Source organism: Neoarius graeffei, chromosome 26 (genome assembly GCF_027579695.1).
Source record: "Neoarius graeffei isolate fNeoGra1 chromosome 26, fNeoGra1.pri, whole genome shotgun sequence".
NCBI lineage: Eukaryota > Metazoa > Chordata > Actinopteri > Siluriformes > Ariidae > Neoarius > Neoarius graeffei.
In genome coordinates, this window is record NC_083594.1 from 32840118 (window position 1) to 32953087 (window position 112970).

Genomic DNA, 112970 nt, shown 5'->3' on the forward strand with positions numbered 1-112970 from the left:
TACAATGTTCAATCAAGCAGAGAGCCATAAGAAAAAGCTTCATGTCTGGAGCAGTTGAACATCTTGAAGGAACTGTGGAGGAGTGAGGAGGATGCTGAGAGAAGCAAAGCAGAACCCAAAGAGTGAAGGCCTTCCTGAGAGCAACTCACAAAATGAAGCACCTGAACTTCACAAGATAATCAACAAGCTAGTGATCACAAATCAAACACAAAAATGGTTTCAACTGATATAGAAAAATCAGTGTTTTAAACTGGCCATTTCAATCTCCATACCTGAAGTCTAATTAACAAAATATATAACTATTGATTTTGTATGTTCATGTTTGCTCATTTTTGTTTAGGATGCCAGTACAAAGGAGTTGACTACATATGTAGATTATGATACTGCTGACAGATATTTTCTTGTCCTTCACTTAGTTTGCATTTCCAAGCAAAGTGGATGGAGCGTAAATCAAACAGGTGAACACACCTGAGTGGTTTTTGACCTCCCCTCACTGGCCGAATAATAACATTATAGTATAACATTTCTGTGGCACCGAGTCATAAAGCCTGATGTATTTTTATAACTTGGTCAAGAAACTAGTTTTAAAAAATTAACAGAATTTTCAGTCAATGATCTATCCTGGTCAAGTCATGGTGGATCTGGACACAATCCCAGGAACACTGGGCATGAGGAAGAGAATACACCTACTAGTATGTTTTTGTGAGATGGAAGTAAACCTGAGAACCCAGAAGAAACCCACACTGGCACCAGGAGACCATGTACAAAAACTCCACACTGAGAGTAACACAAGCTCATGAGCGAACCCTGGAGCTGTAAGGTGGCAATGCTACACTGCGTCGCCGTGCCACACTCGATTAAACATACAGTATTAGAAAATCATTAATTTCACAGACAAGGATATCTGGGTTAGCTTAATACCTTAAACCAAGTCTGACTTGGCTTATCTGGGTAATTGTGAGCCCTTACTTCATGAAATATCTCTTCATATACAGCGAGAAGACAAACTCATAACACAGAAATATAAACAATTATTTACAAAAGACACAGAAGAGAAACACAGAGGAATAGTATCAGACAATGCATCTCTGCAGAATGTCCTCCATGGTTTGGGCAGCTGCTCAGCAGGAGATGAGAAGTGAGTTAGTGAGAGATGAGTGACTCTGTGGGTTCTCTGATGAGCCGCTGCTTGAGAGGATCTCACATGCAGCCAGTTCATGACAAAGAGCATTCAGCACTTCCAGAATATGGGCCTTCCCTGTGTAGAAAAAAGCAAGATGGGTGTTCATGATCAGGCTGAACGAAATGAGTGATTCTGCTGAATACACAGCGACAGGGTTTAAAATTATACCATGATGGGGATCGCTGCAAGACTCCAGCGTACTCAGCAAGATCTTTCCCAGAGACCTCCTTGATACGTTCTGTAATCACATTGTTCAAAGACATCATCAGTACATTCATGAAACTGTCTCTGATAAAAATGATTATTTTCCTACAACAACATGTTCCAAGATGTTTTAGTAAATCTTATACCACAGCCTTATACCAACAATTTTCTATTTATTATAAAATGATGTCACCTTAAAAAAATCCATTTACAATTACATTTATTGTTGTGGAATCTCTGTAAAGCAAGTTATAACTTATAGCAGCTATAAAAAGTAAAGGCCTCTGCATGCTCTTGCGACAAGGCTTTCGCAGACAGCTTTTCGCAGACAGTTGTAATTTATTGTTGAGCGGGAGTAATAGGCGTGCGCGATGTTATTCACCGGCACAATGCAAGGGGGCGCGAAGTCGCTAGGAGTAGTTGGTGGGTGTGGTTAGTGGAGTGTTTATCCTCCGGTTACTTATAATGACTAGAACTTTTTTTTTTTATAATGACTAGAACTGGAGTCGTATAGATGTACGTACTTCCTCGATCAACCACTCTTCGTGCTGCTCCATCTTCGCTTGTGTTTTTAAAAATGCCGGTCGTGAAAACAAACCAAACCGGGAAAGTAGGGAAGCAGAAGTGCGTGTACAGCGGATGTAGAGTGGACCAATCAGAGCCCTCTTGTCTGCGGCGCTGTCTGCGAGGCTTCTGCGGTGGTCACAATTTTTGGGAGGTGCGCGCAGAGTGTCTGCGAAGGTGGGGGGGCTACGCAGACACTGTCTGCGACGCTATCTGCGAGGACTGGGTTGTCAGCATAAATTGGCCTTTATTCCCCTCACTTTCTCTTTGTGTCCCTCTCTTACAGTTCATACAATTAGAAAAATGCTTGTCATGTTAATGGGAAGTGTTAATTTGGAGTGTTCCCTGTGGTCATACATAGTCCTTGTGTATGAGCTGTTACTATAACAATGATAACGTATAAGAACAAGCACATGTATTGAAACTTGTGATCTGCTTTGCAGCTGGAACTGCTGTCAGAGCTGTATTGTCATTGTAAATTAATCAATACCTTCGGATCAATCAGAATTCATCAGTGCCGTAAGACAGATCAAACTTTCTTCTTCTTCTTTCAGCTGCTCCCGTATGTTAGGGACCGTCACAGCAGATCTGCTATGCATATTTGATTTGGCATAGGTTTTACACCGGATGCCCTTCCTGACACAACCCACCCCAATCTATCCAGGCTTGGGACCGGCGCTAACTATGTACTGGCTTGTGCAACCCCAGTGGCTGGGTATTTTACTGAATCTGCATGTCTTTCAACTGTGGGGGAAACCGGAGCACCCGGAGGAAACCCACACAGACACGGGGAGGACATGGAAACGCCACACAAAAAGGCCCCCGTCTGCCATAAGGATCAAACCCGGAACCTTCTTGCTGTGATGCGACAGTGCTAACCACTGCACCACTGTGCCACCCCATGTAAGACAGATGAAACCAATGTATAAATATAATGTATTTATGTTTCCTTTACATACACATATATGTTCTTAAATATATTATATTAGACAATATCTAATGATGCATGGTCACTTTTTGTGCTCCAGTTTTTTTTAAAAGTCAAATTAATGCTGTATCTTATGCACATCCATCCATCCATCCATCCATCCACTACCTATACCGCATAAGGGGGTAGCTGGACCCAATCCCAGCTGACTTTTGGGCGAGAGCTGGAGGACACACTGGGCAGGTTGCCAGGGATAACACAGAGACAAACAACCATTCACACTCACATTCACACCTATGGGTGAGCCAGTTAGCCTAAACTAAATGTCTTTGCTCTGTGGAAGGAAACCAGAGCACCTGGAGGAAACCCACGCAGGCACAGGGAGAACATGCAACCTCTATACAGAAAGGCCCCAGTCGACCATGAGGTTCAAGCCCAGAATCTTCCTGCTGTGAAGTGGCAGTGATAACCACTGCACCATTGTGTGTGCCACCCACAGGTCTACATTGTGATGGCAGCCCCAGGAACCCGCGGCCCAAGCAGTGCATCATTCCTCTCACAACCGGTGCTGAAGAGTCAGTGGCACTTCAGCACCATTGTTTTGGACAGCCAAAAGCAGCATGGGCACAGAGCAGGGCCCGCCTATCACACACGGCTGGAGTGGCATAATCGACACCTCAAGCCACCCTCCTCGAACAGCCAGGGGAGGATAAAAAGGCACCACAACTCAGAGATTAGTCAGGTTATTTACGTTCATGAACGCTTACACTCTCTCCATTTCCGCTCATACGACAAGTTGGAGCGCCCCGCACTGTTCGCTGGTGAACACCCCGCTCTCAAAGCCTCTGGATCGCCAAAAGACCCACTGCAACCTTGCTTTAGCCCGGTTTGGGCTCTGCACTGACTGCACCAGCCGCACCACTCACACACCCTACAATTCCCCATCCCTCATTTTTCATTAACTTCACTTTCACTGAGACCTGGGTTGTGTGTCTGTGTTCTCCCCCCGTCGTAGCTATAAGTGCCACAACATGTATGATGAAATCAAAATCATCCTTTCACAGTATGCAGTATCTACTGATAATACAACTGACATATTAAACATTACTTTGCCAATATTTTACCCATATAAACCATGATATATGTGGACGTACTGTATATAAAACTGCTTCTCATGAAGATCCATATTTTTTTCCATGTCTTTCAGACAGGCTGTAACGCATTGCTGAGGTGTGATAGAGTGGATGTGATTAGAGTTAAACTCACCATTTTTACCTCGCCTGGGATGGAGTCCACCAGGGGTTTTTTCGGTCGGGTTTCTTTGTTTTTTTGTTAACGGTATTACAGGAAAATGGCTGGACCAATCTTCATGAAACTTTCAGGATAGATGGACATGGGTCTCAAATAGAACCTCCAACATTTTGAGGATCATCTGATCAAGGTCACCAAAAAGGTCAAAATCGTTTTTGTTTTGGCTATTGCCTCATATAGAGGCGCTAGCCACTATGTCATTATGCTGTAAGAATGTAAGAGTGTAACGATTGCGCACTGTGCATACACGTGTTCAGATTAAAATGGCCAGTGAGTGTACACAATTCGGTTCACCATTCAAAATAAACGGAGTAGACTAAAGAAATCGCTTTCAGACATGCTTATGCTTATTACAGAGGGAAAGTGTGTTCCACTGAGCTCTAGCGCAGGGCCATTTCCGAGAAATAAGAGTTTCGGTCATGGCGACAGCGTGTGTATGTCAGCCTCGGTTCAGAAGTTTCAGTTTCGAAAACTGTAAGAGGTAAGAGTAGAATAATATAAAGTACAGACACTTGGTATATTTTACTTCTGTGATTTTATAATTGTTCATTTTTTAATTACGCTTCATTTTTGTGGCTACTGCCTCACTGAGTAAATCTATATGCTATATTTACTCTATGGACATGATATCAGAATTTTTTTTATTTATAAGCAGTAGCTACATGTACCCATAGGGTACCTTTTTTTTTTTTTGCAATATCTTCCTTCATATTCATCATAAGTGCTACTGGGCGAGGTTTGTTCTATCAAATCATTACGTACATACGGGTTATCATGAGATGTGTACGCACCGCCGTGACCCAGTGCATGTGTTGGCCGTGACTAGGGCGGATGTTTAGAGAACTGCTCTCGATTGAAGATTACAAGTATCAAGGAAAAAGGTAAGAACAAATCTTTTGATATGTTATCCTTTTCAGTTGAATGGCATGGACATCCAGCTGGAAGACTATAAACTCAGTAATTTCAATGGCATGGCCTGAAAATTAGCGGTTGTACCCTCAGTGGTAGTCGCTCAGAGCTCACTGTTTCTGGTACGCGTTGCCATGAAACTTATCGTAGTTGGGACTTGTTTTCAACTAATATAATAAATATAAATGGCTTAATCCCGCGTTGGTAGTCGTTTGTGAGTTATAAATACTTATCCAGTACTGGAGGATAAAGTATTAAGTGAACGACATGAAAAAACAGACATGAATTTTATTTATTGAAACGCTTGAAATATTACTGTAAAAGTTCACATGGAACATTTATGCTAATGCATTGCGAGTGAGCCAATGCTAATTAGTTGCTCTATTGTGTTATGCTATTGTGTTGTGAGTACACACACACACACACACACACACAAGTCTAATTAGCCTTACATTGCTTATTTTAGAAATGTCAGAAGACGAAAGTCCTAATAACAAAGGGAAGGAATCCCTAGGCATGGAAATAAAGGCCATGATGAGCAACATGTTTGCTGAGTTCAAAACTGACATTATGCAGTCAGTTACAGAAACCATGGAGACACGTTTGAATGAATGGTATGACGAGAATGACTACTGTGATGAAGACGAACCTGCCGATGATAATAACATAGATGTGAATGCGCTAGTGCAGGGGTTTTCAAAGTGTGGGAGAGTCAGCCCCCCCTCGGAGAGCAAATAAACAACAGCGCCCCCCCTTACAATTTTTGTTGTTGCTATACTTAATGTTCCATTCGTATTTAAAAAAAATGGTTGTTGTACACATTATTTTTTTCTTTTTCACATTTTAAACATCTGTGCTTTTTAAAACATCTTGTTTTACACATTTTAAACATCTCATAGCATCGTTAGCTAGCACCTCTTGGCAGACAACACACTGTGGCAGTGGAGCATCTTCAGATCCAGTCCATGAAAATCCAAACTTTAAATAATCGTGGTCATACTTCCTTCTTTTTCCAGTCCCCCAGGATTCCACGGGCCTTTTTTGTGATTGTTGTGGGCTAAAATGTCTGATGTTGCGGGGGGGGGGGGGGGGGGGGGGGGGGGTCCAAAAAAATTGCGATGAAAGTTGCGGTGTTTTTTAGGTTTTTGTTGCGATTATATTGCAGGAGGAAGTGAAAGTTGCGAGAAATTGTTGCGATTTTCTCTTTTTGTGATTAAAATTGAGTGATATATTAAATATTAAGTTATTACTGAAAAACTATTGATTAAAAAAACAAAGACACTGAGAAATTGTCCTATAAACAACTTTACCAATATAAAAGATTACCAGGACTACAAAAATGCAGAAAAATAGGCTTTACTTATCCAAATGCACCTGTTGGTTCAAAAGTTAAAGTGCATAGAACCTCACAGCACAACATGAAGTTACCTTAAAATATAATATAAATGCCTCAGCTTTCATGTAAGAAAAAAAAACTATTAATACTAGTACCGTGTGCAGGCAGTCTCTCCTGAATACTAAATTAAACAATAATTATAAACTAATAAAATAAATGGTTCAGGCTTCATAGAAGGAAAAAAAAAATTTGAACAGAATCTCACAGTATGATGCTGAAGCTGCCTAAACAATGGAAAATAAAATACCATTTTGGCAAAAATGTTGGCAGCCATTAATTTCTTGTATTAAGTAAAAAAAAATAAAGTGCACACAGTCCTTCACTGTAAACATAACACACTTTTAGTAACAGAATTTAAGCCTACATAAACACTGACTCGCACATCATGCAATGTTGCCAGATACTGCTGACGTTTTCCAGTCCAAAATATATTCAAAACCCGCCAAAATGCACTTGAAACCGCCAATCTGGCAACACTGCGCGCATGCTGCTTCTCTTGAACATAGACATCCGGAAGTAAGGCGGAAGGTAGTTTGTCGATGTCACCTCAAGACGACGCCAACGATTGGTCAAATTTGCGGGAAAGTTGCGGTGATTGGATATAATTGCAACACTGCCCTGAATTCGCGGGGATTGGTTGAATTTGCGCTGAAGTTGCAAATCGCAACATCCTGGAGGCTCTGTTTTTTTGCTTGGCCGTCTCCTCACTCCCTGTAGCTTTAGGTACTAAAAATCGATCCATTTTGTCTCCCACGTTGCGCCCCCCCTGAAGAACTCTGGCGCCCCCCAGGGGGGGCGCGCCCCACACTTTGAAAAGCCCTGCGCTAGTGCAAACCATCCTAGCTTCAAACAAAGGCAAAACTACTAAAACTCAGTGTGTTTACATGCACATCCAAATCGAGCTACTGTCGGTAATCGAGCTAAGGGTCCCAGCAGGGGTGCCAGAGAAATCCAATCCTACATGCACACAGGGAAATCGAGCTATTGTGTGACGTACACTCAGTGCGTTTACATGCACATCCAAATCGAGCTACTGTCGGTAATCGAGCTAAGGGTCCCAGCAGGGGTGCCAGAGAAATCTAATCCTACATGCACACAAGGAAATCGAGCTATTGTGTGAGGTACACTCAGTGCGTTTACATGCACATCCAAATCGAGCTACTGTCGGTAATCGAGCTAAGGGTCCCAGCAGGGGTACCAGAGAAATCCAATCCTACATGCACACAAGGAAATCGAGCTATTGTGTGAGGTACATTGTGCACCCGAGCCACAGGTGGCGCTACACGCCCCATCGTGTTGGTACACTTCCGGTTGTCGTCATGAAGAAGAGCTATTCAAGAGTATAAACAAAGTTATCAGCTCCTCATTGTTCCAGAAGTGCATGTTTCTGCTCGCCATTTTCTCTTCTTCGTTCGTTCGTTCTCCTTGTTCCTCCTGACCTCTTCTGCTGCTCGCTACTACTACTGTTGTCATGCCGACCGAGGCTGTTGTGTTTCCCGCTTGTGGTCTCGTCACTCGTCACTTCCGGAAGGGGCAGTGCTGAAGTAAGTAGCTCGACTACGTAGCTCGATAGTAGGGCTGCACAATTAATCGAATTTAATCGAAAATCGCGATTTTGGCTGCCACGATTAAATTAAATGAAAATCGCGATTTATTTCCATTTAAAATGCGAGCTCTGCTGTATATCTGATCAAGCACTTTTTGACCAATACTCCGCCAAACCATTAGGGGGCGAACCGACGCATGTAAGGTTTCATTACTCCGCCTAAATAAGCAAGCAAGCCAAGTGCAGTGTTGCCAGATTGGGCGGTTTTAAGTGCATTTTGGCGGGTTTTGAACATATTTTGGGCTGAAAAACGTCAGCAGCATCTGGCAACACTGGCCAAGTGCGCAGAGCTTCAGTGCAGCGGTATCTTCAAGGGGTGATAGCGTGAGAGTAGGTAACAGATTGAGGTGAGAGAGAAAAGCTAACTATGTCGGAACAACAGACTATTTAGCACTGGAGGCAATGTTGTGACCTGCCTTTGCTCATGTTTAAAGCCAGAGCATGTTGATAGGCTGGTCTTTCTAGCTAAAAACTTGTAGGCCTCAGTATAATGCTATGTAATTGTTGCATGGTCCTTCATACTTTGGTAATTTCTTGGATAAATTTCATTTATTTGTCATTTGGAAATCAGAACTTCTCTTTTAAATTTCATTCTGCACTGAAAGCTGTTCATATTGTTTGTTTGAATATAGTGAAATAAAATTTAAGTGATTTCCCTAACATCAAGAATAATCGTGATTAATAATCGCGATTACAATTTTGATCAAGATAATCGTGATTATCATTTTTTCCATAATCGTGCAGCCCTACTCGATAGGGTTTACATGCACTAAGTAGCTCAGCTACAATCGCATAATCTAGGTCGCGTAGCTCAATTACGAGAAATCCAGTTTGGTTCGATTTCAGCCGAGCTAAGGTGTTTCCATGGCATTTAGAACTTCGATTTCAGTCGAGCTACGGCAGAAATTCGATTTTCTCTATGTGCATGTAAACGCACTGAGTGTGCACCCGACCCACAGGTGGCGCTACACGCCCCATCGTGTTGGTACACTTCTGGTTGTCATCATGAAGAAGAGCTATTCAAGAGTATAAACAAAGTTATCAGTTCCGTGTTCACAAAGTTATCAGTTCCGTGTTCCGTGTTCTCTTCTGCTGCTCGCTACTACTACTGTTGTCATGCCGACTGAGGCTGTTGTGTTTCCAGCTTGTGGTCTTGTCACTCATCACTTCCAGAAGGGGCAGTGCTGAAGTAAGTAGCTCGACTACGTAGCTCGATAGGGTTTACATGCACTAAGTAGCTCGGCTACAATCGCATAATCTAGGTCGCGTAGCTCGATTACGAGAAATCCAGTTCGGTTCGATTTCAGCCGAGCTAAGGTGTTTCCATGGCATTTAGAACTTCGATTTCAGTCGAGCTACGGCAGAAATTCGATTTTCTCTATGTGCATGTAAACGCACTGATTGTCAACTGATCTTTAGACAATCCTTCCTTTAAAAGGCTATTCACCAGAACTCCCAACTTCTCACATATTGGTGGGCCATTAGCCTTCTCTGGATTCAACTCTGTGAGTAGAGTCAGTGCATTTACGAACTGGATTTCTCGAATCGAGCTACGCGACCTAGATTATGCGATTGTAGCCAAGCTACTTAGTGCATGTAAACCCTATCGAGCTACGTTGTCGAGCTACTTACTTCAGCACTGCCCCTTCCGGAAGTGATGAGTGACGAGACCACAAGCGGGAAACACAACAGCCTCGGTCGGCATGACAACAGTAGTAGTAGCGAGCAGCAGAAGAGGTCAGGAGAACGAACGAACGAAGAAGAGAAAATGGCGAGCAGAAACGTGCACTTCTGGAGCAATGAGGAGCTGATAACTTTGTTTATACTCTTGAATAGCTCTTCTTCATGACGACAACCGGAAGTGTACCAACATGATGGGGCGTGTAGCGCCACCTGTGGCTCGGGTGCACAATGTACCTCACACAATAGCTCGATTTCCTTGTGTGCATGTAGGATTGGATTTCTCTGGTACCCCTGCTGGGGGCGGCACGGTGGTGTAGTGGTTAGTGCTGTCGCCTCACAGCAAGAAGGTCCTGGGTTCGAGCCCCGGGGCCGGCGAGGGCCTTTCTGTGTGGAGTTTGCATGTTCTCCCCGTGTCCGCGTGGGTTTCCTCCGGGTGCTCCGGTTTCCCCCACAGTCCAAAGACATGCAGGTTAGGTTAACTGGTGACTCTAAATTGACCGTAGGTGTGAGTGTGAATTGTTGTCTGTGTCTATGTGTCAGCCCTGTGATGACCTGGCGACTTGTCCAGGGTGTACCCCGCCTTTCACCTGTAGTCAGCTGGGATAGGCTCCAGCTTGCCTGCGACCCTGTAGAAGGATAAAGCGGCTAGAGATAATGAGAGATGAGATGACCCCTGCTGGGACCCTTAGCTCAATTACCGACAGTAGCTTGATTTGGACGTGCATGTAAACGCACTGAGTGTACCTCACACAATAGCTCGATTTCCTTGTGTGCATGTAGGATTGGATTTCTCTGGCACCCTTGCTGGGACCCTTAGCTCGATTACCGACAGTAGCTCGATTTGGATGTGCATGTAAACGCACTGAGTGAAGAAAGAATATCTGAAGCCTGAAAACTGTCCAATGCTAGAAACTCCCAAGGTAAACACTATGCTTTGGAATCAACTCAAACAAGAACCGAAGAATCTTGATATCAGCCTTCAAAAAGGTCAAGGACATTTAATGTCATCATTATATACCTTACTTAAAGGGTGCAACCAGCTCGTACATAAAGCTGACAGCAAGGAAATGCTAACTACGCTCACCCATGCAGTCGTACTGTCACTGTCTGCAAATCGACAACTGAATCTAAGCAGAAGAGAATTGTTGAGGCCGCATCTAAACAAGAATTACCAAGCCCTGTGTAATCCAGCGGTACCCAATACCACGAAGTTATTTGGAGACGACCTCAATAAACAAGTGGATGAATTGACCAAGGCAAATAAGATTGGCCTCAAAGTTCAAGGTTCAGGAAAGCAATGATACCACCTGTATGGACGTGGTTTGCGGGCACGTGGCAGATACAGACAAAGCCATGGTGAGCGTGGTCGTGCTACAACTCCAGCAGAAGGAAAAGGGCCTTTTTTAGGCTCAGGCTGGGGAGGAGACTCCCGCAGACAAGCCAGATAGAAGCTGAGGTAAAAAATATTATTTCTAATCAATGTGTGTTTGTTGGGGGGCAAGTACTAAATTTTGTGTCTGAATGGAAGGAACTGACATCAGACCCTAAAATTTTGGATATCATCTTGCACTGTCACATTGAGTTTGGTGAATTTCCCATGCAAAAACGTTGGTCAGCCGTGACTGATTTGGAAAATAAATTTTCAGATCAAGGAAAAGTTATTATTGATGCTCAAGTCATAGAATTTCTTAGCAAGGGTATTATAAGCTATTCTGAATTCCAGGATGACCAAATTATCTCGCCCATATTTTGAGACCGAAAGCTGATGGGACTTATCGTGTTATCTTCAATTTAAAAAGCTCTTAATGACAGTGTGGTTTATCATCATTTAAAATCGGACACTCTAGAAGCCACACTCCCACTTATTACCCCCAGATGCTACATGACATCCCTGGATTTGAAAGATGCGTATTATTCATTTCCTATTGCCCCCGAACATCAACGTTTTTTGAAATTTCTATGGAAAGGGATCCTTTATCAATTTTTGTCTCCCTATGGGTTTGACATCGTCTCCTCGAATATTTACAAAGGTACTAAAGCCTGTCTTCGCCTTTTTGAGAGGACAATGTGGAATCTCGTGCGCAGGCTATATTGACGACTCCTTATACATAGGCGATACTTATGACGCATGTTTAAGGAATACATTGACAGCAGTCCAATTATTCATATCCCTGGGTTTCCAAGTACACCCAAAAAAGTCTATGATTGTGCCCACCCAAAAAATAGAATACTTGGGATTTGTATTGTCGTCTATCGACATGACTGTGAGACTGACAGATAAAAAAATTAGCGCCATTGTTAAGTGTTGTCGGGAATTTTTGTGCGTAAACAAGAAACATCCCATATGAGACGTAGCATCCCTTGTTGGAACATTAATATCCACTTTTCCGGGGGTCCAGTTTGGTCCACTGCATTACCGTTCCCTCGAATGAGACAAAATGAAAGCTTTGAAACGTAGTGGGGGTGATTATGAAGCAAAAATGGTACTCTCCTCAGAGAGTTTAGGAGAATTGTCCTGGTGGATCACCCATGTGGGCTCCAGTGTGAGGAAAATCACACGCGAAGAACCTCATTCTACCCTTAAAACTGACGCATCCCTAACAGGGTGGGGTGCGAAATGGGGCAAGAAGAAAACCCAAGGGGTCTGGTCCAGAAGTGAAAATGACCAGCGCATCAATGGCCTTGAATTACTTGCAATCTGTTGGGGTTTGATGTCTCTCTGTAACACTGAACACGATACCCATGTACGTATTATGAGTGACAATGTAACGGCTGTAAATTATATCAGTGCTATGGGAGGGGGATGCAAATCCAACAGTTGTAATCGCATTACTTATGAAAATTGGCAATGGGCAATAGAAAGGAACATTTGGTTGTCTGCGGCACATACCCCCGGGGTAGAGAATTGTGAGGCTGATCAATTATCAAGAAACCTAAATCCTAATCTTGACTGGAGCGTCATGGACGAAATATTCAATCAGATGCTAAAAGTGTTTCCCCTTAGACCTATCATTGATTTGTTTGCATCGCGAGTGAATGCCAAATTGCCAGCTTATGTATCCTGGAAAGCTGATCTGTTCGCTCAATGTGTGGACGCATTTACTCTTAACTGGGCTGCGCATCCATTTTATGTGTTTCCCCCGTTCGTTCTTGTGGGTCGTTGCATGCAAAAAATCCGGGATGATGGGGCTACTGGGCTTTTGATTGTCTCTATGTGGCCTACTCAAAGTTATTTTGGTTTTTTATTAAGCATGCTGGTGGACACGCCACGTTACTTCAAGGCAACCAGGAAAACTCTGACAAATCCTCCATTGGGAGAACAAACTCACCCACTCAAGGTCACCTTAATGGCAGAGTGTCAGGTAAGTCCTCGTTGAGTGTGGAATTTCGACGCAAGTTGCCGACGTCATCATGTCCTTGTGGAGAACGAGCACAGTTAAGTAGTACAATGTGTTCCTCAAGACATGGTCCAAGTTTTGCTTGTCAAGGCAAAGTCATTTAATGCGTGCCCCTGTTTCATTAATTTTGGAATTTCTTCATGATTTATATACCAAAGGTTACGGTTATTCATCCTTGAACACTGCAAGGTCAGCTATCTCAGCATTATATGGCACTGGTAATACGGACATCAGCCAAAATACAGGGAAACACCCATTAATCTGCCGGTTTCTGAAAGGTGTGTTTAATAAAATCCCTCCGACTCCAAAATTTCAGGAAGTTTGGCCTGTGGAGCAAGTACTTGACTATTTGGAACAATTAACACCCCTTCATGCATTAAAGCTGAAAGACCTTACGATGAAATTGGTCATGCTTATTACATTAGTCACTGGACAGAGGTGTCAAACCTTAAGTTATTTGGATATTTCAAAGGAATATATGAAAAAATTCCCAACATACTTTAGTTTTTCTTTATCGGGACACCTTAAGCAAGACAAACCAGGTCAGATGTTTGGAAATGTCCTCCTGTTTCAGTACCTGAACAAAAATTTGTGTGTGTACAGTACACTTGAGCATTATATTGAAGTTACGCAATCACTGCGAAAGTCTTCCAAGTTACTGATATCATACATTAAGCCTCATAATGAAGTGTCTAGCGCTACAATAGGCAGATGGTTGAAAACGTTTGAATCTAGCCAATATTGATGTTAACATTTACCAAGCTCATAGCACAAGAAGTGCCTCGACCAGTAAAGCAGCTCAATTACTTCCAATCGATGTTGTGATGAAACTGGCTGGATGGTCACAAGAATCTACGTTCAGAAAATTTTATGATAAGGCGTGCGTCATCACAGATCAGATGAGCAATGCTGTTCAAAGGAAAGTTGACAAATAAAGTGCTTTAAAGTGCTGATGACACGTTTTTGACATCTTTGGTGATGTTTTATAACATAAAAAGTAATTCCCGATGATCCATATATTAATTCACGAAGGCACCTATTTTACAAGTTATGATAAAAAACACGGCTATTTGGGCAAATTTGATGGGGCTGCAGCACCCAGGAGACGAAAGAGGAGGAGGAGCTATATGACGTCAGCGAAAGAACCTTCCTCCTAACTTACCAGTTTGTTGTTGATGCGACAAGTGTTCAGTTTGTCATTATTATTATACATTATATATATATATATATATATATATATATATATATATATATAGTGTTATTATGCCTTCGCGTTGTGTTGCCGGCTTTTGCTCCAAAACCCACAAGGATGGGGTAAGTTTATTCAAGTTTCCCAGAGATCCCGAGCTGCATGCGAAGTGGGTGAAGTAAGTCAGGCGCACTCGTGACAAGTGGGAGCCCTTACCAACATCCGTCCTGTGCTCTGAACACTTCGATTTGGATTGTTTTGACACCCTTCCCAGCTTAAAAGAATTTCTTGGTTGTGCAGTTCATCACAAACGTGTGTTACTACCATCAGCAGTGCCTACACAGTGTTGCCAGATTGGGAGGTTTCCCGCCCAGTTGAGCGGTTTCAAGTGCATTTTGGTGGGTTTTGAACATATTTTGGGCTGGAAAACGTCAGCAGTATCTGTTGCCAGATACTGCTGAAGTTTTCCAGCCCAAAATATGTTCAAAACCCACCAAAATGCACTTGAAACCGCCCAACTGGGCGGGATTCCTCCCAATCTGGCAACACTGCCAGTATTCCGGAGGGGGTCTACTAGTAGCTATGCCGGATCCAAAGACAGTCCTCCTGTCAGAACATGTGTTGTGAAACGACATAAGATAAAGGTACGTAGAGCTATAGATTCTACATGATAATCATAAATGTAATCATAAAGTCGGCGTGATATCAGTCATGTATTTGCTTGTGAAAGCTTGCGGCTTTCATGTAACTGCCGCCTAGCAACGAGAGGCAAAGGGTAAAGAGGGTAGGCTATCATAGATTCTATTCGGAAGAGATCAACACAATTCTAGACTCCCAGAAGAGGAAGAGCTAGCACTAGAGAGTTCACCGGCATTTTCATGCGCCATTTCTATTCAGTAGAACCAGAGTAGAACAGCCAGTGAACCGCAGCGTGTTCTCCCGCTGACGTCACAACATGGCCGCGAGCCACGGACCCAGTTTTCTTGCGCTGTGCAATTAAAAGTTGGATATTTGCGTAACAACAGCTTCTTTTCACGTAATTATAACAGAAATCTAACATGTTTGCCATGTTGTATAGTTTATTTAAGAAATTGCATAGAGTCATGTTCGTGTCATCAGCCCTTTAAGTAAACATGCTTTGGGTGTGCTTATTGTAAGAGGTGATTTTTTTTGGCAGGTCCATTTTGGGCTCACGGCTTTGAAGTCTCATGATAACCCGTATGTACATAATGATTTGATAAAATTACAAAATTAAACAAGACTTACCTTGGGAAGTTGAAGTTTGATGGTAGTTCTATCAAATCATTTGTAGTACATCGGGTTAACATGCCCACCCCTTTTGTATTTGTTCCTTCCCATTATTTTTGGTATATTTGTTTGCTCAAAATGCTTTAAAGAATGAGTCACGGCGGTGCGTGCGCATCTTGTTAACCCGATGTACTACAAATGATTTGATAGAACTACCATCAAACTTCAACTTCCCAAGGTAAGTCTCGTTTAATTTTGTAATTTTGCCTGGCAACACTAGTTGTGTTAGTTTTCAGACTAACCAGATCTCTGAGCTGCTGGAGGAGCTGCAGAACATCCATAAGCTTTTCCTCAACCAATGACAGACGCACCCTCTCTGTCTCCAGCATCTGCAGTTCTCTGTGGAGGAGCTCTGTCTCTTCAGCCTTCTGCTGTAGTTCCTGCACTAATGAGTCCTTTACCTGTGCACAAAAACACATATTATTGGATTGATGTAAATGCTACGATTAACTAAGTCTCTAACCTCAAACCAATATGGAACCACATACATACTGTATATTAAGTCGAACCATATAGACTGGATCAGCAGTTTCTATGTTATAATACTTTAGATCTTCTCACATTCAATAAAATATCTGCTTTGGGATCAGTCTCCAGTGTCGGTAGTCTCTCCACTTAGTGGTCAGTCATGTTGTCTATCAAAGCCCCCACTGATATAATATTCATTTCATGACAATCATCACAATGCTTTTCTGCTTTTCTCACAGCAAGAAGGTTCTGGGTTTGAACCTCACAGGGCCTTTCTCTGTGGAGTTTGCATGTTCTCCCCGTGCCTGTGTGGGTTTCCTCCAGGTGTTCCAGTTTCCTCCCACAGTTCAAAGACATGCAGACCATAGGTGTGAATGTGAGTGTGAATGGTTGCTCATCTCTGTGTTAGCCCTGCGATAGATTGCCAACCTGCCCAGTGTGTACCCCCCCCTCCTGTCTAAAAGTCAGCTGGGACTGGCTTCAGCTTCCAAGAAGCCAAGAAGCCTTTATTTGTCACACGTACACTCAAGCACAGACTTAAGCACACAGTGAAATTTAACCTCTGCATTTAACCCATCTGAAGCCGTGAACACGGCGGCACGGTAGTGTAGTGGTGAGCACTGTTGCCTCACAGCAAGAAGGTCCTGGGTTCGAGCCCGGTGGCCGGCAAGGGCCTTTCTGTGTGGAGTTTGCATGTTCTCCTCGTGTCTGCGTGGGTTTCCTCCAGGTGCTCTGGTTTCACCCACAGTCCAAAGACATGCAGGTTAGGTTAATTGGTGGCTCTAAATTGACCGTAGGTGTGAGTGTGAATGGTTGATTGTCTCTGTGTCAGCCCTGCAATAACCTGGTGACTTGTCCAGGGTGTGCCCCGCCTCTCACCCATAGTCAGCTGGGATAGGCTCCAGCTTGCCTGCGACCCTGTAGAACAGGGTAAGCGGCTACAGATAATGGATGGATGGATGGATGGATGGATGGAAGCAGTGAACACACACATGCATATACAAGTGAGCAATAAGCACACACACACCCAGAGCAGTGGGCAGCTATGATACAGTGCTCAGGGAGCAGTTGGGGGTTAGGTGCCTTGCTCAGGAGCACTTAAGTGCATCCTCAGGCCATAGCTGCCCCATGTTAAAGGGATAGTTCGGGATTTTTGACATGAATCTGTATGGCATCCCCATCAATAGTGTCGTGCAAACACACTGACTTACCCCTGACAGCATCCTGTGAGTCCAGTTCTTGTCCAGACGAAAGTAGTCCGGCAAGTTTGTTGGGGTCACGAAAGTAAAACGTTTTTCGTCTCAAAACAGTATGTGTTCAAAAGAGTGATATATTTGCATCACAAAACCGCTGTCAAATAAAAAGTCAGACCTCGAAATCGCTTGGCACTATTTTCTCTCCCTTCTTATCACTGCGCGCTGCCGCCAGGTGACAGCCACGGCTGGTTCATTCATTGTTTACTAGTGATGGGCATTTCGGCTCTTTTGGCTCTTCTTACTATAAGGAGCCGGCTCTTTCGGAAGATTTTTTATAATTATTTCTCATGACTTGTACATTCACATCGAGTACACATATCAATGCAAATTAACACGAAGGGATTTACTAGACCAATTTATATCTGGAACTATTTTCAGCCACAGCACAGGCAAAGCACCGCTGCAGGCGCAAAGACACCGCGCAGCGCCTGAAAATGGGTGTGCAGCGCCTGAAAACGGGTGAGCAGCGCCTGAAAACCCGTTTTCAGGCGCTGCGCGGTGTCTTTGCGCCTTCCTTTTCCTACCTATTCCTTTAATTGCTGCAATTAACTAGTTAATTCTGATTCTATTTCTCCTCTCAGTTATAATCTGTCCTGCTTTTGAAAAGATCCTCTCTGGGGGGACAGATGCTGCCACTATACACATCCTCCGTGCCATCACGTGTGTAAGCCGTGGATAGAGTGCAGCCTTGGTCTCCCACCAGCTTAGTGGGTCTGCGTTTCGCTGTCACCTAGCGGCAGCGCGCAGTGATAAGAAGGGAGAGAAAATAGTGCCAAGCGATTTCGAGGTCTGACTTTTTATTTGGCAACGGTTTTGTGATGCAAATATATCACTCTTTTGAACACATACTGTTTTGAGACGAAAAACGTTTTACTTTCGTGACCCCAACAAACTTGCCGGACTACTTTCGTCTGGACCAAAACTGGACAAGAACTGGACTCACAGGATGCTGTCAGGGGTAAGTCAGTGTGTTTGCACGACACTATTGATAGGGATGCCATACAGATTCATGTCAAAAATCCCGAACTATCCCTTTAACCTCCCCTGTGACCCTAATGGATATGGATGGATGGATGGATGGATGGATGGATGGATGGATGGATGGATGGATGGATGGATGGATGGATGGATGGATGGATGGATGGATGGATGGAAACAGCTGATATGATCTAATCTAAGATTTTGTCCTTAAACTTTAAAATTATAAATTGTTTTTACATTTTATTTTTATTAGCGGCGGCACTGTGATGTAGTGGTTAGCATTGGGCTCACAGCAAGAAGGTCCTGGGTTCAAGCCCAGTGGCTGACGGGGGCCTTTCTGTGTGGAGTTTGCATGTTCTCCCCGTGTCTGCGTGGGTTTCCTCCGGGTGCTCCGGTTTCCCCCACAGTCCAAAGATGTAGATTAGGCTAATTGGTGGCTCTAAATTGACCGTAGGTGTGAATGTGAGTGTGAATGGTTGTTTGTCTCTGTGTCAGTTTCTCCCACAGTCCATACTCTAAATTGTCCATAGGTGTGAATGCTTGTTGGTGTAAAAGTATACTCTAATTAAAATGACATGTGGATTAATAGGGCAGCAACCCCACACATGTAAGTGGGACAAGCTGGAAGAAGTGAGTGAGTGTTGTTATATGTGTTGTATATTAGGACAGTCAGTTCTTGAAGTTCATGTGTTGGAAGCAGATGGGGTGTTCCTGGTATGCAGTGGTTAGTACCTCCCAAAAGTGGTCCAAGGAAGGACAACTGGTCATGGGTGTCAAAGACTTATTGGTATAGAAATGGGGCATGGGGTAGAAATGCTAGCCTATATGGTCCAATCTCACAGAAGAGACTGTCACACAAACTGCTGAAAAAGTTAATGCATGCTAAAACAGAAAGGTGTCAGCATTAACTTTTTCAGAAGTTTTTGCTACAGTAGCTCTTCTCTTCTTCTTCTTCTTCTTCTTCTTCTTCTCAGGTCCTTACGCTTGCCCATTTTTCCTGCTTCCAACACATCAACTTTGAGAACTGACTGTTCACTTGCTGCCTAATATATCCTACCCCTTGACAGGTGCCACTGCAATGAGATAATCAATGTAATTGACTTCACCTGTCAGTGGTTTTAATTTTATGGATGATTGGTGTATGATATCTTCTGGTACATTTCACAGTCTCAAATATATCTCTCTGTATGGTCATTCTCTTGTCACAACCACTTCATCATATTTATAGAGTTCAGGCTTCTCTCAGGTAGTTTCTTGTGCGTACCAGAAATGCGCTCTCTCTTTTTTTCTTTACACATCCCTTTAGGGGCTCCATAACATAAAAAATGCCAGGCCAAGTCACCCCACATTTTTTTTCTACAGTGTCTTGCAAAAGTAATCATCCCCCTTTGTGTTTGTCCTGTTTTGTCACATTACAAGCTGGAAGTAAAATGGAATGTTCGGGGAGTTACTACCATTTGATTTACACAACATGCCTATCACTTTAAAGGTGCAAATTGTTGTTCTATTGTGACACAAACAATAATTAAGATGAAAAAACAGAAATCTGGAGGTATTCACCTCCTTTCGTATGAAACCCCTAAATAAGAGCTGATCCAATCAATTCACTTCATAAGTCACATAATTAGTTGATTAAGATCCACCTGTGTGCAATCAAAGTGTCACATGATCGGTCACATGATGTCTGTATAAATCAACCTGTTCTGGAAGGACCCTGACTCTGCAACACTACTGAGCAAGCAACATGAGAACCAAGGAGCACTCCAAACAGGTCAGAGACAAAGTTGTGAAGAAATATGGATCAGGGTTGGGATTAAAAAAAAAATATCCCAAACTTTGAATATCCCAGGGAGCACCTTTAAATCCATTATAGCAAAATGGAAAGAATATGCCACCACTACAAACCTGACAAGAGAAGGCCGCCCACCAAAACTCACAGACCGGGCAAGGAGGGTGTTAATCAGAGATGCAACAAAGACACCAAAGATAACACTGAAGGAGCTGCAAAGATCCACAGTGGAGATGGGAGTATCTGTCCATCGAAAAACTTTAAGCTGTACACTCCACAGTCCACACGGCTTTATGGAAGAGTGGCCAGAAAAAAAAAGCCATTGCTTAAGAAAACACATTTGGAGTTTGCCCAACATCATGTGGCAGACTCTCCAAACACATGGAAGAAGATTCTCTGGTCAAATGAGGCTAAAATTGATAGTTTTTGGCCGTCATGGGAAATGCCACGTGTGGCACAAACCCATCACCCTGAGAACACCATTCCTACAGTGAAGCATGGTGGTGGCAGCATTGTAGTGTGGGGATATTTTTCATCTGGAGGGACAGGACAGCTGGTCAGGACTGAAGGAAAGATGGATGGCACTAAATACAGGGCAATTCTGGAGGAAAATCTGTTTAAGTTGGCCAGAGGTTTGAGACTGGGACAAAGGTTCACATTCCAGCAGGACATTGACCCTAAATATACTGCTAAAGCTACACTGGAGTGGTTTAAAGGGAAACATTTGAATGTATTGGAATGGCCTAGTCAAAGCCCAGACTAGGGCTGAACGATATATCGTTATCGTATCTATATCTAGATATGAACATTCAAGATATTAATATCGAAAAAGCAACGATATAGACAATATAGATTTCCCCTCCCCGCGCTCGCCCTGCATGTACAGCTTTGGCAGTCACAACAAACATCATTTTTATGATTGCCCTTGAATGCACCGCTAAGGCCAGCCAACCACAAACCTTATTTCATGCTTGCTTTCGACAGCTGAAGCCAACTGATGACAAACATATGAGGGTGGGAGTGAGGGAGATGGAGACTGATGCACACACACACTACAGACACAGCGGGGAAATTAAAAAGAAAGAAAGAAAGAAAATGAGTGCGGAAGATAATGCGGCCGGTGGCGGTGCAGAATCTGACTTGGTGCCAAAACATAAATCATCCTCCATTATTTGGAGTTATTTTGGGTTCAAAAAGGACAATGTTAACCCGAGTGAGGTGTTATGCAGGTCGTACTCAGCAAAAATTGCGACGAAACAAGGTAGCACAACAAACATGTTTCACCACCTGAAACAACACCATCGTGTGCTGCACGAAGAGTGTATGACAATGAGAGAAACACCGGGGACTTCTCAGTCATCCCAAAATAAGCCAAAGCAAAGTTTGATTGCTGATGCATTCAGTAGCGTTACACCGTACGAGTCGACGTCCACCAGACATAAAGAAATTACAGACGCTATAATATACCACATTGCAAAAGACATGGTACCTGTGTACACAGTCTCGAAAGAGGGCTTTAAAAAAAATGGTTCGGACGCTGGACAAGCATTATAAATAATTTATGTAATTATCATTTATGTTAATGTTGATGACTGGCAGTGAGTTCTTAAAAATAAAACTGTACTTTCCACATTTTTTTGTATTATGATGTTTTTATTTTTCTGAAAAATGCTTGGTTTTCACCGAACCCGTAGTCATATCGTATTGTATCGATATCGAGATATCTGGCATGAATATCAAGAAATGAAATTTTGTCCATATCGTTTAGGCCTGGCCCAGACCTCAATCCAATTGAATCTCTGGCATAAATTGAAGATTGCTGTACACCAACACAACCCATCTAACTTGAAGGAGTTGGAGCAGTTTTGTCTTGAGGAATGGGCAAAAATCCCAGTGACTAGATGTGCTAAGCTAATAGAGACATACCCCAAGAGACTTGCAGCTGTAATTGCAGCAAAAGGTGGCTCGACAAAGTACTGACTTTTTTGGGGGGTGTGAATACCTATGCACACACCAGATTTCTGTTTTTTCATCTTAATTATTGTTTGTGTCACAATAAAACAACAATGTGCACCTTTAAAGTGATAGGCATGTTGTGTAAATCAAATGGTGCTAACTCCCCCAAAATCAATTTTACTTCCAGCTTGTAATGCGACAAAACAGGACAAACACAAAGGGGGTGAATACTTTTGCAAGACACTGTATTTTCCATCGCAGACCTTACCCCACCCCCTGCAGTTCTTTCATGGTCTGCTAGTGGTGCAGACACCACAGTTTGAATACCCCTACTTTAGATGTATAATTTTTGATAGCTTTTGATCTGTCTGTCCTGAAGAAAGTTGAATTGACAAAGTTTGATCTCGGAGTGTAGACCTCTGCCACCCAGGAGATTCCGCCTCATGGATCTGGGAGCAACAGCACTGATGCAGACACAGCTGTTCAGAGATGTTTCTCGGTTTATTAGACAAACATGAGTGTATATCCACATTCAAGAGTGTGTTGTAGTTAAATGATTGGAAGATGGGATCTAAGAGTGTGGTGTAGCTACACCACATTGGAACATGTAATTTAAGAAGCCGAGTTGTCTGTGTGTGACATCGGGTGATGAAGCATTACATCATTGATCAGGATATCCTTATGAAAACAGAGGGCAGATGTGTGAGTAAAGATAAGTTTCAAGAATTTAACTGGAACTAGCCAAAACAATTAGCAGTCAAGCCAGCTGGAACCAATTGCAAGCATGCCAAACATGCTTGCAAATATAAATGCACCATGGCGAGCCTGAGGGAAACAGTATTTCAATGCACTGTATACTTGTATATGGATGTAATGACAATAAAGCTCCCTTGAATCTCTTGAAACAGATATCTCAATCAATGTTCCAACACTGACAACAGTGATCGTGTGTGTGTGTGTCTGCAGGGGGCAGCATTGTACCTGTTCGGGGTCAGTCTCAGATCTCATGGCCTGGCTCTCTCTTAGCTCCAGCTGTTTGTGGAGACGAGTCACTCGCTCCAACAGCTGCAGAACAGCAGTGTGGCTCTCCTCTGCCCACGACTCACCCCAGTGAGACAGCAGCTTCTTCAAAGCCCTCTCATCACACCTAAACATAGAACGTAGCACTGAGATGTGTGTGTGTGAGACAATTACACACAGGTTAAAAAAACGGGTTTCTAAATAATGTACTAGAAGTATTTAATACAATATTGTTGTCATCTATTAAAATGACCAAGTGGACATGTGTGTTCGTACATGTTCGACGCTTGAGTTTATATTTTGTCATGGTAAATTAGACATTTCTTCTATCTACACAGTCAGAGATCTTGTACTTGACTTGTACTTTGTTTTCATTCCTTCACTAACTCCTGCACTAACTCTCCTCTAGCAGCATTTTAGCTTTCTGATATTCTCACACATGGCCTATTTGCATTCGTGTGAGGAAATGTTTTTTGATAGAGATTACAAAGCATATGTACATCACTCTGGATAAGGGTGAATGTTAAATCCATTCATCTGTTATCCATAACCGCTTATCCTGTGCAGGGTCACAGGCAAGCTGGAGCCTATCCCAGCTGACTACGGGCGAGAGGCGGGGTACACCCTGGACAAGTCACCAGATCATCACAGGGCTGACACATAGAGACAAACAACCATTCACACTCACATTCACACCTATTTAGAGCCACCAATTAACCTAACTTGCATGTCTTTGGACTGTGGGTAAAACTGGAGCACCCAGAGGACCCACACAGACACAGGGAGAACATGCAAACTCCACAAAGAAAGGCCCCCATCGGCCACTAGGCTTGAACCCAGCCTAGTGTGGGTTCTTGCTGTGAGGTGACAGTGCTAACCACTACACCACTGTGCCGCCCATGTTAAATCCTGTACTGGTAAATGTTTATATTAATGAGAGATTGTTTCCAGAAGGTCACACTGAGTGTGAGTATTTTCAGTGCTAAACAGAGAGAGCAAAAAGAGGATACTTTTAGAAATCAGAAGAAAGGTTAAGTTTAAACTACAATAACTGTGTTGCATTAATGTGGTATATTGTGCAGTCTGTATGTACAGTCCCTTCTGAAAGTAAAGGAATGGCAAAGCCAATTCCACTGTTTTTGCTATACACCGAAGACATTTGGTTTTGAGATCAAAAGATGAATGTGAGGTGATTGATCAGAATTTCAATTTTCATTTCCTGATAGTTTGCCCTGTAGTGTGCCCTGTTAGATCGATTATTTGAACAATTAACAGCTCTGAATATCTACTCTTGATTAGAGCCCTGGGTTTCACCTGTGAAGACTGCATTTATTGCTAAAAAAAGATAAACAGACATGAAGACCAGAGAGCTGTCTCTGGGAGAAAAGGAAGGTATCTTGAACCCGAGAAAAGAGAGAAAATTGACTAAAGCTACTGCACAAGCACTGGGCATAGCCAATATCACAATTTGGAATGCCCTGAAAAAGAAAGAAACCACTGGTGTAGCACGGGCGATTGCTCTAAGACAACAAGGGAGGCTCAGCCTCCTCTAAAAATGATGAACATCGTGTAGGATGAATTGCGCTAGGCTTATGTTATAGCCGACCTTATAACATTGCTATTTCAGATCCAGAATATTATATGTGCTCAACCCAACTACAGTGCGAAATCATTCCGTTATAACTTTCCCCAGTTCGCCTAATGTGTGCGTGAGTTTTCCCCCCTCGTGACAGCGCGATGCAGCGTAGCCTCAGTGGACTTCAATGGCATTTGGGAGCTATGCACTTTTCAATATCAAAATGCAAGACGATTATTGGACAAATACTGCGAAAACGCCCGCCCACGGACTCCCAGCCTCAGTGGACTTCAGTGGCATTTGGGAGCTATGCGCTTTTCAATATCAAAATGCAAGACGGTTATTGGACAAATACTGCGAAAACGCCCGCCCCACAGACTCCCAGCCTCACAGTGGGAGGGACATGGCAAAGCTTTCCGCGAGGAGACTGGTGATTGGTGAAAGCGACCGGATATTTTCTTTGATTGACAGCTCGTTTCAAATATAGACAGGCAGCGGTGAATTTCAGTTCAGTCCCATGCAGATTCGCAAGTGCTGTGGTGTATTGTAAGAGACCGGCTTACATTTCGATTTCATTCATTACATACAGTTTCTACCAGCTTTTTTAGTTTGTATATATTTTCATTGTAAATAAAGTGTTTGATTGATTGATTGATTGATTGATTGATTGATTGATTGATTGATTGATTGATTGATTGATTGATTACTTTATTCTGAACAATAAAGAAGATATAAAAATAAAAATTTAAATAAAAAATACAATAATCAAAACATCATCATAAACAAACAGAATAGAGTAGCCACAAGGCAATAACATAACAATGTTCAGAAAGGATTAGGAAGAAGTAATAACTTATCCAATCCTAACCCTCTATACCACCGCTAATCAAATGTCACTTTCCACCATAATAAACTATATATACAAAAGAAAACAAAAGCAATAAACAAAAAAGAAAACATACCAACATACCAAAACATACCGACATGGTATAATATCGACCAAATCAAATCATATATACAGATACTTATGTTATGCATATATACACACATACAATACATATATACAGTACATACATATACACATACCTATAACTATACACTAAATACAAGAAGACCAGTCACAGACTTACTCTCAATTTCATCATCACCTATATAGTCTGCCTGTCCTCATTCTCATATATTTTTATTAACATGTTTTTATATAATTTTTTAAACAGTTTTATGTTGGTGCTATTTTTGAGTTCATTTTCCAGACCATTCCACAATTTCACCCCACAGACTGTTATGCACATACTTTTCATAGTTGTTCTAACATTTACTCTCTTAAAATTCATTTCCCCTCTCAGGTTATACCCACCCTGCCTTTCCATAAACGTATTTTGTACCTCACCCGGAAGAAGGTTATGTCTTGCTTTATACATAATTTGTGCAGTCTTGTGTTTAACCAGATCCGTGAATTTCAGAGTGTGTGCTTTTACGAATAATGTGTTTGTATGCTCAAGATATCCCGTATTATTGACAATTCTTATTGCTCTTTTTTGTAATGTGCATAACGGCTGCAGGTTAGATTTGTAGGTATTACCCCATATCTCCACACAGTAGCTCAGATATGGAAGTATGAGTGCATTATACAGAGTATGTAGTGATTTATACTCCAGAATGTGTCTTGATTTCCCCAAAATTGCAGTAATCTTTGCTATTTTTGCTTTAACATGATTAATATGCGGTTTCCAGCAGACTTTATGATCAACAATCACACCCAGAAATTTTATTTCATAAACTCTTTCTATGGTTATGTTGTCAATTTTCAATTCAACTTGAGGGTTCGACTTATATTTTCCAAATAACATAATCTTTGTTTTACTCAAATTCAATGACAATTTGTTTACATTAAACCACCTTTTTAATTTATTCATTTCGGTTGTGATTGTTTCCATAAGCTGCTGTGCATTGTCCCCGGCGCAAAAGATGTTTGTATCATCAGCAAATAAAATGCATTTCATTATACATGATACATTACATAAATCATTAATGTACAATATAAACAGCTTAGGACCTAAGACAGACCCTTGTGGTACTCCACATGTTATGGGCAAATAATCAGATGTGTGATCTCCAATTTTTACAAATTGTTGCCTGTTACTTAAGTAGCTCCTCACCCAGTCCAAACCAACCCCTCTGATACCATACCTCCCTAATTTTTTGAATAGAATGTCGTGATTTATTGTGTCAAATGCTTTCTTTAGATCTATGAAAATTCCCATAACATGTTTTTTATTGTCTATACCATTTGTGATTTTCTCAATAAGTTCCATTAATGCCAGGGTTGTTGATCTGTCTTTCCGGAATCCGTATTGACTGTCAGCTAAAAGTTTATATTTTTCAATGAAGTTGTCTAGTTTTGCTGTGAACAGTTTTTCGAGGATCTTGGAGAACTGAGAGAGTAAAGAAACTGGCCTGTAATTTGTGTAATGGTGTCTATCTCCACATTTATATAAAGGTATAACTTTAGCTATTTTCATGTTGTTTGGAAATTTACCAGATTGAAAAGACATATTACATATGTGAGTAAATGGTTCTGCAATTTCTTCAATAACTTTTTTTATTAGACTCATATCAATATCATTCCAGTCAGTGGAGATTTTACTTTCACTTCTCCTTACAATGTCTATGACCTCTTTTATGCCAACTGCACCAATGAATATAGATTTAGGATTTCTCTCACATCGAGCAGCCTCCGCTCCTCCAGGTGTGTCTTTATCCTGAATCTTTTCTGCCAGATCTGGTCCCACATTTACAAAGAATCTATTAAAACCATTTACCACTTCTTCCATATTATTTATTGATCTGTCATTCTCAATATAATGATCAGGGTAGCTTGTGTTTTTGTTTTTAGCTCTATTCCTAATAATACTATTTAGTACATTCCATAGCCCCTTCATGTTATTTTTATTACTACCTAATAATTTATTATAATATTCTTACATGTCCTCATAATGCTGGTTAATTTATTCTTGTATTTTTTATATTTAATTTCTGCCTCCAAAGTTCTTTTTTAATGAATTGTCTATACAGCGTGTTCTTTTTTTTACAGGCATTTTTTAATCCTTTGGTGATCCATGGACCATTTGCCTGTTTTTGTCCATCATTGTATTTCCTTACAGGACAGGTTTTATCATATAGTGTTTTAAAGATATTTAGGAATCCACTGTATGCTTTGTCAATATCTTCTTCCTCATATACTACTCTCCAGTTCTGTTTAAGTAATTCACTCTTAAGTGTCCTTATATTTTCTTCGGTTCTTATCCGAAGAAATGGTCTAAAAGTGTAAATATAGTGTTGTCAAGTTTGCTATCTTAGTTCCAGAAATTTCGTTTATTTGAGTGACTGAACTTGAACTTGAGGGGGCTAGTCAGCTAGCAAGAAAGCTGCGCACGGATGCCAAGCATTGCTGATTTAATTTTGGCGAAGCCATTTGCCAGTCTTCCTTTCGAGGAAAAAATTAAAATTAAAGAGCAGGGTAGACCAACGCCTCAAAGTGACTTGGTGAAAAAGGTAGGCAATAATACTCGTTCCTTTCAGCTCTCCTGGTACGAGAAAGTGAATTGGCTAACAGCAAGTGACCCACATCAACAACAGTAAATAGGCTACTTTAGTAATATGTCATGGATGGACCAAAAATATAGAATCTATTTAAAATGTTTATGCTGAGTATATTATATTGGAATATATATTTTTCTTAAAATTAAACACAGCTACAATTTGGAAAACATTTTTAAACAAAAACACAGCCGAGAACATTTCACACTACAGACCTGGATTAAAAGTGAAGGGTTATCAAAATTGTCAATAAAACATTTCTCAGTCAAAATAAGTAAAATATAGGGAAAGTGTCATTGAATGAAATGTGTGGCACCCAGCTCTATGTTTGGCTCCCCAAGGTCAGTGCTTGTGCCTATTCCAGAACACTCTGCTGTTACTGCTGAGGTTCCTGACAAGGAGCTGCTTTCAATAATGATCAATTTTTAAACAACATGCCACAATTTTAAAATATAAAATGTTAAAATATACCCCCCCAACACCACCATCATGTATATTGGACAGTAGGCTAATGGGCCAAAATAACCTGTTATTTCACAGTTTGTGACCCTGCCAACAATCAGCCAGATCAGAGGCAAGAGTATGGGCAAAATTGATGTGTTTTTTCTTTTTTCTTTTAAAATCTGGAAATATCGTAACCGATCAGCCTCCCCTGTTTGAAAGACTACCAGCCGCCACTGTGGTGTACTAACAACCAGATATCAAACAATGAAAACAACAGCAGTTGCATCTTTAGTTGCAAACATTGTGAGAGCTGTGAAGAAACCCCCCAAAAACAATAGTTAGCGACATCACCAACAAGAGTGCTCTGAGAGCACAATATCCCCCGCTGGCAACTATGCCATAACTCTGGTAAAATGCGACTGAATTGAACAAAATTGCAATATGCGTATTACCGACATATAACAAAGAATCCTGCCAAGTTTCATGAAATTCCTCCAAAAATTGTGAGGGAAGTTGATTTCAGACAGCAAGCACACCTTGATGAAATTACCAAGGTACAAGTTTGTTAATAATTAAGGGCATAACTCTGCTAAAATTTGCCCAAATTAAATGAAATTTCAATATGCGTATAACTGTCATATAACAAAGCCTTTTGCCAAGTTTGGTGAAAATTTCTCCACAAATTGTGAGAGGAGTTGATTTCAGAAGAACGTACACCCTCATGAAACTGTTAAAGTAAAATTGTGAGAGGAATTGATTTCAGAATGTACACCCTCATGAAATTGCCAAAGTGCAAGTTATTTAATCATGGGTCAAAACTCTGGTAAAATTTTCACAAACAAAATTAAATCACAATATGCATCATATAACAAGGCCTTTTGCCAAGCTTTGAGAAATTCGTCCAAAAATTGTGAGAGGAGTTGATGTCAGAAGGCAAGCACACCTTCATGAAATTGTGAAAGTACAAGGTTGTTAATCAAGGGCTGTAACTCTGGTAAAATGCGACCAAATTGAACGAAATTACAATATGCGTACTATCGACATATAACAATGCCTCTTGTATGTTTTGTGAAATTCCTCCACAAATTGTGAGAGGAGTTGATTTCAGAAGGAAAACATACTCTAATGAAATTGTCAAATTATAATTTTGTAAATCAAGGGCTGTAACTCTGGTAAAATGTGACCGAATTTAACAAAATTGCAATATGCGTACTACCGACATATATCAAAGAATCCTGCCAAGATTCGTGAAATTCCTCCAAAAATTGTGAGAGGAGTTGATTTCAGAAGGTGAGCACCCTTCCCGGGATAGACGGATGGACAGAAATCGTCATGACATACAGTAATCCCCCTTTGTGCCTTTTGGCCAGCAGGCAGGGGTGAAGGTAGCACAATCCACCATTTGAAGTAGAAGACTTCTCTCTGTCTATTTGGTATGTTCCTACAGTCACAAGACCGTTCTGACTTCCATCAGAGTTTCTAGGGATAATTACGGTAGTGGTTTTCCGTTGCCTTCTACTGGATCAAACACACACTCACACCTATGGACAAGTTAGAGTAGCCAGTTAACCTAACTGCATGTCTTTGGACTGTGGGGGAAACCAGAGCACCCGGAGGAAACCAACGCAGACAACAGGCAAACTCCGAGGTCCCCATCTGCTGCTGAGCGCAATCCAAGAACCTTCTTGCTGTGAGGCGACAGTGCTAACCACTGCACCACCATGCCACCCTAGTAGAAGTACAAGACTTCGAGAGCATAAATATAGAGGCCATAGCACAAGATACAAACCACTCCATCAACAGTATGAATGTGAAGGTCAGATTGGAATTCACAAAGAAATACAGACATGAGCCACAAAAGTTCTGGAACCAAAGGGGTGGAAAGGTCAAAGCAAAAAAAGAGAAACAAAATGGACCTGCTCATGATCCTAAACATACAAGCTTATTGGTTAAGATAGTGAAGGCTTTTGGGTTGCATGGCTGCTTCTGGAACGGGTTCAAGAATCTTTATTGATGATGTAACTCATAATGGTAGCAGTAGAATGAATTCAGAAATCTACAGTCTACCAAATTACAGAGAAATGCATCCAATCGAATTGGGAGGAACTTCATCATGCAGCAAGACAATGACCCAAAACACACATCACGAAAACTACAAAGGACTTCATCAGGGGAAATAAGTGAAAGGTTTTAGACTGGCCAAATCAATCACCAGACCTTAATCCAACTGATCATTCATTTCACCTCCTGAAAAGGAGACTGAACCCCAGGAGAAACAACAACTGAGCACAAGCCTGGAAAAGCATCACAAATGAAGGATGAATCAGTTTAGTGATGTCAGTGGATCAGTGGCTTGATGCAGTTATTGCAAGCAAGAGATATTAAACCAAGTGTTATTTATTTTAAGACTATCTACGCCTGTACTTTTGCTTACCAAAAAATTGGACGGTCTGTCACCAGAGGTGTCATGTTCTAAGTTGTTTAACACATCTGGATGTAAATATCAGGAAATGAAAGCTGAAATTCTGATCTATTGTCTCATATTCATCTTTGATCTCAAAGCAAAATATCTTTAGTGTACAACATAACATAAGAATTGGCCTTGCCATTCCAATACTTTCAGAAGAGACTGTAAGCAAACTGGTACTGTGAGAATTTATATTTATAATGTGTCAGTAATATAAGAATAATGCAACCTTTCTTAAATATAGTCAATGTCATATAAGGAAACTATCGTGCAATAATTAAAATGACAAACTCATTTTGTATTGCAAAAGTAACAAAGAAATCAACAGCTGCCTGAAATCTGTAATTGAAAGTAAAAGTCGTTCTAGTTTTAATGCTGTTCTGGGTTATAAATCCATCCACATTAGTAATGTGCTTCACTGCAAAGGTCAAGTGCCTGAGTGAACTCAGTATATTTTATGTTTTTGGCCCCCTCAGGGCTGTGTGTGCTGTTTGAGTGTAATGCTGTTGTGTGGAGAACTCACCTGTCTCCACAGCAGGACAGCCTGGTGAGAATCCTCTTCACCTCGTCCACTTGTCTCTGCTGCTCTCCTGTCCACCTCTCCTCCTCTTCATCTGATGCTGCCTGACCCTCCACTGAGCGGAAGAGCTGCTCCTCCACTGAGACACATGACAACACAACACACTCTTCATCAGCAACAGATAGCAGTTATAGAGGCAATAGTAATATGACCCGTGTTATAAGACTACAGTAATATGTAAGGAATAAAACATGACAGGGTGAAGTGTTTTATTCCTAATATGCCACAGCAATTTACCAACAATTAGAAGTTTTAAAATGAAAGACACATCACATCACACACATCACATTATCTCTAGCCGCTTTATCCTTCTACAGGGTCGCAGGCAAGCTGGAGCCTATCCCAGCTGACTACGGGCGAAAGGCGGGGTACACCCTGGACAAGTCGCCAGGTCATCACAGGGCTGACACATAGACACAGACAACCATTCACACTCACATTCACACCTACGGTCAATTTAGAGTCACCAGTTAACCTAACCTGCATGTCTTTGGACTGTGGGGGAAACCGGAGCACCCGGAGGAAACCCACGCGGACACGGGGAGAACATGCAAACTCCGCACAGAAAGGCCCTCGCCGGCCCCGGGGCTCGAACCCAGGACCTTCTTGCTGTGAGGCGACAGCGCTAACCACTACACCACCGTGCCGCCCTGAAAGACACATAATAGTTTATAATAAAGCTGCATGATATTGGGAAAAAACATGCGATATGTGATTGTCAGTAACAGCGTTGAGAGCACAAGCTTGAAACAGCCTTCAAACATGGCCACCACGAAGTACAACTCCCAAGAACTACAGTGCCCTCTGTCTCCAGCTTATTAAATGCATTTGTCTCTCATTATTGTCATTATCAACAACCCTATATAAACACCACTCTCACTCACTGCGAAGTATCGTTCAGTGTTTCCTTCCTGTTGTTACCAAGCCGTTTACTTTCTGCCTGCCTTCTAGTATTTGACCTTTGTTTATGTTTACCTCACCCACATCTCTTAGTTTTGTCTATGTTATCCAGTTTACCAATCGACCAACCTCCACCCGTTTCTTTTACTACGCTTCTTGTCTACTGTTTTGGCTCTGTCTACAGTTTGCTTCTCCCGCTCTCCCCTGTGCCTGCATCTGTAAGTGCCTGTGTACCCTGACAGGATACTTTGCTGTAGGGCTGCTCGATATTCGAAAAAATCAATATCACGATTTTTTCAGTAAATATCGATATCGCGATTTTTAAAATGATATTTATACACCTTTTTTTTAAAGCCCCGATCATCAACACCCGAGGCACCGGGCCACATTTTTATAGTACAGGCCTCATAGGCTACCTGTCAACCCTTCCCGTTGTACCCTGAAACGCCTTTTACTTAAACTATTTACTGTGCAAGCGCGTACTTTGCATAGGTCCTATCGCCTGCACAAGGCTCACGTTCTCCTCACTCAACATTTCCGATCACAGAGGATGGAGCCAGCGCTGGTATTACCAGTGATTACTGTGTAACGTCCACACTGGCTCGTAGCCAGCCAAGGATAAAAATCTCTCTCTCACACACACACACACACACACACACACACTACAACGTAAGCTTGTGTGTTGTTAAGACACCAACATTAAACACGCACACACACGGACTGGCCATCGGGAGTAGCGGGAGTTTTCCCGGTGGGCCGGTGGTTCAGTGTGGGCCGGCGGAGAAAAAAAAAAAACAGTTGCGCGCTGGCCTTTAATATGATAAGCAATGTTAACAGTTTCTTAAAGAAACTGTTAACATTGCTTATCATATTAAAGGCCAGCGCGCAACTGTAATAAGCAATGTTAACTGTTTCTTTAAGAAACTGTTAACATTGCTTATCATATTAAAGGCCAGCGCGCAACTGTTTTGTTTTTTTCTCCGCCGGCCCACACTGAACCACCGGCCCACCGGGAAAACTCCCGCTACTCCCGATGGCCAGTCCGTGTGTGAACACGCACAATATAGAGACAAGTCCTTAAGAATTAACATACATGAAAATAGCTCAGCGGCATGTAAACATTCCCTGAAAGTGTAGGTGGCACTGCGGCTAGATGCTACGTGAAATGGCACAAGGCAAACACCATGCTTCGCTCAGTCAACAGACAAAATCCACGAACCCAGTAGTCCTCCTACTACTGTGGGTTAGTGTTCTGTGGCCAAAAACACCCTACGCACAGTCATTCCAAAACATCCCCACTAGTTGCAGGTTATGTCTCAAATACAGATATGCGTTGTGGATTAAGCGATCTATTTTCAAGCATCAGGCTTCTCTTCCTTCATCTTCCAAATGTGGACTCCGCTATCTTTTTGGCATGTCAGCATTGAAATACCATTTGCAGAGATATTTCACTCGCCATTAGGAAAAGTAAAAGCAACACATGATTAGGGCTACATGATTAGCAGGGGGACACCGTTTTAAGCGCACGGAATTTTAAAAACAATGTAATTACATCTGAGTCCGTCTACATCGCACAATAAACCCGTCCTTAGCAGAACCTACTTCAAAGCATGATGCTAGCTGCAGATGCACAAGTCAAAATCAAATGAACCCAAGTAAACATGCCGCGGCGGGCAACATTAATAACCAAATTGCCTTACCTTAAAACGCTGCCTTGACCACAGGACAACTCGCAATTATTCCACTTAAATCCACACGGTTTAACACATCTAACACAGCTAGCAAGCTGGATATGTGCTAATATTGTTGTGCTTGTTTTCTTCCGTAGATGCCATTTTTACATTACCCAGTCCCACATCCAAAAATATGACGTAAATATATGTTAATTGTATTATTATAACTATTAGCAAGCAAATCAAACAACATATTAACAAATCAATATATCAAATCACCCAACACGTATGAAAACAGAAGAACTGATTTTTTACTGTTGCGGAGATATCGCGGGAGTAGAATGGATGACGTATACAAGGCTACGGTGTGCCTTAGGGGACAGAAGGGTTGTTTTACCTTACAAATGACAAAAAATCGTTTCATATCGATATTATGAATTTTGATATCGTTTGACACCAATATCGATATCGTGATAAAAATACGATATATTGCACAGCTCTACTTTGCTGTCAGATGGATGCAGCAGAGGAGGTGAAGCAGACAGCCCTTAACGCTCAATGGTGCCTCTTAGGAGAACACCAGCAGATGCTCAGCAACCTCAACACCAAGATAGTGCAGCTCACTGCTGTGATGTTGCAGGCACTCCTAACATGCCCCAAAGTCGCTATAAGCTCCACAAAGCTCTTCCCGTTACCTGAGAAATACGCCGGCGATGCTGCCAGCTGTAAGAGATTTCTTCTCCAATGCTCCCTTTATTTCTCATCCCTCACCAGCATTTCCGATGATCAAAAGATCGCAAAGTTTCTCATGCTACTGACTGGTAAGGCTCTTCAGTGGGCAAGTGCTGTCTGGGAGCACGGAGATGAGCCTACTACATCTTATGATTGTTTCCTGGAATTATTTAAGGCGTCATCAATCATGAACCAAAGGGCATTGAAGTCGGAGAGAGTCTGTTGACCATTAAGCAGGGAAATAGCAGAGTCGCCAAATACGCTCTGGACTTTTGAACCCTAGCTGCCAGCAGTGGCCAGAATGAGCCAGATTTAAAGGCTGCTTTTCATCAAGGTCTATGCCCAGAAGTGTTGAGTGAGCTGGTATGTTGAGAAGAACACTTAACTCGAGACTCTCTCATCAATCTAGCTATCTGATTGGATCATCTGATCAGCAGTAGCTTTACAAAATGCTGCCATGCTGCCTCCAGCCACTAAAGCGTCCACACCCATGGAGGTATCTCAGGCTCATCTGAAGTGTTCAGAGAGAGAGAGAGAGAGAGAGAGAGAAGAAAACACAAGGGTTTGTGTTTCTACTGCGGTGATCCTAACCATCTTATTTCTAAATGCCCACTTCGTTCACCTTGCAGCAATTCTACATGTCCTGCTGAAGCATTGAGCAAGTAAGTCCCCTGTCACCTCATAAGACTCAATCTTTTAAAATACCAGTCATATTGAAGCTGCCAACATCGACATGTGCTCTCTGCATTTACTGACTCAGGGGCAGAGGGGAATTCCATCAACATCTCAATCATCCAGAAATTCAACCTGTCCACGAGCACTTGCAGAGACCACTCAGCCTCAAGACCATCAACGGAGGTCCCATAGGGAATGGACTTGTCACCCCTCGCATTACCCCTCTTCAAATTCAGGTGGGAGCTCTTCACTCAGAACTTCTTTCACTGTATGTCACACTGATTAGATTAGATTAGATTAGATTAGATTAGATTAGATTAGATAGAACTTTATTGATCCCTTTGGGAGGGTTCCCTCAGGGAAATTAAAAATGGCACACCATGACATCATCTTAGGCTATCCCTGGCTTCAATTACATGATCCACTGATACCCTGGCAGCATAAAGACATTCTTCCATGGTCATCAACCTGTTTTCAAAACTGTCTGCTTCATCCCCAACTAACCCTCTCATCTACGTCAGTGGAGAGTCCACAGCCCGACTCACTCGACAACGTTCCTGAATGTTATATGGACCTAAAGGAAGTATTCAGCAAGGGCAAGGCATGTGGCCTACCTCCTCACCACCCATATGACTGTGCAATTGATCTCCTCCCAGATACCACTCCTCCATGCAACCGTATTTATCCACTTTCCCAGACTGAGCAAGCAGCCATGGAAGAATATGTACAGGAAGCTTTGAACCAGAGGTACATTCGACCTTCCACCTCACCTGCATCTGCTGGCTTTTTCTTTGTGGAGAAGAAGGGAGGAGGTCTTTGTCCATGCATTGATTATAGGGGTCTCAACCAAATCACAGTGAAATACCCCTACCCTCTTCCCCTTGTACCTTCAGTCCTTGAGCAACCACGTTCTGCTAGAACCTTCTCCAAACTGGACTTACATAGTGCATATAACCTGATCAGAATCAGAGAGGGGGATGAATGGAAGATGGCCTTCAGTACCACCGCCGGCCATTTTGAATACCAGATAATGTCTTATGGCCTTCCTTTAGCACCAAGTGTATTTCGGTACCTGGTCAACGACATTGTCAGAGACATGTTGGGGAAGTACATCATTGCCTACATTGACGACATCTTAATTTACTCCCCTGACGATGAAAGCCATCAAAAACACGTCAGATCTGTACTCTCCCGCCTCCTCAAAAATCACCTGTATATAAAAATCAAGAAGTGTGAATTTCAGTACACCAGATCTCATTTCTGGGATATATTATCAGCGCTGAGGGAGTCAGCATGGATAAATCTAAAGTCTCAGCCATCATGTCTTGGCCTGCTCCCACTTCGGTTAAGGAACTACAGTGTTTTCTGGGCTTCGCCAATTTTTACCGGCGCTTCAGCACCATCGCTGCACCCTTGACCTCTCTCCTAAAGAATGGGCCTCGACACCTCCAGTGGAATCCAGCAGCCAAGGAGGCCTTCAGAAAACTCAAGGTCGCTTTCACCACGCTTTCACCCTGACCCCACTAAGCCTTTTGTAGTGGAAGTAGATGCATCAGAGACTGGAGTAGGGGGAGTGCTCTCTCAACAATTTGGTGAGAAGCCCAAACTGCACCCAGTGGCTTTCTTCTCTAAGAAGCTCACACCCGCAGAGAGGAACTATGACATAGGCAATAGAAGACTACTAGCCATTAAGTTAGCCCTCAAAGAATGGAGACACTGGCTGGAGGGAGCCATGCACCCCTTTGTAATCCTAACCAATCAGAAGAACCTTGAATATCTCAAGAAAGCAAAGTGCCTCAACCCATGCCAAGCCAGATGGGCTCTGTTTTTTTACTCATTTTAAATTGACGATATCCTATCGTCCAGGTACCAGGAAAACCAAGGCTGACACACTTTCCAGAATCCACAGCTCCTCACCACACAACTCTGAACCACACCCCATCCTATCACCTGAGTGTTTTGTTCAGGCCATTACCTGGGACTTTGACAAAGAAATCCAAAGGTCTCAATCGCAGACACCTCCAGAGAATTGTCCCCCCAGCCTCCTGTATGTCCCGCACAACCTCAGAGGCAGACTCATCACTTGGGCTCATGCATGCCCTGCCACAGGCCATCCCAGTAGCCAGCATACACACCAGCTACTTAGGAATAAATATTGGTGGGAGGATATGGTGACTGAAATCAACCACTTTGTCTCCTCATGCTCAGAGTGTGCACAAGCCAAGGTACCACGAACCCCACCCACCAGAAAATTATGCCCCCTCCCTGTACCTCTAAGACCTTGGTCACACCTGGCCATCAACTTCATCACTGATCTTCCACCTTCCCAAGGCAACACAGTTATCATGGTCATCACTGACAGGTTTTCCAAGGCTCTCAGACTCGTCCCATTATCTGGTCTACCCACGGCTTTCCAAACCACTGAACTTATCTTCCACCACGTTTTTTGATATTTTGGCATTCCAGAGGACATTGTCAGTGACCAGGAGCCCCAGTTCATCTCCAGACTCTGGTCATGCTTCATGGAAAGATTGGGAGTTTCAGCAAGTCTTACCTCCAGCTACCACCCGCAGTCCAACAGCCAAGTCGAATGGGCCAATCAGGAAATGGGGTGCTTCCTGAGAATCTTCTACATGCAGAACCAGAGGGATTGGGCACAATTCCTTCCATGGGCTGAGTATGCACAGAACTCACTCAAACACTCTGCCACTCAACTAACCCCATTCCAGTGCACACTCGGCTACCACCCCCTGTTCCCATGGGATGATGCACCCATCCAGGTACAAGCAGTCGACACCTGGTTCAAGCGGAGCCAACAGGTATGGGAGAAGGTACACCAGAGAATAGAAACAGTCAATGCTAAATACAAGCAATACGCTGACAAACACAGGAGCAAGAACCCAGAATATGCTCCAGGAGATCAGGCATGGATCTCCAAAAGGGATCTGAAAGAATCCAACACATGTAAGAAGCTACAGGCTCACTATATTGGTCTGTACAAGGTTCTTTGTCGCATCAACGAAGTCTCGTATAAACTAGAGCTCCCACCTCACAGCCGAGTTGCACCAACTTTTCACATCTCCTGTTTTCACATCTCCAGCAATCCAAGGCCCACTATCAGCTAACAGAAACTGCAGCTGGCTACAGCTGGCAATGAACCAACTTAGGTGCATGGCAGTACAGTTTCTTGATCACTTAAACAGAACATCTTAATGCCCCCCTTAAAACATTTTTACTACTCTAAACAAAAACATCCCTTACTACATAGATTGTTAAAATAAATAAACAAAAATCTGAAAACAATTTAAATAATTTTAAATAAATGTAAACATAATAATTTAAATACAGCTTCAATGGTTCAATGGGGGCAGCCATGGCCTGAAGGTTAGAAAATGTCGAAAGGGTCACCGGTTTGATTCCCGGGACTCGTAGGAAAAATGCGAGGGGAGCTGAGTGAATGAACAGCACTTTCCCCTCCCTCAGGATCATGGCTGTATCAAGGCACCTAACCCCCAGCTGCTCCCCGGGCACTGTAGCATAGCTGCCCACTGCTCTGCATATGTGTGTGTGCTCATTGCTCACTTGTGTGTGCATGCATGTGCACTGCTTCAGATGGGTTAAATGCAGAGGAGAAATTTCACTGTGCATAAGTCTGTGCATGAGAGTATGTGTGATAAATAAAGGTTTCTTGTTGTTCTTGTTCAGTGTCTCACCTTTTCTCTGCCCACCAAGTTGATGGGGTATGAGGGTGTTGCAGTATGAGGAGGGATTTAAGTAGAGTACACACTTGCTAGTCTTCATGCAAATCCCAGCTGGCTAACACCTCACATAATCCAAGAGCTATAGTTTCACCAGTGTGCAATTTAGGGAAATACACAGTCTCTAGACATCGTGTTTTAAGTTCAAAGTCGTCAGTGAGGAAATGAACTGTGAAACTCATGTACGGCTCTGTCGTGCGACTAGACATGAAGACTCTCTCCGTCACCAGAGAGACCAGCTTCATGCCGACCACAGAGCCAGCCCACTGGACAAACTGATCAGGCGGGCCAGCTCTGTGGTCGGCATGAAGCTGGACTCTCTGGTGATGGTGGCAGAGAAGAGGACTATGGACTACTGAACATCATGGACGATGCTAGTCACCCTCTGCACACCGTCATCAGCAACCAGAGGAGCCTGTTCAGTGACAGAATGCTCCTTCCCAAGTGCAGGATGAACAGACTTAAAAACTTCTTTGTCCCTCATGCCATCAGACTGTACAACTCCTCTCTGGGGGGGCAGGAGGGATAACAGGAGAACAGAGGACGGGAAGGAGCAGTAGCCTAGCCTGATACAAGCTCCACTCGTTTCCTCATATTTGGAAATGTGCTAAGGTCATAGCTCTGTTTAAAACTGGGGATAGAACTGATGCCACCAACTATCGACCCATCTCTATTCTTCCGACTTTGAGTAAAATCCTTGAAAGAGCTGTCCACCTGCAACTCTACGAACACTTGAATGCAAACAATCTACTTTCTGATAAGCAGTTTGGCTTTCGACCTAAACGTTCAACATCAACTGCATTAGCAAACTTTGCAGACAACATTCTACGTAACATGGATAACGGTAAACTATGTGGAGCTGTTTTCTTGGATCTGTCAAAAGCCTTTGACACAGTAAACCACACAATTCTAATGAATAAACTATCTTCAGCTGGTGTTTGTGAGATCGATCTCAAATGGTTTGATTCTTACTTGTCATCAAGATACCTACGCACTACTTGTGGCTTAGAACTATCAGAGCCATTACCATGCAACATTGGTGTGCCACAGGGAAGTATCTTTGGGCCTCTCCTGTTCATTATCTACATCAATGGTCTTCCTGGTGTTGTCCACCATTCTCAAGTATCCCTATATGCTGATGATACAGTCTTGTACTATTTCTCCTCCTCAGTTGCTGATATTGAAGACAAGCTTAATGAAGATCTCAAGCTGGTTGGTGATTGGTTTAAGATCAATCATCTGACCCTGAATGCAACAAAAACTAAAGCCATGCTGTTTGGAAGCAAGAGAAAGACCAACATCTCCACCATCTCCATCCAGGTCCACCTCAAAGACATTGAGAGAGTTCAAGAATTCAAGTACCTTGGTGTGATTTTTTCCAGCAACATGTCTTGGTCTGTTCATGTCGAAAAACAGATGACCAAAATCAACAAACGCCTCGGTCTCCCAAAGTGAATCAAACATCTTTTACCAAAATTCACCAGACTCTTATACTTTAACAGCTTGGTCTTACCACTTTTTGATTATGGTGATATTGTTTGGGGAGATAAAAATAACATCACGCTGATGGAATCTCTTCAAACCCTTCACAACAAAGCAGCCAAGATCATCCTGGATCGTCCTCCATTCTCTTCAGCATTTAATGCTCGGAATGAACTAAACTGGATGGAACTCTCTAAGCGCAGATGCTACTATCGATGTCTACATATTTAAATGTAAAAACAGTCTACTATCAGCAAACCTAAAGCTAAATATGCTCAATGAGCATGGCTACAACATGAGGCATGGAAGCGAGTTTCGTTTACCATGACCCAAAACTAACTGGGGAAAACAAACTATGCAGTACCAAGCCATAAAAGAATGGAACAATCTGAGTGACGCACTTAAGCAGTGTTCTAAGATTAGCCATTTTAAATAGAATTTTTTTAAAAACTTCTAAACTTAAATAATTTGAACTTTATATTTTTACTTTTACAAAATAATGATGTTGACTTTTAACTAGTTGGTTTTCATATTGAACCTCCAAATTCTGTTTTATATATTTTGTGAAAATAATTTATTTATCAGGACCTTCTTGAAAATCACATTAATAAGTGAAGAAGCTTCCTGTTAAAATCTAAATATAAAAAACAATACTGGACAATGTGCAATATAATGTGCAATACCTCTTCTGTTGGCCTTTTTTTATCTTCTCCATATTCTTATTCTTTTTTATATTTGTATATGTAAATGCATAATTTAATGTAATTTATCTAGAAGTTTTCTCTATTTCTATTCTCTGTTTATCCTGTAATGATGCTACTGGAATTTTAATTTCCCTGGGGGAACCCGCCCAAAGGGATCAATCAAGTTCAATCTAATCTAATCTAATCTAATCTAATCTAATCTAATCTAATCTAATCTAATCTAATCTAATCTAATCTAATCTAATCTAATCTAATCTAGTCTAGTCTAGTCTAATCTAGTCCAAAGGATAGTAGCGCGCAACTTGACTCAGTTCGCATCTTCCAACAGGTGTCATACATTTGTGGAATGGCAAATTGGGAAAAATAATTCCGTGATGGGATCTGGTGTCTTTGGTCCAGTTTGTTTATCGGACTCACATAGCCCTCTCTGCTCGCTGTATTCATAGGCATCATGTCCTTAGCCAAACAACGTGTGATGGCCTCTGTTATTTCTTTGTTTCTCTCTGATGTTTTCTCAGAAGGAAGTATTGCAAAACTCTGATGAATGGATGTCTATTGGACTGTTTTGCTGTTCCTTGACTTAACGTCTGTAGTTTGGCTTTTGCTAACGCTAGCTTCTTGGAGCTCTTTGTACAGATCTTTGTGGTTGTGTTGTAGGTGGCTATGGAGATTAGTCATACTTCCTCTTATGCTTGCTACAAGTGTTCAGTATGACTTACAGAGTACCTGTGTTTGTAATGTGTCATCTCTCTTGTAACCAATGTATTTCCAAATAACAGACGTGCTGTTCCTCTTAGCCACAAGTTCTTCTTCGGCCACATTTTCCTTGCTCGTCTCTCTCCTTTCAGCCATTATGACGCTCACTATGCTCTATCTCCATGTGCTTTACCACCTTAGCCACTAGCATCTACATCAGGGGCAGGCATCTAGGGCAGTAAGGCTCCATCTGATTGGCCAAATATATTGACATGCAGAGCCTGAATGTTCAAGCAGTCGTTTCTGATATGTATATTGCACATGTTGAAATCACGATGACGGTAAATTTTAGATATACTGTGCAGCCCTATTTATAATTACATTTAACGTTGAGGATCTGTGAGACAAGTTAGTTCTCTTATGGCCCTTTTCCACTACCCTTTTTCAGCTCACTTCAGCTCGCTTCAGCTCACTTCAGCCCGACACGGCTCGCGTTTCGACTACCAAAAACCAGCACGACTCAGCTCGTTTCAGCCCTGCTTAGCCCCTAAAACTCGCACCGTTTTGGAGTGGGGCTGAAGCGAGCCAAAGCGAGCCGACTGAGGCTGGGGGCGTGAGCAGACACTCCCCTGTGCACTGATTGGTGAGGAGGAGTGTCCTCACATGCCCACACACGCCCCGCGAGCGCGCTGGGATCTGTAAACACCGCAAACCCGGAAGAAGAATAATTACGAATTACGAGAATTTCTGAAGCCTTATGCGCCTCGCCTCATCTATACGCTCTTGCCAGTATCTGTTGGCGTTGTCGGTGACAACAAGCCACAGCACCAAGACCAGCAACACTAACGACTCCATGTCCTTTGTTTACTATTCGGGTCGTGAGACTACCGCTTAAGCTCACTGAATCAGTGACATACAGAGCATCGTGGACGAGTTCGCGGAGCGCAAGGCTCGTCATATGCCCTTCAAATAATGCGCGCAGTAGGCTATTGATGTTTTATTATGAGCCATGTACAGTATGTCGCCTAATGTTTTTTTTTGTTTCTGAGTTACATGTTCGTTTGAAGGACTTAATGTACAAAATAACATAGTTGCACCCCGTAGTGTTGAAATTGGTAAACACAGTGCATTCAGTGAGGTTTGCACCGCCCTCCTTTTATTTCTGACTGTTCCTGTCACCACTCTGAGCGCTCATTCGTATGCCCTTCAAATAATGTGCGCAGTATAGGCTATTGATGTTTTATTATGAGCCATGTACAGTATCCTAATGTTTTTTTGTTTCTGAGTTACATGTTCGTTTGAAGGACTTGATGTACTAAATAACATAGTTGCACCCCGGAGTGTTGAAATTGGTAAACACAGTGCATTCAGTGAGGTTTGCACCGCCCTCCTTTTATTTCTGACTCTTCCTGTCACCACTCTGAGCGCTCATTCGTATGCCCTTCAAATAATGTGCGCAGTATAGGCTATTGATGTTTTATTATGAGCCATGTACAGTATCCTAATGTTTTTTGTTTCTGAGTTACATGTTCGTTTGAAGGACTTGATGTACTAAATAACATAGTTGCACCCGGTAGTGTTGAAATTGGTAAACACCGCAGTTGCGGACATTTTGTAGCCTAAAATGATGTTATGATAAGCTTTAATAAAGGGCCCGGTCATTTGCCCCGCCCCCAGCCCGGCTCTGACTTGTTCCGCCACTGTCACTGATGTCACTGTTTGCGCTGCTTAACGACATCACATGACGTCCACCCACTTTCGCTAACTCCACCCAATGTGTCCACCCACTTCCAGCCAGCACGGTTCAGCGCGGTTGTAGTCGAAATGCAACTTCAATAGCCCCGCTCAGCCCGACTCAGCTCGACTCGGCACGGCACGGCTCAGCCGCGTTTGTAGTGGAAAAGCGGCATTACTCATGTTATAGCAACTACAAACTATAAACGGTTGTTTATAACAGACCTCTCTCTCTCTCTCAGTTAATGAAAATATCATGTTACATGTCACGTCATGCTTTTCATGTTATAGAAACTGGAAACTCCTTTCCAGTATCAAGAAACTTAGTGGATGTTACAAAGTGCTGATATCCAAGACTCCTTCCATAAATGCTAAACGAACGTCTCTAAACAGAAAATTTCATAATACCAACGATTTGATGTTTTCCTTTGTTAAATAACAACATGTATATTTTAGGTTATTATAGCAACTTATAATTCATGAATAAATTTGATAAAAATTTATTCATGAATTATAAGTTCATAATGAATCATAATATTTATGCAGGGCACCGGGGGTGGATGAGATCTGCCCTGAGTATCTCAAGTCTCTGGATGTTGTGGGGCTGTCTTGGCTGACACGCCTCTGCAGCATCGTGTGGCAGTCAGGGACAGTGCCTCTGGAGTGGCAGACTGGGGTGGTGGTCCCTCTTTTTAAGAAAGGGGACCGGAGAGTGTGCTCCAATTATAGGGGAATCACACTTCTCAGCCTCCCCGGGAAGGTTTACTCCAGGGTACTGGAGAGGAGAATTCGGCCAATAGTTGAACCTCGGATCCAGGAGGAACAATGCGGTTTTCCTCCTGGTCGTGGAACACTGGACCAGCTCTATACCCTTCATACGGTGCTCGAGGGTTCATGGGAGTTTGCCCAACCAGTCCACATGTGCTTTGTGGATCTGGAGAAGGCATTTGACCGTGTCCCCCGTGGTATTCTGTGAGGGGTGCTTTGGGAGTATGGCGTTCGGGGCTCTTTGCTAAGGGCTGTCCGGTCCCTGTATGAACGGAGCAGGAGTCTGGTTCGCATTGCCGGCAGTAAGTCAGATCTGTTCCCAGTGCATGTTGGACTCCGGCAGGGCTGCCCTTTGTCATCGGTTCTGTTCATAATTTTTATGGACAGAATTTCTAGGCGCAGCCAGGGACCGGAAGGAATCCTGTTTGGGAACCACAGGATTTCATCTCTGCTTTTTGTGGATGATGTTGTCCTGTTGGCTTCTTCAAGCCAGGACCTTCAGCATGCACTGGGGCGGTTTGCAGTCGAGTGTGAAGCGGCTGGGATGAGAATCAGCACCTCCAAGTCCGAGGCCATGGTTCTTGACCGGAAAAGGGTGGCTTGCCCTCTCCAGGTTGGTGGAGAAGTCCTGCCTCAAGTGGAGGAGTTTAAGGATCTCGGGATCTTGTTCACGAGTGAGGGAAGGATAGAGCGTGAGATCGACAGGCGGATCGGTGCAGCCTCCGCAGTGATGCGGTCGCTTTAGCAGTCCGTTGTGGTGAAGAAGGAGCTGAGCCAAAAGGCGAAGCTCTCGATTTACTGGTCGATCTACGTTCTGACTCTCACCTATGGTCATGAGCTTTGGGTAATGACCGAAAGAACAAGATCGCGGATACAAGCGGCCAAAATAAGTTTCCTTCGCAGGGTGGCTGGGCGCTCCCTTAGAGATAGGGTGAGAAGCACAGTCACTCGGGAGGAGCTCGGAGTAGAGCCGCTGCTCCTCCACATCGAGAGGAATCAGCTGAGGTGGCTCGGGCATCTCTTTCGGATGCCTCCTGGACGCCTCCCTGGGGAGGTGTTCCAGGCATGTCCCCCCGGGAGGAGGCCCCAGGGAAGACCCAGGACACACTGGAGGGACGCCTCGGTGTTCTTCCCAAGGAGCTGGCCAAGGTGTCTGGGGAAAGGGAAGTTTGGGCTTCCATGCTCAGACTGCTGCCTCCGCGACCCGGCCCCGGATAAAGCAGATGAAGACGAGAACGAAATTTTTTTATCACTGTTAAATCACTGTGGCATGACACACAGCCATGCTTTTAAAGGAAAGTAGTCCATTTCGCATCAAGCCATATCACACCACCCTGGTTATTTTCCTATAACAGCATGGCCTGTTGTGTTATTACTTACTTAATTAACACCTTATGACCAGTCACAGCTGAGAATTCAACATTTTTATTAAACTGTCAAGACAACACATTACTAGACTGAAAGAACCATATCATTAACCCTTTTGATGCAAAACATGGGTCAAAAGTGACCTGGCTGAGTTTTTATCTTCTATATCTTTGCAATAAATTAATTCCATCATTCAGTATTCAAGGTATTCCTCAATTAACTTGTTTTTGATCATCATACATCCTTATTTTATTTTTTCCTTTCTTGCTTTTTGAATAAAAACCCTTTTTGTATCACTACCCTTCTAATGCACAACATGGGTCAAAAACGACCTGCATTCATTTTCCAGGTTATTTCATGTATGGCTGAGTGTTTCTATGATGTACTTTTGAAATAAATTCATTTTGTCATTTACTTTTCCAAATATGCAGTAAATATCTTGTTTTTGTTTAGCACAAATCATCATTTTTATTTTTCCTTTCTTAAGTTATGAACAAGCACAGCTTTTGTAATTCTACATCAAGTTTACACACATGGGTCAGAACCGACCCGCATGCATTTACTACAGCGTTTGGCGGGAACTGTGAATTGTGCTTGTGTCAGACATTTCACAGCTCAGCACAGCTCCCTTTGCCCATCTAATACATGTAAGTAATGTTTTTCAATTGTTCTAACATTACCTTAGAAAAAAATTGATTATGTTTAGGTTACCTTGAGAGTGAGTAGATTACTTCTCAGAAAGTTACAAGTAATTACTATTAGCTACCTAGCTGTTGACATATTCTACTTTAGTTAGCTAATTTTATTGTAGTTGGCTTAGCTAACTACATAGTTAATAAATAAATAACTGGCCCCATTCACTGCTAAAGTCTCATCTCGTCTCATTATCTCTAGCCGCTTTATCCTGTTCCACAGGGTCGCAGGCAAGCTGGAGCCTATCCCAGCTGACTACGGGCGAAAGGCGGGGTACACCCTGGACAAGTCGCTAGGTCATCACAGGGCTGACACATAGACACAGACAACCATTCACACTCACATTCACACCTACGGTCAATTTAGAGTCACCAGTTAACCTAACCTGCATGTCTTTGGACTGTGGGGGAAACCGGAGCACCCGGAGGAAACCCACGCGGACACGGGGAGAACATGCAAACTCCACACAGAAAGGCCCTCGCCGGCCACGGGGCTCGAACCCGGACCTTCTTGCTGTGAGGCGACAGCGCTAACCACTACACCACTGTGCCGCCCACTGCTAAAGTAATTACTTGAAACAAATTATTATTATTATTATAGTATTAAGACATTTAATTTTAAATCACACTTGGATGACCCATGTGTAGTAATATAAAAAGTATTTTTGTTCATAAAGTAGGAAAGAAAAAATTAAATTAATGATTTGTGGTAATTAAAAACAAGATATTTAAAGAATACTTGGAATATTCAATCATAAAATAAATTGATTTCAAAAGATAGAGAAAAGAAAAACTCAGTCAGCATGAAATAACCTGGAAAATGAATGCGGGTCATTTTTGACCCATGCTGTGCATTAGAAGGGATGTGCATATGTTTTGCATCAAAGGGTTAACATGTAACAAAGATGTCAAATATTGTCATAATTTACTATGGCACTTTACGTTCAGTTATTATGCCAATCATTACCATTAGTAATTGTGATAGCTGCAGTAATATCTGTCTTGATGCATACTTCAGGAAAACTGGTTTCATGACACATATTTTCACATACTCCAGACTGGTGTCTGGTTTCTGATTGGCTAGCAGGTGTTTGTTATTTTCTTTTATTGAGACTCCTCTTTCAATAGCTCCTGACACAATGCATATGTTGAAATGTAACCATGACAGCAGGCTAGGCGTGTATTAAAGGGGTTGGCTCTCCCTTCCCAGAATCCACTTTGTTGTTTTTGTTTTGAAATCACATGGCTGCTACTTTGATAGCTTTCTGTACAGCAAAACCTCTGCAAATTCACTGGTAGTGATCCCTTTCAAATCCATCTCAAACTTTTTTCTTCATCTACATGTCATAGGTGGAAGTTTTGAATAGAATATGCCCAATACGTTCTTTTGTGGCTGCCTGTGAGACACCCGAAACCAGTTCTGTTCCACTACAATGGAATAATCATACAAAAACGTAATGGATGAGTTAAAAAAATTTAAAATATAACTGCTTTGAAAAATATCTTCAATTGCACATTATAATTAATGATCTATGGCCTGGGATGTCTTTGGATTATTGCAGATTGTTTTTCAAACAGTGGAATATCGATTGAAGCGAAAATGACAACTCATTACTTGTAGCAGTTTATAGCAAGGATTCTCAACCTTTTCTGCTTTGAGGCCTACCTATTCATACTTGCAACGAGTCGGGGCCCATTAAAAAAGATCACCAATTATTTTGGCTCATCTATTCTATTAGAATCTAATAATCTACTGTAAAATGTATTAACGGAATGCAACATCACTCCCTGCTACAGATGGGAGCTCAGGAATTAAATAAATGCAATAAAACAAACTGTTTTTAATTGTAGGTATTGTATTTAAAACTTTATGGATGTGACAGAAGCCAACATAAAACCATGCATGCAAGGCATTCTCAGTCAGAAGGGATTAATGATCCAAAAGTGGAGTCTGGTTGATTAACACAAGAACTTATTATCATGTCTGTGTACAGCAAACAAGCAAGTTGTTAAAACCAAGAAGTACATTCAAAATAAGTGGATACAGAAATCACTCAATGGGATAGATCCTTACACGCTAACAAAGAAGGATTTTTCCTATGAGTTGGAATATTATCCATCCGTTGAGTTCCCCGACATCTCAAACTACCTGGTGCTGCAGACATCGTTCTACATGGACAAACAGATGAAAACCTGGAAGAGCATGGAGGCATACAACTTTTTATATATGACTGTGTTAAAGATCTGGGGATCAGGACACTACAAGATAGACGGCGGTAGACGGATCTAAGTGCAAGAAGAGTGTTTATTAGCAGGCGTGATATTTCCAAAAACGAAAGCAAAACAGAAAGCAAAATATTTGCTAGAAACAAACGTGACAGTGATAATGCTTCGCAAAGCCTCCGTGAAAACAGTGTCCATATCTGTGCATGGTGATTGCGCTCAAATCAGCATCAGGAGTTTCCCATAACAACTGGGTCCCAGGCGTGCGCACAACGTGCTCCATGAGCACGCGCAGCCGCTCGAGTTGCGCCAGACTCAAGTGCGCAAAGGCATGTTCACCTGCTGTGTGACCACAACTTTTAGCTCATGTGTATATCACCATGCATCGCCACCAAAATGCCTCATTTTCATCGATAACCCATCGCAGAGCATCGCGAGCTGTAGTGTGACCGTAGCTTAATGAGGCGGATGTGATGTCAGATGCAACCCAGCAATTGTACCCTACTACTAGTAAAAATTAGCTTCAACTTGAAAAAAAATTTGTGGCCCACTAGATGGCGCTTGAGAAACACTGGTTTATAGTGTATAATGATACAAATTTATGAAAAGACTAAAAACTTAATTAGCTGAACGCAATGACAGTGTTGCTACTTAATTTATGTCTAAATAACATATGTATTGTACAAAGCCTCATACTATATGCTATTAATCACAAGTGGTGCTTTAGTCAGAATATATTTTACCACAAATGTCAGGATATATACACGGAGTGCAGAATTATTAGGCAAGTTGTATTTTTGAGGATTAGTTTTATTATTGAACAACAACTATGTTCTCAATCAAACAAAAAGACTCATAAATATCAAAGCTGAATATGTATGGAAGTTAGAGTGGGGTGTTTTTAGTTTTGGCCATTTTAGGAGAATATGTATGTGTTCAGGTAACTTTCACTGTGCAGAATTATTAGGCAACTTAATAAAAACCAAATATGTAGTCATTTCACTTATTTATTTTCACCAGGTACACTGATATGACAACTCCAGATTTGCAAATAAACATATCTGACATTCAAACACAAAACAAAAACAAATCAGTGACCAATATAGCCACCCTTCTTCATGAGGACGCTCAAAAGCCTTCCATCCATAGATTCTGTCAATTTCTTTATCTGTTCACGACCAACATTGTGTGCAACAGCAACCACGGCCTCCCAGACGCTGTTCAGAGAGGTGTACTGTTTTCCCTCTTTGTAGACCTCACGTTTTATAATGGACCACAGGTTCTCTATGGGGTTTAGGTCAGGTGAACAAGGGGGCCATGTCATTATTTTTTTCACCTTTCAGACCTTTACTGGCTAGCCACGCAGTGGAGTATTTGGACGCATGAGATGGAGCGTTATCCTGCATGAAAATCATGTTCTTCTTGAAAGATGCTGACTTTTTCCTATACCACTGCTTGAAGAAGGTTTCTTCCAGGAACTGGCAGTAGGTCTGGGAGTTGAGTTTGAGTCCATCCTCAACTCGAAAAGGTCCAACAAGCTCGTCTTTGATGATACCAGCCCATAGCAGTACTCCACCTCCACCTTGCTGGCGTCTGAGTCAGAGTGGAGCTCTGTGCCCATTACTGATCCAGCCACAGGCCCATTCATCTGGCCCATCAAGAGTCACTCTCATCTCATCAGACCACAGCACCTTAGAAAAATCAGTCTTAAGATATTTCTTGGCCCAGTCTTGACGTTTTATCTTGTGTGCCTTACTCAGTGGTGGTCGTTTTTCAGCCTTCCTTACCTTGGCCATGTCCCTCAGTATTGCACACCTTGTACTCTTTGACACTCCAGGAATGTTGCAACTCTAGAATATGGCAGAACTGGATGCTAATGGCTGCTTGTTAGCTTCACGCTTGATTTTCCGCAGATCATGTGCAGTTATTTTGCGCCTTTTTTTTCCCCGCACGCTTCTTTCGACCCTGTTGACTATTTGCAATGAAACGCTTGATTGTTCGGTGATCACGTTTCAACATCTTCGCAATTTCAAGAGTGCTGCATCCGTCTGCAAGACATCTCACAATTTTATACTTTTCAAAGTCTATCAGATCTCTCTTCTGACCCATTTTGCCAGAGGAAAAGAGGTTGCCTAATAATTATGCACACCTGATATAGGGTGTTGATGTCATTAGACCACACCCCCTCTCATTACACAGATGCACAGCACCTGATATACTTAATTGGTAGTAGACTTTCAAGCCTAAACAGCTTGAAGTGGGACAACATGCATTAAAAGGATGTTGTGGTCAAAATACTCACTTGCCTAATAATTCTGCACTCAGTGTACAATGCTGTCATAGACCTAGCAACACCTTATAAGATTTCATACGCATGTATGAATAGTATGTCAGGTGATGTTTCTTTTGATGTTAGAGCAGAACAAAAGTCTTATGACAGTTTTCATGAAGTACATGTCTTAACATCTATCACAAAGTGTATGCTAACTAAAGCACATTTAGCCATCACAAGTCACATGACATCAAACCTTAAGCAACTATTTGCCAGGAGCAGAATCATAATGCAGCTGTGCAGCTTAACATGCACCTAAAACAACTATGACAACATGTCACATCATCCATGACAAATGGATTTATGATGCAGGGTTCAAGTAAATTGTAATCTGTTAGTCCTGTATATTATAATCAAATGTAGCATTATCACATGATCACACAGACATTTAAAGGATAAGTCCACCCTAAAACACAATTAATATGTTTGAAATATTTGTGCTGCGCTTAGTGATTCTGGTGCAGCATTTTCATGATTCCGTTTTAGGGGTTATGTGCTGCTCTGATGTCACAGGAGAACATTGTTATTGCTACATTGTTACAGTTAATATAACATTTAATAGGAGAAGATTACATTACATTGCATTACATGACATTACATGGCATTTAGCAGACGCTCTTATCCAGAGCGACATACAACGAGTGCAAAAGTCAGGTACACAAAGTGCTGGACTTCTAGACAAGAAAGTTCTTGTGCCAAATGAACACGTGACCGCAATACCAAATGTAATATGCTGTTGAAATACCAATTAAAAATTTTTCAGCAAAATTAAATATTAGTGATAATGGTCACCATTTTCATGTTATATTAGTAGTAGAGACAGCAAACACTGGATTCAACGTTCCAGAATGCAATACAGTTATACAATACAATTGCACTGAGTTACAGCAGACACTTGGCTCGGCTACTGAGCAATTTATGAGATGACAAGTATGATGTTGTGATGGTGGTCTGAGAATAAATCTTAAAGCTTTGGAAGCGGGGGTAGGTTTCCCAATAACGTTGCACTTTAGGGCTAAAGAGCAAGTTTAACGACATTCTTAAACAACAAATGCTTATGTATGTAATTTTCCCGAACTCACTCGTAAGAAGGAGTCTTAAGAGCAACTTCGGTAAGAGCATCTTTGCAGTGTATATTCTTGATATAGGCTTTAGTATAGTGGTGCTTGAAAATTTGTGAACCCTTTAGAATTTTCTATATTTCTGCATAAATATGACCTAAAACAACATCAGATTTTCATGTAAGTCCTAAAAGTAGATAAAGAGAACCCAGTTAAACAAATGAGACAAAAATATTATACTCGGTCATTTATTTATTGAGGAAAATGATCCAATATTACATATCTGTGAGTGGCAAAAATATGTGAACCTTTGCTTTCAGTATCTGGTGTAATCCCCTTGTGCAGCAAAAACTGCAACTAAACATTTCCGGTAACTGTTGATCAGTCCTGCACGCCGACTTGGAGGAATTTTAGCCCATTCCTCCATACAGAACAGCTTCAACTCTGGGATGTTGGTGGGTTTCCGCACACTGTCGCTGCTGCTCTCAGTGATTTTATTAATAGACACACAACGTTTCGACCGTAGTAGGTCTTCGTCAGGTGTCACACATGACGAAGACCTACTACGGTCGAAACGTTGTGTATTTATTAATAAAATCACTGAGAGCAGCAGCGACAGCGTGCGGGTATATTTTTTCTTTTTAATTGACGGACTTTTTTACCCTGCACATGGACAAAGTTGGATGTGCATGCACTCTTTACTACATGTTGGTGGGTTTCCTCACATGAACTGCTTGCTTCAGGTCCTTCCACAACATTTTAATTGGATTAAGGTCAGGACTTTGACTTGGCCATTCCAAAACATTAACTTTATTCTTCTTTAACCATTCTTTAGTAGAACGACTTGTGTGCTTAGGGTCGTTGTCTTGCTGCATGGATCACCTTCTCTTGAGATTCAGTTCATGGACATATATCCTGACATTTTCCTTTAGAATTTGCTGGTATAATTCAGAATTCATTCTTCCATCAATGATGGCAAGCTGTCCTGGCCCAGATGCAGCAAAACAGGCCCAAACCATGATACTACCACCACCATGTTTCACGGATGGGATAAGGTTCTTATGCTGGAATGCAGTGTTTTCCTTTCTCCAAACATAACGTTTCTCATTTAAACCAAAAAGTTCTATTTTGGTCTCATCTGTCCACAAAACATTTTTCCAATGGAGCACTTGCATGTGACGTCACAGCCGATCCAGATTGTGACAGACGCCATCTTGTAGGTCAAACGCCATATTCCGCCTTCTACTTCTACTTCTGGTTCTACTTCTGCTTTTACTTCTACCTTTTCTTCTGGAAAACCGTACTATATACAATTCTACTACAACGGCTGCGGCTACAAGCTCTCCCTACCTGTGTACGGTTTTTATGTTTTTTGTGTGTATTTTTGCGTGTTGTTCGTCTGTACCGGACTTCAATATCCACTACAACCGTATGGACTTACTGGACATTGGTTTCCAGCAGAAAATGACGGTTTGTAGCGATTTCCATCGCATGCACAACATTCCGGACGAGATAGCGAGACCAGTGGGATCTCCGTGGATTGTTATCGGAAGCAAAGCGAAGGAGGCGGCGTAGGGAGAGGAAGCAAAAGCGAGGCTGCAGAGCCGGCCTGTTGACTAAGCTCAGAAAACAGCCACTCAAACCTCCACTGCTAAGCCTCTACCTCTCCAACGCCAGATCCATGTAAACAAGACGGACGATTTGGAATTACAGCTGGAATTACCTTATTCTATTCTATAATCGGCTGGTCAGTGCTATACTCAATACTTAAGTGACTTACCCATCCAATGAGGATTCTTGTTTACAAGATGCCACATCTGAGTCGCTGACAAATCCTGAATTTCTGTAAAGAAAACTGTCCAGAGATTTATAAGCACGCAGTGCTTCACCACTGAACAGCGAGGGAAAGTTAATGAGGTAATTATACACGTCCGGGTATTCCGCTGGCAGTTCAAAATCCGGTCGTGAAAACTCCGTCCGGTAAGCCATAAGGGTCACTAATCTGTAGATCGTTTATTTTAGACATATATCTAGTTATCTGTTCATTAGAAAAATGAGCCGTGTAGTCCGTCGGTTGAAATTGATCCATTCTGTACACGAGTGCAGCAGTATTCAGCGGTGTTTTTGACCGACAAGATGGCGGTTGTGTACTTTCCGGTCACGTGACTGCAAGATCTCCAAACTGCAGCCAAGCAGCAATGTTCTTTTTGGAGAGCAGTGGCTTTCTCCTTGCAACCCTGCCATGCACACCATTGTTGTTCAGTGTTCTCCTGATGGTGGACTCATGAACATTAATATTAGCCAATGTGTGAGAGGGCTTCAGTTGCTTAGAAGTTACCCTGGGGTCCTTTGTGACCTCGACGACTATTACATGCCTTGCTCTTGGACTGATCTTTATTAGTCGACCACTCCTGGGGAGGGTAACAATGGTCTTGAATTTTCTCCATTTGTACACAATCTGTCTGACTGTGGATTGGTGGAGTCCAAACTTTTTAGAGATGGTTTTGTAACTTTTTCCAGCCTGATGAGCATCAACAATGCTTTTTCTAAGGTCCTCAGAAATCTCCTTTGTTCGTGCCATGATACACTTCCACAAACATGTGTTGTGAAGATTAGACTTTGACAGAACCCTGTTCTTTAAATAAAACAGGCCCACTTACACCTGATTGTCATCCCACTGATTGATTGAAAACACCTGGCTCTAATTTCACCTTCAAATTAACTGCTAATCCTAGAGGTTCACATACTTTTGCCACTCACAGATATGTAATATTGGATCATTTTCCTCAATAAATAAATGACCAAGTATAATATTTTTCATCTCATTTGTTTAACTGGGTTCTCTTTATTTACTTTTAAGACTTGCGTAAAAATCTGATGATGTTTTAGGTCATATTTATGTGGAAATATAGAAAATTCTAAAGGGTTTACAAACTTTCAAGCACCACTGTAGTTGCGAAAGGCATTTGTACTGTAGTTACTAAAGGTGTGAGTAGCTGCTAAATCCAGGTGATGAGGTCACGTGGTGTTCATTTTTAACCAAAAACCAATGAAAATATAAAGTGCTTAAAATATGTTAAGCTATTGTATCATCATTAAGCATTACATATATAGTGTGGTAATTAATAATTGAAATTATTTTACATTTTTGGACAGTAACAGTTTTTATTACAAGTGTGTTTTTTAATTAAATGAACAAATGTTTACACAAAAGAATGAGCAAATTGTCACCGTGCAGGCACTTACAGATGTATGCGCAGAAGAGTAACGAGGAACAAACAGTGTCTGAGTCAAAATGTGAAACTTGAATCAGAGTCGTAGAATAAGCGAGGGTCGGGCGATCAGCAAACAATGTAAAGGAGGAAAGACAAAAGAGCGTAAACGAGGAAGGGAGAAGCAAGAGTCAGAAAAACGAGAGTCAGTCAGAAACAACAAGGCTTGGTATGAACTGATGAGAGCAGAATGATACTTCTCATTGAGTTAGTGTGAGAGAGAGGTTTATATAGGCAGGGAGACTAACTAAAGGCCCGGTCCCACTGGCCGATGGACACAAAACGTATGCAAAAAGGACACAGCGGACGAGCAAAATTTCGGGGGTGGCTCTATCCGTTTTCATCCGCTCCAGAAATGGACAAAATTGGTGAAAATTTGCGAAAACAGAAAGGAAAAGAACGGACGTGGGTAGTATATAGCGGGGATGTTAAACGCATGTTCATAGGAAGCCTAGCGGATGAAAGCGGATGGAAGTGGATGACAGCTCCGAAGGGGTTACCGGTGATAACTGAGAAGCGGACGCATAGCAGAAAGAGCGGATGCATAGCGGATGAAGGGGATGCATCACGTACGCCTAACGGAAACAAAGGGGATGTTGCGCGGATGTATATCGGATGCAGACCGTTCACTGCGCATGCGGGGGGTATGAATTGCGTCTGCGCCACGGATATAAAGGGATGCAGCACGCACGCCGTCAGCATAAAGCGGAAAGACGTGCTGGCGGCTACATCGATACATCTCTACTACTAGATGATTTTCTCCCCCTTTTTATACAAAATATCGATTGTCCACTAGGTGTCCTTCTACATACTCTAGACATACTCCAGACATCCTAAATATACGAGATACATCCCAGATATAAACGCTTTGTCCGTTTTGAATACTTTATATACGAGATGCATACGCTTACATCCTTTCTATTTCCGTGCTACTAATGATGAATAGACGTTTCATGTACCTTATCTTTCCTCCCTCTTTCCGTTTTCAGCTGCAGCGGATGTGAGTTGCGAGGATGCCCAGAGGATGCAGAGAGGATACAGCAGACGTTTAACGGATGATAACGGACATAGAACGTTTGTTGCTCGTATATGTCGCGGATTTACATCGTACACGGCGGAAAGTTCATCCGTTCTAAAAGTTTTGTGCAGCTCAAAACTTTTTGCGCGGATGAAATCACAGTGGACGGATGCTCGATGGATAGAGCGTATGAAGCACGTATGCAATGAGTACACAACGGATGCATAGCGTTTTCTAACGGATGGCAAAGATTTTTTTACGTTTTACATCCTCTTTGCATCCGTAAGTGCAGTGGGACCGGGCCTTAAGACAATGAGTGTGAGCTGATGTCAATTGTCTGGAGACAGAGGGCGCTGTGAGTTTTGGGGAGTGTAGTCCATGGTGTCCATGCTTGTAGTTTGGACACTCTCAGCAGGTTTACTGACAGAGCCCGACCCCGAGGAGCTCCTACTGGGAGCTATATTCTTTCTAGGACACCCCCTACCTCTGGGTGCTGGTTTGTCTGGATGTAGAGCATGGAATTCTTGCTTGAGCAGTGGATCTAGGATGTCTTTAGTGGGAACCCAGCTCTGTTCTTCAGGTCTGTAACCCTCCCAATCTACCAGGTATTCTATCTGCTCTCTTCTTCGTCTTGAGTTGAGGAACTTGTTTAGCTGGTAGATGGGTTAACACTCAATGTCGAGAGCTGGGTGCTCCTAGCTTGGTGCATTTTCGGTGAGGGGGCCCGGGATAACAGGATTTAGATAAGATATGTGGAATGTGGGTGACAGCCTGCTGTGTGGAGGGAGTTCTAGCCTGTACGAAACTTCATTGATGCGGTCAAGCACTTTAAAAGGTCCGATATATTGTGGCTGTAGTTTCCTGCAGGAGTTGGGTTCTCTGAAGTTTTTCGTGGCTATCCATACTCTGTCACCTGGGTTGTATGTTAGAGTGTTTGCTCTGTGTTGATCTGCATATTTTTTGTACTTGGCATTGATCATTTTAATACGTTGGTGAACCTCCTCCCTTACTGTTTGGCTGCATGAGAACCACTCTTTGACGGCTTGAACTTGGCTGGGCGTATCGTCCCGGGGAACAGGGGTGGCTGGTAGCTGAGTATGCACTGAAACGGTGTTAGCTGGGTTGCAGAGTGCTTGAGGGAATTTTGTGCATACTTGCCCCATCGAAGGAAGCGTGCCCAGTCCCTCTGGTTGTGCATGCAGAAGATCCTCAAGAAACAGCCAATTTCTTGATCAGCTCTTTCGACTTGGCCATTAGACTGAGGATGGTATCCAAATGTGAGGTTCACTGAAACCCCTAGTCTTTCCATGAAGCCCCTCCAGAAATGAGAAATGAACTGAGAGCCCCAATCACTTACAATATCTTCAGGCAGACCATAGTAACGAATAACCTGCTGGAATAATAGTTCTGCTGTTTGGGCTGCTGTGGGGATGCCAGGTAATGGAATGAGTTTGAGAGCTTTGGAGAAGCGGTTGGTGGTGACCATAATGGTGGTGTTACCTTGTGAGGGAGGGAGGTCGGTGATGAAATCAATGGCTATGTGGGACCAGGGTCTCTGAGGAACAGGAAGGGGGCAGAGTTTACCAGCAGGCAGTGTTCTGGGTACTTTGGCTTGGGCACAGACAGAGCATGAGGCAATGAACTGGCTGATCTCTGTAAGCATGTTCTCCCACCAGTACTTGTTCCTAAGCATCTGATGGGTGCGTTGGCTGCCTGAGTGTCCCATCGCAGGTGATGCATGAGCCCACATGACGAGTCTACCTCTGAGATGCTTAGGCACATATAGTAGACCAGGTGGAAGACTGTCAGGAAGTTGTTGGGGTTGAGAGTTCCTGATTTCTTTATCTTGGTCCCAAGTGATGGACTGTAGAAAGCACTGAGATGGGAGGATGGGATGGGCAACGGAGTCCTGGTGAATGGGAGCAAAGATTTGTGAGAGGGCGGAAAGAAATGGTGAAATTAAACTGTGTAAAGAAAAGAGCCCACCTAGCCTGGTGAGGGTTTAACCGCTTGGCTTTCCTGAAATATTCAAGGTTTTTGTGGTCTGTGAGGATTACAAACAGGTGAGTGGCACCTTCTAGCCAGTGTCGCCATTCTTCAAGGGCCAGTTTTATCGCGAGTAGATCCCGATTTCCCATGTCATAATTCCTTTCCGCTGATGAGAGTTTCTTAGAAAAGAAGGCCACTGGATGAAGTTTCTGTTTCTTCCCAAAACGTTGTGATAGGACTGCCACTACTCCCGTGTCAGAAGCATCTACCTCCAGGGTGAAGGGCTTGGAAGGATCCGGATGCTGTAAGATGGGAGCAGAGGTGAAGGCTTGTTTGAGATGACAAAATGCTTCTTCTGCCGAGGGGTTCCACTGAAGGCGCTTTGGTCCCTTCTTGAGTAGTGCTGTCAAGGGAGCGGCGATTGAGCTGAACCCTCTAAAAAAAACGGCGATAGAAGTTTGCAAAATCTAGGAAACATTGAAGATCCTTAATGGACATGGGTGAGAGCCAAGACTGCAGAAACCTTGGATGAGTCCATACTAACTCCCTCGGCACTGATGATGTATCCTAGGAAGGAAATACGCTTCTGATGGAACTCACATTTCTCTGCTTTGACATAGAGATGATTCTGAAGCAGGCGTTGGAGAACCATTCTTACATGCTCTTGGTGACTTTCCTCATCAGGAGAATATATCAGGATGTCATCGATATACGCAATGGCATATCTGCCTAGCATGCCCCGTAGCACTTTGTTGATGAGACATTGGAACATGCTAGGCGCCGAAGAAAGGCCATACGGTACCCGGTATTCAAAATGGCTGGTGGTAGTGCGGAATGCGGTCTTCCATTCATCGACCCTTTTGATCCTGATGAGGTTGTATGCACTGCGTAAGTCGAGCTTGGAGAAGATCTTAGCTGATCTGAGTTGTTCCAGGGCTGCGGGAACAAGAGGAAGTGGATAAGGGTATTTAACTGATACCTGGTTCAACCCCCTGTAGTCAATACATGGGTGAAGAGCACCACCTCGTTTCTCTACAAAGAAGGAGCCAGCTGAAGCTGGAGACTTAGAAGGACAGATGTAGCCCCGCTTGAGGGTCTCCTGAATGTACTCTTCCATAGCTGCTTGTTCCTTCTGAGAAAGAGGGTATATACGCCCACATGGTGGTGACATGCCTGGCAGTAGGTCAATCGCACAGTCATAAGGTCTATAAGGTGGCAGCCCACAGGCTTTTCCCTTGCTGAAAACCTCCTTGAGGTCCAGATAACATTTGGGAACATTGTCCAGAGAGTCAGGCTGAGGGCTCTCCACAGAGGTGGAGGAGAGAGTGATTTGGGGATGAGAGATGTAGTCTTGAAAGCATATCGGTGACCATTGTAGAATGTCCTTGTTTTGCCATGAGATCAAGGGGTCATGAAGCTGGAGCCAAGGGTAGTCAAGGATAAGATCATGACTTATGGTGGTAGTGACAGAGTGAGATGAGCTCAGAATGGGTGGCACCCACTTGGATGTGAATAAAAGCCATACGGAAGGTGACAAAACCATCTCCTATTGGTCCACCGTCGATGGTCCGAATGCTGAGAACACTTTGAAGAGGGGTTGTTGGCAAGTTGAACTTCTGAACGACTGAGCTGCTGATAAAGTTCCCCTCTGCCCCTGAATCAATGAAAGCAGAGAGGATGTGGGTAGAAGAAGCCAAATTTAACAATCCTGGAACCTTGAACAATTTGGAATTGAACCTTCTTATTGGACTTACATTGCATGTAGGACCCTCTGTAGAAGAAAAACGGGACGGAGGAATGAGACAATGATTAAGCTGATGTTCAGCGCTCCCGCAGTCGAAGCAAAGCCCCTCCTTTCTCCTCCTAGCACATTCGGAGTGAGTTAGCCGAGTGTGTGAGACAGCCATGGCAGAACTGTCCTTTGAGGTGGGAGCCGGCTTTTCATTCTCCTGTAGGGAGGGTTGATGAGCTAAGAGATTACCAAGACAAATCGCAAGGTCAATGAGAGAATCCAGCATTAGTTGTTCATCTCAGCAGGCGAGTTCACTCAGAATCTCAGGGCGCAAACCTTGGTGAAACACTGCCTTCAGAGCAGGATCATTCCCGCGGGATCAGAGCGGGATCAGAGCGGCCGCTGGTGTTCTGAATTCCAGGGCGTATTCTGCCACACTTCTGGAGCCCTGTGATATGGTGAGTAAACTTTCACCTACTTCAATCCCCTCAGGTTCGCCGTCAAAAACCCTTTTTAACTGAGTAAGAAACTGCTCATAAGACTTTGTCAGCTCGCCGCCCTTGATCCAAATGGCACTGGCCCATCGAAGTGCTTTGCCCGTAAGAAAGGACAGAAATTTAGCAATCTTGTTCTCATCAGACATGCTAGGCATAGCAGTGAAGTACATGGAACATTGGAGAAGGAAACCTTTACAGGCGAGAGGGTCTCCGGTGAATTTCTCCAGAGCCGGAAGTTGTAGCGCTGGGCTTGGAGATGACTCGGAATGCATTAGGAGGGCCTGCAACATCAGAGTTGCTAGTTGGGCCATTCTTGTGTTGAGGTCGGCTAGCATCAGCTGTTGTTCTCCTAATAAGCATCCCTGGGCATTGAGAGCAGTCTGCTTTGTCTCTTCCGCTACATCCATGATGGCGAAGTATCCTGTCACGGTGCAGGCACTTACGGATGTATGCGCAGAAGAGTAACGAGGAGCAAACAGTGTCTGAGCCAAAACATGAGACTAGAATCAGAGTCGTAGAACAAGCAAGGGTTGGGCGATCAGCAAACAATGTAAAGGAGGAAAGACAAAGAGCGTAAATGAGGAAAGGAGAAATAAGAGTCAGAAAAACGAGTCAATCAGAAACAACAAGGCTTAGTACGAACTGATGAGAGCAGAACGAAATATGCATTTATGTATACACACACAATGTTAGAGGTGCAGAAATGTTTCATTTATGACACTAAATTAGATAATCACTTCCCTAATGGAGTTAAATTTGATGAAAATATGGCGATATCAATGTGACATGGCGATATCCATATGCAATTCCATAACATATTGAAATATATTCATAATGTTTTGCATATATTTATTTAATAATTAACTTGATGTACTTGCAACGTATAAGAAAAATGATTTAACACAGGCAGCAGATTCAACACCAGTTTCTGCCTGTTGATTGTGAGAGTCCCTCGGAGGCGCATGCACATTCTGTTTTTTCAGCTATGAGTGAGACATTCTTTGTTGTGAAAGAGTGATCCAGGTCCATCATAACTTAAGAGCGAACTAAAGTACTACTTTGGATACAACATTGTTCAGGAAAACCACATTAGCTTAACAATGGATCTTAAGAGGTAGTTAAAGATGCTCTTAGTCTTAAGATGCTTTCGGTAAACCCATGCCTGATCTGTTTGAGTGTACAGATGAGGGGATGGGAAAGCTGGACAGACTGAAGAACTAAACATGGACGCATCGCTCTCTTCAGATAGATTCCCACTGGTGCCACTGTAAGTGTAATAGTAGCCGAATAGGATTGTGGGTAATGTAGGAAATCAAACAAAGTGCCGAAGTAAAAACAGACTAACATGTCAAGGAATGAACAAATATAAATATTTATATGCAAGTTGTTTAGGGTGGATTTTTTCCTTATAAATGCTGATTTCAAATCATACCAAAAATATGCAGAAAACACACAACTGACTGTTGTCGTGATTGCTCTCTGCATGGCCTGTTGGAGAGTCACGGTCTCGTTGTGTATCCAGACAACATCGGCTGCTCTGGCGCATGTTGCCCCTGTACGGCAGCTCATCTGCACTGCTGAATACTTTCGACACAGGCACTTTGGGGATCTCGGCCCTGCAGAGTGATAGACAATCTAGTTATTACTGGTCCCCACAGAAGTACATCAAACTCTCTTCAATACTCTTACACTATACATGTAAATGCATTAAATTAATAACATTGATGGTGGCCATTTTGCTCCTCCCCTAAATTGAGGAATAGGAGTTAGATTAAAAATATATAATTTATCAAGTATTACTTCAGTCCTTTATAAAACATCAAAGACAGGCCAAAAAGCATGAGCTAGTCTGCCATAATTCTTGTCCGTAAGCACCATAATAATTTCATTGGCTCTTGTGATAAAGCAGCACAAGCAGAGCTGACTGTGTGTAATTGAAGCCAGGCCCAGAGACAGCCACAGCATGTTTTGAGCTCAGAGCATGAGTTCGCTTCATAGCCTGAGTGGAAAACAGCACTAATATTATAAACATAAAGGACCATAAACACACAAAAGCTTATAACATATCCTAACAACACACACAAGTTTGAAATTAATTTTATAAATATGTTGCTCTGATAAATAGCTTGTTGTAGTTAGTTAAAGGTTAGGTAAGAAATTCTTTTGCTATCGAGTGATAGGCATTTCAAACTTATGTTCAGGTAGAAAACAGATGAAATATAAAGTGCAGTTGATTTTTTTTCTTTTTGTTTCTTGCCATGGTTTCAATACTCCTTTGGTCATTTGTGTAGGAGGAAATCGGATAGGGGGCCTTCATGAATCAGAGATTAAGTGTTTCCAGATGACTGCCTTTTGCCATTGGAGAAAAAAGGGGGAAAAAACCTGAAGAAATACGCTTTCAGCAGACTGAATCCTGGAGAGAGAAAAAAGACGCACACATCCTGCATCCTGCTGCCAAGGGGAGTCTTCAGCATGCAAAGGCTTTAACCCTGTTCTCTGTATGTTGCAGGACGAGCTAACAAAACACTGTCCCCTGGGCCGCAGGCTCAGGAATGGATACTGAAGAGAGGTTAAGGTCAGGAACTGGGGTTCTAGTGGTGGATACAGCAGGACAGATTCAAGAATAGTGTTTCTTATGAATAGGAGTGTCAAGCACAGGTCCTGGAGGAACACAGCCTTGCAGAGTTTATTGTTTTCCCTGGAATACACACCCAGTTCCGCTCATGAATACTGTATTATGATCACAGTACATGAATGTTTCTGGACCAGATTTGTTAAATTAGAGAAATATAAAATCTATATCGCTGTTCTTGCTTTAGGAATCTATAGTATGTACACAGTGCTGATACCTAAATATAGGACCAACAGGTTGCTATGGGGAACCAATGAAACCAGTAGGACAGATGTGGTCTGGTTAAAGAAGGATATTGTCAATGCTCAGTGTGACTAATTGGATTTTAATTGACAGCTTGGGAGTGTGTAAGAGAAAAAGATGAAGTGGTTGGGGATGATTATGAAGACATAAGGTTTTAGAAGAAGGTCAGGCCTGGCAGAACAGTTTCAATTTGCCATTCTTCATAATAGACTGATTTTTTTTTTTTTTTAAATGAACAGTGAACTGTGGGTAATGCTCTGGGATCTTACCATATCACATGATCTATAATGTATGTCTAAAATTGGTGAAAGTCTGTTCATAGCTTGGAATCAGAATGCAAAATAAGACCAGGAAACGTGAATCAAATCAAATCAAATCAAATCAAATCAAGTTTATTTGTACAGCGCTTTTAACAATAAACATTGTCGCAAAGCAGCTTTACAGAATTTGAACGACTTAAAACATGAGCTAATTTTATCCCTAATCTATCCCCAATGAGCAAGCCTGTGGCGACGGTGGCAAGGAAAAACTCCCTCAGACGACATGAGGAAGAAACCTCGAGAGGAACCAGACTCAAAAGGGAACCCATCCTCATTTGGGCAACAACAGACAGCCTGACTATAATATTAACAGTTTTAACAGGTATAACCCTCAACTGTCCTCATGGGGCCGTCCTTCACAGGAGTGGGGCGATAAAACTCCGACCAGACACAGGGCACCAGGATGGATCAAGCAGGTCCGAGGGGCAGAAGAGGCCAGCATCCCAATCCCAGGATCAACAATGAATGCATCCATCATCCTGAACACCTGAACAGAGTCCAAATATTTGAGATGCTTTCCATTCTGTTAGAACCATGCGACATGAACTTGGTCTGTTTCAAACAGGACGTGAACATACTCACCTGATGCTAAATGGAAAAGTTTCGTCAGATCTGCATAGATTAATTACTAAGAATATAATAGATTCAAGGTAAAAAAAAAAAATCTGATTAAATATTTATCCTGAGGGTAGGAAAGTTATATCTTAACCTAAGTACATGAGCAACACTTATGTTCTGTAATGGAGAAAATTTAAACTTATTTTAACAGGTCAATGAGTGTAACAGGAGCCGAATGTAAAATATTAACATGACCTTGCATGTCGTGATTCAGGGTCGAGATGCTAATGACTTGTCCTCTAAATGGACTTTTCAAAAGGGTTTGTTCTTTTTTAGCTCCATGACTTTGAAACAATGGATATGTCAAGTAAAGAAATTTTAGCCAACAGACAACCATCTAACGGTAGCATTAATCCCATTGTCTTTGGTTCCATCTTAAAGCTCTGCCAGAGTTGTTATTTGAAACAAATACAAAAAAGCCATTTCACCAGACATGTACCAGTACTGCGTAACAGAAAACTGACAGACTGTGACATGAACATATTTGAATAATATCTGAGTCATAGCAGAAACTCTATAAGCAGAGTTTAGTGGAAACCAGAGATTATTTTTGCCTTTTTTTATTTTAATTTAAAAATTTTTTTATTTTACAGTGAGCCTTACTTGAGAAAAGCTAGTGTACATAACATGCTGACTGCTCAAAGATAAACATGTTGTATTTTAGTACAGAGTTTAGCATTCTTTACAAAGCCTTCCAAATAGGCAAGATGATTTTCATTATTTTTGTTCCCTGCCCTTTGGGGCTGTTTTCTTCACAGGCGGAATTGTTTCTTACAGGAAAAAGCACAGAGCAAGCAACAAAATAGAAACATATGCAGGAGAGAAAAGGGGGAATGTGAAGGATGCTCCAAGTGGCAAGAAGGGACTCTTAATCAATACCAAACATTATTTTGTGTCTCAGGCTTAGGCCATTCATCATATCATTGCTTGGTTCTGGGTCACTGGTTACTACCATCGTCTTTGCAGTTTCAGGTACTAACAATAGGCTCAGATATCAGACACCTAAACTCACCATAACCAATGCTCTCAGGTCAAACCTGCAGAAACAAAGTTTAGTAGCAGCTGTTTAGGGTTAAGGAGTGAGGACATCGGGCATTTTCTGTGTTCATTCTCTCTATAGGCTTCTGTCAGAGTCTTCTCTTACACTCTCTGTGTCTCTAATGAACACTTCAAAGAGATGAGTTTTTGTATCAGAATGATTCACATGCTTGCATCATCACCTGATACATCATGCAGGAGAAAAAAAAAATCACAGACACACACAAAAAAAGAGAAAAGTATATTGATTATAGATATCATTCAACATGCAGGATGAATCACATGGACAGTCTACATCCTTACTGAGTTAGCTTGGGATGAACAGATCTGATAACGGGTATTTGTATAGCAGCTTCACAGAAACACCAGCATGGATTGGATGTGACATATTTTGACATATTTTCTAAAGTAATTTGTCAAGGTTTTTTTGTCAACCATGCTTGATGTCTGATGTGGCAATTATCTTGCAAGTGGACACAGAAAACATTTTTTTAACCACGACATCAAGCAACAGAAGTTTGCCGAGCTCATGCAAAAACTGGAAAATTAAGATTTGTGCATCAACATTTATGACCAATTATTCTTTTGTTTCCAAAGTGGCTTGTCTATTCTCGTCACTAAAAGTGGCCAAGAATAACCTAATTTCAGAGGAGGAGGCTATTAGACTCATATGGCAAACAACCAATCACAGACATTTACCTGAAACCAACTGCTTCAAACAAAACTCTAGAATAGTTTTTAAAGACTTAATATTGACCTGGCGACTTGTCCAGGGTGTACCCCGCCTCTCGCCCAAAGTCAGCTGGGATAGGCTCCAGCTTGCCTGTGACCCTGTAGGAGAGGATAAGCAGCTATAGATATTGGATGGATGGATGGATGGATGGATGGATGGATGGATGGATGGATGGATGGATGGATGGACTTAATATTATGAACTTTTTTTTTAATTCTATGAATGTTTATAGTGCTGAAAAGCTCATTAGATCATCCATCCATTATCTGTCGCCATTTATCCTGTGCAGGGTCACGGGCAAGCTGGAGCCTATCCCAGCTGACTATGGGCGAGAGGCGGGGTACACCCTGGACAAGTCACCAGGTCATCGCAGGGCTGACACATAGAGACAAACATCCATTCACACTCACAGTCAATTGAGGCCCTGTTTACATTATTTCGAATCAGCGGATCATCAGATTAACGTTTTTAAAACGATTCGCGTACACACACAAAATTTCTGTGCCCGCAACAAAACCGTTCCCCGTGCACACAGCAACGCCAATACACGGATACGCTAATCACATGACTAATTAGACGGCACGTCACATGATCCCAGTGCATATCGGGCATGCGCAAGTCACTCACCACTTGGAAGCACATAAAGTGTGTGAGAGATTGAGTGAGCAAGTGAGAGAGAGAGAGTGAGCAAGAGAGTGTGAGAGAGAGGAGAGAGAGAGAAAGAGAGAGCAAGCAAGCGAGAGAGTGTGAGAGAGTGAGAGAGCATAAGAATCAAAATTTGAAGTTCTTTATGGAAATCAGGGACGCCGTGTCATTGGGACTAAAGAAGAGAAGGTTTTTCAGCAGTCGCATCACATGACCAATGTGGCATGACCAACGCCAGCGAATCAGGAAGGTGGATGTCACAGTGACGTTGTCCAATGACGACGTCAGCTAGAGCTCAGCACTGCGTATCCTCGTTCCTCAATGTTTACACAGCACCGGATCAGATACGTACTGGGTTGAATACGTGGGCCCTGGTGGATTCAAACTGTTCCGCCTGTGGAGTCGTTTCCCGGCGTTTTAATGTGCACGGACAGTGCATCTGCAATGACAACGATACGGATACGGTCTAATGTAAACACCACCTTAGAGCCACCAATTAGCCTAACCTGCATGTCTTTAGACTGTGGGGTAAACTGGAACACCTGGAGGAAACCTATGCAGACACGGGGAGAACATGCAAACTCCACACAGAAAGGCCCTCGTTGGCCGCTGGGCTCAAACCCAGGACTGTCTTGCTGTGAGGCGACAGTGCTAACCACTACACCACTGTGCCACCCTCATTAGATCATAATGTTGAAAATATAGTTTGGGATTGCTGTCAGAAACTAGTACAATAATGTGTATATAAAAAGAACTGTCAATAGCCAATCAGATGGCATCATCAGATTCTGAAGCTTCGAATCAGCTAAGTGTAAAAAGCTCGGTGAAGCATCTGAGGCATACTGTATGCTTTAAAATGTCTAAGCCAATACAATTTGTTGCTTTGTTAGGACTGAAAACACTCTTCTTACCACGAAGTCATCTGTGAACATGAGAAAGGGAAAGAGGACTGAAGAATTAAAAGAAGCACCATGAGTTGCTGCTTGAAACCCTCATAATAGTAACAACATGATAAAATAGAGCTCATAGTCCCAGAGCTTCTTACAAAGCTTCTCTAACTAACTACGGGTTGCAAACATATCGTACACATGGCATATAATTGCTTATCCCTGTGAGGTCTCACTGTGTTGTTGACTTTCAAATCTTTACCTGCTTCAGACATAACACAGGCAAGAACAATTAGTTTGACCTTTTTAAGTCTGTCATTATGGCCTGCAGAAATACAGTTTAGAAGGGAATGTTTTTACAAATGGCTACTGCAGAGCACCTGAAATTACAGTTCTCGGGACCAGAACTGTTTATTTTGATCAACCTCTGTGATCTGCCAAGTCAGTCACTATGACGTTAACAATATTAGCAAAAACAATAAAGCTCAAATGTCAGACATACATGGATAATAGGATAATAGCCATCAAAATATCACAGCAAGTCCTGTTTTTCAGCACTAAGCTTCATCCTTTATCTTCTCAGATGATACAGAGACAGTGAACAAGCAGCTAACTATTTGCATCTTTCTCCAGATGGTGCCTCCACATCTCTTTTGTTCCTCCTCCCCCAGCCTCCAGACCTCATTGTCCCTGCAGGTCTATTCCTCCTCGGTGTTTATTGGGAAGTGAAAACGCCTCCAGCCCTTTAAGATACACATGGCTTGGTCTCCTGTTTTTCATGGAAATGAAGTCAGCAGATCCATTGCTTTCCCAGAGTCTCCTCCACAGGGACTGCCCTGCAACTAAACCTCCCTCTGTCTCTTCCACTCTTCATCACAGCCAGCAGACTTTTCAGACAGAGCTTACATTTATAGACTCAGTCTGTTGTGCACCATTATGGGCTGAATTCAGTTTAAGGTTTAACTTATCTCAGAATCGAGGTAAAATAAGTAAATAAATAAAGTTTTGGGGTAAAAATAAAGAGGTGTATAATGTTAAGAAAAAAGGATATAACAACTGAATATGAGCCCACAAAGATACAGAGTAGTATCTTTAGTTCTCATTGCCAAAAACATTCACTCTCATTAAAATAATGTTGCAGCCAGCCGAGACTCTGAACAGGTTCTGTATATAAAAATCTCTCAAAATCGCCATCAAAAGGGTGATTTAAACCACAATGACTTCTTAAGAAATTGGCATAATTAGCAGACCTTTTTTTTTTTTTATGTGGGATGTGAATACAACATTACTGACCATTTCCATCACCACATGGGGTGGACTTAGAAGCAGGTGTGGTAATTCAAGTGACCACTTTAGACAACTGAGGATAATAGTAGCATGTATAAATCAGGACAAAAGGAAAAGAAAGATTTGAGGGTAAGTGGGTCACTTACTGACCTATGGTGCATGACCGGTGTCATCTGCTCCAACAGACAGCTGCGTCAAAAGTAATCCTGTGGTGTACTGCCTTTAAACAGCTGTGTGTTCACTGTGTGCACTTGAGCTAGGCCCACAAACCAGCCCAATGTTTGTTTATTGGCATTATCACAGATATAATGTAATTTTCACAAGGGAGCACGTGCTCATTTATATGAAATGATTTATCCTCTGGGTGGCACGGTAGTGCAGTGGTTAGCATTGTCGCCTCACAGCAAGAAGGTTCTGTGTTCAAACCTCATAGCCGACTGGGGCCTTTCTGTGTGCAGTTTGAATGTTCTGCTTGTGTTTGTATGAGTTTCCTTCCACAGTCCAAAGACATACCCCGTCTCTCACCAAAATCAGCTGGTACTGGCTTCATCTCCCCCACGACCCTGACATGTAAGCGGTAGAGATAATGGATGGATTTATCCTCTAGAATTTCAACGTGATGATCTGAATCATGTTAGTAATGGAATAATACAAGGATAATACAAAGCATTACTTACACTTTCCACCTTGTCATCTTTTATTCCGCTCTTTTTATTTAACTTGAGGAAATATATTTTTTCTGTTTCAAAGAGGAAGGCTTGTAGTACTCGAGTCCGACTCATGTCCTAATTTTAAGGACTCGTGACTCGACTCGGACTTGAGCACTGACGACTCGGACTTGGACTCGTGCATTAACTGCATTTGGACTCATAAATTGGAGACGAGGACTCAGATTTTTTCTTTATTTTTTGCAACATGCCATAATAATTTGGCATAAGATATTTATATCTACCTTAATTTTGTACTAATTTCATGCAAGAGTGTCACACCTGTGCACCTTGGCGCATGCATCAGATAGACTCTCGGGCACGCTCCGGACAGCGTGCACACCGAGCGGACTCTCGCGTACACGCCGTAAACGACTTGCACCTGCACAGGATTAAGGCGCAATCAGCGTAGCGATATAAAAACTGTGAAAACACAGTGACTTTGCGAAGTATTGAGTTGCATTGCTGATACATTACTGAGCCTTATTTCCTTGTTTGGTCTCCTGATCCCTGATTTCCTGTTTCTCGTCTTTGATTCTGCCTAGTCTATGATAGCCTGTTTGTGCCTCGTTCGACCTATTGCATGTTTCATTGTTTTATGATTTTGCCTGCCATTTTGGATTGTTTACATGCCTTTATTTGTATAAATAAACACACCTTCTGCACTTGCATCCATCTCCCCACCATCTCTGACAGAATACTTTGCACTCCCTGACAAAGATAATACACATTCACCTGTTCATACATCATGTTCAGGAACAAACTAATGTTAATGGTGCTAAAACAGCCACTGTCATATGGTGCGGTTGGAGTCTTGTTCTCGGACTCGACTCAGATCAATAGTGGACTCGAAAATTCTTTTAATGACTTGGACTTGACTCGGATTTGAACATTGAGGACTCAAGACTGGACTCAGACTCGAGGTTTAGTGACTCAACTACCACTTGACGACAAAAAGGCCTCTGAAAAAAACTGAGCAGAGCAAATGACAATTTTAAATTCCACCTGATAACTTTTGCAATATGCTGTATAGCTTACTCTCTTTTGCTTGGGTTTCATTTTTATTGTGGTTGTTGCTTAGGGTGTTTAAGTGAATTTGAGGTTCAGATTCAGGGACATGCTACAGTGGTGCTTGAAAGTTTGTGAACCCTTTAGAATTTTCTATATTTCTGCATAAATATGACCTAAAACATCATCAGATTTTCACATAAGTCCTAAAAGTAGATAAACAGAACCCAGTTGAACAAATGAGACAAAAATATTATACTTGGTCGTTTATTTATTGAGGAAAATGATCCAATATTACATATCTGTGAGAGGCAAGTATGTGAACCTCTCGGATTAGCAGTTAATTTGAAGGTGAAATTAGAGTCAGGTGTTTTCAATCAGTGGGATGACAATCAGGTGTGAGTGGGCACCCTGTTTTATTTAAAGAACAGGGATCTATCAAAGTCTGATCTTCACAACACACGTTTGTGGAAGTGTATCATGGCACGAACAAAAGAGATTTCTGAGGACCTCAGAAAAAGCGTTGTTGATGCTCATCAGGTTGGAAAAGGTTACAAAACCATCTCTAAAGAGTTTGGACTCCACCAATCCACAGTCAGACAGATTGTGTACAAATGGAGGAAATTCAAGACCATTGTTACCCTCCCCAGGAGTGGTCGACCAACAAAGATCACTCCAAGAGCAAGGCGAGTAATGGCCCTTTTCCACTACCCTTTTTCAGCTCACTTCAGCTCGCTTCAGCTCACTTCAGCCCGACACGGCTCGCGTTTCGACTACCAAAAAACAGCACGACTCAGCTCGCTTCAGCCCTGCTTAGCCCCTAAAACTCGCACAGTTTTGGAGTAGGGCTGAAGCGAGCCAAAGCAAGCCGAGTGAGGTTGGGGGCGTGAGCAGACACTCCCCTGTGCACTGATTGGTGAGGAGGAGTGTCCTCACATGCCCACACACGCCCCGCAAGCGCGCTGGGATCTGTAAACACCGCAAACCCGGAAGAAGAAGAATTACGAATTACGAGAATTTCTGAAGCCTTATGCGCCTCGCCTCATCTATACGCTCTTGCCAGTATCTGTCCGCGTTGTCGGTGACAACAAGCCACAGCACCAAGACCAGCAACACTAACGACTCCATGTCCTCCATGTTTATTGTTTACTATTCGGGTCGTGAGACTACCGCTTAAAAGATCACTGATGCCACTGTTTGCGCTGCTTAACGACATCACGTGACGTCCACCCACTTTCGCTAACTCCACCCAATGTGTCCACCCACTTCCAGCCAGCACGGTTCAGCGCGGTTGTAGTCGAAATGCAACTCCAACAGCCCCGCTCAGCCCGACTCAGCACGGCACGGCTCAGCCCGACTCAGCCGCGTTTGTAGTGGAAAAGCGGCATAACAGTCGTCGAGGTCACAAAGGACCCCAGGGTAACTTCTAAGCAACTGAAGGCCTCTCTCACATTGGCTAATGTTAATGTTCATGAGTCCACCATCAGGAGAACACTGAACAACAATGGTATGCATGACAGGGTTGCAAGAAGAAAGCTACTGCTCTCCAAAAAGAACATTGCTGCTCATCTGCAGTTTGCTAAAGATCACGTGGACAAGCCAGAAGGCTATTGGAAAAATGCTTCATGGACAGATGAGATTAAAATACAATTGTTGCTTTAAATGAGAAGCGTTATGTTTGGAGAAAAGAAAACACTGCATTCCAGCATAAGAACCTTATCCCATCTGTGAAACATGGTGGTAGTATCATGGTTTGGGCCTGTTTTGCTGCATCTGGGCCAGGATGGCTTGCCATCATTAATGGAAGAATGAATTCTGAATTATACCAGCGAGTTCTAAAGGAAAATGTCAGGACATCTGTCCATAAACTGAATCTCAAGAGAAGGTGGTTCATGCAGCAAGACAACGACCCTAGAGCTAGAGCTCAGCACAGCGTTTCGTTGTTCCTCAATGTTTACACAGCACTGGATCAGATACGAACTGGGTTGAATACGTGGGCCCTGGCGGATTCAAGTTGTTCCGCCTGTGGAGTCGTTTCCCGGCGTTTTAATGTGAACGGACAGTGCATCCGTGACGAAAACGAGACGGATACGGTCTAATGTAAACACCACCTAAATTGACCGTAGGTGTGAGTGTCAATGGTTGTCTGTGTCTATGTGTCAGCCCTGTGATGACCTGGCGACTTGTCCAGGGTGTACCCCGCCTTTCGCCCGTAGTCAGCTGGGATAGGCTCCAGCTTGCCTGCGACCCTGTAGAAGGATAAAGCGGCTAGAGATAATGAGGTGAGATGAAATAAATGACCAAATGACCAAATGTCTCATTTGGTTAACTGGGTTCTCTTTATCTACTTTCAGGACTTGTGTGAAAATCTGATGATGTTTTAGGTCATATTTATGCAGAAATATAGAAAATTCTAAAGGGTTCACAAACTTTCAAGCACCACTGTAATATACTGACCTTCATAATAAGTGTCTGTGATGGCAAAACTGCAACTATAAATCCTGTTCTGTGGTTATATCTATTATAAACTCGGCAGATTGCAGATTACAATCCATATCTAAAGACAAAAATGTCAAATGATTAAATGAAATGGCAGAGTTGGGCCTTAACTACAGAGCACGGTGTAGGCAGGGGGACCTCAAATATGTGAGGGTTCAGGGGGGAAGAGTTGCTAGGATTCAGACTGTGACAGTTCATCTATTATTCAAAAAGAGCACAGAGAGCAGCGGAGCTACTGAAGATTGATTGGGACTTTCAGTCTGTTCAGGTCAGGCCTTTTCCATCTCTCAATGTGCCGGCCCTAAAGTGAATGGGACTCACTCTGAATGGATTAGCCCCATTGTAATTCTGAATGAATTATGTGGTTCAAGCGTATGAAAAGGGACTGGCCTCTTAGCACAGCTAGAGAAATATTTTGTACCTTAGCATAGCTCTAAAGAATGGATGAGAACATATATGATCAGTACCAACATGAAGCATAATCTCCTCTGATATATATGCTGGTGGGTATATCCTTCAAGTTAACATTTACTTTACAACTCCTGCATAACTTAAAGTAGATTATAGTATTGCTCTTTCCAGGATTAGTATTTATTTGGGAGGAATAGGATGAGAATCGGATGAGAATGTATCGTCTATCTGAATACCATCCCAAAGATCACTTGTGCAAATGCTGATGAAAACAAAAGAGCAAGTGAACAGCTGAGCAGACTGTAAACATTAATTAAATGGCTGAGCCTTTGGAAAGTTCAATGACAGGCTAGGTATAAAACCTAAATTCCGCTGAAGCAAGCAGTACCCAGCCAAAGCTGCACACAGTTTCAATAAACCAAAGCGGCAGCCCACTTGCCACACACGTTGTCTGCTTAATGAACCCAAACAAAACAAGGTCTGCACTCAAGAGAGTGAACCACATCAAGTCAGCTTAAATAGCATGTCGGCTGCCGCACTTGTTCATGATCCAAGCAACTGAATTCTCTGGGAACCATTTTAGAAACTGCAATTCACTAAGTTAGATGAGACAAAACAGAATTATGCAATAACATGCATCAATCCACTAGCTACAGCCAATTCGGGCCAACTCTAAAGCAATCCAAGGCTTACTCAAGCCTTGGATAAAATAACCGGCGAACCATCAGTGTGATAGGAACGCACTGCCAGATTGAGAAGCTGGCTAACCTGTTATAGGAAGCTCTGTCTCCATTTGTCTCACCTGTAATACAGAAGTTCCATCTCCAGTTGCTGTACGTGCCTTTGCAGAACAGGCACATGACTGGCTTTGGCTTCCAACTCTTTCACTTTGCCCAAGCCACTGAGCAGAGCTTCCCTGGCTTCCTCCACCTTCTTCCTCATGTCTACCTGCTCCTTCTTCAGGGTTCTGTTGCACTCCTCAAGCAACAGCACAGCCTCCCTAGAAACTCGCAGCTCCTGCTCCAGTTGCTTGTTTAGAAGCAGGACATCCTCAACCTGCTCAGAGTTCCGGGCCAGTTCTGTCTCTGTAAAGACGTCCTGAAATCTCTTCATACTGCCCCGAATGGTGGATTTCTGAGCCATGCGCTTATGATGGGCAACAAAGCAGCCACTGTCTGGTTTGTGTTTTACATGGCTCTTCCACAGTCCAACCTAAAGTATGCAGAAAAAAAAATCAATATCAGATGAAACACAGTCACATCAGTACAATCCATACTGACGCCGCACATTTATATGTATTTAAATCATGATCACTGTTTTTTTAGTTTCTCAATTAACTGATCATAATAAAGTCATCCTGGTGAGCTTCAGTAAAGTAGTGCATTAAATAACAAGCGCTCTATAAACTTTCATTAACTGAGACACTCAATGTCTATTCACTTTGATTCAAGCTATATTTTTCATGTACAAAGCACAACCTCATAATAGTGGTATTCTTGGTAGCAAATTCTTAGCTGTGCAACATATGTTGAGGTAGATGTAGGCAGTAAGTCAATGTAGTAGGTCACATAAAGTAATAGTGTAGTAGTGTGCAAAAAAGGACAAAACAGTGTAACATAAAATAAAATGTAGAAAATAGGATAGAAAAACTTTTCTATACTCAGAGAATGCTAAATATACAAGTAGAGAAGACAAGAGAACAAGGAGCAGTCTCGTTTTGGTTCAAATATCTATATATTTTTTCAAAAATACAGATTTATAATGTATGGCTTATAATGACTGTGTTCACTTGATTAAAAATAGGTACCCTATGGGTACATGTGGCTGCTGCTTATAAATAAAATTGTTTTCTGATACCATGTCTATACAGAAAATATACAGTGGATATGAAAAGTGTACACACCCCATTAAAATGATAGGTTTTTCTGATGCAAAAAAAAATGAGACCACGAAAATAATTTCAAAACTTTTCCCACCTTTAATGTGAGCTATAACCTGTACAATTCAATTGAAAAACAAACAAATCTATTAAGGGGAAAAACATTAAAAATAAAAAACATACAATAAGCTGGGGGCGGCGGCAGCACGGTGGTGTAGTGGTTAGCGCTGTCGCCTCACAGCAAGAAGGTCCTGGGTTCGAGCCCTGTGGCCGGCGAGGGCCTCTCTGTGTGGAGTTTGCATGTTCTCCCCGTGTCCGCGTGGGTTTCCTCTGGGTGCTCCGGTTTCCCCCACAGTCCAAAGACATGCAGGTTAGGTTAACTGGTGACTCTAAATTGACCGTAGGTGTGAATGTGAGTGTGAATGGTTGTCTGTGTAAATGTGTCAGCCCTGTGATGACCTGGCGACTTGTCCAGGGTGTACCCCGCCTTTCGCCCGTAGTCAGCTGGGATGGGCTCCAGCTTGCCTGCGACCCTGTAGAACAGGATAAAGCGGCTAGAGATAATGAGATGAGATGAGATGAGATGAGATGAGAAGCTGGGGGCGGCACGGTGGTGCAGTGGTTAGCGCTGTCGCCTCACAGCAAGAAGGTCCGGGTTTGAGCCCCGTGGCCGGCGAGGGCCTTTCTGTGTGGAGTTTGCATGTTCTCCCCGTGTCCGCGTGGGTTTCTTCTGGGTGCTCCGGTTTCCCCCACAGTCCAAAGACATGCAGGTTAGGTTAACTGGTGACTCTAAATTGACTGTAGATGTGAGTGTGAATGGTTGTCTGTGTCTATGTGTCAGCCCTGTGATGACCTGGCGACTTGTCCAGGGTGTACCCCGCCTTTCGCCTATAGTCAGCTGGGATAGGCTCCAGCTTGCCTGAGACCCTGTAGAACAGGATAAAGCGGCTAGAGATAATGAGATGAGATGACAATAAGCTGGTTGCATAAGTGTGCACACCCTTAAACTAATACTTTGTTGAAGCACCTCTTGATTTAATTACAGCATTCAGTCTTTCTGGGTAGGAGTCTATCAGCCTGCCACATCTAGACTTGGCAATATTTGCCAACTCTTCCTTGCAAAAGTGCTCCAAATCTGTCAGATTGCGAGGGCATTTCTTGTGCACAGCCCTCTTCAGGTCACCCCACAGATTTTCAATTGGATTTAGGTCTGGGCTCTGGCTGGGCCATTCCAAAACTTTTTTGGGGTCACTGTCATGCTGAAAGATGAAATTCCTCTTTATCTTCAGCTTTCTATCAGACACCTGAAGGTTTTGGGCCAAAATTGACTGGTATTTAGAACTGTTCATAATTCCCTCCACCTTGACTAAAGCCCCTGTTCCAGCTGAAGAAAAACAACCCCAAAACATGATACTGCCACCACCATGCTTCACCGTGGGTACATCTTTTGGTGATGCGCAGTGTTGTTCTTGCACCAAACATACCTTTTGGAATTGTGGCCAAAAAGTTTTACCTTGGTTTCACCAGACCATAACACATTTTCCCCACATACTTTTGGGAGAGTTGATGTATTTTTTTTTTTTTTTGCAAAATTTAGCCAGGCCTGGATGTTTTTCTTTGACCCTACCTTGTAGTCCAGACATATAGAGAATACTGGAGATTGTTGTCACATGTAGTACACAACCAGCACTTGCCAGAAATTCCTGCAGCTCCTTCAGTGTTGCTGTAGGCCTCTTGGCAGCCTCCCTGACCAGTTTTCATCTTGTCTTTTCATCAATTTTGGATGGACGTCCAGTTCTCGATAATGTCACTGTTATCCCATATTTTCTCCACTTCTTGATGACTGTCTTCACTGTGCTCCATGGTATATCTAATGCCATGGAAATGTTTTTGTCCCCTTCTCCTGACTGATACCTTTCAACAGTGAGATCCCTTTGATGCTTTGTAAGCTCTCTGTGAACGCTGGCTTTTGCTGAAGGATGCAACTGAGTAAATGTCTGAACTTTATTTGGGTTAATCAGAGTCATTTTAATTGATGGCAGGTGTGAACCCAAAAAGACTGAATGCTGTAATTAAATCAAAAGATGCTTCAACAAAGTATTAGTTTAAGGGTGTGCACACTTATGCAGCCAGCTTATTGTACGTTTTTTATTTTTAATGTTTTTCCCCCTAATAGATTTGTTTGTTTTTCAATTGAATTGTACAGGTTATAGCTCACATTAAAGGTGGGAAAAGTTTTGAAATTATTTATCGTGGTCTCATTTTTTTTTACACCAGAAAAACCTATCATTTTAACGGGGTGTGTACACTTTTTATATATACTGTAGCATATATATATTTACTCTATGAGGCAGTAGCCACAAAAATGAAGTATAATCCAAAAATGAACAATTTAAAAATCACAGAAGTAAAATATATCAAGTGTCTGTACTTTATATTATTCTACTCTTACAGTTTTTGAAACTGAAACCTCCAAACCGAGGCTGATATACACACACTGTCGCCATGACCAAAACTCTTATTTCCCGGAAAAGGCCCGGTGCTAGAGCTCAGTGGTCTCAATACTCTTTTCGACAACTTCCCGTAACAACTCGGAAGTGCATCCCATCTACATCACACATGGGACCACTGGCCGAAGAAGGCGAGGAAAGGGGGACAACCTGGAGTATATTTTAAAATACAAACGCACTTTCCTTCGGTAATAAGCATAAACATGTCTGAAAGCGATTTCTTTAGTCTAGTCCATTTATTTTGAATGGTGAACCGAATTGGATACACTCACTGGTCATTTTAATAGGAACACCTGTATGCATTCTATTGTTACATTCTTACAACACAATGGCATAGTGGCTACAGCCTCTATATGAGGCAGTAGCCACAAAAACAGTGAAATAATACTGAATAAAATTATTTAGGTCTTAACTTGCTGAATATTTGTGATAGCTGTGATTTCAACAGGGAGATGCGTCAATCCCATTCATTCATTCATTCATTCATCTATTATTCGTAACCGCTTATCCTGTGCAGGGTCGCGGGCAAGCTGGAGCCTATCCCAGCTGACTACGGGCGAGAGGCGGGGTACACCCTAGACAAGTCGCCAGGTCATCGCAGGGCTGACACATAGAGACAAACAACCATTCACACTCATATTCACACCTATGGTCAATTTAGAGCCACCAGTTAGCCTAACCTGCATGTCTTGTAACTGTGGGGGAAACCGGAGCACCTGGAGGAAACCCACGCGGACACGGGGAGAACAGGCAAACTCCACACACAAAGGCCCTCGTCGGCCACTGGGCTCGAACCCAGAACCTTCTTGCTGTGAGGCGACAGTGTTAACCACTACACCACCATGCCGCCCTCATTCATTCATTCATTCATTCATTTTTCTTCATTTGTAGTAACCACTTTACCATGGTAAGGGCTGTAGTGGATCCAGAGTATGCCTTAGAAACACTGCACAGGAACAGACCTTGAATGAGACACCAGTCCCTCCCAGAGCACCATACACGCACACAATATCTACACATTCTTTGAAACCTAGGGACAATTTAGCTTTGCCAATCCACCTTCAGTCACAAAGCAAACCAAAGAACGAGAGCCAACATACACAAACACGGAGAACATGCACAGAAACTCCATAAAGACAGTTATCTGAGCTCAGGCTCAAACCAGACACCCAATCCCACTTTTTCCAATTATGATATGATACTGTAATCTGGCAATACCCCCAATAATGATTTGAAACTAACATTCTCTTCGTGAACAAGCTGATTATCTGAAAACCTCTTTTACCAAATTAAATGAAACACCAGGTGCAATGGCGTGATGCTTTAAGACAATTTGTGTCCTTTGTACAGTGCAAGGTCTGTGTTGTGTAAGTCAGTGTGGTACTTTAAATACAGTAGTGTGCAAAAGTCTTAGGCACCTTTGGTTTTTTTTAAATACAAATTTTGTTATAGATTTTTATTGTGTGACCTACATTACTGAGTCAGTACAAAAACATTTTAGATTCCAAAAATTCATTTTCCAGCACAAAATTAAATGTTACAGGAAAAAAAGTTTGTATTTGAGCAGCATATTACACAAGAGACCACTTTTCAGATTAAAAAAGAAAACATAATGAAGGCTACTGGGTTTTGGTGCAAAATTAAGAAGCAAGTAGGACAGTCAAAATGGAAGAACTGTGGCTGATTCTGCAAGATGCTCAATAAAACCTACAGCTCATTTCCCTATAAAACTGCACTCATTGTACCGGAGACTATTTTTTAATTGAAGCAAAGGGTTGTCTCACACCAAATATTAACTTTGTTTCATTTATTATGGTTTGCTACTGTTTAAAGTATTTTTTAAGTGTTGAAACATTTCATTTTATAATTTTCAATACGGTGGTGTAGCGGTTAGCGCTGTCGCCTCACAGCAAGAAGGTCCTGGGTTCGAGCCCAGCGGCCAGCGAGGGCCTTTCTGTGTGGAGTTTGCATGTTCTCCCTGTGTCTGTGTGGGTTTCCTCCGGGTGCTCCGGTTTCCCCTACAGTCCAAAGACATGCAGGTTAGGTTAACTGGTGACTCTAAATTGACTGTAGGTGTGAATGTGAGTGTGAATGGTTGTATGTCTCTGGCTACATTTACATTAGACCGTATCTGTCTCGTTTTCTTCGCGGATGCACTGTCCGTTTACATTAAACCGCCTGGAAACGCCGGGAAACGGGAATCCGCCAGCGTCCACGTATTCAATCCAGATCGTGTCAGCTCCGGTGCTGTGTAAACATTCAGAATACGTGGATACGCTGTGCTGAGCTCTAGCTGGCGTCTCATTGGACAACGTCACTGTGACATCCACCTTCCTGATTCGCTGGCGTTGGTCATGTGACGCGACTGCTGAAAAACGGCGCAGACTTCCGCCTTGTATCACCTTTCATTAAAGAGTATAAAAGTATGAAAATACTGCAAATACTGATGCAAATACTGCCCATTGTGTAGTTATGATTGTCTTTAGGCTTGCCATCCTTCCACTTGCAAGTGGTAAGTGATATGCGCTGGGATCACACACACAGCGGCTCAGTCCCGAAAACACTGCTAGTGTGCTTCACTCGCGCGCTCTGTGAGCTGCGCAGGGCCGGAGTGCGCACCCTCCAGAGGGCACTCGCTGTTCAGGGCAGAGTGATTTGGAGCGCAGGATGCCTGTGGAGCCGAGCGTATCCGTGTATTGGTATTGTTGTGTGCACGCAAATCGTGTATTGGTGTTGCTGTGTGCACACTAATCGTTTTAAAAACGTTAATCTGATGATCCGCTGATACGGTCTAATGTAAACATGGGCTCTGTGTCAGCCCTGTGATGACCTGGTGACTTGTCCAGGGTGTACCCTGCCTCTCGCTCAGTCAGCTGGGATAGGCTCCAGCTTGCCTGCGACCCTGTAGAACAGGATAAGCGGCTACAGATAATAGATGGAATTTTTAATCCATTTTTGGTCTACAGCATTTCTTTACATGAGCCTAAGTACTGTATGTCAGTAGAGCTAATTGGAAATCCAGCCAGGGTTTGCCATATCGATTCCAGCTGCTGTAGGAACGTGCCTAGTGTATCCCTAATTGAGATATTCCTCATCAACCAGCCCTAATCCAAATAACACTTTATCTCACAAGCTGGACTTGATAACATTTGCTAGATTTCATAACAAGTGTTGTGAAACAAAGTGATGGAGACAACATCCATCCATTATCTGTAACCCCTTATCCTGTACAAGCTGGAGCCTATCCCAGCTGACTATGGGCGAGAGGTGGGGTACACTCTGGATAAGTCACCAAGTCATCCCAGGGCTGACACAGAGACACAAACAACCATTCACACTCATGGTCAATTTAGAGCCACCAATTAGCCTAACCTGCATGTCTTTGGACTATAGGGGAAACCGGAGGAAACCCACACAAACATGAGGAGAACATGCAAACTCGACACAGAAAGGCCCGGCTCGAACCCATAACCTTCTTGCTGTGAAGTGACAGTGCTAACCACCACACCACCTGGAGACAATATGGCTTTCACTAGGGTGCATCAGTTGCCCTCACTTTCATAAAATCTGATGCATTTTTGTTTGGGTGTTCCTTTTCACCAATAAAGACATCCTGTAAAATTTCTCATCTCATCTCATTATCTCTAGCCGCTTTATCCTTCTACAGGGTCGCAGGCAAGCTGGAGCCTATCCCAGCTGACTACGGGCGAAAGGCGGGGTACACCCTGGACAAGTCGCCAGGTCATCCATCACAGGGCTGACACATAGACACAGACAACCATTCACACTCACGGTCAATTTAGAGTCACCAGTTAACCTAACCTGCATGTCTTTGGACTGTGGGGGAAACCGGAGCACCCGGAGGAAACCCACGCGGACACGGGGAGAACATGCAAACTCCACACAGAAAGGCCCTCGCCGGCCCCGGGGCTCGAACCCAGGACCTTCTTGCTGTGATGCGACAGCGCTAACCACTACACCACCGTGCCGCCCCTCCTGTAAAATTTTTTGATCATATTCAAAAGTCTAATGGTGGCACCATGAGGTTCATTTTTTGCCAAAAAACGCTTATTTTATGTTTTCGCGTAAGGTTTGAATCACAATGTTGGACTCCATTTATTGATTTCTTGTGACCCAGAGATCATGTTAAGAACCTTTGCAAGGGATTGAGAAGCATTAATGTGATTCATAATACATCTGTATTGTTTAAAAGTAGTTGAACGATGATTCAATGAACAGCTAAAACTCAAACTGTGCTTGATGATATATTTAGAATATGTACTAAAAATGTGTATCTAAGATATTTGGTATACTCTATAAAGTGCCATAATGTTTCATGAAAAGTGGTCGAAATTTTGTCATAAAAGTCATAAAATAGCAGCTTTTTCCGTAACTTTGAGCTCCTGGTGCCACCATTAAACTTTTGAATTTTGTCAAAATATTTCACCCAGTGTGTTTTCTTACCGAAAGGAACATAAAAACAAAAATGCATCATGATCGGAGGAACTTTTCATTTTTAGGGGGCAACTGATGCACCCTAGCTTTCACAACCTGCATCAGAATGAATGCGAAGTCTCCGATCAGTGCAGAATGGAAACATGTAACCTGTATGATCCAGAACATGACTTTGGCCACTGCCCTGGATATATGGCCATGCATGAAGGGGAGTAATGGGTAAATGCAAGAACTGCCTCAAAGAATCAGACGACTTAAAAATAAACAATAGTAGATTAAACTTTGTTTATGAAACACAACAGTTACTCACTTGCAAGGCCAAAGAGCGCGCATCACTGCTCTGAAGAGCCGCACGCATGTCCTCCACCAGCTCCCGCAGACTTGAGTTCTCCTCCTCCAGCTTGGCTATCCGGTCCTCCGCTTCCTCCAAAGCCACAATGTCCTCATAACACTCGCGTGTGCACGAACCTTGCCTGCATCCTGAACTGTGCTGGTCCGATGCAGGCATGGAGTGGCTGGTGCGCCTCCCGGTGCCCGGGTTCAGCAGCTTCTCCCTGCGCCTCATTGGGCTCCGGAGGCGGATTTGCGTCTCGATGTGCTCGCTCTCTCTGCCCACCAGCAGCCGGCCGTCCTCGTAGTGGCAGCCAGCCTTGGTGCTGAAGTAGCCGCACAGTTTGGCGTGAAACTGGCGGAAAGTGAACTCGCTGGGCAAGCTGTCCAAAATCCCTGCGCACTCCTCCGCCTCGGTCTCTTTATTCAGCCCCAGGATTTCACACAGGATCTGGAAATCCTCGGAAGGGATTTTCCCGTCGCCCTGGCAGTCCAGGTGGTGAAAGATCTCCTGCAGGTACTGATCCAAGCCAGTGGCAAGGACTATGATCTCGTTCTCCACACCGCGGTCCAGTCCATAATGGTAAGCCAGTGTGCTCACTATCCATTGTGTCCTGCGCGCCGGGCGGCTGTATGGATCACATCCGTCTAATGTTTCCATTCTCTCTGTTTCCCTTATAACAATATTCCATTTATACAGGCGACATGTGTTAACAGGGTCAGCAGATCCAGCAAAACATACTCAGCCGAACATCATCCTCTTCTCATTGTGCGTGTGTGTGTGTGTGTGTGGCGCTGCTGCGGAATGTAGCGTACAGCCCACCAAACACTGAAGGGAAAAAAAACTTTTGAAAAGCAGTTAACCATTTGCTGGTACACTACCGTTCAAAAGTTTGGGGTCACCCAGACAATTTTGTGTTTTCCATGAAAAGTCACACTTTTATTTCCCACCATAAGTTGTAAAATGAATAGAAAATATAGTCAAGACATTTTTCTGGCCATTTTGAGCATTTAATCGACCCCACAAATGTGATGCTCCAGAAACTCAATCTGCTCAAAGGAAGGTCAGTTTTATAGCTTCTCTAAAGAGCTCAACTGTTTTCAGCTGTGCTAACATGATTGTACAAGGGTTTTCTAATCATCCATTAGCCTTCTGAGGCAATGAGCAAACACATTGTACCATTAGAACACTGGAGTGAGAGTTGCTGGAAATGGGCCTCTATACACCTATGGAGATATTGCACCAAAAACCAGACATTTAGTAGAATTTAGCTAGAATAGTCATTTACCACATTAGCAATGTATAGAGTGTATTTCTGATTAGTTTAAAGTGATCTTCATTGAAAAGAACAGCGCTTTTCTTTCAAAAATAAGGACATTTCAAAGTGACCCCAAACTATTGAACAGTAGTGTACCTAATCGTTCTTTTGTTTACATGAGCTCAGTGCACTCTAAAAAATAATGGGGCCAGTACCGGTTCTTCAGGGCGATGCCATAGAAGAACCTTTTTCAGGGCTTCAAAGAACCGTTCATGCAACAGTTCTTTAAAGAACCATTTAAACCATTTGTTTGAGCAGTGAAGACAGATTTGTGTAAACATAGCCTATGTGCATTGACCAGCAAATGGTAAGAGAATGCCAGGCTCTGAAGAACCATTTCCAATGTGAAGAACCTTTCGCATAATGTAATGGTTCATTACAGAGTTTTGACTCTCCATGGAACCATCCAGAGATTTGAAGAACCACTGAAGCACCTTTATTTTTTAGAGTGTGTTGTGCTGGTTAAAGAGCTTCTCTGAAGCCTTCATCCTTTCCATTTGAATAACATCGCAGTACAGTTCAGTGGGGATCACAATCAGCCATAAGAGTCAAGTCAAGTCAAGTCAAGTCTTATTTGTATAGCGCTTTTAACAATAAACATTGTCGCAAAGCAGCTTGACAGAATTTGAGCGACTTAAAATATGAGTTAATTTTATCCCTAATCTATCCCCAATGAGCAAGCCTGTGGCGACGGTGGCAAGGAAAAACTCCCTCAGACGACATGAGGAAGAAACCTCAAGAGGAACCAGACTCAAAAGGCAACCCATCCTCATTTAGGCAACAACAGACAGCATGACTATAACATTAACAGTCCTAACATAAAGTCAGCTTCGTTGATGCTATAAACCCCCCACCGACGGAAAGCCGAGCGCAAAACCATTCACGCAGTCCTAAAGTCAGCAAGTTAACTGCAGTCCCCAGCCACAAAAGCACCACTGCAAGAGTCCAGAGCATCCTCCAGATGAGCCCACATGGGGCCGCCCTCCACAGGAGCGATGCGATGAGACTCCAACCAGACACAGGGCACCAGGATGGATCAGGCAGGTCCGAGGAGCAGAAGAGGTCAGCATCTCGATCCCAGGACCGACATGTAACTCAGAGGGACAGATTGGGGTTAAGAGTTATAATAGTTATAGCTGACTGGTCATGTGAAGAAAACCTGAATGTGAATGCAGTTTTATTAGACCAGACAAATTGTTGTTTTTAATAACACTTAAAGATGAACCCGTGCAAAGCAGCAGGTCCAGAATCTGTCTCACCATTTACCCTGAAGCACTGTGCTGATCAGCTGCCTCCAGTGTTCACGGACATCTTCAACACCTCACTAAAGACATGCCATGTGCCAGCCTGCTTCCAGGCCTCCACCATTATCCCCATCCCCAAAATGCCAAGGATCACAGGACTAAATGACTACAGACCCATCACCCTGACTTATGTGGTTATGAAATCCTTCAAGCACCTTGTGCTTTACCACCTTAAAGCCATCACTGATCCACTCCCAGACCCCATACAGTTCGCCTACAGAGCCAACAAATTTAACATTTAAAAGTATTTTTTGTAAAAAATGTTCAAATTCATCAATATGCTACTAGATACTCAAGCGATTACAGAATTAAGCTTTGCAGAACTAATATCTACAAATTTATTATTGCTGCTAACGGGCCTAAATTATGGAATTCCCTCCCGAAGGGACTTAAATCTGAGTCAACTCTCATTAAATTAAAAAAAAAAAACTTGAAGCAATATTTAGGTACTCGGTTTAGCAAAACCCTAGGAAGTTTGTATTTAAAGTGTCAAATGTTATTGAAATTGTTGTTTTACTGTTTACAGTTTCATTAACAATTGTTACTCAGTTATCTGAGGATTACTTATTTTCAGCATCTTTCCTTATATTTTTCTATAGTTGCAACTAATCTTATGTCTCAAATATAATTTGAGACAGTACAAAAGTATAAGCCTGTGGCTTCTTTTTGAATACTGTCTCACCATTAGAGATGCACTGCATTTCATCTCATCTCATCTCATTATCTCTAGCCGCTTTATCCTTCTACAGGGTCGCAGGCAAGCTGGAGCCTATCCCAGCTGACTACGGGCGAAAGGCGGGGTACACCCTGGACAAGTCGCCAGGTCATCACAGGGTTGACACATAGACACAGACAACCATTCACATTCACACCTACGGTCAATTTAGAGTCACCAGTTAACCTAACCTGCATGTCTTTGGACTGTGGGGGAAACCGGAGCACCCGGAGGAAACCCACACGGACACGGGGAGAACATGCAAACTCCGCACAGAAAGGCCCTCGCCAGCCACGGGGCTCGAACCCGGACCTTCTTGCTGTGAGGCGACAGCGCTAACCACTACACCACCGTGCCGCCCCACACTGCATTTGAATTACATTTAATTTTAATTAAAATTACTGATTCATTGATTAATATTAGAAATTATAGATGTACTGTATGTAAAAAAAAATAATATTTGTTTCCTAAGAGAGACAGAAGGGGGAGAAGGGGAGCTTTATCCCTTTTTCCTCCTCTCTCTCTTTCTTTTATTTATGTACGTGTGTGTGTGTGTGTGTGTGTGTGTGTGTGTGTGTGTGTGTGTGTGTGTGTGTGTGTATTTGCATTATCATTTATACATAATAAACTTTAATTCTATTTTTTTATTGTTGTAAATTATGCCTTAGATATCATGGTAATGTGTAAATAATGTAACGTATCTACATTGGTTGTAAATTTAATTAAATTAATTCATTCAAATCTGCAGACGGTGCTGTCAACATCTCTCTTCATTTCATCCTCCAGCACCTGGACTCCCCAGGAACCTATGCTAAGATCCTGTGTGGTGATTTCAGTTCCACCCTCAACACTGTCATCCTGGCTGTTCTGCAAGACAAGCTCTCCCAGCTGAGCGTGCCTGACTCCAACTGCAGGTGGATCACTGACTTCCTGTCTGACAGGAAGCAACACATGAAGCTGGGGAAACACATCTTTGACTCCCGAACCATCAGCACCGGATTCCCACAAGGCTGTGTCCTCTGTCCTCTACTCTTCTCCCTGTACACCAATAGCTGCACATCCAGACATCAGTCTGTCAAGCTCCTAAAGTTAGCAGATGACACCACCCTCAGTGGACTCATCTCTGATGAGGATGAGTCTGCCTACAGGTGGGAAATTGACCATTTGGTGTCCTGGTGTAGGCAGAACAACTTGGAGCTCAGTGCTCTAAAGACAATGGAAATGATTGTAGACTTCAGGAGGAACTCTGGCTTTACTGGCAGAGGGATACAATGAGCGTCAGGTTGTTTCCAACCTCAAAATTTCAAAGATGGCAGTTCATAAGAACGAGGTCAAGCAGCAGACATTGGGGACAAAAAAGTTACAGACTGGCAGAGGGTGAAAACCACTCTCAACTGACCAGGATGATTGTCAACTCCTTCGAATGTCACTCAACAACCGTAGGATGGCATCAAATGACCTACAAAAAGAATGGCAAATGGCAGCTGTGGTTAAGTGCATGGCAAGGACGGTTTGAAACAGGCTTTTCCGGGCAATATTGAAGTTATGAAAAGCTAGAAAAAAGCTTTTCATCCATGAGAAGCAAAGAAGAGCCAGGCTGAGGTTTGCTAAAGACCATAAGGATTGGACTGTAGAGGACTGGAATAAGGTCATCATCTCTGATTGTCTAATGGAGACCTGGAGAGGCCTACAAGCAGCAATGTCTCACACCCATTATGAAATTTAGCGGAGAATTGATAATGATCTGGGGGTGCTTCAGCAAGGCTGGAATAGGGCAGATTTTTGTTTGTGAAGGATACATGAATCAAGCCATGTACAAGGTTATCCTGGAAGAAAAACTTGCTTCTTTCTGCTCTGCCAATGCTCCCTAACTCTGAGGATTGGGTTTTCCAGCAGGACAATGCTTCATGTCACACAGCCAGGTCAATCAAGGTGTGGATGGAGGACCAGAAGATCAAGACCAACCCAATCTCCAGACCTGAACCCCACTGAAAACCTCTGCAATGTGATCAAGAGGAAGATGGATGGTCACAAGCCATCAAACAAAGCTGAGCTGTTTGAATTTTTGCACCAGAAGTGGCATAAAGTCACCCAACAGCAATGTGAAAGACTGGTGGAGAGCATGCCAAGACACATGAAAGCTGTAATTAAATGTCAGGGTTATTCCACTAAATATTGATTTCTGAACTCATCCTAAGTTCAAACATTAGTATTGTATTATTTTGACCAGCTGTCATTTTCTGTAATTAAATGCTCTAAGTGACAATATTTTTTATGTGGAATTTGGGGGAATGTTGTCAGTCGGGCGGCACGGTGGAGTAGTGGTTAGCATTGTCGCCTCACAGCAAGAAGGTCCTGGGTTTGAGCCCAGAGGCCGGCAAGGGTCTTTCTGTGTGGAGTTTGCATGTTCTCACCATGTCTACGTGGGTTTCCTCCAGGTGCTTCGGTTTCCCCCACAGTCCAAAGACATGCAGGTTAGGTTAACTGGTGACTCTAAATTGACCGTAGGTGTGAATGTGAGTCTGAATGGTTGTTTGTCTTTGTGTCAGCCCTGTGATGACCTGGCGTGTACCCCGCCTTTCGTCCGTAGTCAGCTGGGATAGGCTCCAGCTTGCCTGCGACCCTGTAGAACAGGATAAAGCGGCTAGAGATAATGGATGGATGGGTGTTGTCAGTAGTTTATGGAATAAAACAAAAATGTTCATGTTCCTCAAACACCAGACAAACTGATAATTTTGCAGTGGTCTCTTTATTTTTTCCAGAGCTGTGTGTCTTTTTCAAATGTGTATATTTTAGATTCCTACTTATTTTTTATTCTATTTATATTACTACTTTTGTCTTTAAAAAAATATATTTTATCTTAACTGTTCAAGCACCGGCGGCACGGTGGTGTAGTGGTTAGCGCTGTCACCTCACAGCAAGAAGGTCCTGGGTTCGAGCCCCGGGGCCGGCGAGGGCCTTTCTGTGTGGAGTTTGCATGTTCTCCCCGTGTCCGCGTGGGTTTCCTCCGGGTGCTCCGGTTTCCCCCACAGTCCAAAGACATGCAGGTTAGGTTAACTGGTGACTCTAAATTGAGCGTAGGTGTGAATGTGAGTGTGAATGGTTGTCTGTGTCTATGTGTCAGCCCTGTGATGACCTGGCGACTTGTCCAGGGTGTACCCCGCCTTTCACCCATAGTCAGCTGGGATAGGCTCCAGCTTGCCTGCGACCCTGTAGAAGGATAAAGCGGCTAGAGATGTGATGTGATGTTCAAGCACCAAAGCAAATCCCTTTTATGTGAGAAAGTGCTTGGCAATAAACTGGATTCTGATTCTGATTCAGCCCTGCAGCTGGTTTGGGTTCTGTGAGAACTATCATGGCTCAAATCAGTCAATAAACAAACAAACAAATAAATAAAAAGACACAGTCCTTGTTCTTTTCATGAACCTTTTCCGCAATTAAAATTAAAATGTCGTTTATTTAAAAAAAAAAAGTAAGGATAGTGTTTTCCTCCATTCAGTGAAGGCGCTCGTGCACTTTGACGTAAAAACCCTGAAAACTTCTGCAGCGCTGTTTCCTTGGTGACCATTCCTTTGTGCGTGAGCCCGGTTGCCTTGGCGACACAGCGCTTTCTTTGTCACAGAAGTGAGTTGAGTTGAGTTTTTTAAACTCGCGCTCGAGCTCTTCTGACGGCTCCGGTGTGTAAAACCTGAAAGTTTTGAAAGTTTGATCGCATCCTCAGTAATGGTGAGAAAATGGTGAGAAATTATAACTTAATACTGTTAGCTGAGGTAACCGTTTCTGTAGCATGGCTGAAGTTATGGTTAACTTTTAAGGTCGCGCTATTTGTTTCTAGGCTAGACTATTAAAAAAAGTCACGCGAAAAATCATGAACATTAGTTTTATCAGTTTTATGAATTGTTAATTAATTTTATTAACTATGGAATTGCTTACACATGTTTGTGCAGATTGCAGACTACACGGCTTTGACTTAATATATAAAAATGCGGGCGTGGCTTAAATTCATCTAAGGGGCGTTTTAAGGAGGAATATTTGGAATATATTTAACAGTAATTCCACGAAATCGGGTCGGAGATGAGCTGATAGCCGATGAGGCGCATAGCGCCAAGATTGCGTGGAATAACTTTTATTCTGTCACATTCATTGGATTTTGAGAAACAAAGCGTTTTTATTTTTTATTTTTGCAAATTCGATAAATTAAAACTTGATACAAAACATCCGGGGTGGCACGGTGGTGTAGTGGTTAGCGCTGTCGCCTCACAACAAGAAGGTTCTGGGTTCGAGCCCCGTGGCCGACGAGGGCCTTTCTGTGCGGAGTTTGCATGTTCTCCGCGTGTCCGGGTGCTCCGGTTTCCCCCACAGTCCAAAGACATGCAGGTTAGGTTAACTGGTGACTATAAATTGACCGTAGATGTGAGTGTGAATGGTTGTCTGTGTCTATGTGTCAGCCCTGTGATGACCTGGCGAATTGTCCAGGGTGTACCCCGCCTTTCGCCCGTAGTCAGCTGGGATAGGCTCCAGTTTGCCTGCGACCCTGTAGAACAGGATAAAGCGGCTAGAGATAATGAGATGAGATACATTCTTACCAAATCAAATACTTTTGTTTTTATCAAATACTTTTATTCCATATTTTTGTTGCTTTTTTGGGGGGATGTTTTGGGGTTTTGTTTTTGAGTCGAGTTTTTATTTCGTCCTTGGTTGGTTCAGCAACCCGCCACCATTTTGTTTTTCTCTACTCATGGTATATGAGCTGATAGCCTAGTAGTAGAGTAGCCAATCAGAGCGTGTGACTGCTCATATCTGGTGAATGTGGATAGAATAAATATGTATGTAAGGAAGGACAACCGGTGAACCGGCGACAGGGTCATGGGTGTCAAAGGTTCATTGATTCACATGGGTACAAAGGTTAGCCCATATGGTCCAATCCCACAGAAGAACTACTGTAGCATAAATTGCTAAAAAAAGTTAATGCTGACAGCATTAATTTTAGATAGATAGATAGATAGATAGATAGATAGATAGATAGATAGATAGATAGATAGATAGATAGATAGAAGTGGCTACAATTATCGACACCTTAATGATCTTTTGACCATTGCAAAAGTAGAAAAGACTTTCAATACGTAAATTGTACATAAATAATTACTCAAACTTCCACTGGGAAAAAAAATGAGTTGATTCTGATTACTTAGCGTATCAGATCACGTGACACCGTTCCACAATTATTGACATCCAGATGATTATTTATAAATAAATAAAAAAATTGGTATGTGATATTAAGTTAACAAATCATAGATTTTATTTAAAATTTGTTTTACATAGATTTATATTTCATACAAAATATATTTTATATAAATACATCGAAGTTGATGCTTATAAATAAGGAAGTAATTCTAATGTTTGTAAACAAATGAACTGATAATGTTTAACCTGTGTCAGAAAATCTTTTTGGTCCACTTTCTACCCACTTTCTAAGTATTTTCGTAGATCACATTTTGTTAATCATTCTTTGTTGTTTGTATTAATTTCTAGTTTTGTCATTTACCAATAAATGTCAACAGGCAATTGACATTGTAACCGCATGAAAACCCAGGTCAAAGGTCGCATGTCATTCCTCGAACCAAAATATAAAATGTCAGCTGATATTGTAATATGTGGTAGATATTTACAACAAACTGCAAAAAAAAAAATCTGAATGGAATAGAAAAATCTGAATATTTTAAGCATGTAATTTTTTTATATGCTAGGAATTTAATTCTGGTCTAATTCTGTTTATTGCAATGGGATTCCAAATATTCTATAGGCATTCCAGATATTATAAATCACAGCACTTATTTTTTTAAAGTACTTCATCTACTTCAACAATGTTACACAAAGATCAATACATCACACTTGTAAATGTCACTTAATTCCACAGGGTGTCGATAATGGTGGACACCGGTGAAAGTGATCACTATTATTGAAACATCACATGACTTCTCAAATGCACGTTTAGATACAAAATGGCGACTGTCAAGTGAAAGAGTAAGAAACAAAATAGGTTTTGACAAGGTATCATGAAATATCGGTGAATTTGAGAAGTAAAAACATGTCTATGATCTTTCCACCATGCTTTTCTGTGATGATAACGTCCGGGTTTTCCTCAAATTGCTGATCGTGCTAAAAAAATCCATCTCAGGTAATGAGCTATGTCATCAGACGACAAGATCAAAGAGCGAGGGGGTGGGTCTAACAGTTGATTAATTAACCAGTAATAACTTGTAACTGAAACTCGTCTTTGTAAGATTGTTTTTTTTTAATCGGTAAATCTGAAAAGGTGTCGATAATTATCGACTGTTGATAACTGTAGCCGCCGCTCGCTAACTTATAACTTATTTATGTACACAAATTTTGTTAGCCAGCTAACTAATAGGACCAGCCTTTTGAGTAGAATTTGAACTTGCATTCATAATTTTATTCATTCATTCATCTTCTGTGCCGCCTATCCATTGCTGGTTGCAGCTGGGCTGGAGTCAGTCCCAGCTGACATCGAGCGAGAGTGGGCTAAACCCTGGGCAGGTTGCTAATTTATCACAGGGCTAACAACCCTTCTCTTTCACATCTACGGGCAATTTAGCTAGTTGACCTAACTTGAATATCTTTGCTCTGTGGGAGGAAACCAGAAAACCCAGAGGAAACTCATACAGGCACAGGGAGAGCATGCAAACTCCACACAGAAAAGCCCCAGTCGACTGGCAAGTTTGAGCCCAGAACATGCTTGCTGTGAGGCGACAGTGCTAACTATTGCACCAATGCTGCCCTGTTTATAATTGTAATATAATGAAACTACACAGGACACATGAGAATATAAGCTTGACAGGATATGTGAGAAAACCTGACTATTGAATCAATGCAATTGCATTTGAGGACCTGGTGCATATGAGTTCATATGTGTTCAAAGACATACCCAAAGGTCTGCACTGATATGATTCATGTTGTGTAATTCAAATATGTTTATGATTCATGTCACATTATTCATGTTATATAAACCTTTTCTTTAATTGGCAAAATATTAACTATTCTTGTGTTTCACGAAAGAATGAAAAACATTCTGGGGACAAGATGGAACCTGATGCCTCCAATACCTCACCGGATCTGATGAGAAGCAATAATGATGATGACCACCAGTCTTCTGATGAACGAGAAACACACAATGGGAATAATGTTGATAACAATGCTGAAAGCAAAGAGACAGAGCCTGAGCCAGCTGGACCGTGTCCACATATTATCCACACCAACTCACAGTGCAACGCTGACTCCAGTTACACAGTCACCTGCACGGTCAGAATGGTGCTGGCTGTGCCGAGAGGTGCAGGGACTTATTGACTCCTTTTTGATGGAATGTTAATGTCTAAATTCAGAATTTTCAGTGTTTTATATACTGTATATGCTTCCCATCCCTGTCTGGTTCTACACTAACGCCTACTGATTTAGTAATTATCATATACATTTGCAGTGTGTTTTGCTGCCCGCTGTGCTCAGAAAATATTGTCTTTTCTGGCATTAAGGTCATGAAGATGATTCAGTTATAGCTGCAGAGAAAGAAAGGCGATTCAAGAAAATCCAGCCTAAAAGTATTATAGAGGCACCCAAAGTTCAGACCTATTACCACATCGAGTGCAATCTCCTGCCTGATGATAGTGAGCCGATCAAAGTGGACCTGGTGATGTTTGGTTTGGTGGCAAAGGTGTATATGGGTAACAAATCAAAGGTAATAAACTAGATTTGCTTTCATTTTGGAGCTTTTTCATTTTGCACCAAAATTCAAGAATAATTACAAATGGCTTGTTTGAAATTGGCTTGTTTGATTGACACACACACACACACACACACACACACACACACACACACACACACACACACACACACACACACACAGAGTTGTGGTCAGACGTTTACATACAGTAACATGAATGTCATCTTGGATATGAATGTCATGGCAATATTTGGGCTTTCAGTAATTTCTTTGAACTGTTCCTTTTCTGTGGCAGAATGTACAGCATACATCTTTAATTAAAAACTAGAATTTGGTGCACAAGTTTTAATTTTCTTTGGGTTTTCTGAAATCAAGACAGGGGCAAAGATTTACATACGCTCACTTAGATTATTAATTCAGAGGTGCTGAAACTTCCAAAATGTCTCTTATCTTGCCAAGGCCGAGGTCTCTTAACTTCCTGTTAGTGATCATGATTGACTACAGCTGGTAGCTTTTCTGTGCCTTCATGAAAAGGGTTTGTTTACAGTACTCATTGGATTGACCAACACACAGTAAAATGGGAAAGTCCATGGAGTTCAGTGCAGATCTGAGAAAAAGGATCGCAGATTTACACAACTCTGGAATGTCTCTTGGAGCCATTTCTAAACAACTACAAATTCCAAGATCAGGTCAAACAGTTGTACCCAAGTCATTGTGCGGTGTAGTCACTTTGCTAAACCACTTTGCTTCAAGAAAACCCAAACTGTCACCCTCAGCTGAAAGCAAATTGGTTTGGATGGTCAGGAACAACCTGGGAACCACCATGGCACAGCCCTGCCATGAACTGGAAGCTGATGGATCACTGTCTACAGTTCAGATCACCATGGACTAAGAGGCTGCTATCCAAGAAATAAACCCCTGCTCCAAAACTGACATCTTCAAGCTTAAATAAAGTTTGAAGCTGACCACAGGGACAAAGAAAAAGCCTTCTGGAGGATAGCTGAATGGTCAGATGAGACAAAGATTGAGCTGTTTGGCCACAATGACCACCATGTACAGAGGGACACTGTACCAGCTGGTGGTGGTAGGATCATCATGTTCTGGGGCTATTTTGCTGCCAGTGGAACTGGTTCATTGCACAAAGTAGATGGAATAATGGAGAAGGAGGACTACCTCAGAATTCTTCAGCATAAACCATCAGAAATTTGAACATGACTTGGGACTTACAACAGGACAATGAACCCAAACACGCATCAGAGCTGGCTGTGGAGGATAACGCAGGCTAACATTAAGTTTAAAACAAGTCCTGACTTCAACCCTATTGAAAATATATGGACCGTGCTTATAAGTCGAGTCCATGGCAAGAAAAAAAAAAAAATTGAACTCTACCAATTCTACCATGAAGAGTCGTGAAATATCCAACCAGAATTCTGCCAGAAGCTTGTTCATGGTAAACAAAAATGTTTGGTGAAGGTGAATTTATCAAGGACACATTTTACCCAAATATTAGGTGTGCTGTATGTATATTTTTGACCCTGTCTTGATTTCAGAAAACGCAAAGAAAATTAAAACTTGTGCACCAAATTCTAGTGTGTTTTTTTAATTAAAGATGTATGCTGTACATTCTGCCACAGAAAAAGAACAGTTCAAAGAAATGACTGAAGGCCCAAATATTGTCATGACATTCATATCCAAGATGACATTCATGCCAGTGTATGTAAACTTCTGACCACAACTGTGTGTGTGTGTGTATATATATATATATATATATATATATATATATATATATATATATATATATATAATCTCATCATCTGTAGCTGCTTTATCCTGTTCTACAGGGTCGCAGGCAAGCTGGAGCCTATCCCAGCTGACTACGGGCGAAAGGCGGGGTACCCCCTGGACAAGTCACCAGGTCATCACAGAGCTGACACATAGACACAGACAACCATTCACACTCACATTCACACCTACGGTCAATTTCGAGTCACCAGTTAACCTAACCTGCATGTCTTTGGACTGTGGGGGAAACTGGAGCACCCGGAGGAAACCCACGCGGACACGGGGAGAACATGCAAACTCCGCACAGAAAGGCCCTCGCCGGCCACGGGGCTCGAACCTGGACCTTTTTGCTGTGAGGCGACAGCACTAACCACTACACCACCATGCCAGCCCCCGCCCATATATATATATAGCCAAATTAAAGCTTCTTTGAGGATAGCATTCTGTACAAACATTTGATTCAGACATGACTTGGTGCCTTTATGTCTCTGGATACAGCCTTATTCAGCTGCATTTTCTTGTTTTATACACACCGAACATCTCATACTTTTCATGTCTGTGTGTAGGTGCTGAAGGTATGGCAGGAAGGTGATCACCTTTGGTTGGGCTGGTCTCAGTCTGTGAAGCTTAATGTGACCAGAGAGCTGCTTATAAAGATGTCATCCCATACAATAACCTTCAGGCTATGGGACTCCAAGGACAGAGTGTCTCCTAAAGCAAAACTTGATAGACCCATAGCCTTCAGATTGCCACAGGGAAGGTGGACGGAAGATCCAGACCAAAGAGGTGTGCTCACCGCGCCAACAAATGTTTACAAAAGAGTTTCAAGTATGATTATATAACCTGTCTTATTTTCTAAACAGGATTTCCTGAATGTGTTATGAACTCTAGAGCAAATATGAATAAACAACTTGTTACCGGAGGACCACTCCACATGCTAACATATAAATGGGAAAAAAACAAAAACAAAACATTACACTGCAGTTTAAGATTACATTAATAGTTTATTGAAGCTTGACCAGGGCACCACGGTGGTGAGCACTGTCGCCTCACAGCAAGAAGGTCCTGGGTTCGAGCCCAGCAGCTGGCAAGGGCCTTTCTGTGTGGAGTTTGCATGTTCTCCCCATGTCCGTGTGGGTTTCCTCCGGGTGTTCCGGTTTCCCCCACAGTCCAAAGACATGCAGGTTAGGCTAATTGGTGGCTCTAAATTGACCGTAGGTGTGAATGTGAGCGTGAATGGTTGTCTATGTGTCAGCCCTGAGATGATCTGCCAACTTGTCCAGGGTGTACCTCGCTTCTCGCTCATAGTCAGCTGGGATAGGCTCCAGCTTGCCTGCGACCCTGTCGGACAGGATAAGCGGTTACAGATGATGGATGGATGGATGTAGCTTGACCATAGGCATAATACACTAGAGTATGGTTGAGATTACTGTGTGGTATTTAAGTGTACTCAATGACAATGTATTTATGATGAATCTTCAGACATTTTTAAATTGCTTACACAAGAAACTGACTCCACTGTGTATATTTTTTTCGTGGTAGGTACTGGCCTGGGCTATGAACCCAAAAATGCAGGTAATTATTGCTCACTTCTGTGACTTCAGTTCTAAACTTATCATTAATTTTGGTTGCTCTTTACTGAAAACTGCTCGAGTACAAGAAACCTCAGGAAATGCAAAGGTAATGTTTCACCAAATGTTTTCTAAGGTGGCATAATGGGTATGGTGTATCAGTTGGAAGATCTTTATGAGAAGCAGAACCAAATAACTACAACTTCCAAAAAGAGCCAAAAAGACATCATATCAATGGACTACAAACAACCTTCAAAGCTCAAGTGTGCCACAGGTACAAACATGCAGCATCATTTTTAATAGTGGCTAAAGACTAGGCTACAGTGGCAGACCATCATTCTCTTTTGTAAACATTACAGATGATCCCAAACTGCCCGTTATGGATGCAAGTGGAGTCACTGAGAAATGTTTGTCATCTGTACTTTTGAATACTGATGGATCACTGGCACAAGAAGCAACATTTTCCAACCAAAGGTTTAACATTGCACTTTCTTTTTAACAGTCCATGACTCAGAACAGCTAATTATTTATATACAGGTTGTTCCAAAAAATTTGATATCATTTCACAATCTCATAACTTTGCCAATTCTCATTCAATTGACTTCAAATTTTAACAGCAGGTGTGGAAACAGGTCAAAATTTTATGTTTAATGTTTTTTTTATATATATTTTTAGGTATAGAAATGCCATTCACTGGAAAAGAAAAGGTGTTTTGTGTGCTCGAGTGCCGTGTCTCAGGCGGCGCGCATATTGAAAATGTGTGAAATCGTTCATGGAATCCGCATACCTTTTCAATTTCTCATTCACATCACATCACATCACATTATCTCTAGCCGCTTTATCCTTCTACAGGGTCGCAGGCAAGCTGGAGCCTATCCCAGCTGACTACGGGCGAAAGGCGGGGTACACCCTGGACAAGTCGCCAGGTCATCACAGGGCATTTCTCATTCAGATTTTGAGGAATAAATCCTACATTGCTCAACATTAAGCCTATTCAGTTTCATTTGCCTAGACTATGTACAGTAGTTTCTGGGATATTTACATCTTAAATAATATCAATTTTTTTTTTTGAAACACCCTGTACATAATAATCTGCTTAACACTCTCCTGTCTTCCTACAAACATACAGAATATTGGACCAACAACATAATGTGCAAGTTATCAGTCCAATTCTCTGTACATTTAATGCTTAATCTTCAATGTTGATTTGTAAATCTATATGTGGTGGTATTATGCTGTTATTGGAAACCTGTAATAAAATCTTCCAGTTTAGCACCAGACATGCTTGCTATCCACAAAACAAAAGAAAAACTAAAGAAACCTGCTATATAATTGTTATATATCCTAGTTGTGGAGGAAAGCAGAATCCTGAAACTACTTATCCAAAACGCATCCAGTCTGCATCCGCTGCGGATCAAGAAAAGGACATGACGCTGCCAAAGTTGGCACAGAAACGATCCTTACATCACTGTGTAAAAGGCCCCAAGGACACCGCAACGATCTGTATGTGCATCTACTTAAAAAAATAAGTAATAATTAAAATGCAAACCACTGTGATTACATTTAAGTTTGTCTAGTCATGAGGTTTAGCCTAGTGAATCCTAAGCCTTTGAACATCACTAGTTCTGAAATGCTTGAAATGTTATTCTTCCAATTGGACAACTACTGTATAAACCATCACCAATATTTGTGTCATTTCCCCTGTTCAGTTTCTACAAAGAGTGATACACTGATGTACAGCAGCTTGACGGTGTCCAACAAGAAGCATGCTTGTAAACCTGTTCAGGAGAGAACAACAGAGGAGGACATTCGCAAAAATGGAATCGCCTCGGCTGAGTTGAAGGCCATGTATTTTCTTACAGGTACTCAGAAAAGTCAAGTTTGTGTGAGGTATAGGAAATAAACACTCAGAAATCGGCCAGCAGCTGCAAGTTCGGCTTTTCTACATCGGCTGCATTCGTCACTACTATGCAGTTCTGCCATGTGTTTCCCGTCAGCAAGCAGCATGTTTATGTAAAATGGTGTGAGAGTGTTTGGGGGTTTCTCTTTTGCTCTTCCTGTGCACTGCAGGGGTAGATCTGGGAGAATGGTCGTCCTGCCGAGCCCAGGTTTCTGAGGCCTCTAATTGGCTGCGGAACGGCACCATTCTAAGCCAGCCGACTGCTCGCTTGGCTTTTGATGTGTCCCACTCTGAGCCACAGCAGGAGCCTCTGATGAAAGCTTTCACTTGGGAAACAGTTCAGCCTTTCTCCTATAAAGTGAAGTCAGACAAATCCCATGGAGCTACTTTCACTGTGGGGCTGAGAAGGATGGAGGCTATTATACAATGCTAGTTATTATTTTGATACTGTACTACTGGCTAAGTAAAATATCATAAAAAGATCTAAAAACAGGAGAATATACCCTGCCCCAGAGTTTTTTAAAAAGTCGTAAATGATAATATTTCATTGGACCACTTTTAACTTTGTTTATGGCATGCATTTGCTGTGGCATTTTTTGAACAATCTTATTAAACGTCACAACATTTATTTCCATACAACGTTGCATTATCTTTTTCACCGAGAACTTGCCCTGAGGGCCGCACGGTGGTGTAGTGGTTAGCGCTGTCGCCTCACAGCAAGAAGGTCCTGGGTTCGAGCCTAGCAGCCAGCGAGGGCCTTTCTGTATGAGTTTGCATGTTCTCCCTGTGTCCGTGTGGGTTTCCTCCAGGTGCTCTGGTTTCCCCCACAGTCCAAAGACATGCAGGTTAGGCTAATTGGTGGCTCTAAATTGACTGTGAGTGTGAATGGTTGTTTGTCTCTGTGTCAGCCCTGCGATGACCTGGTGACTTGTCCAGGGTGTACCCTGCCTCTTGCCCATAGTCAGCTGGGATAGGCTCCAGCTTGCTTGCGACCCTGTAGAACCGGATAAGTGGCTATAGATAATGGATGGACGGATGGAACTTGTTCTTATGACAGGAGAGTCATAGCGCTCTGTAAACTCTTTTCCAGCACAATCCTGTCAGTTCTCATCACATCTCATCATCCGTGTGCTCTTACTTCCATTAATAAACACAGCCGGAAGTTTTACTGTCGTTTTTTTACACTTCGTCTTCACCAAGTGTTTAAGTGATCTCCAATCACAGTCAATCAAGATTTTTTTCCTATCACATTTCTTTCACAAAGTTGATGGTTCACCATTATCCTTCCAGATTTTAATAATGTGTTGGACAGTTCTTAAACCATTTCCAGTAATTTCAGCAATCTCCTTAGTTGTTTTCTTTGCTTGATGCAGGCCAATAATTTGACCCTTCTGAACCACAGTAACATCTTTTCCATGACTATGTGATACGTTTTCTGATATGGATGTTAAAGAAATGAGAAGCTACTCACTGCATCAGTTGCTTTTGATACAGCTTATTAATGTGAATGCTTTGTGTTATTCATATTAAATTATGATGCCATTGCTCTTCCATCCTTAACCATGAATTTCACTGGTCCATGTGGTAGGAGAGACATCGCTGGTAGACTATATGATGATCCGCAGTAGAAGAGTGCAGAAGGGCTTATGCAGCATCACTCTGGATCAGCCGCTTATGTCTGAAGAACTCAAGGCTGAGCTCAACCCACTGATCATCACGATCTTGTCAGCATCTTCTCTGCCATCTACTCCTGTTCCTTTCTCTGAGCTTGAGGTAGTCTGCTATATGAGACTTTCTCTTTGATTGCTTGTGTTTCTGTATTTTGAATTTTTATTTAACCTCCCTAAATCTGACACAGACTTAAAGCTATATGGCCTTTTGATTTCATAAAATTGGTGAAATTTAATTCATTCTGAAATTTGGTCATTATGATATATCTTTATTTATGCAGTATCTAAAAAACAACAAAACAAAACAAAACGAAAAAAAACCCAGGCCATTCTGTGGCTGGGAAGTTATTTAATTTGAAGGGATTCCCTAACAAATAATGTGCATGAAATTGCTCACTTCGTGCAGTCAAGCAGACAGAGGAAATCCGTGTGCGCATGCGCAGGTTTACCTTCTTCATTTTCTTCGTTTGGGTTTTACGGCAGCTGGCATCCAGTGTTGCATTACTGCCATCTACAGGTTTACCTTTGACCATGCACTGACAGTTACATCATTCTATTGTGAAATGAACAGCTGATCATACCAAGGTGCTCGCTGACCGCTGATATTTATTAGTTTGGTCCTGCGTTTCCTTTCCTTTGCAACATAACGTCTTTTCTTCTTGCTTTCTGTTACTGTAGTCAGCCTTTCACGCTTCATTTGAGTCCTCCATTTTTCTCTCCTGTTTCAAATTTGTATTCCACAATGCCTTGCGCAAACGGGGAAAGCCCACCACATGATGCATGACATAGTATCTTGAATTGGGTCATGGTGAAGCAAGAGAAAATAGCAGAGAATTTAGGGCCATGTGGCCCTAAATTCATTAATTGTTCTATTTAAAAAAAACTAATAAAATTGGAAGTCTGTGATTTGAATTCAGTGGCTTTTGGCCCACTAAACAAAAATAATTGGGTATCAGGGAAAATTCTTTTTATGACCTACACTTGAAAAATCTGAAAGGTAGTCTACCTTTAAAAGTAGCCGTGCTGCATTGTGCCGTGCTGAAAGGCAGTCTACCTTTTTTTTTTTAGCCGTGCTGCATTATGTCGTAAATACAAATTGTGCCTTTTAAAACAACATTATGTGATAATTAGTAATTTTTGCTCCTGGGCTCTCCCTCATTCGTCAGAAGACTTGCAGAGTGTATTTCAGTTTTATGCCACTGTCGTAAATACAAATTGTGCATAGACAGCTGTGCACATGCATTTGTTTACAAGCTGAAGGATACAAAAAGGCACAAGCCAAAGAACCATGCCAACTGACAGGATAGAGCAATATTATAGGATATGTCCACATAGTTTTATTTATTGTGACATTGGAGATGAATGCTAACATGACAATGGATTATGTGTGTAATCGAAGAAAAGGTTGATGGTGACAAGATATAATCATCTCATCTCATTATCTCTAGCCGCTTTATCCTCCTACAGGGTCGCAGGCAAGCTGGAGCCTATCCCAGCTGACTACGGGCGAAAGGCGGGGTACACCCTGGACAAGTCGCCAGGTCATCACAGGGCTGACACATAGACACAGACAACCATTCACACTCACATTCACACCTACGGTCAATTTAGAGTCACCAGTTAACCTAACCTGCACGTCTTTGGACTGTGGGGGAAACCGGAGCACCCGGAGGAAACCCACACGGACAACATGCAAACTCCGCACAGAAAGGCCCGGGGCTCGAACCCAGACCTTCTTGCTGTGAGGCGATGGTGCTAACCACTACACCACCGTGCCGCCCAGATATAATCATGTATTGCATAAAATATACATTGGGCAGTGTAATCTATTACAATCTAGCTGAAATAGGTTTGCAAAGTTGCAAGCTTTCGAGGCTTATTTGACATGAGCTTGTCAAAGACTGACCAAACATTTTGGCATGAGACGAATTTATTTATTTGGATGCTAGCCTTAGACGGGACCGAGGTTAGATGATTTTGTCATCTGGAAAAACTACCAATCTCCATGAGACAGGGATAACACTGATAAGGTTATAGCCGACGTCAAAATAGCATTGGCAGGGATGTACACTCTGCTGTCAGATTGTTATTTTTTCCCTGTTAGCCATATGATAGATCACTACTTATATCTTGAAGTAAACGTGCATGCTCAGACATTTTTTTAGCCATGCTGCAGTCAAAATTTGTACATGTATTGCATACAACTTGTAATAGCATGCTAAGCTAACATAACCAGAACCATACCAGGATGGACATATGCTGGGGGGCGCTGATGGACAAAGAACAGCGAGTTAATTAAACCTTACAAAACTTGGATGCTCCTGACACAAAGTGATGCAAACTTGGGTGGCCAGCTAGCCAACAAAGCTAGACAGCAACCAACGCAAGAGCACTTACTACCAGTACTGATGTCCTAGTGTTATCTAACAAGTTTTCCAAACATCACCTTGCGATGTAGCTAGCGGCTAAAGCTCTGCTGAAATTGGCCGACTTGGCTTGTGGTCAAAAGCTAGCAAGTTGACATCTTTGCCAAGCACAGTCAAATATCAAGCAAGTGCAACAACACGACACAGCAAGGCAGCTAACGTAATTTTACTTACTAGTTCAACAGAAAGAAGGCCAGCTCATTGTCTGTCATGCAGCCTTTTTTAATCTCTCTTAGCTCTCGCCAGCAAATAAAAGCCAGTCTAAGATTTACACTTGCTTGGTTAATCGCCCTTCGTCTGTTCCTGGCTTCCTCCAACAGCGTCGTCTTTGGTCTTTTCACCTCTGCCATGATGTACATACTAAGAATACCGATTTAGCTTCTTCTTGTAGGTCGTGTTGCTGCCCGATTTTGGAAGCTGACTGTAGTAACATAAAGCATTACGCAGTTCTTGCAATGCCATAAAGCAGTACAATGCAACCAGAGTTAGATAGTGCTATAACTGGTGAACTGGGTGCAGACACAAGTCAATGTACCATCAAAATGATTTTGATACTGATATTTTAAGGTGGGCAGCAGGGTGGTGTAGTGGTTAGCGCTGTTGCCTCAAGCAAGAAGGTCCGGGTTCGAGCCCCGTGGCCGGCGAGGGCCTTTCTGTGTGGAGTTTGCATGTTCTCCCCGTGCAGGTGCTCCGGTTTCCCCCACAGTCCAAAGACATGCAGGTTAGGTTAACTGGTGACTCGAAATTGACCGTGAGTGTGAATGGTTGTCTGCGTCTATGTGTCAGCCCTGTGATGACCTGGCGACTTGTCCAGGGTGTACCCCGCCTTTCGCCCATAGTCAGCTGGGATAGGCTCCAGCTTGCCTGTGACCCTGTGGAACAGGATAAAGCGGCTAGAGATAATGAGATGAGATATTTTAAGGTAAAATTTCCACATAATGTTGCTTTAAGTAGGCGGCACGGTGGTGTAGTGGTTTGCACTGTCACCTCATAGTAAGATGGTCCTGGGTTCGAACCCAGCGGCCGATGAGGGCCTTTCTGTGTGGAGTTTGGATGTTCTCCCCGTGTCTGCGTGGGTTTCCCCTGGGTGCTCCGGTTTCCCCCACAGTCCAAAGACATGCAGGTTAGGCTAATTGGTGGCTCTAAATTGACCATGAAAAGTTGTTTGTCTTTATGTGTTGGCCCTGCGATGACCTGGCGACTTGTCCAGGGTCCAGCTTGCCTGCGACCCTGTATAGGATAAGTGGTTATGGATCATGGATGGCAAAGTTTTCTTCTCATTCTGGCAGGTCAATAGAGTGCCTGCTTAGGAGGTCTCTCTGTGATGCTCCACATTCTGTAGATGGGAGAGAAAACAAATTGTAGACCACTAATATCCACCCATTCAACCTGCCACAACTTAGTATTCAGGCATTCTAGCATTTGTATATGTTTTGGGATGTAGATATGAAGGAAAAGGAGGGCTTGTGTTTGTATTTTGAGCATTTACTCTAGATTTATTTTAAATTCTTTTTGCATTTACAGCAAAAATGCCTGCCTGTTTACTGCCAGTACAAGTTCCATAACATGCCTACCCACAGGACCAAAGGGCTGCGTCATGGATCTAACATATATTTCAAAGATGTGAATGTGATCCTTACTAGCCTCCTCAACTACGAAGAACTGCTTGAATTCCTAAGGGGTCCACCATTAGAAATTGAGGTTCATGACCGTGATAGGAAAACCGAAGAACCTTCTTGTCCAGCAATTTTTGGCACAGAGGCCATGGATTACAAATTAGGCAGCACAGCTTCACTCTCTACCAGACAGACAATCTACAGCCCATTTGGGGAAAGGAGGAAACTCTGTGACCCATGTGGTATTGCCAAGCTAAGCTTTTCTGATCTCCTCAGAGGACACAGGTTTCTGAAACTCAGGCTACCTATAAAAGGTTCCTGTCCAGTACAATGGCTGGGCACTGACAAGAATGAATTGGAGGGAAATGAGCCTGAGACAGCAGGTGCTCTGGATGTCCAGGGCAATGCTATGCCAATTGGTCATTATCTCAAAGAGAACTCCAAGCTCACGGTGCAGGTTGAAATAGCACACCCGTTCCACCCTGAAAAAAATGAAGAGCATCGCCCATTTGGCCGTATCATTTACATTTTCAAATACAACAATGTTGCCTTTCTGGAAAAGCTGAGGTCTAAAATATTAAGAATCAACACAATGGCATTTCAAGTATACTGTTATAATAAGAAAGAGGCTCAAAAAATCTTACAGGGTCATATAATGGATGCCAGAGACAGAGAAAACAAAGATTTGAATGCTTTAACAGGGTTTCATATCCTGGATAAAGCTCAACACATTTTTGTCCTGGAAGGACTGAAGGATGAAGCCATCAGAAAGCTCTGGGAGACTGTACAGATAAGGTAAGATATTACATAGTTACAGTGCTTGAAGTGGAAAAAAAACAAACAAACAGACAAGTGCTAGTACTCCCTTTTTGGCATGTTAGCACGTTACCAGTTTCAGCAAACCATTTAGTCGTGTTGAAGCTCTGTGGGGAATAAGACACAACCAGTGTTTGAAACACAAATATTACTTTAATAAAGAAGACAGAATTAAGAAGACAAAATATTCAAACATTCAAAAATTCTAACTTATCAAAGTATTCAAAAACCCATAATATTTGGATCATTTAACACAGGCGCATTGGAGGCATGTATAATGCAAGCTTGTTTGTGCTTGTTGTCCATTTTCCCCCACAAAAATAAATAGGCCTACTGAGAAAGACGACTTAGTAAAGAATACTGCTATTATTAGCAAGATAGTGTGATTTTGTGGCTCAGAAAGGCTAAAGATGGATACCAGGACCTTATTATAAAAAATGATATAAAAAAAAAAATATATATATATATAGTACCCAAAAGTGCCAAGTATAAAAGAGTGAGTACTGCCCCACTTCAAAGTACTTCCAAGATCAAGCAAATATTCTCAGAAGCTATTCCTTTGTAGAGTCACAAGAGTTATTTATTTTACAGGTTGGTTGAGGATGTAGAGAAGCATGTCACGGTTCTTTATAACTCAGGTCTGAGCTTCTCCAAGAGGCTCTATGATACTCTGGATGTTGGGTTGAGACCAGTTCATCTCCACAAACCACTAGAGACCATCATGAGACACCCACTGGTGTATATCAGAAACACAGTCACTCACACATGCCTGCAAGGCATGTTACGGTATGTTTCAGAAAAGCCACACACACAAAACCATTGCTACTAAAGTTTTCAGTCATCTGAGTCATTTGGAAATGGACAATGAGAAGTGCACAGTTGGACTTGATGTTTTGTAAATAAATAAATAAATTTTATACTCAGTGTGTGTGTATATATATATATATTTTTTAATAAAACATATTTACAAAACGGCGGCACGGTGGTGTAGTGGTTAGTGATGTCGCCTCACAGCAAGAAGGTCCGGGTTCGAGCCCCGTGGCCGGCGAGGGCCCCCCTGTGCGGAGCTTGCATGTTCTCCCCGTGTCTGCGTGGGTTTCCTCCGGGTGCTCCGGTTTCCCCCACAGTCCAAAGACATGCAGGTTAGGTTAACTGGTGACTCTAAATTGACCGTAGGTGTGAATGTGAGTGTGAATGGTTGTCTGTGTCTATGTGTCAGCCCTGTGATGACCTGGCGACTTGTCCAGGGTGTACCCCGCCTTTCGCCCGTAGTCAGCTGGGATAGGCTCCAGCTTGCCTGCGACCCTGTAGAACAGGATAAAGCAGCTAGAGATAATGAGATGAGATGAGATATTTACAAAACATCAAGTCTAACTGTGCACTTCTCATTGTCCATTTCCAAATGACTCAGATGACTGAAAACTTTAGTAGCAATGGTTTTGTGAGTGTAAAATTTTATTTTACTGTGCAAAAGTCTTAGTTTCAAATATGTTTTATTTGAGCAATATATATATACAGTATATACATAAAGTATGTCGCGTATCTTTCACACACACACGTTTCATCATTTGTTGCTCTTTTTCCTTTTTTCCCATGAACACCCGTACACACACAAAATACTCACAGGACCAAAACACAATAGAACGAAAGAAAACAAAAAACATGAATTTAAAAAAAAAAACCTCTCCATTAATTTAGTCTCAAAGTTCTATTCCCAACTCTCTCCAGCCCCACCCCATTCCTCCGTCAAGCTTGTTGACATTAAGTGTACCATGATTTTAATTTGCCAGATACTTAATTAGAGGTGACCACACCTTATCAAAGTAGGGGAGTTTGTCCATTAGAGTGTATCGTATTCTTTCTAGGTGGAGTGTGTTCATAAGATCACTGAGCCACAACTTTGTAGGAGGGGCCTCCTTCTCTTTCCAGTGCATGAGAAGCAACCTCCTTGCAGTAATAAGACTATAGGAAAGGAGACATTGCTGAGCATTGGTCAACTTCATAGTATCATCAGACACACCTAAAATGATAATTAGTGGGTCTGGTTCCAATTGGATTTGAAGTATTTCAGATATTGATTTGAAAATATTGATCCAATAAGCCTGAACTTTGGGACAGTCAACAAAGCTATGTAGTAGTGTATCATCTGCTGACAGGCATTTGTCACACAACGGGGAGAGCTCAGGATATATTTTATGTAATCTCTCCTTGGAATAGTGAAGACGATGTAGGATTTTAAATTGAATTAAGCAGTGTCTTTCATTATTAGAGCATCGATGGATGTGCTCCAACCCCCCCTTCCATGTTATATCAGAGATCACAATGCCCATTTCTTCCTCCCACTTCGATTTTATCCGGTTGGAATCAACTGGACTAAGGGATTGTAAGGTGTTATATATGTAAGATATTGCTTTAACCGAGCATGATGTGAGTCGGAAACATCCATCTAGACTAGAACCTGCAAAGGTCTCAAAATTTGGTAGGTGTTTCCTTACATAGTCTCTTATTTGCAGATATCTAAGGTGGTCAATCCCTTGCAACTTATATTTACTCTGTAGTTGTGCAAAGGAGGCAAATGTATCTCCAATGTACAAGTCTATTGTGTGGATGCCTGCCCCTTTCCAAAGCTTAAAAGCACAGTCCAGATTAGATGGTGGAAAACTAGGGTTTCCAACAATGGGTAGGGCATAGGATATGGGAGGTAAGTTAAAGTGTGATCTAATTTTTTTCCAAATACGCAAAGTGGTGTGGATCACTATACTGCTCTTATATACAGACTTTTCAACGACGGACGGAGACAGAAGGATGGCTCCCAACGAGTAGGGTTGACATGCGTCTTGTTCCAACTTAAGCCAATTTGGTGGAGATGTTGTGTCATCTAACCAGTGTGTCATAATCATAATATTTGAAGCCCAATAATAAAAGAGAAAATTTGGGAGTGCAAGGCCCCCCTGTGCAAAAGTCTTAGGTACCTTTTTTTTGTGTACAAACTCTGTTATAGACTTTTATTTTATGACTTCTAAATTGTGGGATCAGTACAAAAACATTTAAGATTTCTAAACATTAGTTTTCCAGCACAAAATTAAATGTTACAGAATTTTTTTTGTATGTCAGTAAAGAAAGTAGCATACGTATTACAGTTGTGGTCAGAAGTTTACATACAGTGACATGAATGTCATCTTGGATATGAATGCCATGGCAATATTTGGGCTTTCAGTAATTTCTTTGAACTGTTCTTTTTCTGTGGCAGAATGTACAGCATACATCTTTAATTGAAATAAAAACACACATTAGAATTTAGTGCACAAGTTTTAATTTTCTTTGGGCTTTCTGAAATCAACACAGGGTCAAAAATATACATACACAGTCAAAAGTATACATACAGCACACCTAATATTTGGGTAAAAAGTCTCTTCGCAAGATTCACCTTGACCAAACATTTTTGTTTACCATGAACAAGCTTCTGGCAGAATTATGGTCAGATATTTCATGACTCTTCATGGTAGAATTGGTAGAGTTCAATTTAATTTTTTTTTTTCTTGGCATGGACTCGACTACAGTCCATATATTTTTTAATAGGGTTGAAGTCAGGACTTGTTTTAAGCTTAATGTTAGCCTGCTTTATCCTCCACAACCAGCTCTGATGTGTGTTTGGTTTCATTGTCCTGTTGTGACTCCCAAGTCCCAAGGGTGGCACGGTGGTGTTGTGATTAGCACTGTCACCTCACAGCAAGAAGGTTCTGGGTTCGAACCCAGTGGCCGATGGGCCTTTCTGTGTGGAGTTTGCATGTTCTGCCCGGGTTTCTTCTGGGTGCTCCGGTTTCCCCCACAGTTCAAAGACATGCATGTTAGGTTAACATGGAACAGCCTTGGGCTGAAGTGCCCTTGAGCAAGGTACCTAACCCCTAACTGCTCTGCACTGTAGTATGGCTGCTGCTCACTGCTCTGGATGTGTGTGTGTGTTCCCTGGTTCAGATGGGTTAAATGCAGAGGATGAATTTCAATCTGCTTGAGTGCGCATGTGACAAATAAAGGCTTCTTCTTCTTCAAAGTCATGTTCAAGTTTCTGATGATTTATGCTGAAGAATTCTGAGGTAGTCCTCCTTCTTCATTATTCCATCCACTTTGTGCAATGAACCAGTTCCACTGGCAGCAAAACAGCCCCAGATGATGATCCTACCCCCACCAGCTGGTACAGTGTCCCTCTGTACATGGTGGTCATTGTGGCCAAACAACTCAATCGTTGTCTCATCTGACCATACAGCTATCCTCCAGAAGGCTTTTTCTTTGTCCCTGTGGTCAGCTTCAAACTTTAGTTAAGCTTGAAGATGTCAATTTTGGAGCAGGGAGTTATTTCTTGGATAGCAGTCCATGGTGATCTGAACTGTAGACAGTGATCCATCAGCTTCCAGTTCATGGCAGAGCTGTGCCATGGTGGTTCCCAGGTTGTTCCTGACCATCCAAACCAATTTGCTTTCAGCTGAGGGTGACAGTTTGGGTTTTCTTGAAGCAAATTGGCTTGGCAAAGTGACTACACCTCACAATAACTTGGATACAGTTGTTTGAACTGATCTTGGAATCTGCAGTTGTTTAGAAATGGCTCCAAGAGACATTCTGGAGTTGTGTACATCTGCGATCCTCTTTCTCAGATCTGCACTGAGCTCCTTGGACTTTCCCATTTTACTGTGTGCCGGTCAATCCAATGAAAACTGTAAACAAACCCTTTTTATGAAGGCACAGAGAAACTACCAGCTGTAGTCAATCATGATCACTAACAGGAAGTTAAGGGACCTTGGCCTTGATAAGATAAGAAGTTTCAGCACCTCTGAATTAATAATCTAAGTGAGCGTATGTAAATTTTTGCCCCTGTATGTATAATTTTGACCCTGTCATTATTTCAGAAAACCCAAAGAAAATTAAAACTTGTGCACCAAATTCTAGTGTTTTTTTTAAAGATGTACAGACATTCTGCCACAGAAAAAGAACAGTTCAAAGAAATGACTGAAAGCCCAAATATTGCCATGACATTCATATCCAAGATGACATTCATGCCACTGTATGTAAACTTCTGACCACTTTTCAGACAAAAGCAGAATAAAGGCTACTGGGTTTTGCTCCAAAAATAAGAAGGAAGTGTGACAAAGTGTCCAGAAGAACTGTGGCTGTTTCTATAAGATGCTCAGACTTACACCTCAGTTTCATGCATTACTGCTTACTGAGCTTTATGGGTTTTTTTTTTAAACATAGAAACAATTATTTTCATTTTTGAAGGCATCTTTGCTCTACAGCATTTCATTGCATGTGCCTAAGACTTTTGCTCAGTACTGTGTATGTGTCATATACGCACACATTATGGGAAATCGGATGCTCTGATTGGTCGAGAGATTTAGATTATTTCTCGATAATCACCTCCAGCGACTCAGCAAAATGGCAGCCAAGCACTTTGTCATCATAAATGACTTTGTCTTGGTTATTATTCACCGATATTCACTTCGCCTTCGGCGAATAATCGTTAAATATGTCACTCATGAGGAAATCGAATTGTTTTGAAAAGTTTGGGTATATTTTATTAATATGTTATTTTATTAATATGACGTTTATCTTCAAGTGATAAATGTATATGAGTGAGTGAAGCGAACGAGTGAAAATATTTTCAGCATGAGAAGATAAACTTAATATCTTCAAGTCAATGTGTAATTTTCTTTTTATTATATAGACACATTCACAAACAAAAAGTACCCAAATTTATCAAAACAATTCATCGATTTCCTCACGAGCTACATATTAAGAATTATTATACATACAGGGCACTTTTTCCATGAAATAAAAACATGTATTCTGTTCCCTTCTAGCGGGTTTCATTCATTTGGTTCGATAGCATGCGATATTATCATATCGTTTATCCTACATGTATTACGCCACTCTACCCAATGGAGAAATGAGCATGCAATATGGTTTATGATATTGCACGTTGTCAAGACAAAATGATGTCCCATGTCAGAGCTCTTGCAAATAACCAATGACAAAACTTTTCTGCTGCGCGTGCACAGAACCATTTCTTTGTTTGCTGGAAAAAGAGAAAGACTAGGCTAATCTAGTGCGAACCTCCAATCCAAACCTTCATTAGATATCCTTCATGCATATTTACAAGCAGTGGCGAGCTGTTACTATTAGAGCTGGGACTTCAGACACACCAAAAAAAGCAACAGGGTAAAGAATTTTACAAGGGATTAGCGGCAGGCTGCCAGGTTGCTCCATGTGTAGTTGTCGATGTTGATTTTAAAAGTAAATTACACAGGGAAATGAATACTTAAGTCTGAGTGAAAAATACTGTAGCGAGCATGCGTAGAAGAGGAGTCTGGAGACAGAAATCTTAGTTTCTTGGTCATTAGCCTGTGCTACTTGCACTCAATATCACTGATTTGACTGCTTTATTAGCATTCGCTAACACTACTGATGAACACTACACTGGCCGGAAAGGGTACTGCACTACTGTGCTGACGACGCTGATTCGCGGTTAAGCTTGTGTTGGCCTTCGAGGAGGCCTAAGGTGATAAATTTTTGGTCCCTCTCACTATAAATCAAAATCTGATTGGTTAATTCATCGGTCACTTCCTACATAAACATACACTGCCATGGCCTTTTGTCCCGGCACTGAAGTCCTAACCAATGAGTGAGCCGGCTCTAAACTCTTCTCAGCCTAGAGACAACAAACCAAAAAAAATCTCATTGGATAACACTATTTTAATGTTTTCAGGACAGTAACCCTTTAATTTCTGAAGCAAATCTGAT

General features: G+C 42.3%; 1 protein-coding gene across 1 annotated transcript; it reads right to left on the reverse strand.

Moving 5' to 3' along the window:
* Positions 1–624: 624 nt before the first annotated feature.
* Positions 625–83998, reverse strand: efcc1 (EF-hand and coiled-coil domain containing 1). Its single transcript, XM_060909734.1, has 8 exons — positions 83305–83998; positions 74953–75362; positions 62584–62738; positions 31760–31895; positions 23111–23276; positions 15922–16080; positions 1352–1421; positions 625–1258 (listed from the first exon to the last, which is right to left on the reverse strand). The coding sequence occupies exons 1-8, from the start codon at positions 83983–83985 to the stop codon at positions 1122–1124; spliced, it is 1914 nt and encodes a 637-aa protein (XP_060765717.1). The 5' UTR covers positions 83986–83998; the 3' UTR covers positions 625–1121.
* Positions 83999–112970: the final 28972 nt, after the last annotated feature.

What these genes read in the sequence shown, in the direction of transcription:
- efcc1 (XM_060909734.1), bottom strand. Translation starts at nt 83,985, where the DNA reads ATGGAAACATTAGACGGATGTGATCCATACAGCCGCCCGGCGCGCAGG. An exon ending in CGCGCTCTTTGGCCTTGCAA is followed by an intron (nt 75,363 to 83,304) that starts GTGAGTAACTGT and finishes TGCATACTTTAG; the next exon opens with GTTGGACTGTGGAAGAGCCA. An exon ending in AGAGAGCAATCACGACAACA is followed by an intron (nt 31,896 to 62,583) that starts GTCAGTTGTGTG and finishes CATGTGTCTCAG; the next exon opens with TGGAGGAGCAGCTCTTCCGC.